This window comes from Zingiber officinale, chromosome 4B (assembly GCF_018446385.1).
Source record: "Zingiber officinale cultivar Zhangliang chromosome 4B, Zo_v1.1, whole genome shotgun sequence".
Lineage (NCBI taxonomy): Eukaryota > Viridiplantae > Streptophyta > Magnoliopsida > Zingiberales > Zingiberaceae > Zingiber > Zingiber officinale.
In genome coordinates, this window is record NC_055993.1 from 122,859,719 (window position 1) to 123,003,897 (window position 144,179).

General features: G+C 39.3%; 7 protein-coding genes and 1 long non-coding RNA gene across 13 annotated transcripts; 2 read left to right on the plus strand and 6 right to left on the minus strand.

Annotated features, from left to right (window-relative positions):
• Positions 1–12,583: 12,583 nt before the first annotated feature.
• On the minus strand, positions 12,584–22,167 carry LOC121976360 (kinesin-like protein KIN-UB). The gene is made up of 19 exons (XM_042528490.1): positions 21,702–22,167; positions 20,123–20,223; positions 19,858–19,980; positions 19,071–19,256; positions 18,691–18,912; positions 18,452–18,617; positions 17,893–18,042; positions 17,395–17,483; positions 17,030–17,233; positions 16,020–16,151; positions 15,525–15,656; positions 15,291–15,422; positions 15,010–15,148; positions 14,793–14,885; positions 14,546–14,671; positions 14,278–14,403; positions 13,375–13,518; positions 13,135–13,263; positions 12,584–13,049 (listed from the first exon to the last, which is right to left on the minus strand). The coding sequence occupies exons 1-19, from the start codon at positions 21,886–21,888 to the stop codon at positions 12,889–12,891; spliced, it is 2,742 nt and encodes a 913-aa protein (XP_042384424.1). The 5' UTR covers positions 21,889–22,167; the 3' UTR covers positions 12,584–12,888.
• Positions 22,168–26,909: 4,742 nt separating this feature from the next.
• LOC121976361 (ubiquitin-conjugating enzyme E2 variant 1C-like) lies at positions 26,910–29,763 on the minus strand. The gene is made up of 4 exons (XM_042528491.1): positions 29,606–29,763; positions 27,519–27,658; positions 27,312–27,437; positions 26,910–27,228 (listed from the first exon to the last, which is right to left on the minus strand). Exons 1-4 carry the CDS (start codon positions 29,640–29,642, stop codon positions 27,088–27,090), a joined length of 444 nt encoding a protein of 147 aa, XP_042384425.1. The 5' UTR covers positions 29,643–29,763; the 3' UTR covers positions 26,910–27,087.
• A 2,207-nt stretch (positions 29,764–31,970) lies between these two features.
• On the minus strand, positions 31,971–74,668 carry LOC121976362. Of its 5 annotated transcripts, XM_042528497.1 has the most exons (7): positions 74,411–74,666; positions 57,605–57,743; positions 34,064–34,167; positions 33,832–33,936; positions 33,024–33,129; positions 32,871–32,934; positions 31,971–32,421 (listed from the first exon to the last, which is right to left on the minus strand). In XM_042528497.1, exons 4-7 carry the CDS (start codon positions 33,863–33,865, stop codon positions 32,110–32,112), a joined length of 516 nt encoding a protein of 171 aa, XP_042384431.1. In that variant the 5' UTR covers positions 33,866–33,936; positions 34,064–34,167; positions 57,605–57,743; positions 74,411–74,666; the 3' UTR covers positions 31,971–32,109. The 5 variants fall into 5 exon arrangements, with proteins under 5 accessions (XP_042384431.1, XP_042384430.1, XP_042384428.1 ...); XM_042528496.1 differs by lacking the exon at positions 57,605–57,743; XM_042528494.1 differs by lacking the exon at positions 57,605–57,743 and having other exon boundaries at positions 34,015–34,167.
• Positions 42,741–42,962, plus strand: LOC121976363. Its single transcript, XR_006110608.1, has 2 exons — positions 42,741–42,804; positions 42,880–42,962. It is a non-coding gene; the product is annotated as an uncharacterized LOC121976363 (long non-coding RNA).
• Positions 74,669–76,241: 1,573 nt separating the features above from the next.
• Positions 76,242–78,075, minus strand: LOC121976364 (hexose carrier protein HEX6-like). Its single transcript, XM_042528498.1, has 3 exons — positions 77,872–78,075; positions 77,463–77,779; positions 76,242–77,382 (listed from the first exon to the last, which is right to left on the minus strand). The coding sequence occupies exons 1-3, from the start codon at positions 78,002–78,004 to the stop codon at positions 76,327–76,329; spliced, it is 1,506 nt and encodes a 501-aa protein (XP_042384432.1). The 5' UTR covers positions 78,005–78,075; the 3' UTR covers positions 76,242–76,326.
• Positions 78,076–97,145: 19,070 nt separating this feature from the next.
• LOC121976365 (protein O-glucosyltransferase 1) lies at positions 97,146–101,867 on the minus strand. 2 transcript variants are annotated; one of them, XM_042528499.1, is made up of 6 exons: positions 101,621–101,867; positions 100,940–101,541; positions 98,514–98,703; positions 98,369–98,433; positions 98,086–98,296; positions 97,146–97,682 (listed from the first exon to the last, which is right to left on the minus strand). In XM_042528499.1, the coding sequence occupies exons 1-6, from the start codon at positions 101,756–101,758 to the stop codon at positions 97,413–97,415; spliced, it is 1,476 nt and encodes a 491-aa protein (XP_042384433.1). In that variant the 5' UTR covers positions 101,759–101,867; the 3' UTR covers positions 97,146–97,412. The 2 variants fall into 2 exon arrangements, with proteins under 2 accessions (XP_042384433.1, XP_042384434.1); XM_042528500.1 differs by lacking the exon at positions 97,146–97,682 and adding an exon at positions 97,714–98,008.
• Positions 101,868–106,602: 4,735 nt separating this feature from the next.
• LOC121976366 (granule-bound starch synthase 1b, chloroplastic/amyloplastic-like) lies at positions 106,603–111,792 on the minus strand. The gene is made up of 14 exons (XM_042528502.1): positions 111,648–111,792; positions 109,954–110,311; positions 109,789–109,869; positions 109,614–109,712; positions 109,417–109,506; positions 108,603–108,666; positions 108,425–108,525; positions 108,216–108,325; positions 107,861–108,104; positions 107,614–107,790; positions 107,343–107,534; positions 107,164–107,250; positions 106,961–107,089; positions 106,603–106,886 (listed from the first exon to the last, which is right to left on the minus strand). The coding sequence occupies exons 2-14, from the start codon at positions 110,296–110,298 to the stop codon at positions 106,770–106,772; spliced, it is 1,836 nt and encodes a 611-aa protein (XP_042384436.1). The 5' UTR covers positions 110,299–110,311; positions 111,648–111,792; the 3' UTR covers positions 106,603–106,769.
• A 13,375-nt stretch (positions 111,793–125,167) lies between these two features.
• LOC121976367 (transcription factor bHLH48-like) lies at positions 125,168–127,891 on the plus strand. The gene is made up of 7 exons (XM_042528503.1): positions 125,168–126,005; positions 126,074–126,232; positions 126,321–126,386; positions 126,964–127,032; positions 127,147–127,221; positions 127,378–127,618; positions 127,728–127,891. The coding sequence occupies exons 1-6, from the start codon at positions 125,451–125,453 to the stop codon at positions 127,606–127,608; spliced, it is 1,155 nt and encodes a 384-aa protein (XP_042384437.1). The 5' UTR covers positions 125,168–125,450; the 3' UTR covers positions 127,609–127,618; positions 127,728–127,891.
• The last annotated feature ends 16,288 nt before the right edge of the window (positions 127,892–144,179 follow it).

Consider the following 144,179-nt stretch of genomic DNA (forward strand, 5'->3'; position numbering starts at 1 on the left):
TCAATTGGTATCAAAGCTGGTTAGCTCTGAAATTTCTTAACCGATTTTCAAAGCAATTTTTTAAAACTTTTCTCTTTTCTTTTAGAAACATTTTTTTATTTATTTTATTTTCTTCTCAAGCACTACTAATCCCAAGACGAAAGTCTTGGAAATATTTTTCTCTTAATTCTTTTCTTGCAAGGATGTCGAACTCTTATCAAGAAGGTTACAGCACCGTAAGGTCTCCACAGTTCAAAGGAGAGAACTTTAGTTATTGGAAAAATAGAATGGAGTGCTACTTGAAGTCCGACATCGAGCTCTGGTTTACGATCCTAAAAGGTTACACTCTACCGATGAAAGACGAAACAACTTTAGAACCAGAAGAATGGACTCCTCAAATGATTAAAAAGGCTCAACTGAATTACAAGGTGATCAACACCATTCAGTGCGGGTTCACAATGGAGGAGTTGAACCGAGTCGGTCCCTACGACAACGCCAAAGAATTGTGGGACTCACTAGTCAAACTACACGAAGGAACCGATGACTCGAAGGTAAACAAAAGGGATTTACTTTTAAACAATTTATTTAATATAAAAATGTTTCCTGGAGAGACGGCCTCGCAACTATACGCTCGTCTGAAGGACATACTTAACGCCTCCACCTAATCGGACACAACTTGGAAAACCGCGACACGATAAGGTACGCTCTGAACGCCTTTCCGAGGAATGCTTTGTGGGCATCGATTGTAGATGCATACAAAGTTTCCAAAGATCTTTCAATTCTTAAGTTAGACAAGTTATTTTGTGAATTAAAATTACACGAACAGTCTAACACAAGCCCTAAAACTCCACAACAAAATGGCTTAGTTGAACGTAAGAATAGAACCCTACAAGAAGTTGTCTGAACAATGTTGAACGAATATAATATACCAAAATATTTTTGGGCTGAAGCTGTTAATACAACTTGTTATGTCCAAATCGAATTATAATTAATAAAAATCACAATAAAACATCTTATGAAATTTATTTTAATAAAATACCTAACATAAAATATTTTAAAGTTTTTGGTTGTAAGGTTCACATTTTAAATCTTAAATATCACTTGGGAAAATTTACTTCAAAAACTAATCAAGGAATTTTTCTTGGGTATTCATCTACAAGTAGGGCCTATAGAGTTTACAATAAATCTACTTTGAAAATTGAGGAAACAACAAATGTAACCTTTAATGAAAATGATCACATTTTAATTAATGAACATGGTTCAAATCCTAATCATCTAGTTAATCAAGAAGAAGAAGTGGAATTCACAAACCCCAAACAACCTGATAATTCAAATCCAAGAATAATAAAATCTAACCCTAATCATCCAGTTAACCAAATCATAAGAGATCCTAAATTAAGGGTTCAAACAAGATCTGCTTTTAGAAATCTATGTCAAATAGCATTAATATCTAAAATTGAACCTAAAACCATAAGTGATGCATTTACTGAACCTGACTGGATAATTACAATGCAAGAAGAATTAAATCAATTTGAAAGGAACCAGGTTTGGGATCTAGTAACTCCACCAAAAGGAAAAAACAATTATAGACACCAAATGGATATTTAGGAATAAATTAAACGATCAAGGTGAAATCATAAGGAATAAAGCTCGTCTCGTCGCCAAGGGGTTTAGTCAAGTCGAAGGACTAGATTACGATGAGACTTATACCGCGGTAGCCAGACTTGAATCAATTAAAATGTTGCTCGCTTATGCAGCATTTAAAGGTTTCAAATTATACCAAATGGATGTTAAATCCATATTTTTAAATGGATACATTAAGGAAGAAGTCTACGTAAGTCAACCACCCGGTTTTGAGAATATAGTAAACCCAACCTATGTCTTTAAGCTAAAAAAGGCATTATATGGCCTAAAACAAGCACCTAGGACTTGGTATGAAAGATTATCTAGCTTCTTAAAATCTAAAGGGTTTGAAGAAGGACAAATTAATCCTACCCTATTTATAAAAACCTTTAATTCAGACATTTTCATAGCACAAGTTTATGTTGATGATATTGTATTTGGTTCAACTAACTCACAATTCTTAAATGAATTTGTAACCTTAATGGAAAATGAATTTGAAATGAGTTTAGTTGGTGAATTAAATTATTTCTTAGGTCTTCAAATTATACAAACTAAAGATGGTAACTATGTACATCAAACTAAATATACAAAAGATCTTATTAAAAAATTTGGTATGGAAAATTCAAAAGAAAGTAAAACTCCTATGACAAGTAATATTAACCTTGATAATGATGAAAATGGTAAACCTATTGACTTAAAGCTTTATAGAAGCATGATAGGAAGTTTACTTTACCTAACTGCAAGCCGACCTGACATCTTATTTGCAGTTAGTATGTGTGCCCGTTATCAAACCTGTGCAAAAGAGTCCCATTTTCCCTTGGTTAAACGAATTATTAAATATTTAAAAGGAACTGTCAATGTAGGAATTTGGTACCCTAGAACTTCACATTTTGACCTAGTTGGATATTCTGATTCCGATTATGCCGGGTGTAAGTTGAATAGAAAGAGTACAAGTGGAGGTTGTTAATTGCTAGGTTCGGCTTTAGTTAGTTGGTTTAGCCGTAAACAACAATGTGTTATCTTATCAACCACTGAAGCCGAATACATAGCAATGGGTGAATGCATAGCTCAATTTCTATGGATGTCACATACATTAAAAGATTTTAATCTAGATTATAAGAATGTAAAAACCTATATTGATAATATAAGTTCTATAAACCTAAAAATCCAGTACATCATTCTAGAATCAAACATATAGAGGTTAAACATCACTTTATTAGGGACCATGTGTCAAAAGGAAATATTGAACTAAATTAAATAGAATCTAAATCTAACTTGGCAGACATTTTTACTAAACCATTACCTGAAGCAGAATTTAGTAATCTAAGAAGACAATTAGGAATGTGCTTTATAGAATAGTTTTTCTTTCATTTTGAAAATTATTTTATTTTTTCAAAATTATTTTTGTAAAAATCCCCTTTCAAATTTTTAGTTTTCAAAATTTCTTTCAAATTATTTAAAATTTTCTGGAGTAGCCTAAGTCTTACCGTAGAATTGCATGATCCTATAGTCCTAGGAGCCAGCATCTCACAAGCACAGTAGGGTCCCTTGTTTGATAACTTAGAATGAGTGAGATGCTTAGGTCTTAGCCCTAGATTTCAGATGCTTATGTTAGTGCATCGATATAAATCTGGGCTTTAAACAACATACATGAATCAATTTGGGTTAACTAACTAGTAAAAACCTAGTTGTACTAAATACTCAAATTGACCAACCTGAGTCATCAGCTACTATCTTGTGGTAGTTAGCCTTTAACAAAGGTTGGGCATTTCATCATAAGGACAATTTTCCTTAGTTTTCCTACCCATGCTTGGACTTTTAGGAATTTGTCAATTTTAGGGGGAGCTTCAAAATAATTTTTTTTTGCTTAGTGACCAAATCATTTTCAAAATATAATTTTCACAATGTTTTTTTTTTCAAAACTTTATTTTTTTCAAAATTTGATTTTCAAAATGTTTTTCAAAAACTTTTTCATAAATTTTAACTTATTAAATCTTTCAAATTTTTCAAAATTTTTATTGACTTAGTATTTTTTTTTTTATTTTCAAAATTATTTTCTTTAGTTATAATTTTTTTTAAAAAAAAATTAATTCAAATTTTTTAAGTATATCTTCCTCAGTAAATTTTTCAAAATTATTTTACTTAGTAATGTTTTTCAAAATTTTATTCAAACTTAGTAATGTGTTTATTTTTTTTACTTAGTAAAATTTTTCAACAATTTTATTCAAAATTTACATTACTTAGTAAATTTTTCAAAATTTCATCATATTCACTTAACAAATTTTTTAATTTACCTTCCTCAGTAAACTTTTCAAAATTATTTTACTTAGTAAAGTTTTTCAAAATTTAGTAATATGTTTAAATTTTTACCTGGTAAAATTTTTTTCGACAATTTTATTCAAAATTTACTTTACTTAGTTAAAATATTTCATATTTTAATCATTTTTACTTAGCAAAATTTTAAGGTCAAATTTTTACTTGGTTATTGAATCTACCCCTATTTTTGATGTGTGTCAAAGGGGGAGAGATAGTGAATTCAGGGGAAGTTGTTTAACTCAGGGGGAGAAAAGTTAAATTGTTTGCTTATTTACTTTTTGCATATTTTTAAACTTAACTTTGAACCTTGATTGTCAAATATCAAAAAGGGAGAAATTGTTGGTGCAAGTTGCACCAGAATCAAACCTGAGTTTTGATGTTGTCAAAGGTTCAAGTTAAGTCTTGTTGTGATCTAACAAGTTGACTGAGTGTGCAGGATGTTTACTCAACCGGGAAAGACCTAGTTGGAGGCTAGGCAGGAGAAATCTTAGCAGATCGTGGAACCCAGGTGCAAGTCCAAGTGGGTCGAGGGGACCAAATGCTTGGCGGTGTGATCGATAGGTCTGGAGGATCGAAGATCAAAGGAAAAGTCCTGGGGAGCCGATCAAGGCTGAGTGAAAAGTCCAAACTAGATCTGGAGGATCTAAGTTTGACAGGTAGGTTGAGGTAAACAACTGGAGGAGCGACAGAGAGGTCGGGTTCCCGAAGGGAACAACCTTAGGTCGCTAATCCAACTGAAGAAACCAGGAAGGTTTCAAAAGTTGAGATCAAGACAGTCCTAATGTCTTACATTTTATTCCTGCTTTATATTATTGCTCTAACATCTGTTTTGCAGGAGATTTTTCTATCTAATACTATTTTGATCTGAGCTGATCGGTCGACCGAATAGTAGGATCGGTCGACCGAATAGTAGGATCGGTCGACCGAACCAAGCAGAATCAGCACAGAAATCAGATCAGATCAGAACTGAGTCCAAGTCAAATCAAAGCATGATCGGTCGACCGAACCGTAAGATCGGTCGACCGAACCATAGTGACTCAGCATAGGACAGATCATCAGCATCGATCAGTAGCAAAGGAAATAAGCTGATCGGTCGACCGAACCTAGGGATCGGTCGACTGATCCAATCAGCATTTATTCAGCATTAAATGATGATCTCAGCAAAATCACGACGAACAGGGAAGGAAGTTGTTCGGTCGACCGAATGGCATGATTAGTCGACCGAACCATTAAAGACCAGTAAATGCGAAAGATCGAGCCAGCTTCGAACTTCAGCCAGGAAGGAAAGGAGCGGGTTCGGTCGACCGAACAGTGGGATTGGTCGACCGAACCTCCAGTACATCTATAAAAACAGGCTCGAAGACAGAGGCAAAGAGAACTTTCTGATCAATTCTTGTGCTCCTCTGCAAGCTGCTCACGCTACTCATCTTTGTCAGCTCAGCAAGCAACATCATCCGGAGTACCGACCTACGCCTCATCTGCAATTCATTTGTCGGTATAATTTAATTTAAGCTTGCATTGTAATTTTATTTAAGCAAGATAGTAGGGTGTTACTATCTTGCTCCATTGTACGATTCACTTTTTTCCGAGGATTTCAGAAAGAAGGATTTTAGTGCTTTGCCCATCGGTGCGGTCAAGGATCGTGGGCCTTCGAGTAGGAGTCGAGCTAGGCTCCGAACGAAGTAACTAAATTGTGTCTTTTTCTAATTTCCGCTGCTTAACTTTGAGTGTTAAAAAACGATAAGAAAAGTTTTAAAAGACGCGATATTCACCCCCCCCCTCTATCGCACTACTCGATCTATCAACATTGAGTCCTGGATAAGGATAAATTCATATCCCATTCCACCTAATGAAGTAATTAGGTTCATTCCACCCTAGTTCGGAAATATAACTTACCTCAGATCTGACTCATAGCTCCCTCTTTGGTGACTCGCGGCCACAAAGAAAATAGTTGCCAGAATTACTGGCCGAAGTTAATAAAAAATCACTGCCAAAAGCAACGACACAGTTAACGCATCCTACTATTCCAACATCGCATCCAAACCTCTACAAACTTAGAACCAAAATCGAAATGCCTTACCCAATCCTTGTGCCGACAATTTCCTTCCAGTCCAAAACCACAGCAAGCAGTTGTTGAGATCGGCAAAACTGAGATTAACGGTTCGATATCAGGGCACGGGTCATACGCGATCGACTGGAGGGATCTTGGCTGCTGGCGCTAGGGTAGAAACAAGGCAGCAATCGCACCAAATCAGAGGCACGAGGAGGAAGGGAAGCTTCGGTCGGCGCCCAAGGACCAAACCTAGGGTTCGGCTGGCCGATCAATAGGGGGCTCAGCGGCTGGCACCGAGGAGAAGAAACTTCGGCGAGGCATTGGCGATAGGGTACCGGTGCTGCTCCGTGCGACCTCAGGTGGCGGCGGCGCGAGAAGAGAAGAGGTATCGGGGTGTCAGCGCCGAGAGAGGAAGATCTAGGGCTCAGGTGTGTGGCCGGCAATAGGGCTTTTCCTTGGCTTGTCGTCGCGTGAGAGAGACGGCAGAGAGGGCTTAGACGTTCGTGGAAGAAAAAGGGGAAGAGGAGAGGGAACCGTCGCGTGGCGGTTTTTGGCAAGGGGTCGACGGCTCAGCGCGAGGGAGGTTAAGGCACGCGGGGGAGAGAAAATAAAGAAAAAGGAAAATATAAAAAGAAAAATAAATAAATAAAACTTTTCCTCATTCAGTGGGGTAGCCTAAACAGGTTTTCCCGCGGCCCAGTTTTTATCCCCGTAAACTCGTTCATATGAACTCCGAAAAATTCCCAGAAAATTTCAAAAAATTCCGAAAAATTCCCTTATCATTATTTGCCATTTTTCGATATTTTACAAAGCCTTTGTAGCTGAAGGTTCTGGTTCCAAGAATAAGAAAAAATTATTTAAGAAAGGAAAGGAGGCTAGTGTTGTTACTGCAAAAAAATCAAATCAAAAAAGAAAGGAAAGAAATATGGACAAAGACCTAAGAGCAAGTTGACTTGCTATAATTATGGCAAGAAGGGTCATTTTACTCAAGATTATATTGAGCCTAAAAAGGTAGATCCATTTTTATCTTCTTTCCATGAGCATTATGTTATAAGTACAATGTTGTTAGCTGATTCTTATCCTTTGTGGATTGTAGATTTAGGAGCAACGAACCATGTAGCACATAATCGAGCTACATATGTGGAGTACGGTCGGGTACCAGTTGGCAACAAATTGATATATATAAGAAATAATGCATGAATTGAAGTCAAAAGAATTGACACTTGCAAGCTTAACGTACGTGGTGAGCGTACCTTATTTCTACATGATGTCCTGTATACTCCTAAGATTCGACAGAATCTGGTTTCCGTCATTTGTCTTCTTAATTTTGGTTATTGTATAAATTTTTATAGTCATTGTGTGGAACTTCAAATTAACTCTATGTTAATTGAGCATAGTTATGTAACAAATGATTTTATGGTTCTTGATGTAGAACCAAATAATAATGATGGTTGTTTTTCAAACATTGCTCTTACTAGTAATGCTGATGTTAATGATGAAATTTGGCATGCAAAATTAGGACATATAGGACAAGAACGAATGAATAGATTAGCTAAGGAGGGCTTTTAGACACTCATTCTAAGATTAACTTATCTATATATGAGTATTATCTTGCTGAAAAGACGACTAGGAAACCATTTGCTAAGGCTATTAAGGTTGAATTACCATTGCAATTAATTCATCAGATATTTGTGGTCCAATGAATATGAAGGCTAGAAATGGGAGTTCTTATTTCATTACATTTATTGATGACTTCACATATTTTGGTCATGTGTATTTGATTTCTCACAAATCTGAAGCATTAGATTGCTTCATTCGTTACTTGAACGAAGTTGAGAATCAATTGGAATGTAAGGTTAAAATCTTGCGCACTGACCGTGGAGGTGAATATTTTTCTGATCAATTCAAGACAATGTGTAATGAGAAAGAAATTATTAGACAGCTAACTATCCCTAAAACTCCACAGCAAAATGGGATTGCTAAAAGAAGAAATAGGACTCTTCTTAAAATGGTTAAGTTTATGATGGCGCAGGCTAATTTGCCAATCTCCTATTGGGGAGATACATTAATAGTTACGACCTATATACTTAACAAAGTACCTTCAAAGTCAGTTCCATCTACCCCACATGAATGTTGGACAGGCAAAAAGTCGGATTTAAGTAATCTGAGATCTTGGGGGGCAGCTGCCTACGTTCATGATAAGACTCACGAACATGAAAAATTAAGACCCAGAGGTAAGAAGTGTATTTTTATAAAGTATTCTGAGATTTCTAAGGGTTATGTTTTTATTGGTGAGCGACAAGATGGAACCATCTCTGAAATAGAGTCAAGAGATGCTATTTTTCTTGAAACTGAGTTCACAACACGAGGTGAAGTTGATAAGACAATTCCTCTATATGAGATAGAGGAGGAGGATTATGTTCCTTTATCAACAAATCGGGAAGTGTCTGAATCTAGTCAACCTAGTAGGAGTAAGTTGCCACTGAATGGGTTAGTTTCTCAACAGTCTAACCTACGAAGATGTAGTTGTCAGATTATTCCTCGGAGAAAGTTTGATATTGAGAATGAGGCATTGATGATTCTCCCAGTTGACGATGAGGAACCTCGAACAGTTGAGGAAGCTTTGAGATGCTCAGTTAGAAAAGAATGGAAAGTTGTAATGGATGAAGAAATGGAGTCAATGAGAAAGAATCAAGTTTGGGATTTAGTCAATCTTCCTCCGGGCAGAAGGGCTATTGGGAATAAATGGATTCTCAAAATAAAGAGAAAAGTAGATGGATCGATTAATCGATACAAGGCTCATTTAGTTGCAAAAGGATATACTCAAATGGAGGGTATTGATTTTGAAGAGACATTCTCCCCAGTTGTAAAGTTTGTGTCAATACATGTCATCCTAGCTATGGTAGCACAATTTGACATGAAATTACATCAGATGGATGTAAAAATGACTTTCCCTAATGGTAATCTTGACGAAAAAATCTATATGGTACAATCAAAAGGTTAAGTTATTGAAGGCCAAGAGAATAGAGTATGTAGACTTAAGAAGTCTATATATGGGCTAAAACAAGTGTCAAGACAATGAAACATAAGATTTAATGAAGTTATTTTGTCTTATGATTTTAAAATGATCAATGAGGATCATTGTGTTTATCTTAGAAAAGAAAAAGGAAAGTTTGTCATTTTATCATTATATATTGATGATATACTAATAGCTGGAAGTAACATAAAGCGTGTGATAGAAGTCAAATCTTGACTTTCATCACAATTTGACATAATAGATATGGGAGAAGCAGAGTACATCTTAGGAGTGAAGATCATTAGAGATTGATCAAAAAGGTTTTTAGGTTTGTCTCAAGAAGCTTATATCACTAAGATGCTACAACACTTCAATATATCAGATTGTAACATTGAACAGACACCTGTAGCGAAAGGTACTATTTTGAGCAAAGGTATGTATCCCAAGACTCCTGAGGAAATAGCCGAAATGAAGAAAAAATCATATGCCAATGCTGCTAGTAGCTTAATGTACACTATGTTGTGTACTCATCATGATATAAGCTATATTGTTAGCTTAGTTAATCGCTTCCAGTCAAACCCAGGATCGAGACACTGGAAAGAGGTGAAGAAGATATTCAGATATCTCAAAGGAACAGTAGATTATTGCCTCTGTTTCCAAGGATCAGACATGAGCCTAAGTGGTTACACAGATGCAAATTGAGCAGGGGACATTGATGAAAGAAAATCCACATCTAGCTATATCTTCTTGCTGAATAGTGACGCCATCTCATGGAACTGTACGAAGCAGGTTTGTGTAGTCTTGTCGATAATGAAAGCTGAGTATGTGGCTTGTGCAGCGGTTGTGCAAGAGGCTATCTGGCTAAGAAGGTTCCTGAAGCATTTAAAGATTGCTGAGAACAATGGGAGTCCTGTTATAGTGTACTGTGACAGTCAAGCTGCAATAGCTTTTTCCAAGGATCCCAAATATCACAGCAAAGGCAAGCATATAGAAATTAAGTATAATTATGTAAAGGATATTGTTGACAAGAAAAAGGTAATTCTTGAGTACATCCCAACACGAAATATGTTTGTTGATCCTTATACTAAGCCATTGACTAAAGTCATTTCATAGACATGTGAAGTCGTTGGGACTTCAAAGAATATAAGTTATTGTAAAGACATTTTGATAAATAAAATTGTCATGATCTATTCAGTGTATTTGTCTTTGTTATATTTGGATAAAAGTCTCAATAAGCATGTTGGCAGATTGAGATTGGTCCACTTACATAGACAATCATCTCTATTTGTTGAGTATAAATAGAGGTAAGACCGTTACTTATGGGACAGCTTATGTAGCTATGAATGGAGACATGCTCATAAGTTAAGGTCGTCTTGATAATTGTGTCACGATGAGATCATTTATGTAATGATCAGAGTAAATGTACTCATCATTTACTGAATCTAAGGCCAGATTAAAATTCATATATTGAATTTAGGATTAGACATTAGGTATATCTAAATTGAAATCTATATGATGTTAAATTTTGGGAAAAAAAAAAACATATGCTCTTTTTAATAAAAAGAATAACACCGTAACATGTGATCCATACCACATGTGCTATGACGACAAGAAGGGTAGTAGGAGAATGGATCCCTGCTTCTCTGCTATGTAAGACCCTTGAGATTATAAGTTAATCTCAATTTTCTCCTAAGTGATTATTTAGTTGTTTATTTGAAGTTCTAATCAATGTCTGCTACTTTAGTATGTTTCCTATTAGCTATGGATGATTTAATTTATGGAGTATAATTAGGAAAACGATTGATTAGAATGAATAGATTCTAGCTAAAAAGGAAGATTAAGATTGATTTATATCTGTAACATTTATTCACTGGTACCAGTTACATTTTTAGTTCAGTATATAAAATGTAATTGTGAATAATTTGTTTGATTGGAGATATTGTACATGCTCTTGATATAATAATCATTATGAGGGATTATAGATGTTCTTATTGATGTAAATAATTTAATTTAGGGTAAAGGTAAGTTATTGATGTCTATGATTCATTCTAAAAAGCAGTTATGTAAAGTGTAACAATCTGCTTAACAATAAATGCTTAGTATGCTTGCTATCGCACGAGCCATTTACTCTAATATATGGAATGGATGTTCTGATCTTTGTGACTAATTAATTTTGCTCTGGTCTTCGTGACTTGATCGTCAAATAGTCTATGTGATTTATTTGGTCTTTGTGACCAATTAATGTTTGGCTTTAGCATTGTGATATGTTCACCTTGTCATCTATGTGACTGACATGGTCTATGTAACCAGATAACATTTATCGATTGACTTGGATGAGTAGGAGATGTTGGAGATCATTGCGTTATAACGTTACAAATGATTTGCAACGTTTACGTTGAGGAGATGAATGATTCATCTTCCTCAAATGTATATTGCGATTAATAGTGCCTTTAAAGCATCGGTTACGAGCCGATTTTCTTCATCCTATAAATAGGCATTCAAGCAATCTCGAGAAGTATCAATCAAGGTGATCTTGAGCAAAGAAAATAATGTTCGAGCAGCAGAGGTTTTGGTTCGTGGAACTTGAGAAGAGTTTTTCGAATCAGTTTCATGATCGCTCTTTGATGGCAAGCGGTGACCAGTGAACAAATTCGTCTCGAGAGATCATTGTGAGTTGTTTCTGTTTTATTTCGTACTTGTTTCATGCGATCAAAGAAATAACAAATTTCTAGTTTTCTACTCACACTAATAGAAGACCCTCGCATAGGTAATCGCCCTATGCGACGTAGCTGCGGGAAGCTAGCTTCAATGTCCAGTTTCCTTCTACATGATTTACATGAAGCGATCCAGAACCACATGGTCTCCGATCCTCCTCCGTCGACCCATGCCATGCCAGATGTAGCCGAAGGTGGCAACAAACAAAGCAGATCCTGGAGTCGGGATCCTCATATCTACGCCAACTACAATCCGAAACCTCCGTCGGAAGCAAATCTCCGGGCATTATCGGCTCAGGGGAAGCCATCAGAAGCAGATCTCGAGGGCTTCGAAGAGACGGATTTGAGATCTTTGGAGAAGAAAGAATCGGAGAGCAAACGCATCAAGTTGAGATTGTGATCGAGGGAAAGTGGAGATATTTATACGCGTGGAGTTCAAGGAAGACCGCCGGTCCAACCGACCGAGGGGCATTTCAAATGTAATGGATCAGGATGATTCTAGAACCGTCCCTACAAAAAAAAAAAAAAAAAAAAAAAAAAAGTATGTTGCAAAATGTCCTTTGAGGATTAACAATTTCCAAAACATTTTATTAATATTGAAATGTCCAAAATATCTTCTCCCTACTAATGATATGTGATAATTTGATGGAATAAAATGCATACAACAAAATAACAATTAAGAGATTTGATCCCTTAATATATTTTTATTTTTATTTAAATAAATTTTAATCTATTTTATTATTATTTTAAAAAGTTATTTATCATAATTTCACATATACATTATTGAATCTTTTTTTCTTCCATGCACAATAACTAACACATTTAATAGCCTAAATATACCACTTAAATGTATTTTTTAAAAAAATTATAAATACAACCCAATTTTTCAAAATCTTAAGAGTAACTGTTGAATTATACTCTCCATTGGCTACAGGTACATAATGATTAATGCTCAGTTAAGTGATCAATTAATCTTCACTAATGCCTCTAAAGCTCACGCTTGTTTCTTGAAAACAATATTTACAATGTGAATTTGGATTCTGCTTCTTCCCTCAGAGATAAGCATGCTGATGTGTTGATGGAAAACTTGAAGTTGCCATGCAATAGTCAATGCCCTGTTGCAAGGCTTCCCCAGACATTGATGCAATATATGCGATCGAATGATGAGGCGGAGGTGAGATTGAGAGTTAAAACTCGATGTGTAATCGCCTCAACTCTGATTGGAATATGGGACTTGACATCAGGGTCCTGTGGGCGAGCAGTCGAATATCCTCTCGCGAGCAGTTGCGGGATATGCGAACGAGTTCCCACAATGCTCCCTCGGTGATCATGTCCTTCACGTTGATTTCTGCATTGCATTGATAGGGGAAACCATGGTAAGGTTTTGGTCACTGCGATTATTATGGAGATGTTAGGGAGATATTGAAATTTACCGTGTTGAGCCAAGTGACATAATGCAAGCTCAATGTGGCGTCTTATAGGTGAAGCTTCGTGATTCGCGTTTTTTACAATCCAAGGAAGAGTGCCATCCTCTATCAGAAGAGAGACACCTGCCTTATTACCTGAAGAAGGAAACCCACGTAAAATGTAAGTGATTTAAAGGATTTTTTTAGGCTCGGTTCAAGTAAAGATGGTCTCAAATCTTGATTGATAATCGAGGAACAAGTTTTTACCTTGAGTTGAAGCTCGGGACTCGCACTTTGCAAAATTTGCAATGCCTCGAGCGACTTGTGCAAGAACATCAGGATGTCCACATCTAACCATACCTAGCAAGGCTTTGATGCCACCTTCCCTACTAAGCCTTTTCTGTAGCTTATCTGCAGTTCACAATAAAAATCTCATTTACCATCATCCCTTCGATCCAACGTATGGCAATGGCTAAAGGATCGGTAACTAGTTTTGTCAAAGTGTTGCAATAACATGAATTCTTCGGTAAACAGAGAGATCAAATGACCATGCTGCAGATTTAGTATCTATGTAAAACATTGTGAACAAGCTCAATTTTAAACTTGATAAGAACTCACGTATGCTCTCTTATAAATAAAATATTAACTTAACAAGTTTGGAAGCAGCAAGCTTGGCTCACTAAATGTTCAACAAAGCTTAATGGTTATATTCTAGATCTTTTCATTCATGCTACCTATTATTTTGGTATAGAATACAAATTATGCATAATTTGTTACAAATGGGAAAATAATATAGGTTGTATTTATTGCATCAATGTTTTAACTAAATATGTATGACAGATTTTTAAAAAATAAGCTTGAACATGTTAATTAAGCTCAATAAGATAAACAAGTAAGCTTCAATGCAATAAAGCTTGGCTCGGCTCATTTCAGAAATCTTGACAAAACATATCCAAGGAGGCAAAGTGTGTTGTATTTGTTCGAGTATCATGCATGATTCCAATTTCAACCCACATTTGGGTGAAGATGGATCTCAAACCCAAGACTTAACAACTTCCAAGGTCCTTACAGACAGAGCTAATTGGCAACCCTGACTATTGGTCCATGTTGAAGTAAAGTAGCGACATTAGCAGTTGAACAAGGATATACTAGAAATGCGTTGGGACTTACCATTCCCACATAAATTAGCAATGGCCCCAGCAACCATTCGAAGTGTCTGGGGGTCCTCAGCATCAGCAGCAGTCACAGATAACAAGCCAATGCCACCTTGTGCCATGATAAGCTCTTGGTTGGTTTCTGTGGATATAAAACGAGTAGAGAGCAGAAATTAGCAAGAGAGGAAAAACTCCCTGCTGAAGAGAGACAAACTTATGGTTCCTAATGGTACAGAATCTGAGTGTGTAGATCAATAATAGGAGGAACTGTATCATATACTTGCCATTCATTGCGAGGTTGGCAATTGCACCAGCTGCTACCCTACGTATAGTTTCATCCTCTGAGCTTCTTAGAAGCATCAGCAACGATGTAAGACCGCCAGCCTCTACAATTTTCTCTTGGTTTGCTTCTGGCAGCAAAACGTATTAACAAAAAAAAATGAGTAGGTAGAAAATGAAATAATAAAAGTTTATAAGCTCAATAGTGAACCAATTAGTGTATATGTCAAAGATGCATAAATTAAAAGACACCTTCAGCTGCCAGATTTGCTACAACTTTCACTGCATGAACTCGAACATCAAGATCTTCAGACTCAAGCAATGACAGTATCTTGTGCAAGCCCACTGCCAAAAAAAAAAAAATTAAAATACAGTAAAAAATCCAACTCGAAAAAAAAAACCAGTAACTATTGATTCACCAAATAGCACAATCTGTTGATAAATTTTGAAGGAAGATTGGGACAAGCACCTTGTTCAAATAGTTTAGCAATTGAAGCTTTGGGTCCGTTTGCTGAGTCTCTAAGCTGAGAATGTCTAGGTTGAGAAACAAGGGAGTCGAATCCTGTTGATAATTTCCCAGGAACACCTCTGTCAAGACTAGGCTTTGTCTAAATCAGAAACAATCTTAATTAGAAAATAATCCCTTTTAAGCTCCATATATAGATACATTCAAGAAACCTGTCATAGTTGCTGAGGAAATTGTATAAATGTTCCAGATGATTGAGTGGAAATTAATTTATAGGCATGTACCTCATTGGCGTGAAAACTCAATTGCAATAACTGACTTTTCAGAATTGCTATTTCTTCTTCAAGTTTCTGCTTCTGACCAACTTCACTGTCCAGCATCTTGTGAAGCTTCAAAATTTCAGCATTTCCAGCTTCCTAACACCGAAAAAGTGTAAATCATACAGATTATCAGCCAATGTCAGTCAAATTTCAGATATTGATAGGCTTTCTTAACCATATCCAAATGATCCCCCATACCTCTAATTGCTTCCAACGTGATACTTCACTTTTAAGTTTGTTAATTTCATCCTCAGTAGATTGTCGCAAGTGCTTTTCATTTTGAAACTGTCTGACCTCACCAACATCATCTGAGGTAGACGTTGATGGAGCCTTTTTGCCAGAAATTAATAAATTGCAATTATTAGACAATTCAGAGAATATAAAATGTTGGCCAATTAAACATATTAGAAAGTTCACATATTCATTAGCTACAACTCTATTTTGTGTATGAATATCAAATGCCCATCGCATTTTATATGAACTTGAATGAAAATAGAGAGTTTGCTTCCTCTAATGCCAATATCCTGATTAAGCATCTAAAAGAAAATTTAATCACAACTACACTTGTGCCATACCCAACTAAGCCAATTATATATTAATATATAACGCATCTGATATCTAGTAACAAAGCCCAGAAGCAAGAAAAAAGTAACCGAAACATTGCATGAACATGTAATGAGTATCAGTAGATACCTCTACATTACGTGCATTGTCAAGACACAGATTTTGATGCTCTGTTCTTGCTTTATCAACATTAGCCTTCCACTTCTCCTCAAGCTTCTTTGCTGAGTCCAAATAATTTTGTTGGAACTTCAGTCTTTCATTCTATATAGAGAAAAATATTAAACTAATCAATAGGATATAATGACCATTTAAGAATAAGATTAAAAATGGAGTCCGTAATCATCAATACAATTAATACAGATTTCAGATACAAGCAAATATCTGCTACATGAGAACAAGTCAGACAATGACCTAAATAAAGAAGCACATGGATATGAGTCGGTTTGCATTAATCTAGTTCAATGCCAATGCAAATTGATCCTTCAATAGGATAATGTGATTTCAACATTTACATCTTGACATTATCCTGAACACAGAAAATCTTCAACATGGAGAGGCATGGACCTAAACAACAATTTTGGACTTCACTGTCGCTTGCATAGATAATTGCACAATATGGCTCTGAAATGAAGTGAAGATTACTCAAAATTAAGGGTCTCCTCCAGAAAAAGGAAAAACACTAGTATATAACTGATTGAAACAATACTTGGAAAGTTGGTGATTAGTAATGATAATTAGGCATACAAAAGTCACAAATTATCTGGTATTTACATACAGAAGGCTGTTACTTGGTGGGAATTGACTTAACTCCACTTTAGGTTTACATTCTTTGTACTATTTTTGACAAGAATTTTTGTACCAAAGAAGAGCACCATATTGTATGCCAAAGAAAGAAAAGAAGAAATGTCAGGACCAGATGGACTGTCAAGCGCATTTTATGATGAGTTGTGGAATGAAAGCAGGAGCTCCATTCAAATTCATAAGCCGACCAAATAATATTTGGATATGATGCAGTGCAGCACAGGAGACTATTAGTATATAACACTAATTATAATTCATTAAATCAAACATCCAGACAATTTAAGAAACTTTCTTCAAATTATCAATTAACGAGCTGAAGTATAGATTTTTAAACACGCCTCGAGAGAATCTATGTAGCTTCTTTCAGCTTCAGCAATTCGATTCTCTGATTCCATTCTAATTCTCTCAATTTCATCTTCAAAATCTTTCCGCTGCCTTTCATTTTCCGCAATCAATTTATCAAGCTCAATGTCAAGCCTCCTGCACAAACTTTTATAATCGAATTCCTCCTTTAGTTTGACCATATTCTCTACCTTCATTGCCTGCAATTGAAAAATTAGATTAAAAAGGCTTCTTTTCCAGAGTAAGGCACTCGATGGAGTTACTGTACCTATCTCAGGAGATGGAAAATATCCAACAAGCGATAAGAACATAAGAATAATTTTAAGACAAGCAAAACTTCAATGTAAAATGATATCCATACCCTCTGTCCAAACATTATGGTGCTCGATGTCTCTCCTCTATGGCGAGGAGATGGACCAATTGTGATCACCAATGAAGTTCTTGCACTGCCTATAAAATATTTGCATTTAATAAAACATGAGAACAAAGGTGGAGCTACTTGTATCAGGCATAGAATCTTTGAAGACTGCCATATGTTATAACTGAATTTATAGGTAAAGGCACAGGTGTAAAACCATTGGAACCCATAAATCAAATTTGTAATCAAAAACATTTTTATATGGATAAAAGGGTATAGTAATTAAAACCAAGAGGTGATGATTAGGCAAGATTCAGTTTGAAATTCTGTAATATTTACCAGTATCAGGTATTATTTCATGATTTTTCACAAGCGACAATGGTAGTGTTCACAAAAATTATGCATTGAGTCTAACCATCTAAATTATGGAATTTACCCAAGGGAAAATTTCAGGTGCATAATTAACTGGTAAATGGTAATTCAGAAGGTTCCATATCATACCCCCAAATGAATCTCGAAGAAGTCTTGTAAGCTTAGAATCACGAACTGGAACATGAGGACTATTTTCTGCGAGTGCATTGATGCATTTGCCTAAAGCACTCAGTGATAGATTAATTGACTTTGCTTCTTCTAGAGTGTGTCCCTCACTACCTATAAGAAATTATAGCACAAGAAAATCATCAGACATGTTTGATAAAAACCATTACCATATATAAAAGAGAATTTTTTTTAGGGCTACAGCTACAAGAAGACCATTTGGTTGGCTACAGAAGAATCAAGATTATAATCAAAGAATTGTTGGGAAGATATCTATCCACTTTCGTCTGAAGAACCAGATGTGAATGTAGATGTGTTTCATCATCATTGCAAAATTCTTGATATAACATGATCAGGACATTAATCTTCATACTTTTGGAGGGCACAAAATGTTGCACATTAGAAAGAGAAAAATTGTGCATTTCATTCTGTCTTATTCTTGTTTGATATGATAGAGAAATCCCAAATGGCTTTTGCAACTAAATTTTTGCCAAAATTTCTTAATACAACGTACAAAATATACCTGACTTGTCAATCCTTTCTGAACCAGCAAGATCCACGACAACTAGTTTGCTCTTTCTAACAATGGGCGGCCTGAATGATGAGACCAAATTAGTGGCCATGCTATTTTCACCATGAAAACTGTGATCAACATCAATTCTTCCTTTCATTGACCTCTTGACATGTACCTGTTATTAGACAGCATAAGTTATTTGTGAAGTTCAAGTTATCACATAAAGATTGATAATCTGTTTTGCTCACAATCAGAATAGCATGGCTCCTAGATGATTCTGTGTTGAGCTTCGTATTAGCAGCAAAACGGTGCGCTTCACCTACTCTTAGGAGTTCCATAAAGCTTTTTTGATCTCTAATTTCTACATTTGTTGCACCTGGTAGTGAAACATCCCCCGTCTTTGGATCTTCTACAATGTTAATGTTGTCATTTGCAGGAATGAGAAGGTCTTGTATGCTTTCCATATAAAGCTATACAAAGCCATAAAAATCAAATGTTAGCCAGAAAGAACGAATTGTACATTCAACCACAACTCTCAACAAATGAAGAGTAAAAGTCTTATCAGTTCTTATGCTTTATAAATCATTATATGGGATACAGAATTAGCCCATTTTGAACAGCAAAGAACCTGTAAATATGATACTGAAACAGAATCGATCTCTGGTGATGTATCTGCAAGAATGTCCTCCATTGCACGGACCATGATGCCTCGGGCAGCTGTATCTTCTTCTCCAAGCCTCCCAAGAGTAAAAGTCTTCCCAGTACCTGTCTGTCCATAGGCCATAACTGTTCCATTATACCCTTCCAGAACACTCTGTTAAAGAAAGACACTTTGTCACAAGCTGCAATACCAGAATAATATTGAAAGGTAACGATAGTGAGCTTTATGATTATAGATTTGGAACCCAATAGGGATGTTGATGACTCCATTGAGCAAGCATGAGAATCAAAGGTGCCTTATATTGGCATATTGGATAAAGATCAAAGACACTTGAATTCTATAGTACAAGAAAGGGGAAATTAAAACAGGAAATACACGTTTAAGAATAAAATAATTACTTGAGCAATCTCAGGACAATATAAAATGGGTGTTTAGCCAAGAGTTGTATAAATATCTAAGAGGATAACAAGAGTAACAAGTATGCATTATTTTTTGAAGCAGTCTAAGGCAACAATGCCTATGAATCACCAAAAATGGATCATTTTAGCTGCATGTAGAAGAATTTGATCAAAGAATTAGAAAATAAACACAACTTTGAATATGATGCCCATAAATAGTCAAACAAATTTTATAGTTTGTCATTGAAATTGTCAGTTAAAAAATTGCATACAAGTTTAAAGGAAGATCTGAAATAGCAAACAAGAATTGACCAAAAAACAAGTTAGAAACATGTGTATCATGCATCCATATGTACCTCTACAACTGGTTTTGCGACAACTTCATACACACGTTTCTGTGAGGCAAATTCTGTCAGCACCTCATCAAACTCGTAAGTTTCAGAATCCCAGTTATTCTTACGGAGCTTTAACCTTTTGAGCTGCAGCCCACAATTAAATGACAATTACTGACAGTTTTATTAAACTCCCAATATTGTACTGAAGCAACCAAACTAATATAAATTCTCAGACTGCAGTAGTCATAAATTTCTGACTTTGAACATAAAAGCAGGAGTGAAGAACCTCAGGCAGCAATTCAACACAGTCAGCAAAATCAGCATCTGCTATCATCTCCTCTGCATTTCGAGGCCGAAGTCTTACAGCCACTCGAACTCTTCCAGGAACTGTAAAGTGAAATGGAAGAATTTTAACTCTAAAAGTGAAAAATTCAGAAAGAACCAACATGGAAAAAGGTATACTTATTACCAAGCATTATCAAAGTGGCAAACATCACAATACACTTTTATTTCTAGGGTTCTAGTCAAGCATACGTCAAGTATTTTATTAACCAAGGATCATGTTTGTTTTACGTTGTGCTATAGATGAATGCACAACTTTATGACTAATCCAGTCTACTAGTATGACTTACAATGTAAAGAAGAGGAATGCTAGCAATAACATTATCTTGCAGAGTATACCTTCATCAAATCTATTTTTAGGTAAAATATTACCTTTTTGTCATTTTTCTTAGTACTTGTGTAGATTCTAAACCTCAACCAAGCAAGATAGACCAATGGCAAGGCCAAAATTTTTATCTGAACTACGTGAAAAGATCAGACATTCGACATAGGGAGCTAATAGTCTTACAGAAAGAAATGTGAAAACACTGCATCAGAACAATCCATTTCAAAACAATGGAAACATGAGACAGGCGTACAAAAGAGCACCAAATAAAAAAAGCAAGAAAGGAATAAAGAAACAAAATAAGGAAATGGAAGAGAAAACATTGGAAATGAGTCCATTTTAGCCATAGATCATCAAGGACACTCAGAATTTTTTCAACTCAAGCCTGAGTGTGATTGCAGTTCACCTACCTTCTCCCTCGCTACACTTGGTTCCCACTAAAACATCCAATCTTCACCACAACCACAAAATTAATCAAACAGCAAGAGACAATTATTCCTTTCAGTCATCTCTTTAAGAGCCACCTCATCCATGACTGCATATAAACTCCTCAAAAACTCTTTAAATCTAACTTTCACAAGCGGCTTCAGAAAGCACCATAAACAGAAATGTAACTTATTGGCCAGTTATATAGGAGATAAGTTTGATAGCGGCTGTCCCTTCTTGAATCGAATTGCTTGTGTTGGATCTCTTTCAAAATCATAAGATCCAGCGATCATTGCCTTTATTGAGTCATAGAGGAGGGTGCCCATACTTGGCACCTGACCTAATACAATCAGTTGCACGAGCAAACTCCGTGATAGTGTTCACAGCAGCAATTCATTCACTGAATTATTTCAGGTGCCCGCTTCACTTAGTTATTGCTACGATCATCTCATAGTTGATAGTGTAAAATCAATTTAAGTGCAGCATTGCATTTTTAAGCTATAATCATCTCAAGTACCAACACGGAGAGAATAAAACTAATCATAAGCTTAGAGAATGGCATTTTGCTATTTTAGGGTAAACGAGAACGAAAAAAGAAAAGATTAACCCCGAAACAGCATCTCTGCCCCTAATGAAAAAAAGAAAAGGAGGTGAAAAATAAATTTAAGTCTCATCCAATTCCCGAGACTCGATTAGCCCACAGATCGGCGCAGAATGCGCGATCTAACCAGATCCCAGCAGGGAGAAGAGGAAGGGGAAGCAAGAAATGGACCTCCGGAATCTCCACCAGCCTTGCTGGAGGAGGGCGCCACTGAGACGCCACGGCGGGAGGGGGCGGCGGCAGCTGAAAGCCTGGACTTGGTGGAGGGCTTGGGCGTGGTGTATCCGGCGGAAGACGGGAGGCGATCGACCTTGGAGGCCACCTTCACCCCTCCATTCCGGTAGCTCCCCGACGCCATGACCCTCGTGCAAATTTTTCTTAAAAAAAATACCAAACGTGTAGCCCTTTTCGCTACTCCGGCGCCGTCTCTCCTATTCCGCAGTAATAAAGCGCTTCTCCCTACTCAGTCGCCACGCAGGGAGGAGACCGGAGACGAGGAGCAAGAAGAAGAGCAGGCGATCGTCGAGGAAGGATGCGGAAGGGGAGAGAGAGAGAGAGAGAGAGAAAGAGGAGATTCAAATCAAAGGGAGAAGAGAGAGCAAAAGAGGGTAAGCGTAGTTGGCGTCGGCTGGCTGGCTTGGAGTTGTGAAGCGGCGTCGGGCCCACTAGAAGAGGGAGAGACACAAGATTGAAGAAGTACAACTTTTATGGAAATTGAAATATTTGTCAAAATATTTTTATTCTTGGTGTTGCAATTTGCTTATTTTCAGGGTTCTTTTTCTATAACTTTTTTTTGCTTTTTCTCTGATCGATTGTGGCTTTTTATGCTACTTTCTAACTTTTGCCTCCAAAATCACTCGAACTCCATCTCTCTGTTTAAAAAAAAAAAACAAAATACAAATTATATGAAATATTATTTTTAAAAAATCAATTAGAGTGTCGTTCAGATTAGGAATGTTGATACTTATTTAATAAAATAATTAAATTTAAAATAATTATTTAAATTTGATTTTATTTTATTTTAATAAGTTTAAGTTTGGTTAAACTTAGTTTCGGATTAGATTCTTTATATGTTATGTGTTTCCAATTTAAACATATTTGATTAATTGTTGAGTTTGATATCCTACAATTCAAAAGTTTTATTTATTTATTTATTTAATAAGAGTTTTGTTGAGGGATTTTTATTCATATGTATATTAAATAAATATAAATAAACTCTTATTAATTTAACATCAAATTTACTCATAAACCTTTAGTTCACCTCCCTAGTTTAGATTGCTGATTTTTTTGATTGATTTTAAAAATTATTTTTTAATAATTTAATCGATGAGTCACATTCATACATCCTCGAGTCACATTCAAGAAATAAAACAATTAGTTACTAATTAATAACTAAAATTAGTGCATCACCTCTATATTATTTTATTCTTCATCTCCAAAATAATGTTATTATAGCAATTATGTTCTAAATTTAATTAAGATCATGATCAAAATATGGATTGATTTGACTAATTGAATGCTAAAATATTTCTCCAAATATGCAAATATTTTATCGATGATAATACAAATAGGGGTGCCTTCCGTTTTGCCCTAATATAGTAATATATATATATATATATATATATATGCAAACTGTTTGCATAAAAAAAGCCAAGTAAGTTTTTAGTCTTCTATTATTTGTTTATATTATTATGGGAAAAAAATAAACACGAAATGGTAATGATAAATTTCATATTTAATATATATATATATATCTTATTAATTTAACATCAAATTTACTCATAAACCTTTAGTTCACCTCCCTAGTTTAGATTACTGATTTTTTTGATTGATTTTAAAAATTATTTTTTAATAATTTAATCGACGAGTCACATTCATACATCCTCGAGTCACATTCAAGAAATAAAACAATTAGTTACTAATTAATAACTAAAATTAGTGCATCACCTCTATATTATTTTATTCTTCATCTCCAAAATAATGTTATTATAGCAATTATGTTCTAAATTTAATTAAGATCATGATCAAAATATGGATTGATTTGACTAATTGAATGCTAAAATATTTTTAGAATATTTCTCCAAATATGAAAATATTTTATCGATGATAATACAAATAGGGGCGCCTTCCGTTTTACCCTAATATAGTTATATATATATATATGCCAACTGTTTGCACTAAAAAAAGTCAAGTAAGTTTTTAGGCTTCTATTATTTGTTTATATTATTATGGGAAAAAAATAAACACGAAATGGTAATGATAAATTTCATATTTAATATATATATATATATATATATATACTTTCACATAATCCAAAGAATTTTTTTTCCACATATAAATAAATAAATTAAACACGAAATGGTAATGATAAATTTCATATATAATATATATATATATATATATATATACTTTCACAAAATCCAAAGAATTTTTTTTCCAAATATAAATAAAAAAATATATATATAAATAGATATAAATTAAAAATATATTGAGGACGTTAAATTAAAATTGAATCGGATTCGAACTAAATTCAATAGATAAGTACATAGATAATAATTATATTGGTTTAAACTGAGATCGATTTGGAGTTAAAGTTACTCAGGTTATGACCAAATCAAATTTAAAATTTAACTTCCTCTTCTTTTTTGTATTTCTTTCTTCTCCTATTTTTGTCCAACGACTGTAAATTTGTAGTTTTTTTCTACAAGAATAATCCTGTTTTTTTCATTATTTTTTCAACTAACAACCTTTTACAAGCAACTCTTTTTCTATTTTGTTTCACCACAACAATAACAAGAGGAGTAAATTATTTTTTTATTTTTTTCTATTTTATTAATTGAAGGAAGGAAGAAGAGCTGTAAAATATCAACTTTATTTTATTAGATTGTTAGTTATGATAATTATTTAGATTGGAATGAATATTTTATATTTAGGAATATTAAATATTACGAGGAAGCAAGATTACAAAATGATTTTTTGATTTAAAGTCATAATAAGCTCTAGATCAACAAATCGATGTTTTAACTAAAACTCAGAACTAAAATTGAAAATTTTAAATTTAAGTTTATTTTTAACTCTTTAACTTTAAATTTTAAATTTATAGATTGTAAATATCGACCAATATTAATGTTTAAAAATTTTAAAAATCATCTCTACTAGTTTAAAATTCTAATGATCGCCTAATAGCCTAGCCGTGTGGTCGCTTATTCGCAACCATAGTCGCCTAACCACGACCATGGTCAGCTAAGTTGCTTGACAGCCTAGCCGCTAGATCACAATTACTTGACCAGGTCACTTAGCCAGACGATTGCAACTAGCTAGCGATCAAATAGTCCTAGTCAAGTAGCCGAGTTGGTCTTATGATCAAGTCAAGTAGCTAGGTGGTCCATGATCCGACGGATCGAAAGATTTTTTTATGTATATTTTATTTTTTAAATCAAGAATTGTATTTTTTGGGAAAATGTGCCTTTTAAAAAATATAAAACTATGATGTGCCTTTTAAAAAATTTCCAAAGGCCTCTCTGAAAATACCCCCAAAAATGTTATATGACTTTTATTGTTTGATTAATATTTGAGTTCTCTCGTGATTCTCTGCGCTTAGGTTTGACCGGAAGCCGACCTGAACCCACACTTACGTCACAAACTTAGTAACGAAATGATATGCCTGCAGACTGAAAACCATTCAGCATTCACCAACCAATTATCCGAATGAAGTGACGTGTCAGCTCACGTTGGGTCCCACTCCTTTTCTCCAATAAGGGAACCCAATTAATCTCTTTGCCGGGCAAAGGCAACCGCGACCGCCATGCGGTCGTTACATGGGATGTCGGTGAAAATAATAATAATGATAATACTGATAATATTTAAAAAACTAAATAATAATAATAATAATCTAATATATTAAAAACAAATATTGTGCTCGAAAGAGAGTCCATATTATTAGATTATCATAGACAATCTTATTTTATTTTACATTTTCTAAAAGATTATTTTCATGACTAAAATCTGTGACATTAAAATTATAAGACATCGACTCATAAAGCTCCCCTCGCGAGATTTATGAAAACAATCATTAGATTTTCTCAATCGAATCTTGGAAGATTTAGACTTTGAGAAAACTTATATTATCAAATTAAATGATGGTAATGTTGATAGCAACTTGTCGCCTACAATATGTCACTTTAGGATCAAACGTCTAACTTTTTATTGTTAAACATTATAGAGAGTATTTTAAGACGATTGGCTTGTTCATCCGGTTAACTTAGTTACAAAAGAATAAGATGATCTTGGTGAATCAATGCATTGAATAAAATTTGACGAAACTAAGTGAAAAGAATCACCTATTAGTGAGATCATCAGCTCACTAATCGACATGGTTTTAAGATTTAGACCAAGAGTTCAGGGCACAAGTGGAGGAGGTCCTAAAGTCGATAATAATGGCAACCTTTTTCAACCAACAAGGTTCACATGACAATGGACCATTCTAGTTTCCTCCTGTGTGAATCATATCGTACCATAGATCTCAAATTTGAGGGAATAAAAAGAATGGATAGCGATGAGAATAAACTTCTTCGTTAGCGTGTACTTTGAATCTAGATCGCTTATCGTTCGACCACAATCAAACCATCTAGTATGGCTTCAAAATTGAGCAGTGATGTGTTGCAATGAAACAAGTTCTTGATATGAAAATACCAGAAATATTGGGGCCATTCCACGTACCTTTGTGGCAAACAAGGGGGCAGGGTAACATGTAGTTCATATGGAATGCAGAAATAACAAAGAGTTCTTTGTCATATCCTAAACGGCGATAGCACATCTTCCTACATCGAATAGTAGATTAGCCATAATGCATCTAGACTGAACTCGACTCTTGGATGATCTGACATTCTCAAGTAATAACGATACGCACAAGCGAGAATAGACATTTACATGACTTGTCTTTAGCCTAATCTCCTCCATGGTATATTGATCAAAATGCACCTAAAATGAACTTCTGTGTGTTTCTGACATTCTCAAAGTAGTAATGGTACGCACTGACAGCGAAACAAGTCTAAATGATAAGAGAGTATGAAGCTCATAAAGACTGTTATAAGTTTATGATCAAGAAGGATAAGTCAATAGCTTGCTTAAAAATGGAGGGAGACAAGAAAGATTCTCCTTTGTCCTAATCATCATTAAGAGTAAGAGTATAGGTCTGGTGATCTACTTTGAGAAGTATATGGACAAATGTGCAGCATCTTCAGCCAAAAATACTAAGAGTAAAATGTCTACAATATAAAGGGTAAGAGAGGCATACGAGGACTTGGTTACAACCCCATATCGAGAAAGACAAGTTGTCAGCAAGCTGAAAACATGTGGAAACATGAATTACGATAGCAATTTAGAAAATGGGTTAAAATATTTTCATTGCACACATTATACGACATACTCTACACTGAAATATATAACCATGCAAAGTTTGGCAACCAACGACGTCAAATAAATAAAGCAATGTTCAATAAGTAATTGATGTGCTGGCAGTCCGTTGAATCAGAAGTCGATTCTGAGGTTCCTTGTCTCAGAAATGGGTGCCCTCTGCAGGTTGAACCAGTTTGCGATTGTGAGAGGAAGCCATTTCCTTCTTGAGCTGGGACAAAATATGCTCCATTGTATAATTTCTTTGCCAATTTCCGAGAACTGAAAACTTCCTTGGATCAACCTGATGTATAAAGCAAACATCAGCATACGAGAGAATAATTTGATAACTGTGAAAACACTGCATTTTGGAATGCATAGGATTACCAATCCAGTGTCAGGATTGACACAGGTCATGTTAATACGGGAATGGAATCGAACACTAGGTGGTTTTTCTGGATAGTCCTTGTCACAGAACAACTTGAGCTGATAGATGCGGCCCTCATGGACGGTCTGTGAATGTGATGCAGAAATAAATGAGAATTGCTGAAATATGACAATAAGCAATTGGAGATAAAACTAGAGTCAGCTTACATTATGAGGACCAATTATTGTTCCAGTCCAGGATCGCATGTAAATGTCATCTCCATCATCCATACCATAACTTACAGTCCCATCGCCAATGCCTTTTTCTCCTCGTTCGAGCTCTTCAAGCAATCTGAAGCTACGAGGAACTGCAAGAGAAGTAAAAAAAAAAGTAATGCTATGATAACAACAGGAAACCAGTCTAACCAAATGAGTGAATTAAGAATGAGGGAAAAAAAAGAAGGGAATAACAATAAGACACCTCATAGAAATTTGTAACACTATACCAATAGTCAAGCAGATATCCTAATGCTATCTCTTTTTCAATCTAGTGAAAATGACAAGATATCCAGCACAGAACAACTGGAAAGATGAGAGGCCAAGAGCACCATATAAATTGTAGTATTGTACAACAAATAAGGGGCCAAATGAAGAGTGTTTTACTCAGATATAAATCATGGAATAGTAATTGCGGTGACAATAAGGTTGTTTGGAGTCATTTATCACAGGAACCTAGGGCACAATAAAGCTGTGATCCAAACCTTAGTTACCATAAGGGTTTTATTTTGCAAGATGCATGTAAATTTTGTTAAGATGAGAAAAGAAGGTATTCCTACAAGAGATCAAGAAATCAAATTTGTAATGAATGATCAGGTAGAGAAAGAATGTACTTATGCATAACCACAACAAAATTTTCTCAATCTGAATTTTTTCCAGCAAAAAAAAACTGATAAGTAAGCATTTGTAGTTTTACTAATTTCTGATTCAGAGATACTGGATTCAGAGCATGCTTATATTTCTACATGGAGGTAGGAATCTTTACTGTATTCCTTCTAGGATCTTCTCACGATTTCCAAAAAGATATCAAGTTTGATTTGCACATACTAGCATGCAACTTTTAGTTCGACATCACAAGAAGAAAAGTATTGATTTTAATATTTTTTTCTCAACATATACAAACTATAGGATTCTTATCTTCCCATCAAGGCTTCAGATTGGTAACCACAAGAAAAGGGAATGGACGCGAGGAAGGCGTGCAGTAACCCAATGCTGTTTTTTCTCAAAAAAGGTTTTCCTTTTTCTTTTAAGAAAAACAACACATGCTTTCAGATTCCCACTCAATACATGTCAACAGGCGAAGACACCCATTCACTAGCTTTTGGGGTGAAAGGGATCTTCACCCGAGCTTTGTCCTAGGCAAAGAACTAAGAAATCATGAGGTGCAATATCAAATCTAATAACACATTCTTGAAACACGAGTACCATTGTCCCCACAACAAAGTTTCATAAGAAAAAGGGCAATCAAAATTATTTCTTAGAAAGAATAATCACTGCAAACTACCGTGTAAAGGAAAGATCTTCTCATGTAGGAGCTTACAAGTCCATTTGTTAATATAACTAATATTATTCATCTCAGCTTGTTGCACAGTGTTGAGGATGAAAATTCGACTAGTTGGCTCAAAGTCCTAAAAGTTAGTTTTAGGCGACAGGCAGCTAGCCAAGCACAAAGTGCATAAGCAATATGCAAGTGTTATGCAATTGGTATTAGAATAATATTGAAAATTTTAACATTTTATATATGCAACAAAGCATATTAATCAATCAAAATAACTTTGCAATACAAGCAAATAAGTAATAAAAATTTTCACATCTAAACTTGTAAGAAAATATATCATTTTTCATATTGCAATTCTGCAATTTACTAGGAAACATACAATAAAACAAGAAATATGAGTATATAACAATGTATATCGAATCGAACAAATATAAACAAACACATGAAATTCTTGTTTCCACATTGGAAGAAAACATACAATAATTATCATATAAAAAATTCGATCCATCTTTAATGGATAGGCAAAGCGGTAGCTAGAACAATGAAAAGGCTAGAAATCAGTTGCAGGAACAGCAACGACGACTGGAAGACAGAAATTCACCGTCTCCAACGATAAAACCGCTATAAGAAAGAAGAATCATGCCAATCCCTAGGTCGAAGCAAAACCCTACGAACCGATTCGTGGCGATAAGGCATTCGCCCACTGATCGAGATGAAAACCCTAATCGTCCGGCTCAGAAGAAAGGGTCAGAAGACTCACCGACAACGCTCGATCCACCGGAACCGCCGAGCGTCATCGAAAGTAACTTGTTCTCGCGCGGCGGATGATTCGCCCTCGAGCTTCGCGGCCTCCTCGCAAGCACCGGTGGAGGCGGCAGCCGAAGAAGGATGTTGGGCCTTCAACACGATGCGGTATGTTTATACGGTTTGGATCAGAAGACCTCGTTAATCTACAAAACCGGACCGAAATAATGAACCGATCGCGCCCTGTTATTTTGCAGCAGAACTAGCAATAATACGGGATAATACGTTTAAGTGTCCCTATTGTTTACATCTTTTTTTTCATTTATGTCCCTCAAAAAAAAATAATTCTACCATTTATATCGCTCATCCATAATTTATTGCCAGGAACACGTTACTACCGTCAACTACTCTGTTTAGATTTAACATACATGAGTCAGGAAAAGCCCATAAAATATTTTCAACCGTCTTATTTCTACATTTCAAATCCTAATCTCCAAAATTGATGGTCTCCTTCCTCCCAACTCCCTCTCACAAACTTAGGATCGGTGTTTGATTTTGGATGACGACGACAAGAGAGCATCGTTGCAAAAAGATTTCTTCCTCAAAATACATAATTTCAAGCTATTAAAAACCTAATTTCTATAATCACCAATTATCATAATCCAAATTATTATCCAAGTCATCAACTGTCAACACAATTATCATCGCCTACTTCATTCTGCGTCAGAACTAAAACCTCATTAGGAATACCTTGATGATTAACCATCACCATCTCTTTAAACATTCCCACATCATGATCAACATGACTATTAAAACTCTTATAATCTTCCTCAAACTCATAATCACTATCATGAAACTCCTTTTCTTCCTCATGATCATCACCATCATCTATTCCACTTCTCTCTATTTTTGAACATATTTTACCACGACTACCAATCTCATCATTACATTCATATGTTACATATATCTTCACTTGATGATTAATTGAGATGTTATCTTTAATTATTAATACATCCACATCATTCTCTAAATATCTACCATTGCTTGAATTGGGCCTTAACCTGTGCCAAAATCAAGATCTCTCTATCTCTTCAAACCCTAATTTCTTGTCAAATCTATCATTTTAATTTTTCTACGTCTACCAATTATAATATTCAATATTTCTTCAATATATTCTTTGGATGTACTTGCGCCTTTCAGTTTTTCTGTTACAATGTAGTTTCAAAGTAACAAATGAATCTCATCCAACGCTACCTGTGGACAAATACAAAAATTTAAAGCTTTAATCCAGTAAATAGTTAAATAAAAGATTTTTAGTTCAAGAATTAAACAAACAATATAATTTTTTATCACAGAAGAAGAAGAAACACCATAGCTAGTAGTGCAATTCAAAAAGATTCTACTTCGTCTAGCCATGGCAGTAGCTACTTTTCAACATCCTCATGAACTTATCCCTCTATATTTTGCTTAAAAGAATGGAATAAAATGACATAAATCAGTTTAAGGGACCAAACTAGATTTAGCAGAACATAGAGGTAATCTTACCCACAAGATCAATTGCCAGGTTGGCCTGATTATCAGATTCAGAATTCAAGTCCTACTTGAAATGTAGAAATAAGGCTGTTGAAGATATTTTACGGACTTTTCCCAACTCACGTGGTGGTCACGTGTACATCTCGTTAAATCTTACAGAGTAGTTGACTGTAGAGACATGTTTCAAAAAATAAATCGCGGACGAGGGATATAAATGACAAAAAAAAGTTTTGAGGAAACATCAATGGAAAAATGTGGAAATAATAAGGACATTTTAATGTATTTTCCCCAATAATATACATAGATCCTTTTATAAAAAGGATCGTTGGCTAAACAAATGCTCCTAGTAATTTATCTTCTTGAGGTTATCTTGAAATCGTTAAGATGTAATAATACATGTAATCCATTTGTTAAGATATTTTATTTTTAAATATATTAATAATATGTATAATGTTATTATGGAATAAATAACCAATACGTTACCTTCTCATATTTGCTCCATGTAAAAAAAAAAAAAAATCTCGTGTAAAATAACATTAAACATTGAAATTCAATTGGACAATGTAAAATATTAGGAAAAAAAACGCAATACTCAATTAAAATGTAGATTATAATTTTATTTCATTATTAGGAATAAATGTAGATTATAATTTTATTAAAAAAATATTTAAAATATTTATATTTTTACGTTTGATTGCTTAATGAGTATGATATTACTTTTATTTGTTCTTTTTAACAAAAAAATTATTAATAAATATATTTGACAAATCTTATTAATAAATTATTGCATATATTGAAAATGTTTATGATTTAAACTAATTTTATTTATTATTTGGTTACAATTTGCATGAGACAATTGGTAAATTATTGGCAGAAGAAAATCAAATACATTTGCTCTCTGAGATTGACTTGTTGTTTACAATGAATTTTAATAAGTTTATTGATTGCCACAATTTCTTAATTAAGCTGAGATTTGGCATAATTATATTAGGCTTTATTAGTAAACTTTGCAGGGGCCTTGCTGAGGTTGAACATCCTGACGCCGATGAGGGACAGGAGAGTGACGGTGGGCACGAACACAGCGTTGGGGACGAGGTCGAGTCGGAGCATCTTCAACTGCGGCACCTTCTGGCCAGACTTCTTGAGGACGACGGCGGCACCAGGGGCAACCAGGCCGGTGGCAATCATAGCAGTTGAATTGGCCTTGTACTCCTCGACGTGCAGGTTCAGGAAGTCCACCACTAGTTTCTTCTTCTCCTCATCTGTTGGGGCTTTTTCTTTCCAGTCCTTGTAAAGCTCCTGCATGGTTTTGAGATTTGCATAGCGAAAAAGAAAAAAAGAAGAAGCATATACCCGTTAGTGTAGGATCCCGGAGAAGGGCAGATCACATTAAATTTATTCTACACAATTTATTTATTCACGAAACTGAGACAATTTAGGTGCGATGAAAAACATTTGAAATGTGTAAGGAACCAAGAAGGGACCAGAGGATTTGAATTGTTAATCAAAGTGACTCTAAAATAATGCAGCTTTAACTAAAGCTGCTCACCGAGGAGTAATTCAAGTATCAAATTATGGGTGAGATGCTACTTTGATAATTTTTTAAAGAGGGACAATATATATAATATAATTAGAAGTGCACTTTTAATTTCTACCAAGAAAGTTTATTCCTACAACATACACACACAAAAAATGGCAAACGAATCAATGAAACTAGATAACAAAAATAACTCCAAAACTAGACTCACCTCCATTTCCTTAGTAGTTGCTTTTAGAATATAATGTTTGCCAGGCATAATCGTGTTAATGTCGCTGCAAAGAAAAACATTCATTAAAGGCATGGCACAAGAACAAGAACCATCTTCTATAATTAGCTAAAAGATACATAAGTATAACTTTACCTGAACATCTTAATAAAACTGTTATGAAAACCTGGATAATCTTTTACATCAATGAAAAAATTTTCATAGACCTTGTCTGTAGTTAACGAGTCCACGCTGGGCAAGCCTGTGAAAGAATTCCATACATATCATGTGAAATGTGTATACAGTCTACTTGTTCAATTTTTTGTTTTGATTCCATTGATAACCCTTTCCTTTCTCTTATATTTTTTTTGGTTTTCATTGTCTCTCACCATAATACTAATACATTTATTCACTCAAACCCCCCAAAGAAATGTATTATAATATCTGAGGAAATGAGAAGTATTATAAAAAGAATGCAGTTAACATACTTACCAAGCTTCCCAAGAACACTCAAGGGCAGGCCCATTGCTAAAATACATTAAGAAGTAGTGGCTAAAGAATAGTTTTAGGACAATGCTCTGCATTGTTAACCCTTTCCCTTAATTCTATTACATCCTAATGCATTTATTCACTCAAAACTCCAAAGAAATGTATTGTAATATGTTCATTATCTGAGGAAATGAGGGCAATGAAAAGAGTGTAATTAGCATATCAAGCTTCCCAAGAACACTCAAGGGCAGGCCCATTGCTAAGATACTCAAACAGTTCTTTATTTAAGTAGTGGTTAAAGAATAGTTTTAGGACACAAGTCCTCTTATGCTCTGCATTGTTAACCCTTCCCTTCTATTACATGTTTCTCACCATAATGCATATATTCACTCAAAAACTCCAAAGAAATGTATTGCAATGTGTTCATTATCTGAGGAGATGAGGGCTATCAAAAGAATGCAGTTAGCATACTTACCAAGCTTCCCAAGAACACTCAATGCCACGCCCATTGTTAAAGTACACAGACAGTTATTTAAGTAGTGGTTAAGGAATGGTTATAGGACACGAGTCCTCTTATGATCTGCAGGGGGAAGAAGACCACAGGTTTTATAACAGGAAGAAGAAAGCATGAGGGAGAAAGCAAGTTTGGAATGTGTGCCTTTCCCCATGATGGGTGTTGTCTTGATACTTGTCCTCTCATTCCTGACCTGATAATGAAGTCATTGTTCATGCAGATTAATCTCGGTCCCAAGACTCTCCAGAAAAGTGCTGAGAAGGCGTTATGAGCAAGGGCCACGGGATTGATTCTGGCCTGCAAGAAATTTAGGTGCAAAAGTTGGTAAAAAGGAAAGATATATCACTTAAATATAACTCGTAATTTGTAAGCTAGGAAAAGTTGATAAATTTAAGATTACTAACTTTTTTTTTTTGCTAGTCAAGTAATAAAAGTGTCTGATTATTTTAAGGGGCTCTAAAAGAAACACCTCGGGTTATTAGAACGATCAAAAGAATGCTCCTTTTTTTTAAAAAAAAAAGAAAAAAGAAAAGTTATAATGATACTCAACATATTTTTTATCTTGCTAAACACTTTTATATATAAAAAAAAAACTTTTCAACTTTTTACAGACTTGGAAAAGATTTTTTTTTATATAAAAATGCTCTATGACCAAATTGAATTAAAAAATAACCTAGTTTAATGTGTTGTAGTAGTTATAATGCTAGAATAAAAATATTTTCAAGATGAGACATATAATAATAAGGTAAGATTTTTTTTTTCAAAAAAACACCCTTTTGAAGAAAAAAATAACGGTTATTTATCAAACTACACACCTGATTTTGCATATTATCAAAAAAAAAAAAAAGTGTATCCATTTTGAAATTGACCAAATCTCTTCTTATTTTTTTTCCATAATACCTTTTTTCATTTTTATTTTAATTTTTTTTTAAACTTAATCTCTCAGCCCTCCTCTTTCATCTCCGTTTCCTCGATCGTGGTTGTCCATCTTCGGAGCATATTTTTATTTTTATTTTTCAACATTTAGCCACTTTTTTTGAGTTTATTATTATTGTTAGAGGTAAAGCTTGATGAGTCAGAGAAACCGTTCATGCGAGGAGGAAAATGAGTGCTTCAAGAGGATAAGACCGACTTCGTTGATTCTTTGGCGAAGGATGACTCTGAACGTAGGAGTGTCGGTGTGTTCCCGATAGCAAAATAAGTTTTTTTATTTCAGATTAAAGATTTGATCTTTCTGTGTTTTAGGGTGGTTCTATTTTTTTGACTGGTAGCTATTTGATGAAATGTCATAGCAGACGACGATGGAGGAAACTAGTCAAGACGAAGATGAAGGAGGATGGATGGGAAATTAAATTTTTTAGAGGAAAAAATAAGACTATGTATACATTTGATCAAATTTACTTAATATTATACATATTAAATTCATGTCACTAGTCCTTCATGAGTAATGAAATATCATTAATTTAACGTGTAAAGTAATACATTTTACCTGTCTAACCTAAAACTTATGTAATTTTCAAAAAGTTTATCTATTATGATATTCATGACAAGGAAAATAATCAACTTTCTATATGCGAATTAGCAAAATGTATTTTATTTTTTGAGTTTTCTTTGTATTAATTATAAATTTTTCTAGTAAACTATTTCTAACTTTTTTTTAATGCTTTCACTGTCTTCTATATTTCTAGATCTGATCTTTGACTACTAAATCTGCAAGGACATACCGTGGATCATTTGAGGTATCTTTCTACAAGGAATAATCTTAAATACTTAAAAAAATCAGAGAACTTAATTTTTCATTAGATGATGTGGAGAACTTTATTCCTCCTAGCCAATATAATTTGTAAGCATAGTGGTTTGCTATGGATCTTGAAGAAGAATATTTATAATATTTTATTGTTATTGTCTACATAATTGTTCTTAGTCATTATTGTTGCTATGGATCTTGAAAAGGCATGCTAGTTTGTTGGATAAACTTTAAGAGGTTATAATTTTTGGTTCAAATTCGGGCATAGGATGCATAATATATCAAATCCAAGATCTTTGAATGAGCTTTGATTTGATATATTGTGGGTCATGTAGTTCAACACGAATCAAAAGTTATAACGTCTCAAAGTTATAACTCGTAGTTGTAGCAGTTACGATTTCATAGCTGCTACAATTTATTCTTGATCTTCAGGAGACAAGCAGCAATGTATTGTTGATCTTCTGAAGACTAGCAACACAATCTTATGTAAACCAACAACTATCAACTGGTTTTGTCTCAAAAGTGGTTGATAGATCTAGAAATACCTGATTCACTTCAAACAAAGTCCTATGTGCTCGACTCAGTCTTCTTATTACACTCATGACGTCAAACATCATCGAGATACACTATATTGAGAGCAACGATTTTTTTCAACTCAATTAAAATATGATAAATTTTTTTAACACGAAGACTGGCAATAACATTGTTGCTGACTTAAACTTTGAGAGACAATAACTTTTATCTAGGATTGAATCACGAGACACATAATATATCAACTCGAAACTCGTTCAAAGATCTTCAATGTAATATATTGTGCATCCCGTGGTTAAATGACAGTAAAAAAATTATGATCTCTCAAAGTTTAAGTCAGCAACACATTGTTGCTGATTTTCTAAAGATTAGCAACACATTGTTGCTAGTTTCTTAAGATCAACAACATGAAGACCAACAACTAAAATTTTGAAAGATCGTAACTGTTGACCGCAATTGAACCACGGGACACACAATATATCAAATCAAAGCTTGTTCATAAATCTTCGATTTAATATATTGTACATCCCGTGGTTCAATCTGAGTTAAAAATTATAATTTCTCAGAAGTTTAAATCAGCAACACATATTGCCGGTTTTCTGACGATTAGCAACAATGTGTTGTTGATCTTCTAAAAACCAACAACACAATCTTGTGTAGACCAACCATCAACCAATTTTGTCCCAAAAGTGGCTAATAAACCTAGAAATGTCTGATTCACTCCAAACAAAGTCTTATGTGCTCAGCTTAGTCTTCTTATTACACTCATGTTGTCAAACACCATCGTGATACACTATATTGAGAGCGACGATTTTTTTCAACTCGATTCAAGTATGATAAATTTTTTCAACATGAAGACCAGTAACAATGTTGTCACTTACTTAAACTTTGAAAGACCATCACTTTATACTGGATTGAACCATGAGATGCACAATATATCAATTTGAAACTCGTTCAAAGATCTTCGATTTGATATATTTTGTATCTCGTGGTTCAATCCGAGTCAAAAGTTACGGTCTCTCAAATTTCAAGTCAGCAACACATTGTTATTGATTTTTGAAGATCAGCAACACGTTATTGCTGGTTTCTTAAGATAAGCAACACGACCACAACGTTGTTGTTGACTACAATTTTGAGAGACCGTAATCAAATCAAAGCCCGTTCAAATATCTTCAATTTGATATATTATGTGTCCGTGATTCAATTCGAGTCAAAAGTTATGATCTCTCAAAATTTCAGTCAGCAACACATGTTGCTGGTTTTCTAAAGATTAGCAACACATTGCTGATTTTTTAAGATCAACAACATGAAGACAAGCAACGTGTTACTGAGTTAAAATTTAAGAGATCATAACTTTTAACTCGGATTAAACCACGAAACACATAATATATCAAATCAAAGATCTCTAAACGAAGCTCGATTAGAGGTCTTCGATTTAATATATTGCACATCCCGTGATTTAATCCCAGTCAAAAGTTATGATTTCTCTAAGTTTAAGTCAGTAACACTACCGTTGCTCACTAGCAATGAAATTGGAAGCTCACTATAAATGGTATGACGATAATACTTACCATCCAACACTATAAATATAACTTCCTTATGTTATACAAAATTAAATTTTTTATTTTTAAAATGTCTTAGGTCGATCAGTCACTTTTAGGACAAAAGTGATTGATGGACTTAAAGATCTCTAAATGACTCAAAACAAACTTAATAAAAATAATTATCATACTATAAAAAAAATATTAGTTTACAACTGGCATACCTTAAACTTACAATAATAAATAGCAATAATAGTTTTATTGAGTTTTACAACAACACAGAAGAAGAACACAATAATTTAGATAAAACAATTAGCAGTATACATCAATAAAAATTATATAGACAACAACAATAAAATATTACGAATATTCCTCTTCAAGATCCATAGCAAACCGGCATACTTGTGATTATATTATCTAGGAAGAGCAAAATTCTCCACATTATCCAATGGAAAATTAAGTTCTCCTATCTTTTCAAATATCCTAGATGATTTCCTATAGTAAGATACTTCAAGTGGTCCTCCTTGTTGGGACCAAATATGTAGCTAGAGGGGGGGGATAGCTAGGCGCGATCCTCGTGCTCTTCGTTGCTTGTTTCTTCAATGATATGCAGCGGAAATACAAAGACACAACACACACAATGATAACTCAAGGATTTACTTGGTATTCACCTCACAAGAGGTGACTAATCCAAAGATCCATACACTCACGCACCCTCCACTAGTAAAAACACTCCTTTATAGTAACTACCAAAGGCGGAGAAGCCCTACAAGTTCACACTACAAGAAGAAAGGGAACAAAATACAAGCCAAAAGCTTACAAGTTAGCACAAGAAAACCCTAGCCCTTCTTCTTCTTGCCGCCTCTTGACTTGGAAAAACCTCCAAGATCCTTCAAGAACTGGCGATCTGAACTTTGTGGAGAAGCTGTGGAGTTGCTGTGCTCGCTGGAGAAGAAGCCGTGGAAGTTCTACCGAAGGAATCGAACGCCTGCAGCTAAATATGATGTCAACGATCGGATCCCGATCGATTGGATTGCTCCCGATCGATTGGATTGCTCCCGATCGATCGGGGAGGCTTTGGATCGATCGGCTAATCGATCTAGAGCGCCTCTGTGCTCTCTGGAATTGCCTGGATCGATCGGCTGATCGATCCAGGGCTTATCGCGCACAAACAGCAGCTCCCAATCGATCCACTGATCGATTGGGACCTCTGGATCGATCGCCCGATCGATCCAGAGAGGTTCTGTTCGCGCGACACTTCTCCCCAATCGATCCACTGATCGATTAAGAGGATGCTTGTCGTGGGGACTCGCCCAATCGATCAACTGATCGATTGGGCATGAGCCAATCGATCGGCTGATCGATCCAGCTCATGATTTTTGCCCAAAACCAAGTCCAAACTCCCCTAAACCAACATCCGGTCAACCATAACCTGTTGGTACATCATGGCTAGCATCCGGCCACCCTAGACCTGTTAGGACTCTCTCACCAAGTGTCCAGTCAATCCTTTTGACCCACTTGGACTTATCTTCACCAGGTGTCCGATCAACCTTGATCCACCTGAATTTCCCGTGCCAAGTATCCGGTCAATCCCTTTGACCTACTTGGACTTCCCAACACCAGATGTCTGATCAAACTTGATCCATCTGGATTTCCTGTGCCTGGCTTCACTCACCAGGACTTTCAACTGCCTAGCTTCACTCACTAGGACTTTCCATCTGCCTGACTTCACTCACCAGGACTTTTAACTGCCTAGCTTCACTCACTAGGTCTTTCACCTGACTTCACTCACCAGGATTTTCCTTCTGCCTGGCTTCACTCACCAGGACTTTCACCTAGCTTCACTCACTAGGATTTTTCTTCTGTCTGACTTCACTCACCAGGACTTTCCTTCTGCCTGACTTCACTCACCAAGACTTTCACCTAGCTTCACTCACTAGGATTTTCCTTCTGCCTGGCTTCACTCACCAGGACTTTCACCTAGCTTCACTCACTAGGCTTTTCGAATCAAGTATCCAGTCAACCTTGACCTACTTGACTCTCCTTCATCATTTACCCACATGAACAATTGCCCCTGCAATCTTCATGTGTTGTCTATATGTATTGTCTCAATGTATTGTCAAACATTGAAACTCAAACATCAAGACTCGAGCTTGACTCAATTCAAGCTCAGTCAACTTAGTCAACCTTGACCTGGGAAATATTGCACCAACAATCTCCCCCTTTTTGATGTTTGACAATACCACATTTAAGTTAAGCTAATCCCATAGCCTCAACTCCCTTCATGCCATTAGGTAATGAAGACGTAAATTAAACTCTACATTCTTCCCCTAAGAGGGCAAACTCCCTCTTAGATAATGAAGGCCTAACTTAAACCCTTTCATTCTCCCCCTATTGGCACACATCAAATCCCTACATGCCTCATCTTTGGGCACATAACAAAAACAAACTCTTCTCCTGAAGAGTTACCATACGTTGTTCACAACTTCACTCGTTGTTCACAACATAATAACGAAGGTCTCATACCCTTCATTATTCTTAATGCCCATCCTTGAGCATATACCACTTGGTATATTCACTTGTTGCATACAACTTCACTCGTTGTCTGCACACACGATTCAAATGAAGGTCTCATACCCTTCATTATCATCAAATGCTCATTCATGAGCATATACCACTAAACAATGAAGATATCCACTCTCCATTGTAGTTGATCCTGTCCGAATCGCTGAACCAAGGGACACTGGGCACGCGGCACGCTCCTAATCGTTGGAGTGAACTTCCGGCTAGTCGAACGAAGCTGCGGCGATCCTGCACAAAAGTCTAGCCGGGAAGGGTTCCCGGCGACGACCCTCCGACGCTCAAGTCAGGTAAGTGGTGGAGAAAGTGGCTGCCAAATTTGTATTATGCATACCTTCGGCGAAGTAATAGCCTCTTTATATAGGATGTTGAAGGACCTGATGCACGTCTACCGAGGCACGTACGTGTCAGCAGCCCATACCATGGTATGCACCGGTCAGAGAGCTTACCTGACACCATGCTGCCACAGTCGAGCATGTTCTTTGATGTGACGGCAGGACCACCTGTTGTCAGACTAGAAGTATGGCATAGCCATACGACTTGACGGCTGTCAGCAGATATCCCCGTCTTTTACCCACTGTCTGACTGGGGTGCCCGGCCCGCCGAGCGGGCGATGAACGTCGTCCGGACGAGCTTGATTCTTTGCGCCGTCCGGGCGGCACTTCCTTCCGCTCGGTCCTTACGCACTGTTTTATTTGAGCGTCGGAACCCTGGTCCCTACCAGGGTGCCTTTTACTATCAGATTTCCCTTTCTTCTGAGTCCGGTCGGCTTGCCCTTTTCCGACGAACCACTAGATCCTTTGACCCACCCTCAGCGTTGACTCCTTATGGGATTCCGAATTTTTACTACCGGACCCTACCAGGGTGCCTTTTACTATCAGATTTCCCTTTCTTCTGAGTCCGGTCGGCTTGCCCTTTTCCGACGAACCACTAGATCCTTTGACCCACCCTCAGCGTTGACTCCTTATGGGATTCCGAATTTTTACTACCGGATCACTTGCCTTCCTATCGAGTCTAGTCGAAGGAGGCAATGTCCGACTGACTGGACCGCCGATCTGTCGAACAATGATCATTGCCTTAGGCCGCTCGACCATGCATAAGGATGCTCCTCCGAGCGGCGATATCTGTCCGTTCGGCGATACTTTGTCCGTGCCTTGTATTTTCTTGGAATCGATGTCCGTTGTTCTCCCACACTACCCATCACGTGCTCTGCGCACGGTAAGAGGAGCTCATTAAATGCGGCTAGTAACCGGCTGACACGTGGCGACCGTGCATTTGTCAGAGTATGGCGGTTGCGTCACTTCCGATGGGACAGCCGCCGTTTGAAACGGACGATCCGATGACAACCTCGATATCGATGACCTGGATCGGACGGTGGAGATCGTTTCCGGGCGGCGATATAAGACCCTTGACTCCGTTTCCGCCGCATTCCGTCTTCTTCGTTTCCAGATTCCTGTCACTCCTCCCTTCGCCGGCGCCTTCGTGCTCAGATTTTCCGACGATCGCTCGGCAACTTCCGATCATCTCCCGCGTTTGTAAGATCCTTTTTCTCGCTCCAGACGCATTCCTCTTTCTGTTAATCATCTTTGTCAGTCGGTTTTCTCCCATCGCTTGAACCATTTTCTTCTATCCTGCCTTCTGGCCTTTCGATCATGACCAGTACCTCGCAGTCAACCGGCGGTGTTCCGGGTCTTTGGTACTCGAACATGGAAAGTCGGTTCGACGAGGAAGACGCCATGCGACTTACTCGAGCATATGACCTACCGACCGACCACGAAATAGTGTTAGCCACGCCTTCCGATCGGCCTAATGATCCTCCGTCCGGCACTGTTGTCTTCTTTCGTGATCAATTCCTGGCCGGACTACGTTTTCCTCCTCACAAATTCTTCTTAGAAGTTTGCAACTATTTCCGCATTCCGCTCGGCCAAGTAGTTCCCAATTCTATTAGATTGCTGAGCGGAGTGGTAATTTTGTTCAAACTGAACGGCATTCCCTTAACCCCAAAAATCTTCCACTACTTCTACTATCCCAAGCAAGCCGAGTGGGGTACCTTTGTTTTCCAATCTAGGATAGGCTTCGTCCTTTTCGATAATATGCCGAGCTCCAACAAACACTGGAAGGAGCATTTTTTCTTCATACGCTTTCTCGAGCGGCCCACTTTCCGCACCAAGTGGCAGACGGCTATGCCTGCGCAACCGGAGCTCGGCAAGTTTAGAGGTGACGCAGACTATCTCCACGCGGCCGAACAGCTAGTCGGTCAGCGCTATCACATTGACAAGCTGCTTCTCCCAGGAGTACTGCATATATTCGGCTTGTCTTCTACACCAGCCGATCTGCCTTGTAGCATGAGTAAGCTTCCCTATCTCCCCTTTTATTTTGTTCTAACTGATTTATTCTCTGCTTCTGCAGCTGAGGTCATGTGGAAGGCCAGAGCCACCGAGAAGCTCAAACTGAAGGCCGCTCGGATTGAAGCGGTGACGAGCAAGGAGGCCGCCGAACGGAGTCTTGCTCCGGCTGATCCGGCCGGCGAAGAAGGTGAGGGGACGCCAACGGTCCCAGAAGCCCCGGACGCCCCCGCCCCTCCTGATGAGGGATCAGCCGGCGAAGAAGGTGAGGGGACGCCAACGGTCCCAGAAGCCCCGGACGCCCCCGCCCCTCCTGATGAGGCCATGGGCAATACAGAACCTGCGAGTGAAGCTGAAGTAGAGGGCCGTTCGGCCGATGATGTGCCGTTAGTCCGGAATCCGCACCCGCCTCTACACTTGATGAGCCGCAACTGGCAGGTGTAGATGCCAGGCTGTCCGGAGCGAGAGTACCCCTATCCTCGTGATTCTCAAGGCCGGCTTGGAAGTTCCGCCGTCCGGCCCTCGATGACTCGACGACGTCTCGGCGTTTAGGCGAGCTACCCACCTCTTCCGGGCCATCTCGGAGCGGGCGGCGGCGGAATCTACAAAACTGCTCGCGCCACCCTTGAGGCGTACATGGTCGACGCCGATCGGTAGGTGTTTCTGACGGATGATCACCCCGACGGGTCCTCTCGCGCAAGCTTGGATAGATGCTCGAGTCGAATAGCCAAGTTGACTCCCGGGCAGGATCTTTCTCATCCTTCCTTCCATGGTACCCCTCCTTCCTTTCTCTCATATTTGAAGTTTTAACCTGCTCGTGTTTGCTAGCAGAATGGGTGGAGCAGATCGCCATTAGCGATCGGTTAGCCGAAATGGAGGAGGAACTCAAGAAACAAAACGGCGGGGGATGCCAGGCGGTCGACGGCCGCTCTGGAGAAGGCCAAGAAATCGCTAGAAGCCGAGCGGAAACGAGCCTGTGCGAGCAAGGTCGTTCGGCTCGAAGCAATGATTAAACAACGAGACAAGGAGATCCGGACGGTGACCACTCGGAAGCAACAGCCATCAACGATATGGACCACATGAAGGTGGAGATCCGGGGGCTGGAGCAACGCATCAAGGACCTCGACGCTCTGCTGGCCACCGAAAAAGAGAGCCGCTCGGCTGACCTCCAAAGATTCGATGGGGACTTGAAGGATCTCCAAGCTGCTAGCGACGCTGCCCACGCCGCGCTCAAAGAATATCAAGAGGGGGAGTCGGCCCGCTCGGACGACGTGAGGAAGGCGTTCCTCCGCTCAGAAGACTTCGGAGAGAAGTTTACCGACAAGATATCCCTCACGTTCGAGGAGGCCATTAAGGCGGCGGTGGGCTATCTGAAGACCAAAGGTCATCTGCCTGCCGAGCTGACCATCCCCGACGAGGACCTGGCGAGCGTGATGGACAACATCCCTGACGCTCTTTTTGATTTTGATGTGTGAGGAGCGTTTCTGTTTAACTTCTTTTTGAATTCCCGCCGTTCGGCCCCGATTATCTGTGTAATGACCTTTTCGGCTTGCATATTAGACAATCTTCGGTTCCTTACTATTTTAGCGAGAAATTTTTCCCTCGTCCCAACTTTCAAGTGTTTCTTAAAACTCTTCCGCTCGGCACCATTGATGACGCTCGTTCACTTGTTCGCCTTTTTTAATTCTGATTTTCGCCTGGCTTCCCGCTCGGACATTTATAGACGTCGGCTCGTCTTCCGATCTTTATCGTCGGAGCTCGACGGCGCGGGTATTTATAGCCGGTCGGCGCGGCTCTCGATTTTTAACGACGGGGCTCGTCGACACGTCCGCTCGGATTATTTATAGACGCCGGCTCGTCTCTCGATATTTATCGTCGGAGCTCGACGGCGCGGTTTTTATAGCCGGTCGGCGCGGCTCTCGATTTTTAACGACGGGGCTCGTCGACACGTCCGCTCGGATTATTTATAGACGCCGGCTCGTCTCTCGATATTTATCGTCGGAGCTCGACGGCGCGGTTTTTATAGCCGGTCGGCTCTCGATTTTAACGACGGGGCTCGTCGACGCGTCCTCGCGGATTATATAGACGCCGGCTCGTCTCGATATTTATCGTGAGCTCGTAGCAGTTTTTATAGCCGTCAGCTCGATTTTAACGACGGGGCTCGTCGCTCGGATTATTTATAACGGCTCGTCTCTCGATATTTATCGTCGGAGCTCGACGGCGCGGTTTTTAGGTCGGCGCGGCTCTCGATTTTAACGACGGGGCTCGTCGCCGGATCGTTTATAGACGCCGGCTCGTCTCGATATTTATCGTCGGAGCTCGAACGGTCATGATCGGTGCGGCTCTCGATTTTTAACCGGGGCTCGTCGGCTCGGATTAATTATAGACGCCCGCTCGTCTCTCGATATTTATCGTCGGAGCTCGACGGCGGTTTTTATCGGCGCGGCTCTCGATTTTAACGACGGGGCTCGTCGGCCGTCCGCTCGGATTATTATAGACGCCGGCTCGTCTCGATATTTATCGTCGGAGCTCGACGCCGCGGTTATAGGTCGGCGCGGCTCTCGATTTTAACGACGGGGCTCGTCGGCGTGTCCGCTGAGACTACACACACGGCCTTCGTTCCAGGCACTAACCTCCCGCTATCACCCTGATCAGCGCAGGGTTTTGATTTTTCTTTCTGCCACCCTAGTATGCAACCCGGCCGAATAGCTCGGGGTCTTCAAGTTCGAACGATGCTCATATTCTATACGCCGCCCGGCCGAGCGGCCTGGGGTCTTCGAGTCCAAGCTCCCGGCTCAGATATGAACCTTACGGCCGAACGGTGAACCGTTCATCGGAGAATGCTCAATGTATTTTTATCTTTTTGCTTCCTGCATCGCAAGCACATAGGCGACGAAAAAGTATATACATTTATATTTAGCGCACCTGTCACCCAGCGCGGAGAACGTACTCCCGACCGAACGGCTCATGGTCTATTTCGTCGAGCATTTTGGCTCAGATAATTTACCTCCGTTCGAACGGTACGGGGCCCCCGATTTCGAGCGCTTGGCTCGACCCATATACCTCCGGTCGAGCGGCACGGGGCCTTCGTTTTTTTGATGATAATGCCTTATTTTCGCTCTTTTGACTTTTCATTTCTGCATTTTCAGTAATCAGTCGAAAAATGTACACATGGTGATTTATAGTGATACACCTTTCACCCCTTGGTAAAATTTGGAGGTGGTTCGCACTCACGGTCTATCTAAGCTGCCGTAGTCTTCATCCTCCGAATACGTCTGGCGAGCGTGAGCTTTCGATGATTTTGAAAGAACCGCCCATGGAGCTTCAAGCTTGCCGACGTCACCACCGGCTTGATCTTCTTCCACACAAGATCGCCGACCGGAATGATCGGGAGATACGCCGGTTGTAGTTTTGCTTCATCCACTGCCGGTGAACGGACGCCTGCCTCTCCTCTTCTACCAAGTCCACTCCATGTTTCTTCGTTCGGTGTTGTCATCATCGTAGCTCGGATCCGGGTTGACTCAACTCCAACTTCGACCGGGACAACCTCACCGCCATATACCAAATGGAACGGTGTGACTCTGTCCCTTCTTTCGGCGTCGTTCGGATGGCCCACAGACGCTCGGCACTTCATCCGCCAACTCCTCCCAAATGGTCGAGCCGAGCGAAGAATTTCCCAAAGGCGACTTCAGCTTGACCGTTGCTCCGAGGATAGGCCACGGATGTGAAATGTTGCTCAATCGTAGCTCTTGCACCAATCCTCTAACATCTTCCCTGTGAACTGCCGGACACTAGTCGGCAGGATGCCGAACCGGCAAATGATGTGTTGCCGATGAATTTTTAACCATTTGTTCAATAATCTTGCGGCTCGGCCTCCACCCACTTGGAGAAGTAATCCACCGCCACTAGTAAGAATTTCCTCTGCCCGGTCGCCATCGGAAATGGACCCACAATATCCATTCCCCATTGATCGAACGGACATGAGATGGTTGATGCCTTCATCTCCTCTGCCGGTCGGTGAGAGAAGTTGTGATACTTCTGGCATGAAAGGCAAGTAGATACTATCCGAGCGGCATCTGTTTGTAAAGTTGGCCAAAAGTATCCGGCTAAGAGGATCTTTTTGGCTAACGAGCGTCCTCCCGGATGACCTCCGCATGATCCTTGATGTACTTCCTGGAGGATGTAAGCTGAGTCCTCCGAGCTTACACATTTCAGCAGAGGACGCGAGAAAGCTTTCTTGTAAAGCTGATCTCCGATGAGTGTAAATCGACCGGCTCTTCTTCTGAGGAGCCGGGCTGCATATTCATCGGATGGTGTGGTGCCCGAACTGAGAAATTCTATAATAGGTGTCCTCCAGTCTCTTGGAAATGTGAGGCCTTGCATCCGGTCGACATGCGCCACCAGCAGCGTTTTTTCAATTGGTTGCTGAATGGCGACCGGTGTTATTGAGCTCGCGAGTTTGGCTAACTCATCGGCCGCCTGGTTCTCCGTTCGGGGAATCTTCTGAATAAGCACCTCTCGGAAAGTAGCTTTGAGTTTTTCAAAGGCCTCAGCGTAGAGCTTAAGCCGAACACAGTTGATTTCAAAGGTGTCGGAGAGTTGCTGAGCGGCTAACAGTGAATCCGAATAAAGTATCACCCGACCGGCCCCCACATGCCGAGCGGCCTGCAATCCGGCTATAAGGGCCTCGTACTCGGCTTCATTGTTAGTCGCTTTGTAATCTAGCCGGATGGATAAGTGCATCTTTTCCTCCTGAGGTGAGAGTAGTAATATTCCGATCCCACTTCCGAGCCGGGTGGAGGATCCATCCACATATATTCTCCACATAGCCTCCGGCTCTGTCTTTGCACTTGGTCACAAAATCAGCCAAGGATTGGGCTTTAATCGCCGGGGCTGATATTGGATGTCAAATTCACTTAATTCGTCGTCCACTTGATAAGCCGTCCGGACGCTCGGATTCAACAGCCCAGTGGACTGTTTGTTCGGACAATGATGGTGTGAGCCAAGAAATACGGTCGAAGCGGGCGGCTAGAACCAAAGCTAAGGCCAACTTCTCGAGCCCACGAGATTCAGCGTCTTTTAAAATGTGGCTTAGAAAATACACCGGCTGCTCCTCGCCGCTCGCCCTCACAAGTGCTGAGCCTACAGCATGCTCAGTTGACGACAGATACATATACAGTGACTCACCCACGATCGGCTTGGCCAGCACAGGCAGAGAATTTAGATATGTCTTCAACTCTTCAAATGCTTGGTCACACTCTTCATCCCACTGGAACTTAGTAGCCTTGCGCAGGATCTTGAAGAATGGCAGGCTCCGGTCGGCGGTTCTGGAGATGAATCTGGATAAAGCAATTATCCGACCGGTCAACCTTTGCACTTCTCTTGTATTTCTTGGGGGCGGCATGTCTTGCAGTGCTTTCACCTTGCTGGGATTTGCTTCGATTCCCCGCTCGGTCACTATATACCCCAAGAAACGCCCTCCTTTAGCTCCGAACAGGCACTTCTGGGGATTTAGCTTGACTCCATATTTGCGCAGCGTTCGGAAGGTTTCTTCTATATCCTTGAAAAGATCCACCGCTCGGACGGATTTGATAAGAATGTCGTCCACATAAACTTCCAGATTCCGCCCGATTTGCTCCTTGAACACCTTGTTCATCAAGCGTTGATAGGTGGCCCCGGCATTCTTCAATCCGAACGGCATCACTTTGTAGCAATATGTGCCGTCGGCCGTTACGAAGCTTACTTTTTCTTGATCTTCCCGGGCGAGCGGCACTTGATGATATCCTTGGTAGGCGTCAAGCATGCAAATTAATTCGCAGCCGGCCGTAGAGTCCACCAGCTGATCTATCCGGGGCAGAGGATAAAAGTCCTTGGGGCATGCTTTGTTTAGGTCTCGAAAGTCGATGCAGACCCTCCACTTGCCGCCCGGCTTGGAGACCAATACTACGTTGGACAGCCAGCTCGGGAACTGCACCTCGCGTATGTGGCCGGCCTTCAGGAGTTTTTCTACTTCCGCTCGGATGATGGCATTTTGTTCGGCACTGAAGTCCCTTTTTCTCTGCTTCACTGGCCGAGCGTCCGGTCGGACATGCAACTCATGCTGCGTCAGGCTTGGCGAAATTCCTCAACTCATGTGTCGACCAGACAAAGACATCATGATTTCGCTGGAGGCATTGGATCAGCTTCTCCTTCTGCTCTTCCTCCAGATCCGAGGCGATAAAAGTCGTGGCCTCCGGTTGGGTCGGATGGATCTGAACTTCCTCCTTTTCATCATAAATTAAAGCAGGAGGTTTCTCGGTTATGGCATTTACCTCGATTCGGGGCGCCTTCCGAGCGGAGCAAGCTTCTGCTCGGATCATCTCTATATAACACCGCCGAGCTGCTAGCTGATCTCCACTCACTTCTCCCACTTTGTCCTCCACGGGGAACTTTATCTTCTGGTGGAAGGTTGAGACAACCGCTCGGAATTCTCCGAGCGCCGGTCGTCCCAAAATGACGTTGTAGGATGATGGAGAGTCGACCACCACGAAGTTTATTGTCCTGGTCCTCCTGAGCGGCTCCTCTCCCAGTGAGGTGGCTAGCCGGATCTGTCCGACCGGCTGAACTTCGTTGCCAGTAAACCCGTAGAGCGGGGTCGTCATGGGCAGCAGCTCGGCTCGATCAATTTGCAGCTGATCGAACGCCTTCTTGAATATGATGTTGACCGAGCTCCCTGTGTCAACAAATATGCGGTGAATGGTATAATTTGCTACTACCGCTTTAATGAGCAGCGCGTCGTCGTGGGGCACTTCTACTCCTTCCAAGTCCTCGGGTCCGAAAGTGATTTTCGGTCCACTTGCCCGCTCTTGGCTACAGCCGACCGCGTGGATCTGCAGCTGTCGGACGCCCGCCTTTCTGGCTCGATTGGAGTCTCCTCCGGTCGGTCCGCCGGCAATAACGCTGATTTCGCCCCGGGAAGTATTGTTCCGGTTTTCCTCTTCCCGAGCGGACGGTCGTGACCGTTCTCTGGACGCCCGGCGATTCTCCTGCCTTGGAGATCGGTGCCGCTCGGGTGTCTGCTGATGTCGTCTCTCGGTGCGGGTCCGATCCGTTTCATGGGTCCTATGTCTCCTGTCGATGGGAGGAGATCGTCGTTCGGCTTTCCTGGGAACAGGATTGGATATAAAGGGAAGGCTTCGGCAATCCCTCGTGTTGTGCGTATCCGTCTGATGGAGGGTGCAGAACATAGGGGTCCACCTCTTCTTTGGCTTGGGCCGAGCGGCATCCACCTCTTGTACGTGAGATCTAGCATGGGGGGATCGGATTGCATCGGCCCTCGGTCCTCTAGGGGGTTGCTGAGCCGCTCGGCATGAGTAGATGCCCGCTCGGCTGGAGCTTCCTTTTTCCGAGCGGCTTGCGCTTCTTCCACATTTATATATTCGTTGGCTCGATGTAGCATGTGATCATAATCTTGGGGCGGCTTTCGGATGAGCGACCGGAAGAAGTCCCCATCCGCAAGGCCTTGTGTGAAGGCGTTCATCATCGTCTCCGAAGTGGCCGTTGGGATGTCCATCGCCACTTGGTTGAATCGCTGAATGTAAGCTCGAAGCGATTCTCTCGGCTCTTGCTTGATGGCGAACAGGCTGACACTTGTCTTTTGATATCGCCGACTACTGGCGAAGTGGTGGAGGAAGGCCGTTCGAAATTCCTTGAAGCTCGTGATGGATCCGTCCGGCAACCTCCGGAACCACCGTTGAGCCGATCCCGAGAGAGTGGTAAGAAAGACGCGGCATTTCACTCCATCGGTGTATTGATGGAGCGTGGCTGTGTTGTCAAACTTACCCAGATGGTCATCCGGGTCCGTTGTTCCATTGTACTCGCCTATCGTGAGGCACGTAGTGCTTGGGTAGAGGGTCTCGTAGAATAGCCTCAGGAATTGGCGATTGGTCGCTCGGAGATGAATCCCGTGAGCTTTCCTTTTCGTCATCTCGCCTTGGCATTTCGTCTCAAGAAGAGTCTCTATCTCTCGAGTGGTCCGGTGCGAAATAAGGCCGGTGGAATCGACGGTGGTGGAGGTGCTTCCGCTCGGCCACCCGACGCAGATGTTGCTTGTTGCTCGGCTCGCTCGGCATGCTTTTTGTTTTACTCCATGCGTTTATCTCGACCAGAGCGTCGAGTTCTTCCCTAGAAAGCGTCACCGTGTGTTGTCGTCCAGCCTCGTCCATTGTTTCTGATCGGATGCGGGACGTTCCTCCATGATCTATGATCCTGTCCGAATCGGCGAACCAAGGGACACTGGGCACGCGGCACGCTCCCAATCGTTGGAGTGAACTTCGGCTAGTCGAGCGAAGCTCGTGATCCTGCACAAAAGTCTAGCGGGAAGGGTTCCGTGACGACCCTCGACGCCAAGTCGGGTAAGTGGTGGAGAAAGTGGTCGCCAAATTTGTATTATGCATACCTTGGAAGTAATAGCCTCTTTATATAGGATGGAGAAGGACTGATGCACGTCTGGCGCGTCGTGTCGTGACCCATACCATGGTATGCCGGTCGAGAGCTTACGACACCATGCCGCCACAATCGAGCATGTTCTTTGATGTGATGGCGAGGACCACCTTGTCGGACTAAATATGGCATAGCCATACGACTTGAGTTGTCAACAGATATCCCGTCTTTACCTTTGATCATTTGGGGTGCGGCCAGCCGGCGGGCGATGAACGTCGTCCGGACGAGCTTGATTCTTTGCGCCGGCGGCACTTCCTTCCGCTCGGTCCTTACGCACTGTTTTATTTGAGCGTCGGAACCCTGGTCCCTACCAGGGTGCCTTTTACTATCAGATTTCCCTTTCTTCTGAGTCCGGTCGGCTTGCCCTTTTCCGACGAACCACTAGATCCTTTGACCCACCCTCAGCGTTGACTCCTTATGGGATTCCGAATTTTTACTACCGGACCCTACCAGGGTGCTTTTACTATCAGATTTCCCTTTCTTCTGAGTCCGGTCGGCTTGCCCTTTTCCGACGAACCACTAGATCCTTTGACCCACCCTCAGCGTTGACTTCTTATGGGATTCCGAATTTTTACTACCGGATCAGTAGTCAAATGCCCAACCTTGAGCATTTTCATGAAAGAAGGTTAACCACCTTCCAAGGTGTATGAAAATTAAATTTTTATGTCCTTAAAGAGTAACTCCCCCTAAAGACATGGTCGTGACTTCTGTCATTGCACCAACAATGACTTGGAATCCCTAAACCTTTAGGAAATCCAAAATTAGAGGTTTTAAGGTTCATAAATTCAATAATGAAACCAAACCTCAACCTAAACCTCTACTTAGTCTTCCTTAACCAATCCGTCCTTGCTTTCATCATGAAAACTCCCCCTAAATGTATACACATGTGTTTTGAGGGGTTAGGAGTGGTTACCTAGATTAAACATGGTTCAAAATGCTGAAATCAGGCTTTCCCAGCAAAAATCAGCATCCCCAATCGATTGGAGTTGGGTCTCAATCGATTGAACCCTGCTGAATCGATCCACTGATCGATTCAGACTGCTTGGATCGATCGGCTGATCAATCCAGCGAGCTTCTGCTCGCGAGAACTGCCTTCTCAATCGATCGCCCGATCGATTGAGGCACTCCAATCGATCAGGTGATCGATTGAAGCTCTGAAATTGCTGAAATTTCATTTCAGTCAATTTCAAAAATCCCTAGAAAATTCTACAAAATCCCAAAAATCGTGAAAATTGTTGTAGACATTATTTAGGGCATATATTATCATGGAAAAATAGTTTTCTAAGAAAATACATCATATTTTCAAAGATGGACACAAACTTGAAAACTTATAAAAAATTTAGTGTTTTTCTTCAAGTTTGTGTCTAACTCTTCAATGATGATCACTATCAAAAGATAGTCTTCATCAAGGTTTTCCAAAAGCATTTTAAAATGATTTTCAAAACCAATATCCAACCATGTTCCTTGGGCTCAATGCACATGACTTGTACATTAACTTTCCCAATGATTGGAAAACACATAACTATGTGTTTGATGAACTTAAAACTCACAAGAATGCACTAAATCAACATCTTGAGTTTTGTTCATCATCCTAACATCTCACTTGTATCTAATGTGTATGAAACCACATACAAGTCACCTTATAGTTCTTTGTGAGATGTAAATTTTTGGTTTTGCCCTAATCTAGGGATCATGCATATCTATCTAGGCATTTTTGATATTATGAACATCCACCAAAGATGTAATTTATTGATAAATGTCATTTGTCCTTAAATTGCAAGGAATTAAAATAATGCATGATAATGTTATGGCATACATCAAAAAGAAATAATTTTCAAAAGAAAATTTCCTATGACTATATGATGTATGTATGACATGACATGGTATTTTTGTGTTATTTTTCATAATAATCATGAGTGCAAAAATAAACATGATGTCATAGCATATGATGGGCAAACAAAGCATGGCAAATTAGCATGAATAAAATACCTAGGTTGTTTACCTAAGTATCCTTAAGCCTTAGCTAAAATAAGTTTTGAAACCTAGATTGCCCACTTTTTCCCAAGAAAATACCAATAATCCAATTTTGACATTTCTTTTGTTTTTCCTAATTTGTGCCAATTTAAATTAAATATATTCCTCAAATTTTGGCACAATCTATTCTTCCAAGAGAATAATCACTTTAAATTAAGGCTCAGATTGCCTTTAATCCCTTAGGAACATACCAAAATCCTAACTTGGTAGTTCTTACCACTTGATTTCTTGTGCCAATTAAAATCATCTCAAATTTTCCACATTATGACACATTTTACTCTTTAAAAGAGTAAACCATTAATTCTTCTTTATTTTCAAAGATTAACAATAACTTTGAAAATGCTCCCCGAGTGTCAACTTCATCAAAGTTGGGTTAATTACCCTTCTAATCGGAGTTGACACTCTCTAACCCATTTATGGGGTAGAGAAAATGCTCCTATGAACCCAAAATCTATTTGTGTTCCTTGGATGCTCTAGGTATTCACTAGGGATAACTTCCCTAGATATCTTCCTAGTGACCTTGTTAGGCTTCTTAGGGGCCTTGGTCACATTTTCTAGGTCAACCCTAGGGATTGCTTCCCTTGTGACCTTCCTAGTGACTTTCTTAGACTTCTTAGAAGTCTTAGTCACGTTTGTTGTTGCAAAAATACTTCTAGGGATAACTTCCCTTATATTTTTGACTTGACCACTAGGCCTAGGGTTTGTTCCATACCTATAAGGAACTCTATGGTAAGAAGGCACATCCTCTTTGGTTTTAGGTTTGTATCCCAAACCTCTATGACCCTTGTTGTCCTAAACCTAGATTTTGCTCATTTTGCCCTTTTAAGATATTTTCCATCCTTTTTAGGGTCTTTTCTAATTTATCAAGTCTTGACCTCAAGACTTGATTTTCCACCATTAAATCCTTAGTTTTTGGTTTTTCATTAACTCCATGAGCATTTTTGTTTCTAGACACATACCTAAAATTCTTTGTTTTCTTGCCTAGATTTTCATCTACCTTCCTAACCCTAGGTTTCGTAGTTTTAACATGTAGAGCCACATGTTTCTCTTTAAAGCTCTCATGCTTTCTATTCTTATGGTAAATAGCATTAAAATGATAAAAATTAGACCTAGCATGTTTTTTACCATTATTCAAGGGAGTAGGCTGAATAAATGATACCTTTCTCTTTACCTTGGAGGCTCCCCCTTGAGTTGTGCTTCCTCCATGAGCCTTGACTGCTTTCTTCCCCTTGAGACATTAGCTCCTATAATGTCCCTTTTTATTGCAAGAGAAGCACACAATGTGCTCCTTGCTCTTCTTTGTTCCGGAAGCGATCTCTTTGGGCTTCTCCTTACCCTTAGGTGTCACTTGGCTTTTTTTCTTGGCCAACTTGGGGCACTTGCTCTTATAATGCCCATGTTCCCTACATTCAAAACATATAATATGATTTTTATTTTTAATTGCAATATTTATACCTTCATGTGTAGGGATGACATCTTCCCTTTGGATCCGGAGGTAGAGGCTTCCTCTTGATCCGAAAATGATTTTCCTCCAATAGATTTGACTTGACTTGTGGAGGTGGAAGCTTCTTTATCCTCTTCTTCTCTTGACCCGGATGTGGAGGCTTCTTCTTGCTCCGGTGTCAATGATCTACACTCCCCCTCAATCCTAGAGGTGGAGGCTTCTTCTTCGGAAGTTGAGCATCTCTCAACTTCGGAGTCTTCCTCCTCTTGGTCTTGCTCCAATGAGTCACCCTCTTTGGATTCTTCTTGATCTTGTACAGTGGAGGGGATCTCATGAATTTTGTCAACTTGCTTCATAGCTCTTTGGCATCCTTGAATTCTCCAACTTTCTCCAAGATGTTGCTCGGCAATAAATTGACCAAAAGCTTGGTTACTTTGTCATTGACCTCACATCTTTGGATTTGTTCTTGGCTCCATTTGCTCCTCTTGAGTACTTTGCCCTTGGAATTCTTTGGAGCTTTGAAGCCTTCCATGAGAGCAAACCATTGCTTTATCTCCATCATAAGAAAATTCTCAATTCTTGATTTCCAAGAATTGAAGCTTGTAGATACATATGGTGGAGGCACCCTTGTGTCGAATCCAAGTCCGTCTTGAAATTCCATTGAAGTTGAGCTTGATAAAATCTTTGACTTGAAGAATTTTGCTCCAACTTCTTCACCCTCTAGCTCTTTTCCCTTTTCCGGCGATGATTCTGGTGAAGAGCGACCTCGCTCTGATATCACTTGTTGGGACCGATTACGTAGCTAGAGGGGGGGAGGGGGGGTGAATAGCTCGGCGCGATCCTCGTGCTCTTCGTTACTTGTTTCTTCAATGATATGCAGCGGAAATGCAAAGACACAACATACACAATGATAACTTAAGGATTTACTTGGTATCCACCTCACAAGAAGTGACTAGTCCAAGGATCCACACACTCACGCACCCTCCACTAGTAAAAACACTCCTTTATAGTAACTACCAAAGGCGGAGAAGCCCTACAAGTTTACACTACAAGAAGAAAGGGAACAAAATACAAGCCAAAAGCTTACAAGTTAGCACAAGAAAACCCTAACCCTAGATTTCTTCTTCTTGCCGACTCTTGACTTGGAAAAACCTCCAAGATCCTTCAAGAACTGGCAATCTGAACTTTGTGGAGAAGCTGTGGAGTTGCTATGCTCGTTGGAGAAGAAGCCGTGGAAGTTCTACCGAAGGAATCGAACGTCTGCAGCTAAATATGATGCCAACGATCGGATCCCGATCGATTGAATTGCTCCCGATCGATCGGGGAGGCTTTGGATCGATCGGCTAATCGATCTAGAGCGCCTCTGTGCTCTCTGGAATTGCCTGGATCGATCGGCTGATCGATCCAGGGCTTATCGCGCACAAACAGCAGCTCCCAATCGATCCACTGATCGATTGGGACCTCTGGATCGATCGCCCGATCGATCCAGAGAGGTTCTGTTCGCGCGACACTTCTCCCCAATCAATCCACTGATCGATTGGGAGGATGCTTGTTGTGGGGACTCGCCCAATCGATCAGCTGATCGATTGGGCATGAGCCAATTGATCGGCTGATCGATCCAGCTCATGGTTTTTGCTCAAAACCAAGTCCAAACTCCCCTAAACCAACATCCGGTCAACCATGACCTGTTGGTACATCATGGCTAGCATCCGGCCACCCTAGACCTGTTAGGACTCTCTCACCAAGTGTCCAGTCAATCCTTTTGACCCACTTGGACTTATCTTCACCAGGTGTCCGATCAACCTTGATCCACCTGAATTTCCCGTGCCAAGTATCCGGTCAATCCCTTTGACCTACTTGGACTTCCCAACACCAGATGTCTGATCAAACTTGATCCATCTGGATTTCCTGTGCCTGGCTTCACTTACTAGGACTTTTAACTGCCTAGCTTCACTCACTAGGACTTTCCATCTGCCTGACTTCACTCACCAGGACTTTTAACTGCCTAGCTTCACTCACTAGGTCTTTCACCCGACTTCACTCACCAAGATTTTCCTTGTGCATGGCTTCACTCACCAGGACTTTCACCTAGTTTCACTCACTAGGATTTTCCTTCTGTCTGGCTTCACTCACCAGGACTTTCCTTCTGCCTGGCTTCACTCACCAGGACTTTCACCTAGCTTCACTCACTAGGATTTTTCTTCTGCCTGTTTTCACTCACTAGGACTTTCACCTAGCTTCACTCACTAGGATTTTCGAATCAAGTATCCAGTCAACCTTGACCTACTTGACTCTCCTTCATCATTTACCCACATGAACAATTGCCCTTGCAATCTTCATGTGTTGTCTATATGTATTGTCTCTATGTATTGTCAAACATTGAAACCCAAATATCAAGACTCAAGCTTGACTCAATTCAAGCTCAGTCAACTTGGCCAACCTTGACCTGAAAAATATTGCACCAACACTCCTTAATATGCCCTTGTACTTTCAGTAGTCAAAGATCAGACCTAGAAATATAGAAAGACAATGAAAGTATAAAGAAGCTAGAAATAGCTTATTAAAAAAATTCATAATCAATACAAGTAAAACTAAAATAAAAATAGAAAATAAAATGCTGAATGCATATGGAAAATTGATTATTTTCCTTGTTATGAATGTCATAATAGATAAACTTTTAAAAAATTACATAAATTTTGAGTAACACAAATAGAATTTATTACTTTACACGTTTTACTCAAAAAAACTAGTGGTATACACTCATAGTCTAAATTTAGTATTCATACTATTAAATAGGCTGGATCAAATTTTAGTATTCATACTATTAAATAGGCTGGATCAAATGTATGTATAGTCTTCTATTTTCCACTAAAATAATCTAATCTCTATCTATCCTCCTCCATCTCTATCTCGACGAGCTTCCTCCATCATCGTCCGTCTTGACATTTCATCAAACAATTGCCCGTAGAAAAAATAGAATCACCGTAAACCACACAAAGTTTATCTCTTTAATATGAAATCAAACACTTACTTCGCCACCGGAGATGCATCGACACTCCTACGATCGGAGTCACCCTCCGACGAAGAATTGACAAAATCAATCTCATCCTCCAAAAGCGCTCATTTTCTTCCTCTCGTGATTATCTTCTCCGACTCGTCGGACTTTACCTCTAACAATAACAAGAAACTCAAAAAGAGATCAAATGTTGAAAAATAAAAACAAAACAAAAAAAGCAACGCAACGGCATGGGAATAATGAAAGAGTGAATGAAATTGGGATGAAATGGTGAGGAAAGATCACCACCAGTGCACTTTTTAAAATAAACGGAGTTTTCCACCACGAATTGGTCCAAAGCTTAGCTTTGATCTCGAACTGTCACTAACTTATCGTGTTTCTTTGAGCTATTAGGCAGAGGCGGCGGAAGCGGAGGCGGAGGCGGAGGCGGAGGCGGAGGGAGAATGACGGACAACCATCAACGGTGCTCAGACTATGGAGGAAACAGAGAAGAAAGGAGGGCTAAAATATTAAGTTGTTTTTTAAAAAAAACATAAAATAAAAAGGAAGAGGACTAGAGGAGTATTATTGGGAAAAAAATAGAAAGAGATACGTGATTTGGTCAATTTCAAAATTGTACACTTTTTGAGTAATATGCAATAATATGCAAAATCAGGTATGTGATTTGATAAAACGCCAAAAAATAATTAAGTGCGCCCTTTACAAAGGTACATTTTACACAAATCTAACTCTTTTAGAGTTATTAAATTTTTTAGACAAAGATATTTAATAGTCTTAGAGGACTGCAAATTTAGAGAAAAATATATAAACAGACTCATTGGACTATTAAAAATGCAACAATACTCATTTAATACAAAATTTAAAAAATATCAAACACTTAGCTTAATATGTAAAAAACATGAACAAAAAAGTAGGAAGATTAGAGTTAACGATGCTGGCAATAATCAGAATCTTTCCATCAAACTTCCATAAGTACCCCAAGTGGTTGAATCATAGTTTCGATGTGAGTTTAATGAGATTACATTAGACCTTGTGGATCTAACTTGTACAGACTTAGGGAAACACACCAGCATCTGATACGGTAGAAGACACAAGCGGTCATAAAGGCATGGGAAGGAGTCGACGGAGTGCATTAGAGAGACGAGACACTGCGAAAGAGTACTCCGATGGAGTAAGGACACACGAGATGCATCCGAGGGACGAGAAGCAGGAAGAAAGACTGCTCGAGGAGAAGATTGAAATTAAATTGAAGTGAGCTCAATTCCAAGATGCAATCACCCAGACGGCTGAAGAAGAAAAATGGTCAACTCCGCAAGTTGACCATTCCAAGTACCTAGAATGTGCTCGAACTCCAACCGCAAGAAGCAATACGAAGCGCCTGGATTTGGTGGCCATGTGAACAGGAGTCGTTGCTGAAACAAATTAGGACGATATCCACGTCAATAGACTCTAAGCACCTGGATCACTTCCAGACGCTCGGAATGTGAGAAGTCATCCAAAGCCGTTGGCTAACCGCTGCCAGAGTTGATCGAATTCCATGAGTCCAAGCACTCAGAATGCTTCAAGGGGTCCGGTGCAACGCCCTGGCCCAGGCGGGCCCCACCCGGACCGAACCGAAAATACCACCAGAATTACCCATCGGGTTGACGACTAGCTCCACAGACCACCGGAGTTCCTTTCAGCATGCTTTGTCCTCACTCGAACCGAACCGGGTACGCCACCAGAATTACCGATCGGGTTGACGACTACCTCCACAGACCACCGGAGGTCCTTTCAGCGTGCTTTGTCCTCACTCGCACGCACCTGGAAAACTTCCCAGAAGGTCACTCATCCTCAGATTTCTCCAAGCCAAGCACGCTTAACTTTGGAGTTCTTAAGTTTGGGCTTCCAAAAAGGAAGGTGCACCTTGGTGATATGGATAGTACCATCTAACCTTTTAAGTCATACTTAACCAGAATCTCAGAACCGGGGTATTACAATCACCCCCACTTAAAGACACAACCTCCTCGTTGTGTAACCATGAATCACACCACAGACAAATCCCAGAATCTCCCTCGCTAGATGGTGCCCTGGGTGCTCCTGCCACAGGCGTGTTGATACAGTCTGACCTGGCTGTTGTTTTGATGTTGACACTGATTTAAGTTTGTATCAGATATTGATTAAACTAAGAATGACTACTGATCGAGGTTGATCAGTTGGGAGGGAAAGTCCTGGTGAGTAAAGCCAGGCAAGGGAAATCCAGATGGGTCAAGACATCTGGTGAAAAGTCCAAGCAGGAGCTTGGCACGGGAAAAGTCCAAGTATGGTGACTTGGCACGGACTAGGTCAAAGAGGGCTCGGTAGCTCGTTCTCTGGACCGGACGAAGTCGGAGAGGGCTCGGTAGCTCGTTCTCCGGACTAGGTCAGAGAGGGCTCGGTAGCTCGTTCTCTGGACCGGATGAAGTCGGAGAGGGCTCGGTAGCTCGTTCTCCGGATTAGGAGAGAGACTTAAGTGGACTTTCAATGGCACATTGGATCGGTCAGACCGATCCAAGGACACATGAATCGGATCGATGAAACGGGTTCCATGGATCGGTCGATGACCGTCGGATGACACTCAAGAGCACATCGATCGGTCGGGTGAGACCGATCGGAGAAGAGCTGCAAAGAAAGAAAGAGGTGAATCGGTGCGTGGACCGATCCACTCAATCGATCGGTCTGCGACCGATCGAGAGAACACTCGAGCACATCGAGGTAACGAGGCCGTGAGACCGATCGGGAGAAGAGATCGCAAAGAAAAGAGGTGGATCGGTGCGTGGACCGATCCACACTCAACTCGATCGGTCACTCGGCCGTCGAATATCGAACCGATCGCTGCTCGATCGGTCCAGCGTGATCGGTCCGTGACCGATCCACACACTCGATTTGTTCGATTCCTTCACCGCTTTGATATATCTCATTCATTTATGTGATGTAATCCTCTGTGCTGTTAGCTTTTGAGTTTGTAACAGGTATCATTCCAAGCCTAATTTCAAATTAAGTTCATAAGAGGAATCGACAAATGGTCTTCTTTTGGTTTCTGGCGCATGGTGCATTCGGGCATCAACGGATCTTGCTATGATCCGTCATGCGATCCGCTTGACTCGGGATTGGTTCGAGCTCGAAGACGCCAGTGTTGATTGTGATATCATTGGTGTGAGTTCGGGGAACCGGTAAGGAGGAAGAGGATTGGTTGCAGCGCTGATTTGCGTGGACCAGATTGTGACGCAGAGATCAGGTTTTGAGAAGCAGTAAAAACAGCGAGAGGAGAACAAGAACAATAACAAGAAAGCTTGAAAGAAAAGTGTGTGCTGTTGCGAAGTTCTTGAGCTCTCGGGTGAACTGCGATCTCTGTTTTCTGCTACTGATCCTCGCGTGGTTGTAAGCATTTCCATTCTCCTTTGCCACCGAGCTTCTGTAAGTCTCGTGCTTTAACTTAGATCTTTCTTGAGACGTTGTGGGGAGGTTGCTCCACCGAGAAGGAGGATTTGTAGCCGGAAGTTATCCGGGGTGCGATCTACCGAAGATCAAGGAGTCGTCCACCTTACGGACACGCCGAGGAGTAGGGGCAAGTTATCCCCGAACCTCGTAAATCCTAGTGTTAGTGTGCTTGAGTTTTTCCTTTCTTTAGTTGTCTAATTCCGCTGTGCTAACAATTATCTGTGTAGAAGTTTTGATTTAAGTTTTTCAAGGGGCTATTCACCCCCCCTCCCTCTAGCCATCTAAGATCCCAACAAGTGGTATCAGAGCAAGGGGCTCTTTGATTCGGATTAACACCCAAAAGAGCAAACAAGGATGGCTATGAAGGAAGGCTTTAGCACAAATCGACCACCCTACTTCGAAGGAGCAGATTTTCAATATTGGAAGGGCCGCATGGAGTATTACCTCAAGACCGACATTACCATGTGGTTCTCAGTCAAGGAAGGTTTCACACCACCAAAGGATGAAGAAGGTAAGGAACTCGATTCGTCAAGATGGTCTACCGAACAACTCCGCAAAGCACAAGCCGATGCCAAGGCTATGGTCACCTTGCAATGTGGAATCGCCAAGAACCAACTCGTCAAGGTAGGTCCGTTCTCGAGCGCAAGAGACCTATGGAACAAACTCATCGAGCTCCAAGAGGGAACTCGAGATTCTCGGATTGCCAAGAGGGACCTATTCTTGAATCAACTCCAAAATCTAACCATGAAGGACAATGAAACGGTAAGTGAGCTTCATGGGAGATTCAAGGAGATCATCAACGGTCTACACTCTGTGGACGAACGAGTGGAGAATCGCGATCTAGTAAGGTACGCTCTTAAATCTTTTCCTAGGAATGCCTTGTGGTCATCTATGGTGGATGCCTACAAGGTATCCAAGGATCTTTCCATTGTTAAACTAGATGAATTTTTCTGTGAGATGGAACTTCATGAGCTTGCTAACAAAGGTCAAAAAGAGAAGGGTATTGCTTTATTTGCAGGACCAAAGAGCAAGGATGGAAGAAGGAAGAAGGAAGAAGGAAAAGAAGAAGGAAAAGGAGATTTCCTCATCCACCTCTTCCTCCGAATCCGATGATGAAAGTGGATCATCATCAAGTGAGATGGCGAACTTCGTAAGAAGGATTATGAGAAGAAGCCGAAGATACAAAGGAAAAGGTAAAACTAATGATCAAAATTTTGATAAATCTAATGTTGTATGTTATGAGTGTAGCAAGAAAAGACACATTCGGAGCGAGTGTCCGAAATTAAAAAGGAAGTAGGAACGAGCCAAAAAGAAGGAGGAAAGAGGCAAGAAGAAGAAGGCTCTCAAGGCCACTTGGGATGAGTCCTCATCAAGCTCATCGGAGGAAGAAGAGAAGATGGAAAAGAGCACACGACAATTAGCACTCATGGCAAGGGAGGTTTCCGACTCCGAAAGTGAGGGAGATTCGAGCGACGCTTCAACCGCGGCTTCATCATCGTCGGATGATGAAGAGGTAACCTCTTCTCATATAGAAAAGTGTTATAAGACTATCACTCACCTATCTACATTGCTTAAAAAGTCAAAAACAGAAAATAAAGTGTTAAAAGAAGAAGTAAAAACCTTAAGGACCCTTAGGGAAGATGAGGTCGATGACCTACATCTAGAAGTCCTTGAGGATGAGAACAAGGCGTTAAAGGGTGAGGTTGAGAAACTCAAGAAAATGCTTGAGAAGTTCTCAACTAGCTCTAAGACTCTAGACATGATTCTAAATGCCCAAAGGGCAGTCTACAACAAGGCCGGGCTAGGGTACCAACCCAAGGAGTCGAGTTTCATTTCTCTAATGTCTAGAACTCAACATAGTAGATCACATGTTTCTAGGGCTCATGGAACTAGGAAAGGTATGACCAAGGCATGGGTTCCTAGGTCTTTCGTTGTAGAAGCATTAGGTCCCAAGATTTGGGTACCTAAAACCTCTATCTTCCGTGTCTTGTAGGCATTGGTCGAGGGGGAGCATCTATCAACTTGGTTTGTTGATAGTGGATGCTCCAAGCACATGACCGGGGACAGATCACTGTTTACAATCATTCAAAACAAAAGTAGAGGTAATGTGTCTTTTGGTAATAATGGTAGCCTTAAGGTTGTAGGAGTTGGAGACATTCATATATCCGAATGTCTCCGTATCAAGAATGTCCTTCTAGTCAAGGGGATGACTTTTAATCTCCTAAGTGTCAGTCAATTGTGTGATACGGGTTACACAATTGAATTTCATTCAAGTCAATGTTTGGTTAAACACATTGACACACTTGACACGGTACTAGTAGGCACAAGGGTTGATAATATTTATCAAGTATCGTTTAAAAGTGCTACTAATGCTTTGATTAAGTGTTTCATGTCGAAAGAAGAAGAGTCTTGGCTATGGCATAGAAGGTTGGCACATGTAAACATGAAGAACATCCGGAAGTTGGCCAACCAAGGATTAGTGCGAGACTTACCCAGCATCAAGTACCACAAGACCAAACTATGTGATGCATGTCAAAAGGGTAAGCAAACAAAAGGTGTTCATAAAGGTAAAAGCACTGTAAGTACATCTACTGCTTTAGATTTATTGCACATGGACCTATTTGATTGCAGTAGTGTAATATCATTGAATGGAAGTAGATATTGCTTGGTAATCGTTGATGACTTTACTAGATACACATGGACTTTCTTCTTGAAACATAAGGACCAAACTATAGATATTTTTATTTCTTTTTGTAGAAGAACCGAGAATGAAAAATCGACAACAATTAAAACCATTAGAAGTGATCATGGTGGGGAATTTCAAAATCATAGGTTTTTAGAGTTTTGTCAAGAAAAGGGATATAGGCATGAGTTCTCTACTCCAAGGACCCCACAGTAAAATGGGGTTGTGGAGAGAAAGAACCGAGTCCTACAAGAGGCTGCACGAAGCATGCTCAATGAGTACTCACTACCGAGCTACTTATGGGCTGAAGCTGTGAATACAGCTTGCTATGTGCAAAATCGAGTTTTAATACATAGGTTTTTAGGAAAGACTCCCCATGAACTTTGGTTTGGGAAACCACCTACAATTAAACATCTTAGGGTGTTTGGTTGTAAGGTGTTTATTTTGAACACCAAGGACCATCTTGGGAAGTTCTCGGCGAAGGCTGATCAAGGGATACTGGTCGGGTACTCTCTTACCAGCAAAGCCTATCGAGTCTACAACAATAGGACTAAATTGATTGAAGAGTCCTCTGATGTAGCCTTTGAAGAAATCCCTAACTTAAATGATCAACCAAGGGATGTAGGAGAAATTCAATTTGAACTTAGAAATCTAAGTTTGAATGATCAAAATGAAGAACGAGTCGAAGTTGACTCTGATGTTGATGAGCAAAGGCAACAAAGAACTCAATCTGATCCTTTGCCTGATATTGAGTCCTTGCCTGTGCTGAGTGAGATCATTCATGAGGCACCACCAACACCAAGGCAGTCTAGGTTAGCCACTAGTCATCCCCAAGACCAAATTGTGGGAGACATCCAACAAGGGGTTAGGACTAGGTCATTCTTTAGAAATGAGTCTAATGAAGTCGCATTGATTTCAGAGATTGAACCAAAAATAGTTGATGAGGCATTGCACGATCCTGATTGGATCTTAGCTATGCAAGATGAGTTAGGTCAATTTGAAAGGAGCCAAGTGTGGGACTTAGTTCCTAGACCTAAGAAAACCACCATTATTGGAACTAAATGGGTCTTCAAAAATAAGTTAAATCAAAAGGGAGAAGTTGTAAGAAACAAGGCAAGACTTGTAGCCAAGGGCTATAGTCAAGTCGAAGGCCTCGATTATGATGAAACTTATGCTCCCGTGGCCCGATTAGAGTCCATTCGTTTGATGTTAGCTTTTGCTGCACATAGAGGTTTCAAGCTTTATCAAATGGACGTTAAATCGACTTTCTTAAACGGTCTCATCAAAGAAGAGGTCTATGTTGAGCAACCACCGGGGTTCGTGAGTACCGAAGCTCCAAACCACGTATACAAGCTCAAGAAAGCTCTTTATGGGCTTAAACAAGCACCTCGAGCATGGTACGAAAGGTTGTCAACTTACCTATTAGAAAAGGGTTTTGTAAGAGGTCAAATAGACCCAACACTATTTCTACGAAGAGATGGTGAAAATATTTTTGTAGCCCAAGTATATGTCGATGACATAATTTGTGGCTCAAATAACAAGGGCTATTTGAATGAATTCATTTCTCACATGGAAAGTAGGAGAATTGACATTCTTCCTTGGACTTGAAATCAAACAAACTCGAGATGGAATTTATGTCCATCAGACAAAATACACTCAAGAGATGCTTAGAAAATTCAATATGAGTGACTCTAAGGAAGTGTCCACTCCAATGGCGACAAACACTCGCCTTGACAATGATGAGAGTGGAAAACCAATTGATCTAACGCAATATAGAAGCATGATTGGTAGTCTTCTATATCTCACAGCTAGTCGACCGGACATACTCTTTGCTGTGGGCATGTGCGCTAGGTATCAAGTCTGTGCCAAGGAATCTCACTTAATTGCAGTTAAGAGAATTCTGAGATACCTTAAAGGCACAATTAGAGTAGGTCTTTGGTACCCACGTACTGAGTCTTTTGACTTGATAGGTTATACCGACTTTATGCTGGGTGCAAATTGGATCGGAAAAGTACTAGTGGGGGCTGCCAATTTTTAGGTTCATCTTTAGTTAGTTGGTCAAGTCGGAAGCAACATTGTGTTGCTCTCTCCACGACCGAGGCCGAATATATTGTCATGGGAGAGAGTGTATCACAGTTGTTGTGGATGATACACACCTTAGAGGATTATGGACTTTCTTATAAGGGTGTACAAGTGCTATGTGACAACATTAGCACGATCAACCTAACTAAAAATCCAGTCCATCATTCGAGGACCAAACACATTGAAGTGCGTCATCACTTCATAAGAGATCACGTAGCTAGGGGAGACATTGCACTCACATATGTTGAGTCAAAGTCAAACCTAGCTGATATTTTCACCAAACCCCTTCCGGAGAATGAATTTAGTCATTTAAGGAGGGAGTTGGGAATGTGTTTGGCTCCTTAGGTCATTAGGACCTCATCATGATCAATAAGGACAAATTAAAATGACAAGAGAAATTGGAAATGATTTTGGGCAACTTGGGAACATCTCACACAAACTATAAGGTTTAACAAAATATTTTTGTTTGCTAGAAATGGGGTGAGATGCTAGGTACAACCAAATTATTCAAAATGTATCATGCATCCCTTGAATAATTAGGTTGAAGAGACATTAATTGAGTATGGGGAACACCATTACATAATTCATGTGTAATTGGTTCCTTGATCTTACTCATATATTCCAATCAAGGAATCTTGATTGGGCCTTTGTCTAAAAAGTGTCTAACTATGGGTGATTTGTTGATTGATATTTTTGATTGATACTTAACATGCCTTGATTGAAAATTAGGACAAGATGTTTATATTTTGACAAACTTGAAACTGATCATAGCAATCCTAAGTCTTAATTAATACCTTGTTTCACTATATGGTTTTATAAGGTTTTCTGAGATTGGAATTCTAAGATTCCAAATGTCTGAGTTTTTGGATTTAAAGGCTGAAACTTTCGGGCTCTACACAAGCTAAAACCATAAGAGCTCATTTTTTTTATATACTTGTGGGTGTTGATTCTAGGTTATGAATTTGGGAGATTCTGAATTCTTGAATTCTGAACTTTTCAAAATTCCCGATAGATAACGGCTCATATTTTCAGTTACTGAATAATATATCAGACACTGATCGGTCCAGGGACCGATCAGGATGATGCCTGATCGGTCTCCACGACCGATCAGGACATTCCTGATTCACTGATCGATCCAGGGATCGATCAGGAGACACCGGCACAGATCGCACCCCACTGATGCACATCTGATCGGTCCAGGGACCGATCAGGAAGATCCCTGATCGGTCCCCACGACCGATCAGGACGATCGCTGATCGATCAGGACGTTCCCTGATCGGTCAGGATTTCTCTGTTCGGACAGCCGTCCGATCAGATCACACTGTGCACTATCCCTCATTAAATCCTCCCGTCCTCCTCTCTTCCCGATCTTCTTCCTTCTCAAAACCCTAGCCGACCGACTCATAACCTAGCCGACGCCCCTCTTTTCCTCCCGTCTTCTCGACCCAGCATCTTCTAAAAGCCGAAGCTCACAATGGCGCCCAGGTAACTCTTCTTCCTCCCGAGATTTGTTCATTCTTAGCATTTTTAGCTTCTTTTCACAGGTTCTCTATGTGTGTTGTCTCGTTTCTCTCTGTGTGGCTCCCGTGGACTCCCATTTGCCCCGACCGTGTCCAAATCTTTATCTATTTAGGAAGAAAGCAGCCGGTGAGGGTTCTTCTAAGTCCCCAGCTGAGAAATCCAAATCCAAAGCCCCTGCTCCCTCTCGACCCCAACCAGCTAGTTCCAGTAGATTCCCAAACCGCCAGTTTGAGCTAGCATTTCAACAGAGGACATTCAAGTTGCTTCCATGTCGATCTGTGGATCGAAAGTGGATGGATGAATTTTGTCTCTCTGTCTCCGAAACCCTAGCCTATTATAAACTTGATTCGGTAGTCTACCTAGAAAGGGACATCAATCTTGACCTCATATCTGAATTCTATAACAACCTTCATCAAAACCATGATGGTGTTTATAACACTCGAGTCGCTAAAAGAAGTATCGATTTCTCCATCAGAGAATTCTTTGGGTATCTAGGTTGCCGTATGTGTTCAGGAAATCCTTTTTCCTTGTATCCCGATTTACCAGAGTCACTACCGCCTCCACTTGATGTATCACCTGACGATATTTATGAGTACTTCTTCAGCAACCTAGACCGGATGAGCTAGATGTTGACTTCCCTACTTTTGCAGCCTTGAGATTATCTCCTCAAGACTACATTCTTTTTAAGATTGTCACGAACTGCCTTCTACCTATCACATCTAAACCATTATCTGAGATCCGATCATTTCATTATCTTATGCTTTATGGTTTGCGTCGACATCTCGATTTTGAAATCATGTCGAGCATCTACTCCTCGATCATATCATATTCTAGGCCTAGCGGCTCCACTATTTATATGCCTTATGGGCATATAATTACTGATTGGCTCGAGACCCTTCAGGTTGATGTCTCTAAGGGTAGAATAGTCAAAATGGTCAGACAGGATTGCCGACTTGGGAAACGGGCATTTTCCAAGTCTGGCATCATAGGGCAAAATGGGGATGTTCGGTGGAAGGATGGGCGAGCACTGGGTGAGTTACCACGGGGACCTCCACGACAGTCGCCTGCCGCTCCTCCCGCCGACGATGAGAGGCCGATCTCGATACCTGTGGCGATCGCCGAGTGGAGAGCCGCTTTGATCAAGACGATGAGATGATATCTGCGAAATGGATGGCTGCGTATTCGGATAGACCACACGATAACTGCAGGCATATTGACCGATGATATCGCGATCATCGGTGGTGACATGATTGCTACTCGGATGGATGGCACGCTACCCGCCTCCGCAGTCCTACCCAGGCTATCCTTCCTCCAGCGTGCCGCCTCAGGATTTCACCCCTCCTGCCGATGATGGTGATGTTCCTCAGTGTGAGGATGTTGATTGATACAGTTTGTTTGTTGACTGTCTGTATTTTGGATGTTATTTGTTAGTCTTTATGACTGACCTGGATGTTTGCACTTCTGATGCTACTCATGTATTTATGGTACTCAGTTTTATATTTGCTTGCTCTTTATTATATTTCATTTTCTATCCGTTATTAATATGCTGTTCACTTGCATGTCTTGTTTGTCCTTTATTTCCTTATTACTGTCTTATAATACACTTAGAGAGAATTCTCAGTGCTTTAAGAACCAGACAGTAAGGGTTAAGGGGGAGTTCTTTAAGTTATCTTACCTTATTCGCACATTTTCGGTGTTTGACAAAGGGGGAGAAGATAACTAAGTTTAGATGAATGCAAATTTGATTTTAGAAATTTGATTTTAGAAGATCCTCACATAGTGTTGTATCCGTCTTAGGGGGAGGATCTTGATTCCCCTAAAATTATGAAAATTTGAACAATTCTGATATAAACTTAAATCGTGTTGTCAAACAACAAAAAGGGGGAGATTGTTGATACAGTCTGACCTGGCTGTTGTTTTGATGTTGACACTGATTTAAGTTTGTATCAGATATTGATTAAACTAAGAATGACTACTGATCGAGGTTTATCAGTTGGGAGGGAAAGTCCTGGTGAGTAAAGCCAGGCAAGGGAAATCCAGATGGGTCAAGACATCTGGTGAAAAGTCCAAGCAAGGAGCTTGGCACGGGAAAAGTCCAAGTATGGTGACTTGGCACGGACTAGGTCAGAGAGGGCTCGGTAGCTCGTTCTCTGGACCGGACGAAGTCGGAGAGGGCTCGGTAGCTCGTTCTCCGGACTAGGTCAGAGAGGGCTCGGTAGCTCGTTCTCTGGACCGGATGAAGTCGGAGAGGGCTCGGTAGCTCGTTCTCCGGATTAAGTCAGAGAGAGACTTAAGTGGACTTTCAATGGCACATTGGATCGGTCGGTAGACCGATCCAGTGACACATGAATCGGTCTGATGAAACTGAGTTCCATGGATCGGTCTGATGACCGATCAGATGACACTCAGTAGCACACTGAGTGCAATCTGATCGGTCAGGGAGACCGATCAGGAGAAGAGCCTGCAAAAGAAAGAAAGAGGTGGATCGGTCTGTGGACCGATCCACACTCTTCAGACCGATCAGAGAACACTCAGTAGCACACTGAGTGCAATCTGATCGGTCAGGGAGACCGATCAGGAGAAGATACTGCAAAGAAAGAAAAGAGGTGGATCGGTCTATGGACCGATCCACACTCAATCTGATCGGTCACTACGACCGATCAGAATGGCCTCGAACCGATCGGTTGTTGCACGATCGGTCCAAGGCACCGTGATCGGTCCGTGACCGATCCACACTCGATTTGTTCGTTGTATCGATTCCTTCACCGCTGATATATCTCATTCATTTATGTGATGTAATCCTCTGTGTCTATTAGCTTTTGAGTTTGCAGGTTATGTATCATTCCAAGCCTAATTTCAAATTAAGTTCATAAGAGGAATGCAAATGGTCTTTCTGCCGGTTTCAAGCATGGTGCATTTCGGCATCAACGGACATCGCTATGATCCGCGATCCGCTTGACTCACGGGATTGGTTCGAGCTCGAAGACGCCGGTTGATCGTGATATCATTGGTGTGAGTTCGGGGAACCGGTAAGGAGGAAGAGGGATTGGCTGCAGCGATGATTTTTGGATGACAGCAGAGATCAGGTTTTGAGAAGCAGTAAAAACAGCGAGAGGAGAACAAGAACAATAACAAGAAAGCTTGAAAGAAAAATCTGTGCTGTTGTGCGAAGTTCTTGAGCTCTCGGGTGAACTGCGATCTCTGTTTTCTGCTACTGATCCTCGCGTGGTTGTAAGCATTTCCATTCTCCTTTGCCACCGAGCTTCTGTAAGTCTCGTGCTTTAACTTAGATCTTTCTTGAGACGTTGTGGGGAGGTTGCTCCACCGAGAAGGAGGATTTGTAGCCGGAAGTTATTCGGGGTGCGATCTACCGAAGATCAAGGAGTCGTCCACCTTACGGACACGCCGAGGAGTAGGGGCAAGTTATCCCCGAACCTCGTAAATCCTAGTGTTAGTGTGCTTGAGTTTTTCCTTTCTTTAGTTGTCTAATTCCGCTGTGCTAACAATTATCTGTGTAGAAGTTTTGGTTTAAGTTTTTCAAGGGGCTATTCACCCCCCTCTAGCCATCTAAGATCCCAACAAGGCGCACTCGCGGTCGCAAGGTCGCTTTGATACCATCTGTAACGCCCCGGCCCGAGCGGGCCCCACCCGGATCGAACTGGGAACGTCACCAGAATTACCCATAGGGTTGACGACTAGCTCCACAGACCACCGGAGGTCCTTTCAGCGTGCTTTGTCCTCACTCGCACGCACCCTGGAAAACTTCTCCGGAGGTCACCCATCCTCAGATTTCTCCAAGTCAAGCACTCTTAACTTAGGAGTTCTTAAGTTTGGGCTTCCGAAAAGGAAGGTACACCTTGGTGATATGGATAATACCATCTAAACTTTTAAGCCATACTTAACCAGAATCTCAGAACGGGGATATTACATCCGGAAGATGTCACGTCAGCAAACGGTTAGAGAGAAGATGAATGCTATAAAAGGAGGACTGAAGCTCGAAGTTTAACACAACACACTCCTTCAATTCATTGCTTTTCAATTCTTTCATTAGTTTTGTACTCAATTATTGTAAGGGGCTTCTCCGCCTATGACATATGTTCGAAGAAGGAGATCTTAGTGGAGCTTTTCATAGTCTTGGACTAGCAATCTCCTAGTTGCAAACTAAGTAAATTTAACCTCTTCTTTTTTATGTTTTCATTATTCTCTAATTAATGTGTATATCTTTGCTAAGTCATTAGCAAGAGAAATAGTGTTTTAATTTGCAGGTTGATATTCACCCCTCCCTTCTAGTGATCCAAACCACTCCCTCTATTCTAACAATTAGTATCAGATCTCAAACCGCTAGAAGAAATAATCGTCAACTGTGCAACAATAAAGAGGGGATCAAGCAATGGTCAAATCGAACATCCACACACCTAAGTTCGAGGATGAGTTCACAATATGAAAAAAGAAATGGAGGTATTCCTTAAAACTTATTTTTGATATTATATTTTTATAAAACATGGTTTCGAAGTGCCTAGGAATAAGGATGGCGAAGAAAGTTTTTAAATCTAACAAGTTTAATAAGAAACGACCTCAAGACTGCTAAGAAGAAAGGAGAAAAGGAAAGTAAGGTGCTTCAATTGTGATGAAAAAGGTCGCATCAAAAACAATTACCTCTCTTAAGAAAAAGAACAAAGAAAAGGGCAAGGACAAGAAGCCTACACAAGATAAATACAAGAATCTAAAAGTAACTAGGGATGACTACTTAGAAGATTTAGAGTCAGAACAAATAGCGGGGCTTGCAATGATGGCGACTCATTAGGAAGAAGATGACTACTCATCAACCAGAAAAAAACAATAGTGTAGGGGGAGCCTCAATTAACGAATCTGACATGGTAAATAAGGTAAGACTTCTACCCTCATATCAGATTTATGGTGCGATTAAAATTCTTTCTAGCTCATTGTGTAAATTAAGAACTAAGCACATAGGATTGAAAAAAGTTAAATTAGACTTAGAAAATAAATTAGACCCGCTAAAAAGAAGAATATGAGAAATTATCATATGAAAACTTAAGATTAAGGGACCATATAGATTCAATGAGACTAAGTCTAGAAAATTTTTAAATGGTCCAGATAATTTGAATTTAGTTAAGAATCAAAAGAACAAAATTTGGAAAAGGACCAAAATTTAATTTCTATGAAAATTATTTTTCTATGAAAATATGACATGTTTTCTATCATTATTTTAATATTTTTTAATAATTATCCAAAGGAAATCCTGTTTATTGATAATAGAAAGTTAATTAAAATGAATTTTTCGATCAAAATTCATTTTCAAAATATTGTTCTCTATTCTGATAAATATTTTTGAATTTTTCATTATTCGTGCTATTTTTAACCTTAAGTTTTTTTTTTTTTGATGTGTTCAAAGCGGGAGATAATATTTAAGTTAGAGTGAAAGAATACATAATTGCATAACTCTAGGGGAGTATATTTATTGTCTTTTATGCTTACAAAATTTATTGCACTTTATTTATTTTGTCTCTAACTTAATTTGTGTTGACTCATATCAAAAAGGGGAGACCTAAAATGGTTGAACCATAGTTTCGATGTGAGTTAAACAACATTAAGTTAGACCTTGTGAATCTAACTTGTGTGCCTAAGTGTACATAGACTTAGGGAAATACACAAGCATCTGATACGACAAAAAACACATGTGGTCATGAAGGAGCTGACGAGCTTAGTGTATCCGAGAGACGAGAGACTGTGGAAGAGTACTCCGGTGGAGCGAGAAGGATACACATGATGCATCCGAGGGATGAGAAGTCAGGAGGAACACTGCTCGAGGTGAAAACCAGTTGGTGTGAGCTCAATTTCGGGATGCAATCACCTAGACGACTGGGAAAAAAATGGTCAGCTCCACAAGTTGACCATTCCAGGCACCTGGAACAATTCCAAGCGCCAATTTTGGTGGCCACGTCAGTAGGAGCTATTGCCGAAATAGATTATGTCAGTGTCAATGTCAGAGACTCTAGGCACTTGGATTACTTCCAGACGCCTCAAATGCGAGAAGTCATCTAGAGTCGTTGGCGATTGTTGCCAGAGTGAATCAAATTCGACGAGTCTAGGCGTTCGGAAGATGTCACGTTAGTAAACGGTCAAATGAAAAGCGAAGGCTATGAAAGGATGATTAAAGCTCGAAGTTTAACACAACACACGTTCAATTCATTGCTTTTCAGTTCTTTTATTATACTTGTACTCAACTGCTTTAAGAGGTTTCTCCGTTTACGATTTATGTTCGAAGAAGGAGATCTAGTGAAGCTTCTCATAATCTTGGACTAGCAACCTCCTGCTTGCAAATCAAGTAAATTCAGCCTCTTCTTTTTATGTTTTCGTTATTTTCTAATTAATGTGTGTCCTTCCTAAGTCGTTAGCAAGAGAAATAGTTGTTTTAATTGCAGGTCGTTATTCACCCCTTACGGCAGGTTGTTGTAAGGGGTTTCTCCGTCTACGGCTTGTGTTCAAAGAAAGAGGTCTTAATGAGGTTTTCATAGTCGGCTTCTTCTTTTTTATGTTTTCAATATTCTCTAATTAATGTATGTCCTTCCTAAATCATTAGCAAGACTGTTCTAACAACTTCTGTGCTCTGATTCATTTCAGTTTGAGAGAGCAGTTTGACACTTCAGATTCAGTAGAGAGAGAGAGAGAGAGAGCATAGAGCGGTTCAGAGCTTTGGTTCATGTGGGTGGAGAGTGATTGAACACAGAAAGAGACCAGTTCAACGCTCCGATTTGAACGTGCAAAGGGCGAATGAAGATTTTAAGAAATAGATGCATTCATTGAGTTCTTAGTGCGTTCGACAAAATTAAGAGCACCCTTTCTAAGGACAGAACAAAGAAGGAAAAAACACTTGTTGGCGTGTGAATCTAATGCACAAAAGAAATCACTACCCACTTTCTAATGAATGATTCAAAACCAAAATTAGATCACAGTTGAGCGAATCTTTGAGATAGAATAAACGAGTCCAGGATCGTATAAAGCAAATCAAGATGCAAATGAAGGAGCAAGAGGAGGGGGGAGGATCTAGGGATTACCGTATAATGAAGCGGAAATTTGGCTGAAGCGTCGCCTCCGACGGCGAACGAAGCAATGCGTCGGCGGCGGCGTCCGCGCGAACGAACGGGTGACCACGCGTGGTCTTCGTTGCGGGGGACCAGCCGGACTCGCCGGCTTCCCTCTTCTGCGACCCAAATCGCCCATCGCCTTCGCCGCTCGCGGTCGCGGAGATCTCGCCGTGGTTTCGCGTTGCTAGGCTGCTGTTAGCCGAACACGGCCCGGATGATATTGGGCTCAAGCCTGGGAAAACAGGTAGCCATTAGATAATTGTTTTAAAAAAAAAAAAATAGAGAGAAAATCCTAAGTCAACTTCACAGTCGCCTATCAACTACACTCGACTGATCCTATAATTTATTTATTTTTATATAATTCGGAGATGAAATATTAAAAAAAGTTTATTAATTAACCCAATTAATAAAGATATTTTTTTTAAAAAAAAAGGTTAAATAAAACTGTTGTAACAATCGATCTCCTAGTATTAACAACTTAATATATAATTTCTGTAAGTTAATCGTGCACATGCTTCTGTAGTTTAGAAAATCGCTAATTTGTTATAATAAGAACATGATTATCCTTTTGTGAAAATTATCACATATATAATCCTAGGTCTTTTATGTTTAATCATTAGAAATTAATCAACAAATAATATATGAATCCACAACTCTTAATACCCTTTTAAAGTCATGCAAACAGCCTTCCAAATCAATACGATTCGTTTCAGAAACTTTAATATTTTCTGACTCTCTCTCTCTAGCAATGGAATTTATAAGAGAATAGAAGAAAAAAAAAAACTTGTGTGACCTGGAGATCATACAGTTTCTGTGGTTCACTCCCAACTGTGGGGAGCCCACCTCCCACAAGAGACAAATTGATCGGACACGCTCTTACTTTTATGAGGACTTTCCTTGGCTGGCAAAGTATATATATTATAATTTAGATATCTAACTAAATGATTAATTTAGAAAGTAACTGATTCCGTACATTTGAATGTTTTTCATCGACTATAAAAATAAATTCAAAAAATATACATAAATTATAACAGATGATTCAATATCATAAGTAATTCGAATACCTTAGCATATAAGATACTCTGCATGAATTTTAATCCCTTATTACATGAGATACCATCTTAGTTTTTATCATCGCACTTTGCCAACTTCCATCTATTAAATAATAATATAAATAAATAAAAAATTTCATTATATTTATGAAAAGATATACTTTTGATTATCCTCTAGAAGGTGCGGAGAGCATCTAGTTCTCCTTTGAATATTGATATACAAAAATATATCAATATCATGGAATCTAATGGTGGCATGGATGAGCCAAAAAAAATTAACAATTAATTGTAGCTATCATCAGTCACAAAAAAGTAATTAATAGCTATTAATAATTATTTAATTTAATAACAAGTGAGTTATATCCAAAAGAATAATTTCAATGAAAATATAGAAATTTAACATTCTTCTATTAGAGGCAACCTCAACTGATAACTCCCGATGAACCCTTTAATTTTAATGTGGCAAATGATAAAAAAATGATTCGTTTGTTCCCAGTATTTCCGTCAGCTCGTCCCAGGACCTACACGATAACTGGAGAAGTTAGTGCGTAGTGGAAATAGATATACAAGGATCATAGAATTACGTCCTGATTATCTAAAGATTTAAACCCATGTTCTTAAGTGATAAACTTCTACACATTAACCACTCCAACTAAACCCTTGGGAGCGACGCTTTAATTTTAATGTGCATCAATCTATGCAGGTCCTATCGTATCCATAAGAAAACAAACCTCAAATCTAAATGAAGATGCCTTTAAATTTGCCAATGTTTTTATTTATACTCTTGAAAATGTTCAGTATGATTATTCATTTACACCCTTGATTTAGTTTTAATTAAAAGAAGGGTCTGTTTTGATCTCCCCCAGTCACAAACCGCTTCCAAATCCGATGCTGCTTCCATATTGAATCCATCCTCTCAATCGGAACCCCCTTCGTTTCCGGCACCATCGCCGCCACGAACACCGTCATCGCCACCACCCACCCGGCGAAGTAGAAGAACACGCCGAACTTGAGCCGGCAGAGCATGGCGAGCAGGCTCTGCCCGTTGACCGCCGCCATCAACAGCGTCACCGCCGCAACCACGCTCTGCCCCGGCGACCGCACCTCCAGAGGCACCACCTCGCTCGGCACCAGCCACCCCAGCGGACCCCACGAGGCCCCGAACCCCGCCACGAACACGCACGTCGCCGCCAGCACCGCGTAGGCGCACCCGAGCTCCGCCGCCAGCGCGGTGCCGACCACGAGGTGCGACGCCAGCATCGCGGCACCGCCGGCGAAAAACAAAGTGCGCCGGCCGAGCCGGTCCACCGTCAGCATCGATCCGAGAACCGACGCCACGGTGATGGCGCTGACGATGGCCGTGGAAAGCAGAGAGGAGCGCTCGGCGAGGCCGATGGTGCGGAAGATGACAGGGGAGTAGAAGGCGATGGCGGTGATCCCGGTCATCTGCTTGAAGAACGGGATGAGCACCACCAGTACGAGTTGCGGCCTGTACTCCGGCCGCAGGAGGGCTGCGAAGGATCCAAAAGAACCGATTTTGGAAACCTTGGCGGCGGCTATCATGTCGTCGAGCTCGTCCTGGACGTCGTCGGCGCCGCGAATCTCGCGGAGCGTTTGGGCGGCGGTTTGGACGGAGGCCGGGGTGGTGGAGCGCTGGAGGATGCTGTTCGGGGTTTCAGGGAGGAAGACGGAGCCGGCTGCGAGAACGGTGGCCGGAATTATAGCCAAGCTGAGCGAGATTCTCCAGCCCCAGTGAGAGCGGATTCTCTGGGTCCCATAGTTGATGAGGTTGGCGGCGAGGATCCCGATCACGATGAAGAAGTCGAAGGCATTGTTGACGGCGCCGCGGTGGCGCGGCGGAGCCATCTCGGAGAGGTACAGAGGGACGGCCTTCAAGCCGATCACGAACCGATCTTTTATTTATTTTACTTTTATTAATAAAAATCCCAATTAAAACAAAAATCTTAAACCTGATTGGTGAATCCGACGCCGACGCCGAGCAGGACGCGGGCAAGGATGAGCATGTAAACGTTGCGTGCGAGGCCGCCGAGGGCGGCTCCGGCCGTGAAGGCGGCGCCGCCGAGGATCATGGAGACCCGGCGACCGAGGGCCCGCGTAACCGGCGACGCGCACAGGGAGGCGAAGAGTCCGGCGACGTACAGAGACGACGTGAAGGCCGTCAGAAGCTGGCTGTCGAACCTGCAGTAGTCGTTTCCCCCCGGCGACCGCTTCTCGTGCACCGCCGGGAAGAACTCCCGCAGGAACGGCTCCATCGACGTCACTCCGCCTATCGATTAGAACAATCATTAATTCAAATTAATTCCTCGATTAAATCCATTACATAGGAAATCGAGAAGACTTCTTCCTTCCGTCGAGTACCAGAGATTCCGAGGTCGTAGCCGAAGAGGACGCCGCCGGAGGCCGCGACGGCGCATGTGAGGAGGAGGAAGGGAGTGATTCTTCCTCCGTGCATTTGAGCTTTTCCGGTGGGCTCCATCGGCGGAGACTGCATTGTTTAGTCAGTGGACGGCGGTGAAGTATTATGGAGCATAATGTGCAACTTCAAAATTAGGAGCTTCGCCATGGAGCAGAGAAGGAATATTAAAACAAATGGGACAAATAATTGTTCACCATCCGATTCCGCATGCGAATCCATTCCGTCATCAATTAGATTACAGAATGTGATTCAAATCAATCGACGATTCCAATAATAATAATAATAATAACGACAAGACGCTTAGCATAAGGAATTTTTCATTAGCAAAATCCAACTACGGCACACTTAAAGAAATTTTTAATCAGTAGGATGAAAATTTTGATACGTTGACAGTTGACTATTGAACGAGAAGTCGTTCGCACTTTTAAATTTCTCAAGAGTTAGTTAGCCCAAGGCCCAAATACTTAAATTAAAATAAAAAAAAATAAACCAAGTCAATGAACTCAAATCATTTTTAAGATTGATTTGATTTAATTTTTTACTAAGACTTTGATTTAATATTGTCTATCTCTAACTATTTAACTTATTTGATAGATTAATAAATTTTATAATATAAGCTTGCTTGATTATAACAAGTGATGGAAAATCAGAAGGATGACTCAATATTCATATCCTCAAAGAAACAACTTCGATGGAAGTTCCACTATCTTAGAACAACTTGGATCAAAATTGCACTATCTCATATCAGTTTTAACTAAAATTATATTATTTTAAAATAAATTTGATAAAAATATATCACTTTAAATAACTTTGATTAAAATTATACCCTCTTCAAATAGTTTTGATAAAAAAAATCATAGAATCTTAGAGATACACTATTCTAAGGGCGCATGAGTAACTTTGACCACTACAACTTTGATTAAAATGGTCACAAGTTTCTCTATGGTGGTGCAAATTTGATCCAGGTAATTCTAAAATGGTATAGTCTTAATCAAAATTATTTTAAGATTGATAAATCCAGTTAGTCATTGGTTATTCTTGGATAACCAGTTCGATCCTATGAAATTTTTCATCGACTATCAAGATAAATCAGAAAGCACGTATAATGGACAGCTCAGAAAATTAACATCTTTTAGTTACGTGCGGAGCACTTGAAGAAAAAATTTTGTAAAAAAATTACTCTAAGATAGAGTATAAGGAGGTATTTCAAATATCATATTATAAGTCAATATGAAAAATTTAAAATAGATTATCGCAAGTGTTTGAAATCAATCGACCATTCCAATAAATAAAAAACGGATGTACTTTTATTTATTTTTTCACATAAAACATACTGCATTTTTACTATTTCTTGGTAAACATGCAGGGGTAAAACTGCAAAATGATTTTGTTCCAATATCTTTTTTATTCATTATATAAAAATATTTTTTTTATTTGCTAAGTTGCTGTAACAACTATGAATTAATTACAACTAGGATCTCTTAACTTCAACCATAAAATATTAATCAGAGATAAATTATCTATATTATAATAATGACGAATAACTACTATAATATTACGCAATTAAAGATAAAATAACAACTATAATTTATAATCTATAATCGATAGCTATCATACTTTAATGTTATTAGTATTTATAAATGTTCATAAAAGTTATGAAGGATATTTTTAAAAATAAAAATAGATCGAGACTAAATTTAGAGTTTTATAAATTTTATAGAAATTTAGTGGTATCTAAATTAGATTTTTATAGAGTTTTAAAAAGTCATGTGATATTTAAACTTCTTTTTAAAATTCTATGAAAATCTTTTGGTATCCAAAATTTTAATAGATTTTCATGAATTCTTTTAGAATTTTTTGGATATAAATTTTAACCAATAAGAACTCTTCAAAACACTTGGTACAACTTTAAAAATAAAATAAAAAGTCTTCTCCTCACCCTTAAGATTTCTATAGACTTCAAATCGTCTTAATTTTTTACAAATAAGTCCTTTCTCTTCCCGCTCCTCAATTTTTGATTATTTCTTTTATCTTAAAGGTCATGTCGTTGTTCAATTTCTCAGTGGCCTGCATCAACCTCTAAGCATGCATTTCATACGAAGCTGAGAATCCTCTGAAACGATGTTTTCCGATGTTAAAAAGGCAAACAAATGGATCGGAACGGTCGAAACGGAATGACAGCCGCTTGCAGCCTTTTCTCTGGCGGCAGCTCACGGTAGTAGACTTCCGGCGGAGATTTTTCTCCGGTTGCTCGTGATGGGAAACAATGAGGAGTATCATCCGGTAAAGCTTGCAGTGCGCTGAAAAGGAGGAAAATAAATAAAAAAATTATTTGAGGCGACCGATGATGATTCCGTCGGCTACTTGCGAGCAGGTCGAAGTCAAAGTTGATTTGGATGGCGACGTACAGGGAAGAGAAACTTGAGACATTAATAGGTTTTAATATAAAATATATATTAATAAATCAAATTAATTCTCAACTTAATTAATAGATAATTTAATAAAATCTAATAAAATTAGACCCTAAAAATATTTTATAAAATTTATTTAAATTTTAAATATTCCTAAATAAATTTTATATATTTATTTATTTTAATAATATTATTACTAATCAAATTAATAATATTATTATTATTAATTTTATTACTAATCAAATTTGTCAATTCAACACTTTATTAAAAGTTTGACAAAAAACTTATTAAAGAGGTGTATTCCACAATCATAAATCATAGAAATTTATACAAATAGGAAAGGATATTTTTCTCCTTACCAACTTGATCATATTGGGTCCATTAATAAACATGTATGAAACATTTTCTGTCCGAATATCCCAAAGTCTCGATGTTTAGCTCTAGGTCTTCCGGTCAAAAAGCAACGCCGATGGAGACGTGTAGGTGCGGTATTACGTGGTGAGGATTGCAATTTTACATGAATTTCTCATTTTTCACTCAATGATGAAACTTTGCTCTTTTTTTTTGGAGGATCGACGAACCAAATGATATTTCTCTTGATTGAATTAATTTTAGATTAATAGATTTTCATATATTCTTTTAGAATTTCTTGTATATAAATTTTAACCAATAAGAGTTCTACAAAACACTTGTACAACTTTAAAAATAAAATAAAAATCTTCTCCTCACCCTTAAGACATTATCCTCTCTTTGTTTTAGTCAAAACAAGATAAAAGTTGAAAAAAAAAATTTATGGACAAATATGCTATTTATTATTTTATTAAAAAATTAATTTAATTAGGTATTTTAGGTTTTATTCGAAAATAAATATCATGACTATGGCCACCTACACTTTTTTAAAATTGAATATTTCCCCTAAAATCTACAAATTTCCATGAAATTTATAAATGTATGTAAAAATCTTACAAAAAAATATATAGAACTCCATAAAATTATTTTCACAACTACATAAGATTCTATGAAAATAAATAAAAATCTATCAACTTCACACAAATCTATTATTAAAAAAATTAATAAAAATCATTCAATCTCTGGATGGAATACATCCATAAATGGATTGTTATTTTTGATAATAAAGCTAAAAAAAACTTTTTCCCTATTCCAATGAAAAACGGGTTTTTCGCCATAAAACGTACTGCATTTTACTTATTTCTTAGTAAAAATGCAGAGATAGAATTGGCTCACCAACTCAGTTTCAATTTTTATATACACACACAATATTTTAGACATAGTTAATATATACATTTTCCTGACCATTAGACGTAATTAATATATACAATGGAATTAATTTGACAGCATAAGAGGTCCAAAATCTCTAAGCTCACTAAACACGTGTATTTTGGCCTTGTTTAGTTAGTCCTTCAAGAAGGACACGGAAATAAAAATTATAAAAAAACAGTGAAAACTTTTTTCTATTATTTTAGTGAAAAGAATGAATTACTTTTAATACCTAATGGGCATACGAATTTATGAATTCATAGACATATTTTTTTTCATCTGTCTAAATAAGGAAAATAATTTCCTCCCTCCCAAGTCCGAAGTTCCCAACTAAGTATGCATCCAAATTTCTCTTGCGATCGAACCTGCCCTCACGCGGCTGCGGATGATGACCCCAAGGCCCAAGCGACCATGAACAGTGGTCTTGCAAGGTCGCATCGCGCAGCCGCGATTGATAGCCCCGCACGAGGTCACCTCTCTCTACCGCGTGTGATGACCCCATGAGGTCGCCTCGCACAGCCGCTTCACCTCGCAGGCTCGCAGAGTGTTGTATTTTTTTTCTTCCTTCACTTCTTTTAAATTTTTTTCGGTAATTTTTCAAAGGACACACCCAGAGTTTGGGATTGTTCAGAAAACGTCCCGAGATTTGAGAATTTTAAAAAAGCACACATCTTTTTCATTTTACCCCTATGGCAAAACTAACTTTTTCTGTTTTTTTTTCTTCTCTTCCTTATATGTAACAATTTCCTTTCTTGTATGTCCTCTAAAATTAAATTAAATTAAATTATTTCTCTCCTATGTATTCATACAATAATCACGATGGTACTTCATATAAAAGATCACTGTACTAGGATAAAATATTTTCCGTTATTCATCTGCATATATCTTATCATGGGACTTGTAATACTGTACTACTTGAAGTGAGCGGTATCACTTTTTATTTCAACAACCACTATGGTTAGGAGTAACAATTCGGGCTGGGTTTAGGTTGGTGGATTCGGGTTGGCAGGTTGACGAGTTGGAACATCAAAATCCAAACTTGACTTGATTAATATTTTGGGTCAAATTATTCAACCCAAACCTAATCCATTTATTTGTATTTGACTCGAAGCCGACCCAAAATGACCCGTTTATAAAAACATGTTCATCTTAACTTGAACCTGACTCGAAAAGACCCATTTTATAAAAATATACTTATTTTAACCCGAACTCAATCATAATTTGACCCGAATCTAACTAAAAATATTTATAAACGGATTTGCAGGTTGTAATCAGATCATTTCAGGTAAACTCGAACCTGATCCGTTTATTAGTCGTGTCAATTTGAATTTTCAAAAAGTTAACATGTAATGGAACATGATAGTGCTAATGAAGGTATTCATGGTGTCCTTGCCTAGTTCTGACATCCTATGATAGATTATGTGTGCATGGCAATTGCTTTAAAATAATAAACTTTGAAAACATTCTGATCACTGTTATTAATGACTTCAAGCTAACATCTTTGAGCACATATAAACTCCGAGACACTTCAGAAACTTGTGACACTTAGAATGAATCTAATCGAAATTTTCTAGGTCCATCAAGGGATTTTGGTTCTCTTGATGGACCCGAAAAGGCTTTAAACAATATTTGTTGGGTTGTAATAAATGTAAATTTCTGAACGAGTTTTGATTCAAATTAAAGATCACTTACATCCGATGCAAAAGTTATGATCTCTAAAAGTAAACATTCGACACATACATACATACATATAACTTATCGTAGTAATATCAGAATTAAACATGAATACCATAAATATCTTCATGGCACAACCCTCTTTGATTACATGTCAACTTTTCAAAAATTCAAATCTCCTAAATTAGACATTAATGAATTTCGATCAAAATCTATTGATGGTCCTAGAAAACTTTGATTAGATTTATTTCAATTTTTATGGATTTCTATAATGCTTTTGAAGTCTAAATATGACATTTTTTTTACTATTTTTTAAAAAAATCAACATTACATCAGTGTTGACATTCAAGTTGTGGGTTTGATTGTTAAAAATCAGTATCATGGTTGTGTTAATTTTTAAAATGAGAACCACTATGGTACTGATTTTTAGAAACTAACACTACATGATGCTAGTATTTAAAAACCAATATCACTAGGATGCTAATTTTTAGAAAATTAGCATCACTATAGTGCTCATGTAATTAAGCTGTGATACTTATTTTAAAAAAAAAAACAATACTATAGTGGCTGTTGTATGGATATTGTTCCTGTCGAGAAGCTGAGAAGACGAACTTGCTGGTGTGACGTGTTTGGAATGTTGACCGCGTCTCAATGACCCGGATGGTGGGTTGTCTTCTGTGTTGACCAAGTCATCCGAAATCTTCTGGTCAACAGTACCTGTATCCAGCAACCGGGTTGCCCCGGTCCCTGGTACCTCGATGCTCGAGGTGGGTCCCACAAATGTATAAGCAATTGAATAATAGCAAAACAATGAAATAAATATAAGATGGGTACGATGACGTACCCTGGCCCCGGGGGGCGCCCTCAGATGTGTCGGTGAGCTGGTCGCGGTGCTGATCGAGTTGTAGCGGCTCGGACGAGTAGGTGGGTGTGAGCCAGCTGAGGAGCCAGATCTGGGGGCGGCAGCGTGAATCCGGTGCAGCATGGATCCAAGAGGTGGCGTATCGGCCAAGATATGCCGACGGCTCCTAAGCCGAAATACTACAACGGCTCACATGCCAGGATATGACGACGACTTGCAGGTCGGCACACGACACACATGTCGGATAATACCTGTAACTCACAAGCATAATAACGGTGCGAATAGCGAAACAGAATGACTCGATGGTCGGAACACAACACACAAGGCATAACACAGATCATGGGGCAGAATGTAATAGCAGCGGCCCGGCAGCCGAATCAGCGATGGCTGGAGCACCGAATCAGCACCGAGATTGTACGCCGACATAGAAGCTGCAACAGCGACCGCTGGAGGCTATGGCAGTGGCCGCTGGACTCGGCGGCGGCATAGGCTGCTGGATGCGGCAGCGATGTCCGCTAGACTCGGCGGTGACAAATGTGGAGTCGTGGCTGTGAGAGGTCAACGACGGTAACGACATGAGGCGCCGGCGGTAGCGGCAGGAGGCACCGAGATCAGAGAAGAAAGGAGGAGGCGGTGTTGGTCCGGTGGTGGTGTTGCGAGGAAGAGAGCTTGAGGAGACTAAATGCGAGAGAAAGAAGAAAGAGAGCCCGACGGCGTGAGGCAGCCACCGGAGAGCGGCGGCCCGACGATTGGCGAAGGCGTCGAAGATGGCGCTCCTCCTTCGTGGCTGTAGCGGCGGCGGACCCCCAAAAATCGAAACCCTGTCCTCCTCCTCCACGAACCCCCTCTCTTCACCTCTTAATGCCCTAACAGTAAAAAGGCGCCAATACCCCTCTCTTTCTCACTAATTTCTATTAAATCATATCTGTTTCATAAGCCTTCCCTTCAAGTCTAGTCGAAGGAGGCGCGAGTTCGACTGACTAGACAGTCTATCACAAAGGCTGACTCACTCCCGATAATCAAATCACTGAACCCATCGTATAATGTCACGCGAGCGGTCGCTATAGTAATGGTGTCACATGAGCTAATAACGGTGCCGAGTGGACTACGAAAAATAGTACCAAGTTAATAATCGGGCCGATGCTAAGCGAACGACAAAACGTCAAGTGAGCGACGAGGAAAACGATAGTTGATCGAGCGACACACGGGATGCCGAGTAGACCGAGCGAACAAGCGATGTCGAGCGCACGACCGCGAAGATGCCGACCGGGCGATTAGAAGGATGTCGATAGGGTGGATAGACGTTGGGCGGACGATGCCGAGCGCGTGATCGCGAAGATGCTGACCAGGCGATGAAAAATAGTGCCGAGCGGTTGCTAGGCAAGCTCTCGCCTGAATGCCCAGTGAGCGTATAAACGAATACCGAGCGAGCGATGAAATAGCGTCGGGCAGGAGTGGAGCCCGAAAATTGAGCAGGAGCATAGTCCGTGAAATCGAGTGCGTAGAGGCGAAAGTCGTGAGCCGAACGGGCGCAACACACGTGAACTGAATTGGAGTGTAGCCCATGAGAGTCGAAGGTGCATGGAAGCGATAGTCGTGAGCCGATCGGGCATAGAGCCTATGAGATATCCTGATCCGAAACCAATGTAGATACTCTTGTTCGTGACCATCGACGATAGCTCGATCCCGAATGGCGAGATGGATATTCTAATATGTTGGCCTATGCCCAGTGAAAATCGCTTGTCCCTGAACAAGGGAGGTAGGAGAACTCGCTAAGCAGGTCCGCGACCAGTGAAGATCACTCGACCCAGAACAGGGGAGATAGAACATCTGGTAGGCTGGTGCAAGACCAACGACAACCGCTCGACCTTGAACGGGGGAGATGAAATATCCGATAAGCTGGTCGGAGACCAGTGATAATCACTCGACCCCGAACGGGGGAGATAAGAAGCATGATGCGCTGATAAGATAGTCCGAGACCAGTGATAATCACTCGACCCCGAACGGGGGAGCTAAGAAGTACGATGCGCTAATAAGATGGTTCGAGACCAGTGATAATCACTCGACCCCGAACGGGGGAGATAGAATATCTGACATTCTGGTTCGTGACCAGTGAAAGTTGATCGACCCCGAACGGGGGAGGTAAAATATCCGCTAAGCTGGTCCACGACCAGTGACGACCACTCGACCCCGAATGAGGGAGATAAGATATCCGATAAGCTGGTCCGCGACCAGTGATAACCGCTCGACCCCGAATGGGGGAGATAGGAGATCCGATGAGCTGGTCCGCGACCAGTGACGACCACTCGACCCCAAACGGGGAAGATAGAATATCTGGTATGCTGGTCCATGACCAGTGAATGCTGCTCGACCCCGAACGGGGGAGGTGAAATATCCGCTAAGCTGGTCCGCGACTAGTGATGACCACTCGACCCCGGACTGGGGAGATAAATACTCTGATAAGCTGGACGGTGGAGACACGGGTTTAAGGTCGCCGCTCGACCGCCGGTGGAGATCTGGGTTTAAGGTCGCCGCTCGACGGTCTTCAAGGCAGGGTTTTTATAGTCGCTGCTTCGACTTTGGGGTTTAACGTCGCCGCTCGACGATCTTCAATGCGGGGTTTTTATAGTCGACGCTTCGACTCTGGGGTTTAACGTCGCCGCTCGATGATCTTCAAGGCGGGGTTTTTATAGTCGCCGTTTCGACTCTTGGGTTTAACGTCGCCGCTCGACGGTCTTCAAGGCAGGGTTTTTAGTCACCGCTTCGACTCTGGGGTTTAACGTCGCCGCTCGACGGTTTCCAATATAATTCAAACCCGGTCGATCGGCGCGGGAGTCTTTGACAATGAGCTCGTGACTCTAATAAAATATAAGCCTTGTCGATCGGCACGGGGTCTTCGACAATGAGCCTGTGGCTCTAATATGATATAAACCCGACCGATCGGTATGGGGTCTTCGACAATGAGCATGTGGCTCTAATATGATATAAACCCGGCCGATCGGCATGGGGTCTTCGACAGTGAGCCTGTGGCTCTGATATAATATAATCCCGGCCGATCAGCTCGGGAGTCTTCGCAAATATAATCCCGACCGATCGACGCAGGAGTCTTCGAGATCGAGCCTATGACTCTAATGTAGGACAAGCCCGACCGATCGACACAGAAGTATTCGACCAGAGAACTATGACAGATTCTATGATTGAAAGAGAAAATACAACGGAAAAACTGACCTGCCGTCCAACAGAGGATCTGACTCAATTTCTCGACTCCCGAATACCCGTGGAGTGAGGAGAATATGATATAATCGTCGAAATCCATCAAGGTCATGAGTATGGCAGAATTTTCCGGCGTCTTCCATCTTCACATTCCAGATCAGGTGCGTTCCCACAGATGGTGCCAATTATGTTCCTGTCGGGAAGCTGAGAAGACGAATCTGCCGGTGTGACGTGTTTGGAATGTTAACCGCATCTCAATGACCCGGATGGTGGGTTGTCTTCTGTGTTGACCAAGTCGTCCGAAATCCTCTGATCAACAGTACCTGTATCCAGCGACCGGGTTGCCCAGGTCTCTGATACCCCGATGCTTGAGGTGGGTCCCACAAATGTATAAGCAATTGAATAATAGCAAAATAATGAAATAAATATAAGATGGGTACGATGACGTACCCTGGCCCCGGGGGCGCCCTCGGATGGGTCGGTGAGCTGGTCGTAATGCTGATCGAGTCGTAGCGGCCCGGATGAGTTGGTGGGTGTGAGCCAGCTGAGGAGCCGGATCTGGGAGCGACGGCGTGGAATCCGGTGCAGCATGGATCCAAGAGGCGGCCTGTCGGCCGAGATATGCAGATGGCTCCTGAGCCGGAATACTACAATGACTCACAGGCTGGCACACGGCACGTAGGCCGGATAATACCTGTAACTCACAAGCATAATAACGATGCGAATAGAGAAATAGAATGGCTCGATGGCCAGAACACAATACACAAGGCATAACACAGATCATGGGGCAGAATGTAATAGCAGCGGCCCGACGACCGGATCAGCGGTGGCTAGAGCACCGAATCAGTGCCGAGATCATACGCCGACATAGAAGCTGCAACAGCGACCGTTGGAGGCTATGGCAGTGGCCGCTGGACTAGGCGGCGGCAGAGGCCGCTGGATGCGGCAGTGATGTCCGCTGGACTCGGCGGCGGCAAATGTGGAGCCGCGGCTGTGAGAGGTCGGCGACGGTGACGTTGGGGTTAATTGGACAGTGGTGGTTTCCGCATCACTGGTAAGAATATTTGAACAAGATTTCTTTCGAGAATAATACAAACTATATAATCTTCATTTATTTTTTCTCAAATGCCTTTTATTTTGGCTTACAATCACTTGAAGATTGAATCCCCTTAAATAGACTTTTCAAGAATAATCTAGAGAACTTATTTACTCTACTCCTCTTCCCCATACTTATTTACTTCTTTTTCTTTCCCATGCTACCGACCTCCATTACTAAGTGCTAAGACCAAGATTACTAATTACAGTATTTAATACCCCCTCTTAATTTGTAATCTTGATAAAGTCTTTAAACAAGATGAGTTTCTCCAAGTTTACGGGCTTTGTAAGAACATCAGCGGGCTGATCCTGTGTCGGGATAAACTCCAAAGCGATCTCCTTCTTTAATACCATTTCTCTGATAAAATGGTGACGCAATTCAATGTGCTTTGACCTTGCATGAAACACCGGGTTCTTTGTCATAGCAATGGCTGATTGATTATCACAGAAAACTGTTGTTGGATGAACAACCTTCTGCTGTAATTCTATTAATAACTTTCTTAACCATACTGCTTCACGAATAGCTTCATTTGCTGCAATATATTCTGCTTCGGCAGATGATAATGCTACAGTAGATTGTTTCTTCGAACTCCAAGAGATGGGTTTTGTGCCAAGACAAAATAAATATCCTGTAGTACTTCTTCGATCATCAATGCTTCCTGCCCAATCACTATCAACATATCCCACAAGGTTACTGTTTTCTTCCTTTGTATATTTCAATCCAATATTCTTTGTACCTTGAAGATAATGTAAGACACGCTTCGCTGCTGCAAAATGAGTCTTGGTAGGATTGCTCATGAACCTCGATAACAAACTCACACTCTGAACAATGTCCATCCTTGTGTGGGTCAGATAAATCAATGACCCAATGAGGCTTCTATAAATCTTCGAGTCAAACTTCTCAGCACCATCATATTGTTGCAGCTTCTCATTAAGAGCCATAGGAGTTGCTACAGCTTTGGCCTTCTCCATGTGAAATTTCTTTAATATATCATCAACGTACTTTTCTTGAGAAATAAAAATTTCTCCTTTGCTTTGCCTCACCTGAAAACCAAGAAAATATTTCATTAATCCAAGATCCGTCATCTCGAATTCATCCATCATCGCCTTTTTGAATTCTTCCAATAACGTTTTGCTGGTACTAGTGTAGATGAGATCATCCACGTAGAGACATGCTACTAGAAAATCAGCATCACATTTCTTCACATAGAGAGACGGTTCTACTGAACTTTTTGCAAACTCATTCTTTTGCAAATATGAATCAATCCTGAAATTTCATGCTCTCAGCGCTTGCTTCAATCCATAAAGAGCTTTGTGCAGTCTATAAACTTTGCTTTCTTCTCCTTTAACAACGAACCCTTGTGGTTGTTGAGCATAAACCTCTTCTTCTAGTACTCCATTGAGAAAGGCCGACTTCACATCGAGTTGGAACACTTCAAGTTCCATTTGTGCAACAAGTGCTAGCACACTTCGAATAGTTTCCATTCTGGCTACAGGAGCGAATGTCTCTGTAAAATCAACGCCGGGCTGTTGTGAGTAACCCTTTGCTACGAGACGAGCTTTGTGCTTTTGCACACCTCCATCTTCATTGAACTTTGTTTTGAATACCCACTTTAAGCCTATTGCTTCTTTTGCTTTGGGAAGATTTACCAAGGACCACGTATCATTCCTTTCAATGCTCAACATCTCTTCTTTCATTGCATTTCTCCACTGCTCTTCCTTTGTTGCCTCTTCAAAATTCTGTGGCTCAAAAGTAGCAAGTGCAAGGTTAGCTTACTCATAAATATCAGTCAAGGAGCGATACCTCTGTGGTGGCGTTTCATCTTCAGAAATTTCATTCTCAGAATTTGTTCCTGAGGAACTAGCTGCTGTTGAATTGGTGGGATTTAAGGAAGGCACTGCCACTGTTGCTTCTGGATAAGAAAATGTTGGATGAGACTGAGAAGTCTCATTCTCCCACTTCCATGCTGCATTCTGATTAAAAATAACATCACGTGAAATCACAAGCTTATTAGTTTTTGGATCAATCAAACGATAACCTTTTGATTCATTGCTGTAACCAATAAAGACCAACTTCTCACTCTTCTCATCAAACTTCTCCTTCTGCTTTGTTGAGAGTGCATATGCTACACATCCGAAGACTTTTCAAGTGATCAACTACAGGCTTCCTCTTATACCATGCTTCATAAGGCGTCATGTTTTGAACGGCTTTTGTCGGGGATCGGTTGAGGATGTAAGTTGTCGTGTTCACAGCTTCGGCCCATAATGAATTTGGAAGACCCTTGCCTTTAAGCATACTTCGAGCCATCTCCACAATAGTCCTATTCTTCCTCTCAGCAACGCCATTCTGCTGAGGTGTATACTTCACAGTAAGTTGTCGATGTATGCCCTGCTGCTTGCAATAATCGAGAAACGGTTTGTAGATAAATTCTCCTCCGCGGTCTGTCCTCAACGTCTTTATTTGAAATCCGCTTTGTTTCTCTGCACTTGCTTTGAAACTCATAAAAATAGTGAAAGCCTCCGATTTCTTTTCAAGAAAATATACCCAAATCATACGAGTATAATCATCGACAAATAAAAGAAAATATCTCTTGTTACCGATTGTCGGAGTTTGCGTTGGACCACATATGTCAGCATGCACCAACTCAAGAGGGGCTTTTGCCCTCCAAGAGTTTTTCTGAAAAGGAAAACGATGTTGTTTTCCATACACGCATCCTTCACAGAAGCCTGTTTCTGTAGGTTGGATTCTTGGAAGACCAGTAACCATATTCTTCTCTTTCAACAACATTAGACCCTTGTGATTTAAGTGCCCATATCGTAGATGCCATAACTGAGCTTCATCAGTAATTTCACTGTTCAATGCAACATTAATACATGAATTCATCTTCAATGGAAATAGGTTATTCGTTGTCATCTTTACTACAGCGATCCTTTTCTCATTCTTGTCAACGATCTCACATTGACCATCGGCAAAGGTAATCTTATAACCTTTCTTCATCATTTGTCCTATGCTCAAAAGATTTTGAGTGATACCTGGAGAATAAACCATATCATTAATTTGCTTTTCTTCACCATTTGCGGCTTTTATGGCAACGACTCCTTTTCCTTCAATCTTCAATTTTTTGCTGTCTCCAAGCTCCAACAGAGAGTTGTAGCTATTGTCGATCTCCACAAAATGTTCCTTATTTCCTGTCACATGATTGCTACAGCCACTATCCAAAAACCACACTTCATTCATATCTTCTACTGTATTGAAACAAGAGTAGAATACTTGTTTCGATTCATTTTCTTTTGAAAAATTTACCGTACTTTGAGAACTTTGTTGTTGCTGCTGCTTATTTTTGTAATAGCAATCCCTTTTTGAATGATTGGGAATCTTGCATCTCCTACACCTGAAATGACAGTCTTTTGACTCATGTCCAGCTTTCTTACAAACATAGCAATTACCTTTTATATTCCCAGATCTGTTCCAGAATTGGTCATCTCTGCGGAACTGGCTTCCTGCACGTCCTCTGCCTCTTCCTCGAGAACGACCTCCACGTGCATAGGACTCTCTATTATTCTCAGCACGATCCTTCTGCTCTTGCTTCTTTTCTGAAATTTTTAATTTTGTTTGAAAAGCTTGTTCAACAGGAGTTGAGTACTTACTTACTCTTCTTTCATGTGCCTCAAGAGAACCCATTAGCTCATACACAGAAAGTTCTCTCAGATTCTTTGTTTCTTCAATCACAGCAACTACGTGCTCAAACTTCTGTTGTAAGCTTCTTAGTACTTTCTCTACAACCTTCTTATCGGGAACTTCATCACCGCAACACTTGATTTGATTCATAATTTCAACAACTTTTAAGAAGAAATCTTTTATTGTTTCAGACTCTTTCATAGCCAAGTTGTCAAAATCCCTCCATAATCCTTGTAACTTGATGGAAATAACTTTCTCCGAGCCTTGAAACTCCTTCTTCAGGACACTCCATGCTTCTTTCGCCTTTTTAAGACTATAAAGCCTTGGGTAAATTGTCTTGCTACGGATTGCTGCAAGATCCGCAACGCCATCGCATCCTTCATCACGTTCTCCTTCGTCGCCTTCTCTATCACGATTTCCTTTACCGCCTTCCCTTTTTCTTCAGATGTCGTGGCTTCTCATTCATCGCTTGATGAGTTGTCGTCTTCGTTTATGATACTCCACAAATCTTGTGAGAGAAAGATTGTCTCCATTTGAGAACTCCAATAATCATAGTGCTCTACATCAAAGATTGGATTTTGGCTTGGCGAATAGGTAAAAAACATACTGCTGGAAGACGTAGCCATGATCTGCTGTGCTCTGATACCAAAATTTGTTGGGGTTAATTAGACAGTGATGGTTTCCGCATCACTGGTAAGAATATTTGAACAAGATTTCTTTCGAGAATAATACGAACTATATAATCTTCATTTACTTTTTCTCAAATGCCTTTTATTTTGGCTTACAATCACTTGAAGATTGAATCCCCTTAAATAGATTTTTCAAGAATAATCTAGAGAACTTATTTACTCTACTCCTCTTCCCCATACTTATTTACTTCTTTTTCTTTCCCATGCTACCGACCTCCATTACTAAGTGCTAAGACCAAGATTACTAATTACAGTATTTAATAGACGGCATGAGGCGTCGACGGCAGTGACAGGAGGCACCGGGATCAGAGGAGAAAGGAGGAGGCGGTGTCGGTCCGGTGGTGGCGTTGCGAAGAAGAGAGCTTGAGGAAACTCCATACGAGAGAAAGAAGAAAGAGAGCCCGACGGCGTGAGGCAGCCATTGGAGAGCGGCGGCCCGGCAATCGGCTGAGGCGTCAAAGATGGCGCTCCTCCTTCGTGGCTGTAGCGGCGGAAGACCCCCAAAAACCCGAACCCTCTCCTCCTCCTCCACGAACCCCCTCCTTTCACCTCTAATGTCTTAACTGTAAAAAGACGTCAATACCCCTCTCTTTCATTAATTCCTATTAAATCATATCCGTATCCGATACAAAGGAAAGGGAAAAAAAAAGTTTAATCGGATAATAGAAAGAGAGAAGAGGAAAGTTGCAGGTGAGATTGAGAGAAAAAAAAATTAAAAAAAATATTTTTAATAGAGGGGTAAAACGAACGTCATTTGAATATTCTCAAATCTCGAGCTAGCAATACCAAATTTTGGATGCGAGCTTTCAAAAATTGTAATCATTTTTCCTTTAGAGTTTTTTTTTTTCTTTTCCTCCCTCCTTTCTTTGGCTTAATGTAATAATTTTTTTTCCACTTGAATTTCTTTCCATCTCCGCTTCATCGTTCCGAGTGGACAAAGGAGTTTTTTAACCAGTCTACGATTGCCCGATACTGACGTGCATTGAGCATGCCATTATATCCTTATTCCTCCCTAACTTTGAACTTTAAGGAGTTTTATAAACAAAATTTTAAAGGATGAATACAGTGACGGATCCAGAAATTTAAATATGGAGGGATAGATCATGATAAACAAGGGACGGTATCCTCCTTCTCTACCGATGAAACGCTATAATACTAGGGGTTCCACCGCCAGCAAGAAGGGGCGACCGCCGATGCCGCCCCCCACTGGATCCGCCCCTGGATGGATAGGATGGACGGTAAGCGAATCAGGGAAAAAAGATATTCTACTTTTAAAATAGAACATATGAATTATCAAAAACCAAAGGTGATACTCAGATAATGATCCCTTTCCTCTCATAAAATCTTGTCCATGTGACATGGATTCACGTCCACAGCCCTGTCAATAAGCTCGACGTATGTGACATCTAATCACGTCAACTTCCAAATTGTTCGACCTCTCAAACATCCCTAGAGCATCTTAAGTGTTTTGACATCCCGAGCATCCCCACCCCATTTCATCAGTTCAACTGCCTGACTAACGCGGCTCGACACCACCTTGACTCAGTGATTTGAGTGCACCAGTTTGGCGCGTCCCTAGTATTTTGCATGCCAGAGCGTTTTGGCTTAGCACCTCTTGGCATGGAAATGATTGGCTCAACTCTGCACCCAAGCACAGCATTCAGATAACCCCTCTAGATGTCTAATCTGTCGAAGGATGGTAGGGCGCCTCAATCTACTATAAGTATGGCACTAATAAGAATAGGATATAATAAGGCATGCCAAATATGGTTTGGACCTATATGAATTAGAATGAGGTGCCCACCAGAACTGTGGCATAAAAGTGAAATTATCATCTTAACCGGCAACCCCACATTTCTTAGAAGGAGATAAATTATAGGGACTTTGACTAGCAATAGTAAAACGTGATACTCCTACCAAGGGCGGAGCCACTTGTTGAGCTACCCCGGCTATAGCCCCGGGGGTTCTACGATAGGAGGATAAATGAAAAATATAAGAGATAGAGTAGAAAAAAATTTAATCACAAAGAAGTCAGCCCCCGAAGGATATTATTTTCTATTAGTTCAGATATATTAGTTGTTTTAGTTTCGCACTTGACGTCATGTTAACGACCCCCTCATGACTATCCCACACTATTGAGAAGGAATTCAATAGGAACCCAAATTGACAAGTGTATAAGTGGGGATCCCCATAAATGATGAAATCTCTTACCTAATTTCGACCTCCAGAGTACTACAGTCATTATCTCATGTACTTACCAACTTAACCAGCTATGAGAGCCCTTTAACTAACAATAGTAGTAGATGCAAGAGAGGATGGGGCAATCTCCTACCATAGCGAGTTATGAGGATGTTGTTGAAAGGTATGGCCCTAACATGACAATCTTAATCCAAACTCCCTTATAACCTCTATGTTGACATAGTCAAGCCTTTCCAACCTCAAGTTTAGCCTTTTAGGTCATATAAAAGGGTGAAACTAGTGATAAGGAAACTCCATTCTTTTTAATTGGCTCTCTCACCATATTATTCTCTTAATCAGTTCTATCAGTGAAATCTATCTAAAGCATGGAAAGAGAATTGATACATCACTTTAATATAATAAGAGGATAATTATACTCCCTGTAAGTATCCTTCGTAGTCCATCATTAGATTATACGAAAAGAGATAAAACTTGAGGAGTTAATCTCTCAACATCTAAACATGACTCTTATATAGACCACAACCTAAGACTCAAATAAGGAAAGAAATTATAACAATTACAATTAACACATCTTAATTCCAGAAAAGAAATGGATTTTTATCTTAAAAAGAAAGTAATTAACTTAATGATATTAACTCAAATCAAGATGAGGATCAAGATAAATCTTCTATAAAAAATATCAGAAATATGAAAATTATCCTAAATACACAAAAGATAAAAATTATCAAAAATAACAAAAAGACCCTAAAACGGGTTTAAACGTCAGAATTTGGGACTGAAAATTGACGGTTACAGTTACACCGGTAACAAATGTAGGTTTTCAAATTTTGCACGCGCAACGACAGACAGACAGAACCTGATTTCGAGTTCCAAGTCAAAAATTATGTCTATTTGAAGTTTAAATGTTCATATTAGACTTCAACTTGGGTTAGACCTACATTATAACCGATTGCCAAATGACTAAAGAGAGATGAATTTTTTCCCAAATTAATAGATCACACTCTAGCATCCTATGATATGTGTTAATTCATATACCGCCCTATCTCAGATTTTTTTCATTAATATTATTCAAGTTTTTAATTAAACTCAACTATCAATACTATTATTCTTATAATTTAAATTAACTTGTTATCAATTCATAAAATTTATACTATTTTTTATTTTAAATTTTTTATTTTTTGTTTTTAACATAGTATTATGGATACTAAATTTAGAAAGAACATAAAAAATCTACAAAATCTATTATTTTTAATAATTAAATTTTATATAAATTAATAAATAAATTTATCCATAAATCATGTACAGATATTATTATGAATATTATTTAGGAATATTGTTCTAGAGCACTAATAAACTAAGTTTACTCGTGCTCAAACTTATTTATTTTATATAATATTTTATAATGGAATGAACATAAATATTTTTATTGAACCCAACATCAAGGTTGTTCACAAATATTTTGTTCAATTACAACACTACGTCTGCATGATCGTCAACAACAAATTAGGATGATTAATGATTAACTTACATAACACCTTGGTTTCCTCTTATTATTATTTTTTTTTTATTTTTTGTCCTCTCGGGATGGTGCGGTCGTTAAGACATAAAGTATTGTCATATAAGATATTGAGATTGAAACTCGACGCGTCCGAACATACCTTTCCCCATGTCTTGACCACCTGTACTAATAATTAGTAGCAACCCATGATTTACCTCCTCCGTGTTGACCTAAGGACGGATTGATGGAAGCGCTAGAGGCGAACAAATTACTTTTTACCACATGATTTACTTTTATGGATCATCAAGCTAAGATGACGAAATAAGGGAAAAGATAAATGAAATTTATACAAGGGGAAATTGAGATCATTGTATTAAAATTACATCTAAAAGGACACTTCAGTAGACGAAACCTACAATCATCTTACCCTATATTATAAGAGATTATTTTTGAAACTCGAACATGTAACCACAAAGTTACAAGGCAGTAATTTTACAATTCCGTCAAAGCTCAATTTCGCTAAAAGTACATCTATGAGCTGGAAAATCTCCTTTATTGTTCATTGAAAATGTAATATAAGACAAATGACCTTAGAAACAAACACATGAAATCTCCACATGGCACAAAATAGTCATTTATTCATTTTTCTTCTTTTACTAATACAATTTATGAGTTCTCCCATGAAAATTGTTCCATGTTGAAGAGAGGGTAGTATGGTTTACAAAGGATGAGACAAACACAACCTACAATATGTAGGTTGAGATGAATATTTAAAGAAATGAAAATAACCAAAGCAACTAATTGAATTCTCTGGCTGTTGAATGAATCCAGAAATCCTAATATGGAACTTTCTCGTGTACATGTGAAGTTAGAGAATCCTTCATATCAAGTTTGATGGTTGTTACCAGGTGGAGGAAGAGTGCACGGCAAAGAAGTTGAAGGTGATGCATAACTTGTTTCTAGGAACTGCCTCTGCTTCTCGTCTGCAAGGCAAAGGATTGAGTCCGCACACACCTCTTGAGCTGACGGAGGAGGAACGGGTTTGAAGTCTTGCAATTTAGAGTACTCAACGAGAAGGTGATACATATAATCATAGACTCGATCCATTTCCAACTCCTCCATGAATGACTGCCCCTTCTTTCCTATGGCCTCTGCCTGTTCATCAAACCGATGCACAATTATCTTCCTCATTGCTACTATCAATTACGTTCTTGTTTCATTCCCTAAAACTTACTGGAAGAGAATTTATTGAACACTTATTGTTCCATTTGATTCTCCCTCCTTGACTCTTTTCCCCTTCCTATCGCATCAACTAAAGTAAACTCTAGTATTCTCATTCTCAACTTATTATCGAAAACATCCACCTTCCTTCAATTGCGTAACCCATACAATTATAATTATTTTATTGATTTATGTGGAAATTGCTCTAATTGGAAATATTCATCTAAATTGAGTAACAGAAGGAATTTATGCTATTGCACCTGAAGCCAATGAAGGAAAGAATTACGGGAGGATCATAAGGACAACAAAGAATTACTGGAGAAGTAGACAACAATACCTCAGAGGGATTTGAATTCCCCCAATCGACAGCAAGCTTTATCGACTGACAGAGCTCGGTGGGACTGACGGGCCAGAAATTTTCTTTTGGAACAAGACCACGGGTAAAGAAGTCTTCATACTGTGGATCGATGAACAGTACAAGGGATCCACATGCTAGGATGTACTTCAAACTCACTGACCATGCAAAACCCTCTGCATATATCTTATATCTGAAATTAAAAAGTAAAATCATATACCAAATATAGTTGTTATATCTTAATGACACATCGAAGCTATTGTACCGGTAATTGCATTGGCTTGAGAGACTAGATTTCTGAAACCCAGATTTGGATTCTTCTACCCAGTCCTGCATTTCAAAATAAGTGCATGAATTTACAGAACAAGTTTAATAATACTTCAAATTAAGTGAAGGTTAAAATTTGATACTTGAAGCATGATTTTAGCTCCCCATTTATTGGAGTCATTGCAACTCAGAAGTGCCTCTCTTATGGGTGAGTCGACAAAAGGGTTGCCTTTCCAGTATGCAGTTTTGTCCTTTCTATTCCACTTTACATTTTGCGAACCAAGCTTGATGCTTTGGAATTCTTCATTCCATGATCTGATGTTGATCTCAGGCCTGCCATAACATTGCATGCTTGAATATAATAGGCATGAAATGTTTTCTCTTGGCAATCCAAAACAAAGCTGAGCTTGAAACATTTCTTACCAATTTTCTTTTTCAGAACAGTCTTTCTATACCAAAATTTTGATAACGTTGTCTTTCTACATAATTCAGAAGTAATGATCTCATTCATTTAGCAAATTGATTACCATGAACATGAAAATTTTGACATAATTTGTTGCAATTAAGATGAATTCACAAGAGGTTATTGTAGAGTCTTATTGAAATGACAAGTGAAAATATTCTACAAACATCATAAACATATTTGGAGGAATTAAACAAAAGAGTACAAACAAATGTATTAGAGAATAACGCCTTCTATCTGCAGAATAAGTGACAGGAAATGTGCGTTGTTATTGTGTTTGTATATATACGGATTCAACTTGAAACTCATTCGATCCCAGAGAAAAAGCTAGAATGTTTCTGATTGCTTAATTAGGCATAAGGAATGAAAGAAAAGGATTGAGGAACCCATTTATTCCAAAAACTTGATTGATTCAATGAACAAAGACAGAGTTCAAATCAATGAGTTTGGCTAAGAGAAGGCTAGCACAACAATTGAGAAACACATTTCTTTCGAAAATTTGACTGAATGATCAAAGGCAAAGTCAGTTCAAATTAATGAGTTTGGCTACGACCTAAGATGACTTAGTTATACCAAGTAATTCTTTCAAGCTTCCTGCTTATGAGGCTACCTTTTAGAAAACTTACTTCAAGCATATTGTATTGCATTTGCACTGACCACGAGCACATTTAATGAAGTTTCACCAGAACAAATTTAATCCTGCGAGCTTTCAAAAGGTTATTAATGAACCAAGGCAACATAGAACATAAGTAGAGTCATCAATTTGAGTTGGGTCCGCCTTGCCAAATAATTTAAGCAGATTGGATTGAATTTTTATCAACTCATTTTAAGGTGGGTCAAGACGGGCCGACCCGCCTAGGCCCGCGACCCGCGTGGGTCGGCCCATGGTGGGCTCGGGCTGGCCCTTGGTGCTGGTGGATTGATATATTTTTTTATTCTAAAATTTAAAACTAAAGTGCACCAGGACCAAGCATTGACAAGAGCTTCGTGACTACTCTAATACTCTAAAATTTAAAATTAAAGTAGTTATGGGCTTGATCCGCTTAATCCACAATTCAAATTTAAAATTTCAATATATATATATATATATATATATATATATATATATATATATGATGGGCTCGTGAGTTAGCTCACCTAACTCGCAACCCATCTTGGGTTGGGTTGGGAATTTCCCAACCCATCAGAATGGCAGGCCGGCCGGCCCAGCCGTATGATGAGCTTTTGGTGGGTCAGCCCGCCTCGTTTGACTAGTAAAAAGATAGGACATGTTCTTACATTAGTGCATGTCAACCATTCTCTCACTTTTTCTAAACATATTTTATCTTGACATCCTAGGATTAATAGCTAAATATATTTGGAGATTAGTCTCTAAGTGTACAGAAATTGTCCAGATTTATTCGGTAGGCGAATCAGGAGAAAAGACCGTCAACCTCTAAGATTAGTCGGGCAAAGCCCAGACACTTGGACTATAAGAAAAAAGTATATTTGTTGCTAATACTTATTGCTAATAATTAGTTTCAAGGATATCATCTAGTTCAATGGAAAGAGACTATCATCAGAAATGAGGAGGATCTGTCAGAAAAATCAATACTATGCTTAATCTCCAATCTCAACTCACCAATGTAAACAAAATTTCTCTCCGGACTCAAGTTAGCACACTTAAAGTTGATAGTCCAATCCTTTTGTGTTTGGAAGGATAATGTTTAATATACTCTTCTTTTCATGCTTTTGGTTATTTTCTCTCAGGATCAAGAGCATTATTTATAGACTCTAATAAACACATGGTTTCTAATTGAAAGAGTTCAGCAAAACAATTGACAACCAATGTGTCATACGATAAGGAGAACCCTTCAAAAATACTTCCAAATTTACTAATAAACACATGGTTTCTAATTGAAAGATCCAGGTTTGGTAAAACAATTGACAACCAATGTGTCATATGATAAGAAGAACCCGTCAAAAATACTTCCGAATTTATATTTGAACACTGATAAGATCGATCTTTCTAATGGTGATTCAACATCGAGCAGTTCTAATTAATCAATCGTATATTTGTTTCTGAATTGAAATGAAGCAGTGAATTGGAGAATGCAAATATCTTACCAGCTCCAGAAGGACCAATCCGGGAATGGGATGTCAAAATGATCTTCGGTGGTGCAGTAGCGGAAGAGCGGTGGTGGAATGGGTAAACTGCTAGCATTAGGGCTCCCATTGCTGGGACGGAATTCGAACCGGTGGAGGGTCGGCCGGTCCATGCAATCGAACATGAGGTCGACATCGGGCACCATTCCCGGGTACCTCCGCAGGAGCTGCAGCAGGCCCCAAATGGTGACCAAGGCCCTGCTCTGCACGCACGCGTAGTAGAGATCCACGAATAAGCGTCTCCCCTCCAAGATCACCACCCTCATCGCCGCGCGCTTCCCGGCCTCGGCCACCAGCGCGGCCGAGATGCGGGTCGACCGCCACGGGTCCAGGTCGCGGTGGATCGCCCGGAAGAAGTTAGGGCACGACCGCGGGGGTGGAGAATTCGGGTTCGGCCTCGGCGCAGGGAGGATCGGCGGGGAGCTAGGGCAGGAGAGAACGACGCAGCGGAGGACGGTGAAGGGGCGTAGGCGCTCCTTGATCTGGGGGAAAGGGTGCCACGGCGTGGGATCGAGGTTGTGGCCGGCCACGGTCTTGGTGTTCGACGCCATTTCTTCCGCTGCCTGCACAGGGTTAGTGCTTGTGAGAACGCCTGTCGAACCGAAGCGAATGAGAAACGAGGAGGGAGAGTCAGGAGCGTACCATGTGGAGGAGGATGAGGAGGAGAAGGACGATGGAGCAGAGCGCGAGGAAGATTAAGCGGGAAGAGAACGGGAGGGCGGAGATGTGGAGACGGCCTCGACGGGCGGCCGAAGAGCTAAGCCGAAGCTGCGGAGCCATGGCTGCTCTCTCTCTCTCTCTCCCTCCCTCCCTCCCTCGCCCTCGCCCTCTCTCTCTCTCCCTCCCTCCCTCCCTCGCCTTCCCCTCGCCCTCGCCCTCACCCTCTCTCTCTCTCTCTCTGAATCTGGAGATGAAGCTCTTCTTCTTCGAGAAGTCGAAGGTTCATCCGCGCTCCTTGTGCCACGTGACCCGCATTTGACGGACGTGTTCGAGAAAATCCTTGGGCAGGGTGCATCAAAGTTATGCCAGGGATAATTGCATTTCACCCCAATTATTACATTAAATACTACCTAAATTTTCAAAATAATCAGCATTTTCCTATAATTTCAAATTATTATCATTCCACCTCTCTAACGGCTAATATGTTTTTTTTAAAAAAATTGTATAGATGTTTATTCCGATAGGTCACTTCGTTCAGTGTTAGATCATCTCTCTATAAAGGACGATAAAATATTCTCTATAATTCATTTATTTATATTTTATTGTAAAATCCATGATATTAAATATTTAAGAATGAGCTAATTTTTTAGCTAATAATTTAGTGATTTACTCACTTAAAATTTAATATCTTTAATTATAATGTGCCATCATCTGATTCTAAATCAATTTCATTTGCTCCAAACTAATTAATTTAATTTATTATTTGCCCACCGAGCTTGGGGCAATTATCTTTGTATAGACATATTAAACGATCGTGGTGCTTGAATTATTCGTGATGTTGAGCTATCCATCATGATCTATTTGTATTGTTCAAATTTTAGTGATCCGTCAAGATCCATTTGAGTTTATTGAATTTATCTGATAGAGACTAATCCGTAGGGCTAGATTGAATCGTTCAACTCTGGATTAATCGGATCATATAAGAATTGAATAGTTGGTTTAAAATAAAAATAAAAATTGTCCATGCTCCTCAATTTTTCAATGGGCCTTTTTTAGTAAAAAATTTAATTTTTAAATTGATTAATTTTAAAGATGATTGATTCATCCTTATAATTTTTTTTTATCGATGGTAAAAATAAATCTAAAAAATATAATGTAACAGAACAATAACAAACCCAATTGATCCTAGATTTTCATAATAGTGTCACTGGTGACGTGCCTCGGGGCACTAGGCTCTATCCATGATACTGACTCTCTGTCTCTCTCACACAAAGTATTAATCTACTTGTTTTTGGTAAAACGATTTATTATTTTGCTTTTGCTGGATTACATCCCTCTCGTGCAAAGTAGTTATTTCGCTTGTATTCTTGTGAAAGTTTATTGTTTTCCTCAGGAGGTAAAGGGTTATGGTTAGATTTTTTTTTTTAATAATTAAGGATCTAAAGTTTTACTTTGATTTAGTTAGGTGTATTATTAAAAAAATTTCTTCTTAATAAATAGCGGATATAAGAATACTACTATTATGATGAATTTTTATGTGTATTTTATTAATTTATCTTAATTATCAATGAAAAGACCTGATTAATTATTTGGTAAGAAAGCTTATGTTTTTTGTTTTGCTCGAAATTGAGCCGTCAAAGACGAAAGTTAATTAAGGTTTTAAAAATCACTTCCAGGATGGATTTGAATTCATTTTTAATAAATTGGCAAAATTTGTTTTTTCAGCAAAGGTATCTCATAGTATGAAAATACCTTTATTACATAATAATTTAGTATAACTGACCGTCCCATCTCCTCTGCCTTTTCTCTTCTCTCGAACTCTTCACGCAATCTAAAGTTCCGAGCAATTGCACAACAGAATAACAAACAAGACTATTCAAGTGAAGTGCCGTCCTGAAACAAATGATTCATTAAAAATGAATGGAATGCATGAAAATAAAAATGATTTGTTAGTTTCCAAAATATATCCTTTACGGTTGAATGTTCCATCAGATGGTAAACACACCCAAAAAACCCAACAGAAGATGTTGCCCCCATTGGGACTATTAAGTGCTGATTCACTACAGAGACTATTAAGTGGTGATTCATTATAAAAAAAAATAAATCATCGATTATTAATCATTAATATAAATAATTAAAATAAATTATGAATAACTACTAATTATTAGTATAGATGATCAAGACGAAAAACATATCTTTATGGGTGCGTTTGGTTCAAGTTATCATGTATAACTTTAGTTATGTGATTACCAAGATTATGGGGAATAAACACATAACCAAATGTTATTTGGTTCAACTTAGGTAACGCAACAAAAACTTGTTTGTTTGAAGGTTTTAATGAATACCCTAGTTTAATATTTTATCGTATTACCCTTAGTTATAAAACCAACTATACATAATAATAATAATATTATTATTATTATTATTTATTTATTTTATGTTTTTTACTTTTCTTTTTCATGTATATTTTTTTATTTTTTTATGTGTTTTTTTATTTTTTGATGTTTTTACATTTTTATATTATTTATATTTATATTTTTTATTTTTTTACATTTTTTAAATTTTAATTTTAATTTATTTATTTTTTAAAAATTTTTATTTTTATTTTTTTTAAAAAATTTTAATTTTTTTTATTTTTAAAAAATTTTAATTTTTTTTTTTTTTAAAAAATTTTAAATTTTTTTAAATTTTTAAATTTTAAATTTTTTATTTTTAAAATTTAAATTTTTTAATTTTTTAAAATTATTTATTTTATAAAAAAAATAAATTTTAAAATTTTAAAATTTTTTAAACATTTTTTTACTTTTTTAAATATTTTTTTTTATATTTTTTCTCTTTTTTTTTCATGTTTTTTCTTATCAGAGGATATTTTTGGTAAAAAAAATTCGTTAACCCCGAAATCAAGAAAAACCTTAGGGGGCGTTTGGTACGCGCGTTTTCCATTTTCATTTTCTGGAAAATGCACGTTTTCTGAAAAACGGTGTTTGGTTTGCGTTTTTCGCGCGCGTTTTCTAAAAAATTGGCTATCGTTTTCTAGAAAAACAGAGAATGACAAAAAGTCATTTTCTGTTTTCTAGAAAACGCGCGTTTTCCAGAAAATAAAAATGAAAACGGTGCAAACCAAACGCACTCTTAGTTTTCTAAGGTTTTCCGATTCGGGGCTGCATGATCCTTTTGTTGACATGTCGAGCATGGAACATTACTCATGAATCATCGAATACCTAAACCAAATAAGATTTTTGTTGATAACCTTGAATGGATAATCAAAGTTATCAAGAATAACCTCGAACCAAACGCATGATAACACCTTCTACTTTAATCACGGCACCGCACATGCATCAGTAGAATCTACTTAAAAATAGTATTAAAGTTAATTGAATTTGGTCTTAATTAATTTAATTTGATTAAAATCGATCAAAATATAGTTTGGATTGACCCAAAACAATTGTAATATAGAGAAGTTTTAATCATAATTATTATAATATAAAATAGTTAATTAAAATTACTTAGATTAACTTCAATTAAATCCGTTTTTGTTAAAACTATTTGAACAATGTTGGATAAAGATATTTTAAGATACAGGGTGTTTTTTTATATAATTTTTAGAAATAATGTTTTTATGATAATAAAAATAAAGGACGTCTTTTTATTTTTTATTTTTTATTTTTTTGCAAAATAAACCCCTTCGGTAGGTAAACACTTAAAAAGACTTAGAGAGTAGATCTTCTGATCCACAAATTACGGATCAGGGAATGATCCACTACATTAGGACCTTTGATTTATATCGATCCCATCTATTTAAAGATGGGGTCCATCTAAATCAAGGGTCCTTATCAATGGACCATCTTTTGATCCACAATTTGCGGACCAGAAGATCCGGCCCGAAAGACTTATATGTTTTTGTTGCAGTATATTCATCTAAACTTTTTTTTATAGTCTTTTTCGATTTATAAAATGAGATAAATATCATAGATTCATCTTAAATCCATGCCAGATGACTAGTGGGTGGAGCAATTTTTTTCCGGATATATATCTATTAAAAATTGATTCATATTTCATTATAATAAACCTGTCGTCCTCTAGTTAATTAAGCATCCGGAGACGAGTTAAGCGTTTTTTTAACGGAACGGATGGAGTCTAATTTTAAAAGCCCAATAGTCTCTGTTAATTAAGGCCCAATTCACCTCGATTTATTCATGTATATAAGCGCTTCCGTACCCATAAGTAAAACCCTAATAACGTGCTCTTTTGCTTCTTGGAGCCCATTGGGAAGAGTCTACTCTAGGGAGCAAATCAACCATTCTTGAGTTTTTTTTTTAACCGGCTTATAAAATATTTAATTTGCATTTAAAACTATCAAATTGAAACTGAATGCCAACATATTAAATAATTTCTTTAAATTGAATTTAAACTCATAATATTTTATTTGATTATATATAAACGATATATTATTCGATTATTTATGGCGAGTAAGCCGAACATAATTAAACTTTGATTTTTTTCACAATTTTAATTTAAATATGTTTAAATTAAAATCCAAATAAATCATCCTCAACTTAATTTAAGTCATTTTAAATTATAGTTGTACTTGAATCACAATTCGAACAATTCAAACTGAACTCGAGTTTAAATTTTATTTTGAATCAAGATCAATCTAAAATTATTTATATTTTCAAACTTCAAATTAAATTTAAATATCACATATATTTTTCAAACCAGAACTCAGGTATAAATATTTTTATACATTCATTTATAATCTCCCGGAACTAGTATAACTCACTTTTGTGTGGATTTATTATGATTTTATATAGACAACTCAAATATTTAATAGTCTTTTAAGTATATAAATTTTAATTTTCTCTATAATATTTTTATTTTTTTATTCTCACTTTAACATCCTCATATATTTAAATCTTTAATCTTCAATAAAATTCACTATCTCTTATTCTTTTTTCTCAAAAATCTAAATTAGAACAGATAACATTGCATTATGCCAACAAACGGTCTTAGATTACACTGCTTATTTCACAAAACTAAATTAGAACACGTTGCAGTGATAGTGATATATATCTCTACTATTTTACAAACCATTCATTGTGAAAATGCAATGAGGAACACACCTCGATCAGTTTCATGGAGTGGCCACGTTTTCCATGGCGAGAGGAGCTACTTCCTCGCCTTCAATTCCAGCTTCACCACCCTCAAGCCCAAGGCTCAGCAAGAACTTCTCCCATTCCTTTGCTGGCCCCTGCCAAAAGGGAAGTTAAAGAGAGTAAGAATCATCAGAGGCAAGCAACAAGATATAGATCTGTAAAGACGCACCTTCCAGGAGTGATCTTGAGCCATGCAGTTCTGTATCATCTCCTCGAAAGCAGGCGTTCCATAAACCATAAGGGCTCTCTTCACTGTTTCCACAATCTTTAGCACGTCGGCCTTGTCGACGAAGTCGCACTGTAACAAGATCACAGACTTTATTAGGAATCACGTTGATGTGTCGATACAAGTTGGAGCAAGTGCTTAATTACCTCCACACTGAAGGGACCCATGTGGAAACCTGTGATGCCTTCTTTGACAGTGTCGACAAGTCCACCGGTCGTGGTGCACATGGAAGGCTGTATCAAGATTCAGAGTATATTGTCGCATCAAGACTCCTCTTCTTATCTTTTACAGACTAATGGTGAAAAGAAAAGAAGAGGCAACATACGATTCCGTATCTCATGCCCTGGAGCTGAATGAGACCACATGGCTCGAACCTACTCGGAATAATAAGGATATCAGCACCCGCCATGATTCCATGAGCCAAAGGAACGTTGAACTTCATATGGGCTCTGAATTTGTCTGGGAACTTGTCCTCGAGCAATGCAAGTTGGCGCTCTAACTTCTTTTTACCGGTACCCTGTGATCTTTCGCGATTAGTATAATGATATGTGATTGTGTATGTAAGTAGAGAGTGAAGCAAAGAGATGTTTGCTTACGAGAACTATCACTTGAACATCCTGATCGATGAACTTTGGAATCGCTTCAGCTAGAATGTCTGAACCCTTTTGTTCTTCTAGTCTTCCGATGAAAGCTATCACAGGAATTTTACTGTTGACGGGTAGTCCAACCTCAGCTTGCAGAGCTTCCTTGTTGAGTGGCTTTGCCTCCATTACCTGAAATATCTTTGTGAGCTTCATGTGCAAGGTAAAACTAAGGTGAAAAGCAGTCACTGAAGGTGCTCACAGTGGTTGCATCATAATTTGCTGTTATGTATTTGTCCGTTGAGGGATTCCACTCGTTGATGTCCATTCCATTTACGATGCCACAGATGGTTTTCAAGCGCAGTATATTGTCCAACTCGACGCCCTTATCAATCCCTGAGACGAGTTCCTTGGCATAGTAAGGGCTCACAGTCAATACACGATTTGATTCTATAATTCCAGCCTTCATCCAGTTGATTTTCCTTCCTTTTGTTGGTTTGTCATAGCTGCAAAGCATGTATATCATATCAAATTTCCAGTTGGGAAAGAAATTGAAACCTGATGGTTAACTTATGATTCTAGATAAGTAAGCAATGGAACAAGATCAAGGAGCATACCCATCGATGAAATCAAAAGAAGACTTGAATGTATCAGGGAGATTGAGCCGTGAAAAATCTTCAAAGGCAAACCGTCCCTGATATGCAATGTTATGAATGCAGAAAGCAACCTGAAAGCCAGTGAAAAGATTGCCAAGAAATCAGTTACTTATATATCATTAACAAGGCCTCGAAAAGCAAGATCAAGTTCGAGTTTCAGGGCAACTTACTTTAGCATTTTTGTATATTCCATGGGCTTGATACATGGTCTTTAAATAGCAAGGTAATAGAGAAGTATGCCAATCATTAGCGACAAAAACAACATCCTCGCCTGGACAAAACAAGTGATGGTCAAACATACAAAAACAATTGATAGATATGATCAGTTCAGAAGCTCTATTAGAATACCATATGGCCCAGAATGATATTTGCTATTGTTGAGATTCAGAACCCTTGGAGCTTCCAGAGCTGCCTGGATGAGTCAATCCACACCTTTGTGAGAATTTAGTAGCAAGAAGTTTGAACTTTATTTAAGAAATCTTCCATATGCAGAATAGTCACTCAAACATGAAATACATGAGCCCATTAGCCAATCTGTGTTGCTAAGTAAAAGATAATGATCAATGAATGGGATTTAATAAACCCTACAAAATAACTGATCATTCTTTGATACGGTACATATTCTATCTATGCAATTGGCAAGCCAGTTAAAAGAAATAATACTTTCACACTGGTTGTGCTACTGATTGGTAGCTAGTTACGAAGCTAACTCTGCCTTCTAGTTCATATCAGAGTTTGAAGGGATTTCAATTCTCATCAATACAAATAAATAGAGCTTCCAAATTTGTTGAAAAGTGTCCAGGTATAGCCATCCTAATGCATTTATAGATATAAAGAAGAATGTCCACCAGTGTGTATTTTTTATTTTTTATTTTTTGCACCACAAGCATCGAGTTTTTATCATGCATGCAATTCTATCTTCTAACAGGGGAAATTTCATGTTATCCTGCCATATTTCATGTCATCCATGGAGTTTTAAAATTGGAAGTAATGGCGCCAGTGTTTATGGAGTAAAATTACTAGGGGCATTTGGACTATTTTAAATCTTTAGGAGGCATTTCGGAAAAACATATAAATTTTGGGAGTGAAATGAACACATTGATTCCTAGTAAAGGACATAGAGAAAGCCTGCTTCTTACATCCATCTACAAAGAAGACTTACCAGACACAGAAGACAGAATCTTAGCTGGTTGTCTTCATAATCAGTTCCTGTGACAGGACCATATATCTTTCCTCCAGTTTTTCCCCAAACCTTTAGGAAGGAAGCCGATTTACAGTAAGCTTTGTGTTCCTTTATTTAATCATAGAAAGAACTTGGCAGTATTATCAAGAAAGAAAATCATGGTCATGCAAGAAAACCTTCGCAAGGAAGAGAGGGTGATCCACAAACACCCGATCAACTCCCCTTTTGTAGCTGTGGAAGAAGCGAACAGTCTCAATTCTATCACCAACTTTCAACTGCATGCAGGGACAAAAATTGAGTATGGAGATTCAAGAAACCAAGCCAACTTTATCGAACAAGGTAGTATGATACCTTGACTGAGACAGATGTATCCCATCCATCTTTGTATTGGTCATATCGCGGTGCTATAGTCATCACCCTGTGTCCATTTGCCTGTGCACAAAAACTAAAAAGCATTCATCAATCTGTTGCAAGGAGATGGCTATATAGTCCAGAGTTAGAGCATAAAAGGATTACCGCCATGGCCGGTGGCAATCCTCCAAGAACATCACCAAGCCCTCCAGTTTTACTCCACGGAGCTACCTCAGCACCAACAAAGATCAAGTTCATTCCACTTGCACAGATTACAGAGAGTCTTGGGTTAGCATGCTGGATTCCCTTCCTCACTTGCCTAGTAGACTGCATTGGACGTGAATTCATTTGGTTCCGGGATCTCAGTCCTTCAAAAGTATTGGCATGGCTACTCAGATAAGGGATCCTTCTGATTTGGAAGGCCGAACCCTCCAAATCACTAGCTCCATTGTATCTGGACCATGGGGTTTTAGCAATGAAGTGTGATGCAGTCACAACAGCCATGGCCATGGGGATATCCTCACTGCAATCAAATGAATTAAAAGAATCAAATAGACAGAAAACCCTACCATGTTATTTCAAATATCACCAGAAAAGCTTCCAAAAGAATTCCAAAAAAGAGGCTCCTTGTACTGAAGATATATTCAGCTTAGGATAGTAGCACTATGTAAATAACTTGACATATTTTATTTTAGAATCATAAAACCCGTTCATTTTCCTCATGTAGATATAATTAGATTCAGATTGACGCAAAAAGGTGGGAATCGACACCATGAGAACAACAAGGGGACTATAATTAGCGGAACAAATTTCAAAAGATAAAATGTTTTAGCAAAACGATGGTACGTCCGGGAAATAACTGTGTTTGCTGAGTTGAAATACTAGAAGTTACAGAGATTTACCAACTCATAAAGAAGAAGTTGAAGGCTGTTTTTTTTTTGTTTGTTTTTGAAAAAAAAAAGGTTCGAGGGGAGAAGAAACAGATAGTTAGATGTGGAAGCACCATTGATTGAACGGATTTAGTTCAAAAGCATAAAGTAGCTAAAATCCGAGTTCTTCCTGGAGAAATGTTCCTTCGATTAGAACGGAACAGAAACAAAGTTAACAAAAAGAAGAGAAAAAAACAACAAAATACTCTAGCTTTAGGAAGAAGAAAGTAGCAAAACAAAAAGGGATCTAGACACATGAAAAAAGGGACTAAAATAACCCGGAATAAAAAAAAAAATCAGAAGATAAATCCAAGCAGAAGATGAAACGGCTGCAAGGGAAACAGAGTTAGAGGTGCACGGATTTAATTCAAAACGAAGTAGCTCGAAGCCAAGTTCTTCCTAGAGAAATCTCCCACCGATTAAAGCAGAATCAAAATTTTCAGAAAGAAAAGAAAAGCGCAAGCTCTAGTTTTATATCGAAGAGGAGGAAGAAAACATGATTAATCGCGCAAATTTAGTTCAAAAACCTGAAGGAGCTAGAATCCGAGTTCCTCCTCGAAAAATCTTCCACCGATACCAAAAATAAAAGAAAAACTACGAACGAAAAGATCTAGTTTTAGACCGGAGAGCAGGAAGAAAGCACCATTAACCGCACAAATGTAGTTCAAAAACCTAAACTAGCTAGAACCCGAGTTCTTCCTCGAAAATTCATCCATTGATTGAGGCAGAAACTTAATTTCCAAACAGAAGATAAACACTACGAAAGAAATGCTCTAAGTTTAGATAGGAGAGAAGGAAGAAATCAGCATCATTCACCGGCGATCTCTTCCGTGGAAGACGGAGAGAGAGGATGAGACGACTCAAAAAAAACATAAAAATAAAGACAGAGAGAGAAACAACGAAATGCTCTAGTTTTAGAGCTGCACTCACCGGCGATCTCTTCGATCGAAGGCGGAGAACGAGAGGCAGATATGGGAAGAAGAATCACCGCCGGAGCTCGATCGCTCTTTCTCTTTATGGCTTGCAGTGGAAGTGATGAGGAAGAATCACGAGATCCGAGGATACTTGTATAACTGCGAATTATGATAGGGACTCCGAGGCGACGCGTGGCGGCGTGTGAGTGGGTGGTTGATCACGGCGGTCAGTCTGATTCCAGGTGGGTCCCTATCGAACGCAGAGTGTGATTATGCGACGCCACGCAGAGCGGTAGATTCCGCCACGTCGGCACGCGCTTGCGGACGACGAAGTGAGGACGACGACTGTGAAATTACCGAAAATGTCCTCGCTGGTTTGTTCATTCTGACTAATTACACACGATTTAAGGTATGCTTCGTTGGATGGAATGAGATTGAAAGTTGATATTTGATTTGAGATATTAATGATGAGTTTTATGGATTCAAACCTTTAAATATAAAATTGGATCATTATCAAGTAAAATGAGAATTGAATTGAAATTTCTCATTTTCATTCTTTACTTCAATAAATCTCATTCCTATTTCTATTTTCTTCCGTAAATCAAACGCCTCCTTATTAAAAAAAAAAAAAAAAATAAAACAACTCCTACCATATTTTTAATTTAATATTACTATAATAGATATAGCTTATCAAATTATAATATACAAAATATTGTTATATTAAATTTTAATTTATTTAAATTTAATCAAAACTATTTTAAAAATATTATAGTAGTTATAATAATAATTATCATAATTACAATTGTAATTACCAAAATCACCATGACTACTATAATGTTTAATTTTTGACAGGAGCTTGATCGGATTTTTATAAATATATTTAAATAAAATTGATAAATAAATAAATAAATAAATTTAAATACAATTAAATTTAATTAGATTTAAAAACTCGACGTAGTTGAGCATACCTCTCTCAGGTCTTGCCATCTGTACTAATGGCTAATAGCATCAATGATTTACCATCTTCGTGTTGACTTAGGGACCGACTAACGAGGATGCTAAAGAGAGTGAATCGTCTTTTACCTCATGTATCATCTTATGTTTCATGATAACAAAAGACAACTATTCTCGTCCTCAGTGATTTTGTCAATTCATCATAAGATCAATACGAAAAAAATAAATCATGGACAACTAATCTACTAATTTAGGGAATATTTACCTCGATTATACTATGATTTAAACTCCAAATCTTATATTGATAGTACTTTATATGCAAACTAATAGACTGTCCTTATAGGACAATCATCTTATGCTCCAAGACCGATAAAAAACGTTATATATATGTTTATTTCAATAAATCATATATCAAATACTTTGAATATTTCCGTATAAATATAACATCGTTTGAGACGAAGATAAAATTTTTTGTTTCAACGACCGATGCACAGTGAGGATCTAGAACTGGAGTGGACAATAGAGGCAAAAGGACATTCCCGTCATTTTAATCCTTCTCACTTTCTTTCGCCGGGACATTCGTGTTTGTTCACAGTACGACAAGATATAAAATTCGTACTCTGAAAAGGAGATTGATTGTAACCTCCTAGCCTAAACGGGTAGGACTGGGGACAAAAAAAAAATTATGAACCAGCAAAATAGAAGACAAAAAAAATTGTAACGGACGATCAAAAAATTGTGAACCAAAAAAATGGAAAAAAAATAAAAAATTTAACGGACGAAAAGCGTTGAAGTCATAGCTTTCTCGTGGAGCCCAAAATTAATGAACGCCTGAGGAATGGTTGAGGCCCGCGTGTGGCCTGTTTACTTTGTGGCTGCACAGCCACATTGATTGACATCTAGAATCCGTGAATAAACTTTAGCACAACGGTTCAGATTATTTACAACGACTCCTTTTCTAACCTGGCACAAAACGTTACAATTTTTTTGCCTTAATAATTTTTTCTAATTGATTTTTTTTTTTGAAAGAGATAAGTGAAAGAATAAATAATAAATTTGAATCTTACCAAAAAAAAAATATGTAACAAACAAAAACAAGAATATATTGAAATTGAAATATTTTAGATTTAATAGAGTAAGAATATATTATATAAAATTTAAATTTAATAATATTAAATATAATAAAATAAATATGTAGTTTTAAATTTTTAAGAGTATTTTTTTAAAAAAAATAATTGAGAGATATCTTACATGAAATACAAATAAGATGGTTAAAATGGAGACAAACGTAAAATGTTTTTATTGTATAAATTATCTTTGAAATTTAAATGAAAATTTTATAAAATAATAATTAAACTTGATATAACAATTAAGTTATATGAAATTGAATATGAGATTATAACTTAGCACAACAAAAGATGGAAAATATTAAGATGATAAGTGGATAAATGAACATATGAGAATATAAAAGATAAGAAATAAAAATATTAAAGAAAAATAAAAATTTATTAAGATAAAATTATGAAAGATAGGGTTAAGATGGTAGAACATTTTTAAAAGAATTAGACGATATGAAATTACGATAAATATACGTACCAAATGATAAAGAAAAAAATTGATAAATATCAATAAAATAAGATAAATTTTATTAAATGTAAATGATAATATAATAGAGGATAGTCGTCTATTTGGACTTGGCCGACCCCACTAAACAATTTAAGTGAGTTAGGTTAAAATTTATCAATCCATTTTAAGATGAGCAACCCGCCTAGGCCCACGGCCCACATGGGTCGGCCAATGGAGGGCTCGAATTGGTCTACAGATTGAGTTTTTTTTTTCCAAAATTTAAAACTAAAATAGAAACCTCAACAAATTTGTGGGCTTGACCCGCCTAATCCGTAACTAAACTTACAAAATTCAAATTTTTCTATATTTTTAAAAATTTTTGGTAGGCTCCTGCAATCCGCCTTGAGTAGGATAGGATTGGAGATTTCTAAGCTCGCTAGGATAATGGGCTGGCCCATCCCGCCTTGCTATATGATGGGATTTTGACGGGCCAACTCGTCCCGTTACGGGTTGACCCGACATTTAATGTGATAAGATTTAATGATTGTTGTTGTTGATTTATTTTAATAAAAAAATGCTCTCAAATTTATGAACTTTTCTAAATTTAAACTTTGATAAAATTTCACTAGTCAAATATCGAACAGAAACGATCTACTGACCTCCTTAAGTTGAATCAGTCATGTCTCATTCTGTGTGCCATGGTCATAAATCAGACATTGCAAACCTGTCGAGTTTAGATGATTACAAAATTAAAAGAATTGGCAATGCACTGAAATATTTTAGGAAAAAAAAAACACAAACAACTTCATCAACTTACTTCCACTGAATTGTACTCTAGAAGTTATTATCTTCAGATTAGTGAGTCGTGTGGTTTTTCTTTTAGCTGGTTCATTAGCAGCATGTGAACCAGAAGAATTCTTATTACAAGAGACTTGGGACCTTCCACTGGGACCTGAAGAAGAATACTGGGTAGTTTTATACTGCTTAGCCCAGCATACTTCAACATGAGAAGTAGGATGCATGGGTAAATTGCATAATGTCTCAGAAAGGAATGAGTTGAGTAAATCCCCATCAACCTGATACATGGAAACTGCCTTAGGTTTCTTGACCTTGGCTCCTGTTACAGTTCCCTTTGTTATAGCTGACGATGAAGGCTGCACGGGAGTTGCAACATGCTATGAGTGCCAACCAGGAGATGGTGCATCCAAAGACAATTGCCTCTTTCACGAAGCTGAAATGCTAGAACCGGGTGCAGAAACATCTGTTTGAACATTATCAAACAACCCAGACTGAAGCCCACCTCCTTGTCTCCATTCCTTATTTAAAGAACTGAGAAAACATTAGCTGAATCCATTAAAATGAACCTGAAATTCCTTGCCTGACACTGCAAACTCCTTTCTTAGTTCAGTTAGTATTTCCTTCCCCGAGTCCTGAAGATATGGGTCCCAAAGGCATCCAATTTATGCATGTAGAATGACAATTGAAAAATCACGAACAGTGGGGAAGTAGAAATACGTTACTCTAGTAATTAATGGCATCAGAACTACCATATTCATGCCCTCTAATGAATTGACAAATATGAGCCATCTTCTTAAGAAAAGAAAAATAATAATCCACAGAAATGGTGAAATAGCATGACATTGAACCCTCAAAATTACACAATAACTAAGGAGACAACTATTTCACTATGAAATCACTAAAATTGACAATGAATAGTAACAGAAAACAATTAATGTAGTTAGCAATGCAAATGCCCGTTTTCCTCGCTCAATAGTAGGACCATGTACCGAAGAACATGTATTAGGATGTTGGTAAATTAATTTGGAGCAGCACCATGGTACCACCTTCCAAATGCTAAAATATCTTTGCAGTTTTAGTGAGCAAGACCCTAGATCATCATTATTAGTAGACGCAAAGCCTACAATTCTTTTTTGGGATAGGCAAATTAAGATTATCCGAAGGTAATGATGTACAATCATGATTGAGCTTGTTCAATCAAGTCCCCAATCCTAAACCCAAACATGATGCTAGCCAAAGGGCACATTGAGAAGGCTTAGAAATTGTCACGTCCCAGGGGTATAGTTCCCGGTACCCCACTCGGTGACAATCTAATATAAGAAACCCTAAGAACCATCTAAATAGAATAATCAAGAAATATATCAATTTATATATATCATAGTTTTCGTAGATCACAAAACTATACAGATAGACAACATCTGAAATAAAATTACAAAATGTAAATACAACGAAACAAAAGTAAAACAAACCAGGAATCAATATGTACGGGCTATCAGCCCTCATCGGTGGAAGACATAATAAATACTGACCAAGAGCTACATCGCGCCACCACGCCTCAGGTGTACAGTCAGGTACTCTGGACCGCAGGGCGCCGTGCAACCACAATAACATGTGGGCGGTCCAGTACTCTAATATAAAGCTCTAGTATAAAGCTAGGTTCATAGTCTTCACTTTTTAATATTCTTCATTTACCATCTTTATTATTTCACTTTAAGTAGTCCATTTTATCCATTTTTCTTTTCATTTCAAATGGTCAATTAAGTTAATATTTTCGTATCAAGTCTGTTAATTTATCATCCTAGGATTCACATATAAAAAGCTACAGGTATCAATAGGTAGAACGTCAAAAACATAGAGTATGAAAGGTCAAGCAAATCAAAAAGACAAGTATCAACAGAACAATAATTCAGAATATTTATTTAATTTTTAAAATGACCATTCCCATTTTAATCCCAGTATGAACCCATATGTGAACAAAAAATAATATCAATTATTTACCCTCCATTATTTTATTATTTTAACCCATTTCACTAATTGTATAAATTGATAAATTTCCTGACTATTCTGTTTAGATGGTTCTTAGGGTTTCTTATATTAGATTGTCATTGAGTGGGGTACCGGGAACCATTCCCCCAGGGCGTGACAATTTTATTGGTATCAGAGCTCAATTGCATTTTCTGTTCGTGGGCTTTGGTTTTATTTAGGGATTTTTGTTTTCGGTTTATGTAGTTCCTGAGTAAAGGAATTTTTATGCAAGTCGAGTTGTATCTCTGAGCTATAGGATTTAAGAGTCATTCTTCGTTTTAATTACCTTGATTATAATTGATTATTGAAAATTTCATTTGATTTTATAGGCAATACCATGAGCCCATGGTCGCGATTGGGGCAGTAGCCGTGCTCGTAGTCGCAGCCGTGTTTGCGATAGTGGTAGTGGCCGAGGTCGTGGTCGTGCATGTCAGTGTGCTTCTACAACTCAGAGGTTTGATCATGGTTTGGATGAGGTCCCCACCTCTCCATCTGAGTTGATACCGGGAGTTCAGATTGGTCCTAGTATTGGAACTGGGGTCAGACCAAGGGACAACCTCATCTTGTTGTGGCTCATGTAGTCGTACCAGTCATTCCCACAACATCCATTATCATGGAAAAGGCCCGTATTCCTTTGTTTGCTAGTTTAGCAAAGGATCATTTTACGCTATTCCATGGAGGCATCGATTCTTGGTGGCACGTACATGGTTGGAGGATATTGAGTGTACTTTTGGGTACATGTCTTGTTTAGACACGGAGAAGGTAGAGTTAGCCGCTTATCATTTTCGAGGACAAGCATCCACATGGTGGAAGATGCAAAAGACGATCTTTGGGGATCAGATTATTTCTTGGCAATCTTTTAGAGAGGCGTTCGAGAGACAGTATTTTCCTGTACCATTTTGTATTGCTCGACGTCAGGAATTCATGAGTCTCAAACAAGGTGATCGAAGCGTGCTGGACTATAGTATGGTAGCTCAGGACTCAGATCATATGTTTCACTTTACACAAGGATTGGCAGCATATATTCGGATCAGGATGTCTGGATTTCCTGTTACTACTTATCGCGAGGCACTTGATCCAGCCATATTTATTGAGATGACTTAGCAGCAAGCCTCCCAAGAAAGAGAAGTCAGCCGACAGACCTCGCAGAGCTCACACTTTAGATAGCAGAGTTGAGGTCGTCGACCCCATGGCCAGCATACAACTAGAGAGTCTTCACAGTCACAAAAGATGGCCGAAGTATCATAGGGATCTAGTCGCCCACTCCCATCACGGCGAGGCCAGATATCTGTGAAGTGTTTTCAATGTGGTGCACCAAATCACCTAGCATCAGAATGTCAACTAGATAAGAGTATATCTTTCTAATGTAAACTGCCAGAACATATGCAGAAAAATTGCACTTCGAAGGCACAACATCAAGTAGGAGGATCACAATCTCAGTAGGCTCGACCTACCCCACGACCTCCACAGTCTCGGCAGCAGAAAGGCCCACAAAGATCTCAGCAGTCTCAGCAATGGAATCCCCCACCTACGCAATTTGCTCAACATCCACAACTCTACCACTTACAATCCTAGGTGGAGAGTGAGTATCATTCGGTACCACCACTTCAGCAGTATTTGCCAGCTCCATCTCAGTAGTATTTGATAGCTCCACCCCAGCAGTACTTATTACCTCCACCCCAACAGTATCAGCCACCATTATCTTATCAGCCTTTGACTCAGTCATACTAACCTTCTCAAGATCATAGCCAGCACTCTTCTTCTATCCAGAGGGTTCAGCCATCAGGTCTTGATCCCGGACACGTGTATGCTTTGACTCATGCCATTGGAGAAGAGAAAAGAAGAAGACGACGAAGAAGAAGAAAGGGGGTTACAAGCTTCGGTGGGGAAGAGAAGAAAAGAGGGAGAAAAAGGAGGTGGTATGGGGGGGTGCACGTGGGTAGGTATGGGTTGTATATATATACTTTTTTATATATACGATTGAGATCCAACCTAGCTACTACAAAGTTCCAACAAAATACCTAGATTGCATTCGAGGAGAGAGTTCGCCCTCAAAATAGGCCACCCTCGCTCGCGCGATGACTCCTAATAAAATTCACAAGGAATTTACCTAAAAGATAATACTGATCCACATTATCATCATTCGAACGAGGGCTAGAAATGCAATCAAACGCTTACCACTACACGCTTACCACTACCATCAGAAGAAGAATCGGATTCCATCCCAGGAATCCCATCTGCGAACCCGTCGAGATCAAATATGCATGGGTTCCCTTCACACCGATCCAAATCGTAGCAATTTAAGAAGCAGATCCGCCGCTTTATCGACGATTCCACTCGCGCGAGAGCAGGAAACGATCCAAATCGAGCATGAGGAAGCCGATTGAATCAGTTGCGCTTTCGGAGGCGGTGGAATGGAGCCTGCGGAGCTCGAGAGATGAGAAGGTTAGTTCCGAGGGATCAGAGACCCGCCGTCAGAGGTCGGACCCGAATAATATTTATGGAGGGAGTTTAAAACACTATGTTTATTTCCAGGCATGATATTAATACGATTGTAATTCCTATTTATATCGTCGGACACGGCATGCGCGTCACGTGAAAATCGTTTGAGCTGGTCCGCTTCGCACTATTCGAGAGCCGATCTGCTTTTAATGGTTTGATTTAGAAGGATGAACCGGATAAAAATTAATTTAGCCTAGTTTTCTATTTAGCTTCGTATCGCCCTTGGAGACAGGATATTATGATTAAATCTTTGAATGATAAATTAGATATTTAAAGTTTAAAATTTAGCCGTAGATTTTTTCTTTAATGAGTAGTGGAGCTGAGAAAGTTAGTTGTCTGTCTATATGTGTTTTTTTTAATTTACGTACCAGATGGCTGATATCTTAGATTCCAAGTCAATTTTTTTTATTTAACTTCCTATCATGTTTTCTTGGAAGAAAATCAATATTCCAGACAAATTAATAGGAATATTAGGACGAACACAATCGTCTTTTGCCGAATTAGTAGTAAATCAATACGAAATAAAATCCACCTGAGGAAATAATACCCGTGTGATAGCCTTTCTTCAAGGTCATTAGTTCAAGTCTACGTGATTCTATTTCAAATTAACATAAATTTAGGTGTTAAAGACAACTAAAAGGTTTATAAGTTTAAAGTATGTTCGTGAATTTTCTATAATATTAATATAATTTAAGATAATTATCCAATTTATTAAAATTAAGTAATCATTTTTCATTATATATTGTATCAGCTATTTAAAAGTTCTTATTATATTTATTTTTTAATTATTTTTTTCTCTCTAGTATTTTTTTTATTATTTTTCCTCTCTTTCTATATAATATCTATCTTTTAGAGAGGATAATCATTTTTTACAGTCCAAAAGATGTTCCCTTTGCATGTATTAATAGAGATGAATGATCTCCATTTGTAATAGTGGTATAGAGGATCCTGCCTCTATCTTTTATTACCCAATTCATTTATTTTATTTTTTCTCTCTCCCAATTAAATAATATTCCTTTAGAGAATAAATTTCATTTATTAAATTTAGACATATACTATTTATGAAATATAGATTTAGAAAATTGATAAAGTACTGGTGTACAGATTTTTGTTTAAATAAAATATAAAATTTAGAGTAAATTATATATTTAGAGAAATTGATATGAATGCTCTTAATATTTTTTTTTTTAGACCTTTTACCTCTCGTTATAATAGACTATATTGGTAACCCCTCTATAGGTCTTCTCTAGACACTATCTATCACTCCTACAATCGTAATTATTGGTCATAAGTAAAATTAGTCCATGATCCTGTATAGTCCCCCAGCTAATTATTTAAAGATTGTGGTAATTATTTTTATAAATTTTCACATTGTCATTTCTAGAATTAATGACCATCATCTCTAATTATTGGTCATAAGTAAAATGAGTCAATGATCCTGTATAGTCTCCCAGCTAATTGTTTAAAGACCGTGGTCATTATTTTTATAAATTTTCACATTGTCATTTCTAGAATTAATGACCATCATCTCTTGCCCGTTGGGCTTGGTAAGATGGTTAGTGACATAGTGCATTTCTCCATTAATCAAGATTAAATTATCATGTAGAACACATCTATGATAATTGAACTACTAATAAACTTGAGTGGCATGTCAGGAGTCATCATATTTTCTGAATTTACTTGATAGGTAGAATATAGGATCAGATTGTCCGTGAGGATCCATATTACACCCGGAGAGTTTGACAAACTTATAATGTTGGATCATCCACCATGACCCATCTGTGCTTCCTAAGTTATCGCTGGTAGCGGATGGAAAATTTTCATAGAACTGAACTAGTCATCTCTATAATTAGTCGAATTGTAAAAGTTGAATGTTGGACAATCTATTGCCGAAGATTTTGGAAGAAAAAAAATTGGGTTTACAAACTAAATTAAGACTTAATAGTTGAGATGACTTGAGCAGATAATCTCATGTTGTCGACCTTGAAAGTCAGGTCGAGCTACTAGGTTGTAAGGAAGATTGCTTGTTCATATCACCAAGTCTGATAGTAGAGTCGCCAATTCGGGATTCAGGAGTCAGAGTCACCGAGTTGGGAAAAGAATTTGTCGAGGCCTGCGCTCAATGCAATTTTCTCAAAAATAGATTCACCTCATCTCCGATTGCATGCTTCGAGGGTCTTTGAGTCGTCTATTTCCCAAGATATTGTAGATCTACATTAAGCTAGTTAGAGGGGGATTAATAGCCTGAAAAGAAAGTTAGAAATCTCTTGTTTTTTTGAACTTAGCAAGAACATAATATTAATCTAAACAATTCAAAGAAAATTTATAAAATAAGTAAGAGGATATAAGAATTACTTGGTTACAACTTAGATAGTTGTTAATCCAAAGTAAGTGAAAGCGTATTAAAAGTTTTACTTCGTTGAATGTGGAGTAGCCTCTTACAAACTTTGAAAGCTCGGGAATTACTAGAAAGATTAGTACAACAATTTCTATTAAAATCCTAGCTTTAGAAGGCTTTTTATAGCCTCCTGGGATAGGGTTACTGTTGGCTGACGTGGCTCGGAGGCGCCTCCAAAGGGATTCAATGCGCCTCCAGTGTGGATAAAGTTTTATCCTAAGTGCAACGGTTGCCAATGTCTTTGCCACGTTGGAAGGCGCCTTCATGCGGATTGAAGGCGCCTTCGCGCCTTTGCTTGAGGTGGCTTAACGCCTAGTGCTCGAGGTGCCTCCACTTGATCCTAAGGCGCCATTGCGCCTTTGCTGGACAACTCTAATACTGGACTTCTAAGGTGCCTCCATGTATGGAGGCGCCTCAAGTCTTCAAGATCAACCTTCAAGTTGATCTTCGTCTTTGATCCCACTAGCTTGGGTGATGCTTTGATCGTCCGGAATTGGGCTTATCTGAACCCAACTCCGGTCTTCTCCTCGAGCAGACTTCCTTCCCGGTTTCTTATCCCTCATATGAGTCGCACACTTTCTTCTCGATCACCGGTGTACTCTTTTACAACACTTTGTCCCTCGAATAGACCGAGCCCGTTGATTTGCTTCTCATGTCATCCTTTTCTCTAGTTGCGTCTTCTGCTCGACTTCTTGTGTTCATAAGTTCCTAAACACTCAGACACAAGCATCAAAACCGCAGGACTTAACTTAACTCGGTTGACCACATCAAAACTAACATAGGATACTTACAGATACAATGGAAGAATCACACATACAATAAAGTACTGGTTGTTCGTAGTGAACTGAGAATACACTCGAGTGCTATCACGAGTAGTTCAGCCGAATGAATGCATGATTGAAAGGAAAGAATCAGGAAACTAAGGTAGATGCCTTCTTTTATAGGAGAGCTAACCTATACCTGCAATGAATGACCATTCAATGTTGAGTTTAATATTAGTCATTATTGTCGAGACGTTATATATGAAATTATCATTAATGGGTTTAATGTCAAACATTATTGCCGAGACATTACGAAATCGTCATTAATGGTAGGAGTGTAAACAAGTCAAGCCACTCGCGAGCTATTCGGGTCTCGGTTCGAAAAAAAATCGTTCAATTAAGTTATCGAGATGAGTTTGAGCCTGATTTCGAGCTCAAAAACATTATCGAGCTGAGCTCAACAGTATTTGGTTCGTGAGCTCACGAACATATTTATTAAGAGGTTCACAAAACATAGCTAATACTATTAATTAGCATAGCTAATTTTTAAACGAGATTTTATCGGAGCTTAAGAACTAAACTTTAAATCGAACTCAAGCCTCATACTATTCAGCTTGGCTCAATTCGATTACACTCCTAATTAATAGGTGATCCGACATTCGACGTACACAGGTCGTACTCACATACGAGTCAACTTGGTTTAATACAAATTTAGACCCTAGATTTGCACTCCATATGCACCTATGCATACGAGAGAGTCTTTCCCATATATTTGTTCACATTATCAATGCATGTGCAATAATATAAATCAACCATAGTACCTTAAAACTTTTAATGTGAGACTAAACTCATATAAAAAAAGTATTCTTCATTTCCACCTTATTTTCCATTCACATTTCTAACATTGAATACATGAATTGACAAAAAATAAATAATTTGACAATTAATTAAATTAATGAGGTTGATTAGGATTGACAACCATAATATACACGTAATTAATGATTAAATGACTTAATTTAGTGATCATACGGTACAATGGAAGTTTTTTTTTTTTTTTTTTTTTTTTGCAGTGACGATAAGATCTTAAATATAAATATTTGGGTCCCCAAGGTGTAGCACAGCTGGGGTCGCATGATTTCGTGGCCGAGAGATTCAGGGTTCGATCCTCGGGATGTCATTATCTGGAGTTAGCGTTTCGACCATGCGCTTTCAGCTGTGTACCTGTATTTACCTCCATCCATATCCGTGAGACCGGTTTTAGAGGGGTCACTAATGTGACGGTTCTATATTTTTTTTAAACATAAATATTTGAGAATTATTGGAGTGTCATTGTTGTTGCACCATGATGGGAGAGACTATTATAATTTATTTTGATAATTTAGATATTTAATTTGTTTTCTTCAAACTGACTCATTCTGGAAGTGATCAATCTGATTTTATAAAAAAATTTATTAACCACCAAAATAAATTTAAAATTGTGTGGAGGCTCATCCAAATATCAACATTCTTAATATTGTCATTCCATAAAAAAAAAAAAAAATCCTACCACAAAATCTAACCTTTAAATACCTGATTAACTTCTTATAGAGTCAACCGTGTTGCCCCATGGATTTATTACAAATTAGTTTTGAATTATATATTGGAAGAACTTTATTAAAAATAAATTTAGTACCTTTCCATCAAGACACTACTTGATCACACCGCCTGTTCAATATCCATTTAGTTAACCGTCATCAACTAACATGATTTATTCAAATATGTTCATTTTAATCCTTGATATCATTCGGTCACGAACATATATATTAAGATCTATAATTCTACATATTGACATAGTTGATATCTTTATGAGTGATTATTTAGATAAATTTATTTTATGACCAATTTTCAATGGATATAAAAGTTCTGATGTCTTAACTTTCTATACAAAGGATCATTGTGACAGGACAAATGCCCTTCTCTATTTATCCCTTCCCGAAAATATATGGCAGCAGTCTTTAAGGAGCCACTGAGATGATACTTTTATGTTTTGCTCTAATAAATAGAGTAAAATATTGAAATCTTTAGGGCTAAGTGCAGAAGTAAAAGATAGATAGACTCCCTGGAGGTTCATACCTGATTTGAATTCATCTGCTCAGTGTTGGTAGTAGACTGTCGGCCAGATTTGAAATTCTCAGGAGAAGATATATTTAGAGGAATATTCTAGCAGAGACAACGTGTATTTTTACAGAAAAGATGATAAATCTCACCCGGGTTTTTTTTTGTTTTTTGACTGTCCATTTGAATTTAGAAGGGAGATACGTCCGATACAGAAACCTTTTACATTGAGTATGCCAGATAGGTTGAAAATCGACTCAAACAACTGTCACGAGCTGCGAGACCGAGTGTATTTTTTGAAACGTCAGGAGAAAGATATCATTTCGAGCACCGACGGTGACGCGACTCTCGTAACCTACCGTTCCTGTATCGTGTGTATGTACGGTCACCGCTCGTTGAAGTCAAAGCGGGTCCGTTTCGATTCCGTTATAAGCGCCTCGAGGAATGGAATGATTTAGAGAAATCGAGCTCTTTGACGACGGCCATGGAGGTTCTCTCTATATAACTCTGCTCACGCCCGCTTCATCGCTTCCAGACTTGGAGCCTCTTCTGACTAGCTTCCACTGGAATCCATTTGATCGCTTCCAGGAGCCGTTCCAGGGTGATCGAGAGGAGGGTGTGTAAATCGGCCGAGATCGGCTCGATTTGGGGGTTTTCCGATGGCGTTCTTCAGCGGGAACTGGCCATTGTGCTACGATCGAGGCGAGTGGCTTAAGTTTTGATGGAATCGATTGAGTCCACACGTATCTCCGGCGTCCGATCGGGGAGTTCCAACACCTGCGTGGCAGAGATCGCCGAATCCTTCCGCTTCGAGGAGGAGATCCAGAGCCTGATCGTTCACCCTAACTTCGAGGCATCTCCACGAGTCTCGTTCACCGCGCTGCTAGGCCTCTCCGGCGACCAGGCCACGGGGCTCCTCCACCAGCAGGGCCACGCCGCGGCCGTCTCTTCCCCTGCTGGCGCAGCCGAAATGCAGCGGTTCCGCCTCGGCGCCGATCGCGCGATGGGGGAGTTCCGCCTTCCTCTCGAATGCTCCTCGACGTTCCCTTCAGATGCTGTTCTCGTCGATCGCGCCGCGAGGTTCTCTGTCTTCGCATCCGAGGAGTCCCCCGCGTCGAGCTCCAGCGGCGGCGGCGGCGGCATCTCGCCACGGCTGAAGGTGGAACAGCTGGACTCCGAGTCGCTCCATTCCGTCCCCGTCCCCGTCCCCGTCCTCCCCTCCCCAAAGCCGCTGCGATCACCGGCGAAGAGGAAGGAAACGTGTGAAAAAAGCAAGGTACACAACCCAACCCGCTTCCTTAGGCCGTGCCCAATATTGGGACATTTCCCTCTTTCCGAACGCAGGCCAAGGGAACGGCAAAAAAAATCAAAACCGCCGAGGAAGACCAGGACCCAACCAAGGCCACAGCCACAGAGGAAGACACCGCCGGCGACAAGCTCCCCTACGTTCACGTCCGCGCTCGCCGGGGACAAGCAACCAATAGCCACAGCTTAGCGGAGCGGGTACTCCACTACTCGTCGATTAATTAATGACTAAATTACTTCATTTAACTATGGGATTATCACTAATTCTATTCTTTACATTTTATAGGCTCGAAGGGAGAAAATAAATGCGAGGATGAAGCTTCTGCAAGAGCTGGTCCCCGGTTGCAGCAAGGTTGGTGATTTTCTCAATCATTCTCTTGATTTGATGGCACGAGTTCCCTAATTGCCATTCTAATCACACTTTGATAACATAGATAGGCTCAAAGTTTCTACCTTTCTTACGCTATCAATTTTGCAAGTTACTTCATTGTTAAGCAAAAAAGATCGATTCTCAACCTTTTAGTCGGGAATAAGTTTTAGTAGATGAGAGAGTGGGATGGGATGGTGTGTGCATTGATTTGTTTGGCCCATAGAGCATCTTGTCGGCTTGTTTCTGTAAGCTACACTGTCTGTCCTTTGACTGGGACATAGTTGGTCGGATTGGGGCATTCTCCTTCCCTCATAGTCCCGCCTAATGAATTCGAGTTTATTTGGTCCATATTTAAGTCTAAGCCACGGTGTTAAAATTTCTTATTATTTGCTGAAGTAGAGCTTTGGTTTCTGTTAAAACTAGTGATCATTGACCTTCTTCCCGTTTGCACCCAATCCTTTGGCTGAACATAAACGGACAACCTTAAGCTTAATATTTACTTTTGGATGTCTTTTCTATTTGTTGAATTAATTCTACGAGTTGCATGCTCATGATGCAGATAACAAGTACGGCTTTAGTGCTCGATGAAATCATCAACCACGTCCGGTCCCTGCAAAGGCAAGTCGAGGTATACCCTTCTTCGCTGTCTCTACAGCTAGTTGTCTCTTCCCTCACCTACGTGTAAACAAATTAACGCTATATTTCATGATCAATTGAACTCTTTCTTACTGTTTATTCTCAGTTCTTGTCGATGAGACTAACAGCGATCAACCCACGCATCGACCTTAGCTGCCTCGACGCCTTTTTATCTACTCAGGTAACGATCTATCTCTAAAACATACCAAAATTATGCCTCTCTCTCTCGGAGCGCACAGTGAGTATTAAATGCACGCTCCCGTACGTCTGGGCCCTTGTTTTTTACTGGCAAAAGGTTTCACATTGTGCTTTGACACATATACTGCGGTGTTCGCAGTACGGAAGAGAAGCTCTGGACTTGGATTCTGGGCCGTGGTCGCTGCATTCCGCCGCGGATGACGACAGCGTGCGGCGACTACTACTGCCGCGGCAGCAGCAAGTCTGGCACCTCGACCTGCTCCGCCCCCAGCAATCATTCATGGCGTGGGAGAGGGATGCGACGGCGAATCGCCACGCACTTCTCTTTCCTGGATCCGCGACCTCTTCCCTCTTCGGCTACGACTCCTGATCCGGTTCAGGTAATTTTCCTCAACTAGTATTGCATCCGTGATTCATGAGGATAATTAACTCGTTCAATTAGACATTTATTTTTAAAACGACAATTTACTAATGCTATGTTTACTCTAGAGTGTGGATGGGGAAAGGAAAGGAATCAACGATAGAAAATTATCTTTAGAGGAAGAGAAAAGAAAGGGTGAAAAATTTTTTTCCTTTACACATTTGTTTACCTTGATAGAGGAAGGTGAATACTTATAATGTAATTTTGTAAATAAAAAAGGGTGCATGCATCATTTTTTTTGTACATAGTATAATTTTGTGAGTTAAAAAGGCTACATGCGTCATTTTTTTTGGTATATGGTGTAATTTTGTGAATGTAAAAGGGGTACATGCGTCATTTTTTTTTTCCATCCGCTGCTTTCCGTCCGATTTTGAGGTGATCGATTTTGGCTCCAAAATTATCCGCTGATGAATTGCGTTACTTTTCCTTCGAAAAATTTTAATGAAGTAAACGACGGAAACTTTTCCACCGTGGAAACTTTTCCTTAATTTTGCTTTCCACTCTCCCAAGTAAACAGAGCCTAAAGGGCGCATATAGAAATCTAAATTTATCAAAAGGCGGACTTTACTTTGATATTTATCAAAGAACGTATTTTTTTAAAAGCATTTCCTATTTTACCCTCCTGACAATTTGACTTTTTTATCTTTTTCTTTTCTCCACTATTTTTCTCTCTCTTCTCTCTCATCTCTTTTTTGCAGTATTAGTTAATCTTTTAATAACATTTTAATACATTTAAAAAAATAAAAATAAATAATGAATAGCATATTTGAACTCCTTGTAATTTCAGAAATCCACCGGAACTAAAATGAGTGTAATCGGAGCTCTCTAGGTCGATCAGTGGGTTTCGGTCAAAACTCACTGATGGAACTAGAGAACTCCGATTACATCCATTTCAGTTTCTATGGATTTCTGAAATTGTAAGGAGTTCAAATATGGTGTCAATTATTTATTTTGGCTTTTCATAGACATTAACATGAAAAATCAAAGAATCGACAAAAAAGCTCACGTTGGGCCTGATATGGAATGATATCAGGCCCAACATGGGCCTGATATGACTCCATATCAGGCCCAACATTGGTTGTTTTTGACGATTCTTTGATTTTATGTATAAACATCTATAAAAATTCGAAATAAATAATGAACACCATATTTGAACTCCTTGCAACATCAGAAATCCATAGGAACTGAAATGGGTGCAATCGGAGCTCTCTAGGTTCATCATTGGGTTTTGCCTATGGATTTCTGATGTTGCAAGGAGTTCAAATATGATGTTCATTATTTATTTCGGATTTTTATAGATATTTATACATAAAATCAAAGAATCGTCAAAAACAACCCATGTTGGGCTTGATATGATTCCATATCAGGCCCAACGTAGGCCTGATATAGAAGCATATCAGGCCCAACTTGGACCTGATATGAAAGCATATCAGGTCCAATAGGGCTCTCAATGATTCTCCAATACATTCTTTGTCTGAATCTATGCCTAGATCAAGAAATTATTCTTCTCTATTTCGGTTGCACAATTCCATTTCTCGTGTGTTTCCTTGCAAAAAGTATTAATTCGGAATGTTGAGTTGTAACAAATGGATCAGTAGGTGATGAATGGGAATGCTCCTCCGTAGTGAAAATTGCATGATGAATGGAATTTTACATGACTAAATCAAGCCCCGTTGGACTCTGAGGTTGTGAATAACTTGTTCAATTGGACAGGGTTGGAGCTGTGTCCCTATCCCAATTGATCTCCCTTCAGTCCAGTACAACATTCATTATGACTATCTCAAATGGAGTTACTATAAGTTTACGTATTCAGTATTATGCATGTAACTATTACTAATTCAAGGATACATACAAATCAAAGAAATGCAACATAAGTATTAAAATAATTCCATATCAGGTTCAACATGGGGTTTTTTTTATGATTATTTGATTTTATGTATAAACATCTATAAAAAGCCAAAATAAATAATGAACATCATATTTGAACTCCTTGCAACATCAGAAATCCATAGGAACTGAAATGAGGGCAATAACAGCTCTCTAGGTTCATCAGTGGGTTTCGGTCAAAACCCACTGATGGACCTAGAGAACTCCGATTGCACCCATTTCAGTTCCTATGGATTTCTGATGCTGCAAAGAGTTCAAATATGGTGTTTATTATTTATTTTGGCTTTTTATATATGTTTATATGTAAAATCAAAGAATTGGCAAAAATACCCACGGTGGGCCTGATATGGAATCATATCAGGCCCACGTTGGGCCTGATATGATTCCATATCAGGCCCAACATGGGCTTGATATTGTTGGGATCTTAGATGGCTAGAGGGGGGGGGGGGTGGTGAATAGCCTCTTAAAAACTTAAATACAAATTTCTACAAAGAAACTTGTTAGCACAGCGGAATTAGGAAACTAAAACAAAGAGGAAACAAGCACACTAACACACGGATTTACGAGGTTCGGGGATAACTTGCCCGTCCGTAAGGTGGACGACCCCGATCTTCGGTAGATCGCACCCCGGATAACTTCCGGCTAAAGATCCTCCTTCTCGGTGGAGTAACCTCTCCACAAAGTCGCAAGAAATATATATGTTAAAGCACAAGACTTACAGAGCTCGGTGGCGAAGAAGAATGAACTAACGCTTACAACCACGCGAGGATCGGTAGCAGAGAACAGAGATAGCATTTCACCCGAGAGCTCAAGAACTTAGCACACCTCAACGATCAATGGAACGTTTTGTTTTTTTTCACTTTCTTGCTTTCTTGTTGTTCTTTCCTCTCGCTTTTCGCTTCTTAAGCCCTGTTCTTTCTTGTCACGGATCGTGGTCAAACTGCACAGATCATCTGCAGCAATCCCTCTTCCTCCTTACGGTTCTCGAACTCACACCAATGAAATCACGGTCTTCGGTGTCTTGAGCTCGAACCAATCACGAGTCAGCGGATCGCAACGGATCACACCGTGGCCGTTGATGCTTCAAATGCACCATCCGCCGCAAAACAGAAAGGCCATTTGTCGTATTCCTCTTATGGACTTAATTTGAAATTAGGCTTGGAATGATACCGTGATCCTGCAAACTCAAAAGCTAACGGTGAGGGTTATATCACATGAATCAGGCAGATCAAATGTAGTGGAGGAATCGCAGAACAGTGAACAAATCTGATTGTGTGTGGATCGGTCAGACCGATCCATGGACCGATCGGGACATATCCTGATCGGTCCATCGTCTCCGATCGGTCGTGGAGACCGATCGGGCCGAGTTGATCGGTCTCCACGGCCGATCCCGCCTTCTCTCTTGAATATCATCTCCGATCGATCTCCAAGACCGATCAGTTGCACTCGATGTGCTCGGGTGTTTCTGATCGGTCTGAGGCCGATCAGATTACTCGATGTCTTCTTGGTGTTTCTGATCGGTCACCGGGCCGATCCATGGAAACTTAGTTTCACTAGATCGATCCGCCGACCGATCCAGCCTCGTCTGTATCGGATCGGTCTGCCGACCGATCCAATGTACCATGGAATGCCCAGGTCCTCTCGGCCTAATCAGGAGAACAAGCTACGAGCCCTCTCGGGCTTCGTCAGGTCCGGAGAGCGAGCTACAGGCCCTCTCGGCCTGGTCAGGAGGCGAGCTCACCGAGCCCTCTCCGGCCGTTGGGTCAGAGGCGAGCTGGAGCCCTCTCGGCCTAGTCAGGAGGCAGCTCGAGCCCTCTCCGGGTCAGGTCCAGAGAACGAGCTACCGAGCCCTCTCCGGCCTAGTCCGGAGAACGAGCTCTCTCCGACTTCGCGTGCCAAGTTTCCAACTTGGACTTTTCCCTTCCACTTGATCAACCTTGATCATTAATCAAACCGAGTTTAATTAACATCTGATACAAACTTAAATCCGTGTCAACATCAAAACAACAGCCAGGTCAGACTGTATCAACAATCTCCCCCTTTTTGTTGTTTGACAACACGATTTAAGTTTAGATCAGAAATGTTCTTATTCTCATAATTTTAGGGGAATCAAGATCCTCCCCCTAAGATGAATACACCATGATGTAAGGAAGTCAATAACGGGAATCAAGATCCTCCCCGTTATCTTCTCCCCTAAAATCAAACCTTCATACATCTCTAAACTTAGATATCCTCTCCCCCTTTGTCAAACACCGAAAAGGTGCGAATGGGGTGATAAGACTCAAAAGACTCCCCCTTAACCCATACTGTCTTTTTCTTAATGCACCTAGAATTCCCTCTAAGTGTATTATGAGACAGTAATAAAGAAATAAGATGCAGTCAAGACAAAGCATATGAACAGCATATCAATAGCCAATAGGAAATGACACATAAAGAAAAACAGGAAAATGAGCAGCATAAATAGATGAAATAAGCAAATATCCAGGTCATACAAAAATATCCAACAAAATAGCATCCAAAACACAGACAGTCAAAGTGAGAAACAGAATGTATCAATCAATGTCCTCAACACGAGGAACATCATCATCATCTGCGGGAGGCACGTAACCCTGAGGCGGCATGCTGGAGCTCGAAGGTGGATGGCCCGAGAAATGCTGCGGAGGTGGGTAGTTGGCCATCCAGCCCAAAAGCAGCTGCTGCGTCACCATCCGCTGACTGCGTAGATCATCATAGCGCTGGTCGATCCGAACACGCAGTCCATGGAGCTCAGCAGACAGTAGCTCATCGTGCTGATCGAAGCGGCTCTCTAGCTCAGCGATCTGCCAGCGCAGATCAGGATCGGCCTCATCAGCAGCAGGAGGAGGAGCAGCAACCTGTCGAGGAAGTACCCGTGGTAACTCTCCCAGACCTCTCCCATCCTTCCACCGAACATCCCCATTCTGTCCCAAGATACCGGACTTGGAAAATGCCCGTTTCCCAAGTCTGCAATCTTGTCTGACCATCTTCACTATCAGTGGTATGGTCGAATCTCTGCTAGAGGTTTGGATGTGATTGGAAGAAGACAGTTTGTGACTATCTTAAAAAGAATATAGTCAGGAGGAGATAGTCTTAGAGCCGCAAAAGTAGGAAACTCGACATCCAACTCATCCAGTCCATCCGGTCTAGGGTGTCCAAAGAAATACTCATAGATAGTGTCAGGTGATACAACAAGTGGTATCAGAGCCTGGTGCTCTTCATCTGGACTAACATCCTAAGGAGCAAGAAGATGGCCATGAAGGAAGGATTCAGCACCAACAGACCACCCTTCTTCGATGGAGCAGGTTTCCAGTATTGGAAGAGCCGCATGGAGTATTACCTCAAGACTGATATCTCCATGTGGTTCTCGGTCAAGGAAGGATTCACACCACCGAAGGATGAAGAAGGTAAGGAATTCGATTCATCAAGGTGGTCTACCGAACAAACTCGTAAAGGGCAAGCCGATGCCAAGGCGGTAGTCACCTTACAATGTGGGATTGCCAAGGACCAACTCGTCAAGGTAGGTCCATTCTCGAGTGCAAAAGATTTATGGAACAAGCTTATCGAGCTCCAAGAAGGAACTCGAGATTCTCGGATAGCCAAGAGGGACCTATTCTTGAATCAACTACAAAATCTCACCATGAAGGAAAACGAAACGGTAAGTGAACTACATGGGAGGTTCAAGGAAATCATCAATGGTCTACATTCCGTAGATGAACGCGTGGAGAATCGCGATCTAGTAAGGTACGCTCTTAAAGCCTTTCCAAGGAATGCCTTGTGGTCATCTATGGTAGATGCCTACAAGGTTTCCAAGGATCTTTCCATTGTTAAATTAGACGAATTCTTTTGTGAAATGGAACTTGCTAACAAATGTCAAAGAGAGAAAGGTATTGCCTTAGTTGCAGGACCAAAGAACAAGGATGGAAGAAGAAAGAGGGAAAAGAAGAAGGAGAAAGAGATTTCTTCATCTACATCCTCCTCCGAGTCTGATGATGAAGGCGGATCATCATCAAGCGAGATGGCCAACTTCGTGAGGAGAATTATGAGAAGAAGCCGAAGATACAAAGGAAAAGGTAAACATAATGATCAAAATATCGATAAGACTAATGTTACATGTTATGAGTGTAGCAAGAAAGGCCACTACCGGAGTGAGTGTCCAAAACTCAAGAAGGAGGAACGGGCCAAAAAGAAGGAGGAAAGAGCCAAGAAGAAGAAAGCTCTCAAGGCCACTTGGGATGAATCTTCCTCAAGCTCATCGGAGGAGGAAGAGAAGAAGGAGAAGAGTACTCGGCAATTGGCACTCATGGCAAGGGAGGAATCCGATTCCGGGAGGGGACGCAAGCACTTCAGCCGCGACTTCATCATCTTCGGATGATGAAGAGGTAACCTCTTCTCACTTAGAAAAATGCTATAAGACTATTACACATTTGTCTACCTTGCTTAAAAAATCAAAAACAGAAAATAAATCATTAAAAGAAGAAGTAGAAAACTTGAGGGCCCTTAGGGAAGATGAGGTTGATGACCTACATCTAGAGGTCCTTGAGGATGAGAACAAGGCCTTGAAGGGTGAGGTTGAGAAACTCAAGAAAATGCTTGAAAAATTCTCAACTAGCTCTAAGACTCTAGACATGATTCTAAATGCCCAAAGGGCGGTCTACAACAAGGCTGGATTAGGATACCAACCTAAGGAGTCTAGCTTTATTTCTTTAGTGTCAAGAACCCAATTTCATAGATCGCATGTTTCTAGGGTTCATGAGACTAGGAAGAAGGTAACAAAGGCATGGGTGCCTAAGTCTTTCATTGTAGATGCATTAGGTCCCAAGATTTGGGTACCTAAAACATCTATCTTTCGTGTCTTGTAGGCATTGGTAAAGGGGGAGCGTCTATCAACTTGGTTTGTTGATAGTGGATGCTCCAAGCACATGACCGGGGACAAGTCACTATTTTCTACCATTCAAAACAAAAATAGAGGTAATGTGTCATTTGGTAACAATGGTAGTCTTAAGGTTATAGGAGTTGGAGACATTCATATATCCGAAGGCCTCCAAATCAAGAATGTCCTTCTAGTCAAGGGGATGACTTTTAATCTCCTAAGTGTCAGTCAATTGTGTATACGGGTTACACAATTGAGTTTTATTCAAGTCAATGTCTGGTCAAACACATTGACACACTTGACACGGTACTAGTAGGCACAAGAGTAGATAACATTTATCAAATTTCTTTTAAAAGTGCTACTAATGCCTCTGCTAAGTGTTTCATGTCAAAAGAAGAAGAATCATGGCTTTGGCATAGGAGGTTGGCTCATGTGAACATGAAGAATATTAGAAAGCTGGCCAACAAAGGATTAGTGCGAGGCTTACCAAGCATCAAGTACCAAAAGACAAAACTATGTGATGCATGTCAAAAGGGTAAGCAAACAAAAGCAACTCATAAAGGTAAAAGCGTTGTAAGTACCTCTACTGTTTTAGATTTACTGCATATGGACTTGTTTGATTGTAGTAGTGTCATTTCTTTGAATGGTAGTAGATATTGCTTAGTGATTATTGATGATTTTACTAGATATACATGGACTTTCTTTTTGAAAAATAAGGATCAAACCATAGATATTTTTATTTCTTTTTGTAGAAGAACTGAAAATGAAAAATCAACAACAATTAAAACAATTAGAAGTGATCATGGTGGAGAATTTCAAAATCATAGATTTTTAGAGTTTTGTCAAGAAAAAGGATATAGGCATGAGTTCTCTACTCCAAGGACCCCACAGCAAAATGGGGTTGTGGAGAGAAAGAACCGAGCTTTGCAAGAGACTGCACGAAGTATGCTCAATGAGTACTCACTACCGAGCTACTTGTGGGCTGAAGATGTGAATACAGCTTGCTATGTGCAAAATCGAGTCCTGATACATAGGTTTTTAGGAAAAACTCCTCATGAACTTTGATTTGGGAAACCCCCTACAATTAAACATCTTAGGGTATTTGGTTGTAAGGTGTTTATCTTGAACACCAAGGATCATCTTGGAAAGTTCACGGCTAAGGCTGATGAAGGGATACTGGTCGGGTACTCTCTCTTCAGCAAAGTCTATCAAGTCTACAACAATAGGACTAAATTGATTGAAGAGTCCTCAGATGTAGCATTTGAAGAAATCCCTAAATCGAATGATCAATCAAGGGATGTAGGAGAAATTCAACTTGAACTTAGAAATCTAAGTTTGAATTATCAAAATGAAGAAAGAGTCGAGGTTGACTCTGATGACGATGAGCAAAGGCAACAAAGGGCTCAGGCTGATCATTTGCCTGATACTGAGTCTCTGCCTGTGTCTAGTGAGACCATTCATGAGGCACCGCCAACACCAAGGCAATCTAGGATAGCCTTTAGTCATCCCCAAGACCAGATTGTGGGAGACATCCAACAAGGGGTTAGGACTAGATCATTCTTTAGAAATGAGTCTAATGAGGTCGCCTTGATCTCAGAAATTGAACCAAAAATAGTTGATGAGGCATTGCACGATCCTGACTGGATCATAGCTATGCAAGATGAGTTAGGTCAATTTGAAAGGAGTCAAGTGTGGGACTTAGTTCCTAGACCTAAGAAGACCACCATTATTGGAACTAAATGGGTCTTCAAAAATAAGTTAAACCAAAAGGGAGAAGTCGTAAGAAACAAGGCGAGACTTGTAGCCAAGGGCTATAGTCAAGTCGAAGGCCTCGATTATGATGAGACTTATGCTCCCGTGGCACGATTAGAGTCCATTCGTTTAATGCTAGCTTTTGCTGCACATAGAGGTTTCAAGCTCTATCAAATGGACGTTAAATCGGCCTTCTTAAACAGATTCATCAAAGAAGAGGTCTATGTTGAACAACCACCAGGGTTTGTGAATACCGAAGCTCCAAACCACGTGTACAAGCTCAAGAAAGCTCTTTATGGGCTTAAACAAGCACCTCGAGCTTGGTACGAAAGGTTGTCAACTTACCTACTAGAAAAGGGTTTTGTGAGAGGTCAAATAGATCCAACACTATTTCTGCGTAGAGATGGTGAAAACATTTTTGTAGCCCAAGTGTATGTCGATGACATAATTTGTGGCTCAAATAACAAGGGCTATTTGAATGAATTTATTTCTCACATGGAAAGTGAGTTTGAGATGAGTCTAGCAGGAGAATTGACATTCTTCCTTGGACTTGAAATCAAACAAACTCGAGATGGAATTTATGTCCATCAGACGAAATACACTCAAGAGATGCTCAAAAAATTCAAAATGAGTGACTCTAAGGAATTATCCACTCCAATGGCGACAAACACTCGTCTTGACAATGATGAGAGTGGGAAACCAGTTGATCTAACGCAATATAGAAGCATGATCGGTAGTCTTCTATATCTCACAGCTAGTCGACCGGACATACTTTTTGCTGTGGGCATGTGCGCTAGATATCAAGTTTGTGCCAAGGAATCTCATTTAACTGCAGTTAAGAGAATTCTAAGATATCTCAAGGGCACAATTAGAGTAGGACTGTGGTACCCTCGTACGGAGTCTTTTGATTTGATAGGCTATACCGATTCCGATTATGCTGGATGCAGATTGGATCGGAAAAGCACTAGTGGGGGTTGCCAATTTTTAGGTTCATCGTTGATTAGTTGGTCAAGTCGGAAGCAACATTGTGTTGCTCTCTCCACGACCGAGGCTGAATACATTGCCATGGGAGAGAGTGTATCACAATTGTTGTGGATGATTATGGACTTTCATATAAAGGAGTGCAAGTGTTGTGTGACAACATTAGCACAATAAACCTAACGAAAAATCCAGTCCATCATTCAAGTGTTAGGACCGAAAAGTAGCTAGAGGGGGGGTGAATAGCTTCGCGTGTGCTCGTCGTGCTTCGTTGCTTGTTTCTTCAAAGTGATGCGCAGCGGAATACAAAGAAACAAACTACAACAATGCTAACAATAGGATTTTACTTGGTATCCATCTCACAAGAGGTGACTAGTCCAAGGATCCACGCACACACACACACCTCCACTAATAAACACTCCTTTTCGGTAACTACCGAAGGCGGAGAAGCCCTACAAGACTCTCAATACAAGTAGAAGAAAGGGTAGTAAAGAATAAGCAAAAGCTTACAAGAGATGCAGTAAAAACCCTAGCTTCTTCTTCTTCTTGTTGCAACTCGCCTCTTGACTTGGATGAACCTCCAAGAACAACTGGCGGTGAGGAGCTTAGAGAGTCTTGGGGAGGAGCCGTGATGAATCTGGAATGAATCGGTGAAGTTATGAAGAAATGAACGCCTGCGGCTTAAATCGACGCTAACGGTCAAATCCGATCGATTGGAATGCTCCCAATCGATCGGGAAGGCTTTCGATCGATCGATCCATAGGCCTTCGTTCGCTGGGAAAAACTTGGATCGATCCACGGATCGATCCGGCGCTATCGCGTGAAGCGGCAGATCCCAATCGATCGCGATCGATTGGGACCTCTGAATCGATCCACCGATCGATCCGGAGGGCGAGGACTCACCGGATCGATCGGTGGATCGATCCAATCTTTCGATCGATCGATCGATCCAAATCTTGGATCGATCCACGGATCAATCCAAACCTCTGCTGGATCAATCCACGGATCAATCCAAACCTGCTGGATCAATCGGTGATCGATCCGGATCTTGGTTTTGCCCAAAACCAAGCCCCTAAACCAACATCTAGTCAACCATGACTTGTTGGTACATAAGACCTAGCATCCGGTCACCCTTGACCAGCTAGGACTCTCTCACCAAGTGTCTGGTCAATCCCTTTGATCCACTTGGACTTTTCTCTTCTTGCCAAGTATCCGGTCACTCCCTAAGACCTACTTGGACTTTTCTTCCTCGTGCCAAGTATCCGGTCAATTCCTTTGACCTACTTGGACTCTCACCAGATGTCTGGTCAACCTTGACCCATCTGGATTTCTCTTGCCTGACTTCACTCACCAGGACTTTCCCAATTGCCTAGCTTCACTCACTAGGTCTTTCACCTGGCTTCACTCACCAGGATTTTTCTCCTGCCTAGCTTCACTCACTAGGACTTCCCAATTGCCTAGCTTCACTCACTAGGTCTTTCACCTGGCTTCACTCACCAGGATTTTCCTCTTGCCTAACATCCCAGTTAGGACTTCCCAGTCAAGTATCCGGTCATCCTTGACCTACTTGACTCTTCTTCAATCAACCTTGCATTGTCAAACATCGAAATCCAAACCAAGACTCAAGCTTGGTCAACCTTGACCTGAGGAATGTTGCACCAACATCAAGGACCAAACACATTGAAGTGCGTCATCACTTCATTAGAGATCACGTAGCTAGGGGAGACATTGCACTCACATATGTTGAGTCAAAGTCAAACTTAGCCGACATTTTCACCAAACCCCTTCCGGAAAATGAATTTAGTCATTTAAGGAGAGAATTGGGGATGCGTTTGGCTCAATAGGCCATTAGGATTTCATCATGATCAATAAGGACAACTAAAACTATAAGAGAAATTGGGAAATTAATTTGGGCAACTTGGGGACATCTCACACAAACTATAAGGTTTAACAAATTATTTTTGTTTGCTAAATATGGGGTGAGATGCTAGTATCAACCAAATTATTCAAAATGTATCATGCATCCCTTGAATAATTAGGTTGAAAATGTTGGATCGAGAAGCGCTAGAGGGGGGGGGGTGAATAGCGCTCGTGGCTATTTTGTTCGATTATCGGAAAACTATCGGAGTTATTAAAATGCAGCGGAATAAAATAAAGACAAAGACACAAAGGGATTTACTTCGTTCGGAGCCTAAGGCGACTCCTACTCGAAGGCCCGCGATCCTTGATCGCTTCCGGTGGGCAACAACTATAATTCGTGAAAGTTACAGATTAATTACAATTCAAAGCAGTAAAAGATTATACCGACAACAGAAAACTAAATCTGAAGCTCCGGGTTGTCGGGATGTCGTTTACAGCACTTTCTGGATCGAGTCGTTAGCAGCTTGTCGCAAGGAGATTGCTTAGAAGATTGTTCCCTTTGAAGCTGCACCTCAACCCTCCTTTTATATGCGGTTCCGGGCGCCTGGATCCCTTCCGGGCGCCTAGATCCCTTCCGGGCGCCTGGAGTGTGACGTGGCCAACCAACCAGGATGCTCCACGTGGCGAAGTCGCGCAGGGGATAAACTTTGGTCCCGGGCGCCCGGATCCATTCGGCCGACCTTTTTACAGCAGGTTCCTCACTGCAAACAAAGGTTAGTCCGAGCAAATACCTGCAAGGCAGTGTTAGAATATGATAAAACATAGTAAGGAATAAAGCGGTCTTGATGTCAAAGTCGACTGGTTTCCAAGGAAATCCTAGGTCGATTCCGACGCCTCTTATTCCCTCTACGGGGCAGCGTCCTCACCTACTCCACTCGGAAGATTTACTTGATGTCACCAGATCGACTGGACTTTGCTCGACACTCGATGCTTCGGACTTCTGCTGGACATCCGCTTCCTGGCTAGTCCGGTCTTTCACCCGTTCGCGACACCAAGACTTTTCACCTAGGGTTACCACCCCTAGGACTTTTGCCCAAGCCATCGACCCAAAGACTTTCCGCATAGGGTTACCACCCCATGACCTAGGGTTACCAGCCCCTAGGGTTTTCCTTTGCCTAACCGCATCTAAGACTTTTCTCCACCTAGGGTTACCACCCCTAGGACCTAGAGTTACCACCCCTAGGGTTTTCACCTGCCTAACCGCAGTTAGGACTTTCCGAAACACTTAGTCAAGCACGTTAGATCACAAACATCTTAACTTTTAATCCTTTACCATTATCAAAACTCAGGTTCGATCGTCGGATGCTTCCCGCACCAACAATCTCCCCCTTTTTGATTATGACAACCCAAATTCAAAGTTAAGTAAAACAAACGCATGAATATATCAAAAGGTTTAAGTGAGCAAGCTTAAGTACATAAATTCAAATAAAAGCATAACTTAAGCTAACACTTAAACTTTGCGAAGCTCCCCCTTAATACAGGGCTTCCTTTTACTTTTGAATTAGATTTTGATCTTTACTTTGAATTTCCTAATTCTGAAAACTTTGAATTTCCTACTCTCCCCCTTTGCCATTTATCAAAAAATAAGCCAGTTTTAAGCAATTTTTAATTTTTCTTAAAAAAATTAGGCTTATGAATGGTAAATTACTTTGGAAAAAAATTTAACTAAGTTTAAAAGGCTAATATTTAGTAGACTATTAAGAATGATTTTAGCCACTTTTGAAATTTAGTTGATTTTTGAAATATACTTAGCTAAATTTTGAAAAGCAAATTATTTTGAAGGCAATTTTTAATTTGCAAAAATGATTTTAATACTTTGAGGTAAAAAACTTAGTAAGAATTTATTAAAAGTTTGATTTGAAAGGTTAGCTAAGTTTGCAAAAGTTTGAAGGTTTTTATATGAACTACTTAGCTTAGTCTTTTGCAAACATTGAATTTTGAAAATATAGCTTAAGTTAAAAAGACACTTAGCTTAACAATACTTATTGTTGAAAATTAGGAGTAAGAACTTGTTAATTTTTAGGACGAAGAGGCGGAAACTAAATGTTTGATTTAGTTTATTTAATCAAATTCAGTTGGTCCTTAAGTTTAAGCATGAGTCAAGTTAACTAGATGTTAAGATATCTAAGTTGTTTTGATCAGGTATCAGAGCTCTAAAGTACAAGCATGCTCAATCTTAGGCGTATAAGTTGATGAAAAGTTTAAAGATTTTTTTTAAAAAAATTGGATTTGCTTTAACTTTTCAAAGAGTTTAACTGTTAAAGATAATTAAAACCATAAAATTTATTTTAAAAGAAACTTAGCTTGACTCCACTCACTCCCCCTTAATTAATGCCACATTAAGTCCTGAGGGTTCTAGAGTCCAAGCATGTAAATTAAAAAATAGTTATTTTATATTTTCCTAAATTACCATCTCACCCATTCTAGGTTTTCAGGCATGATTAGCTTATGAGTGAGTGTTAGATAAAGTTAACTTTGTTTTAAAACATTGAGAATATAAGTTAGAATTCCAAATAAGTGACCATTTAATTATTTTGAAGATTTAAGAATTAATTGAGTTTAGAATTTCAAATAACTTCTGAAAAGGGTTTTGAAATTAATCTTTCAAGGGATTTTTCAAATGATTTTGAATGAGTTTTTCAAAGATTTTTCAAAGGATTTTTAAATAAGTTTTTCAAAATGATTTTTGAAAGACTTTTCAAATAATTTTGAAATGAAGTTTAAAAAGATTTTTAAAAGTGATTTTGAAAGATTTTTAAATAATTTTGAAAGATTTTTCAGTAATTTTGAAAAAATTTTGAAATTTTTTTTAAGTGATTTTGAAATTGATTTTGAAAAGATTTTTAAATAATTTTGAAAAGATTTCGAAAAGATTTTTAAGTAATTTTGAAAAATTTTGAAAATATTTTTCAATAATTTTGAAATTGATTTTTAAATTCCTTAGTCATCTCACCCGATCTAAATTTTCAATCAGGTAATCCTATAATTGTTGTGAGATGAATTATGGTTGAATTTTGGGGTAAGGTTTAACTTTGTGTTAGATTCAGGTTTAGGTTTGGGTTCAACAAGTAAGCATTCTTTGGATAAACTTCTGGGCTATGGTGAGTCACAAGGAACTCATTAAAGTAACCATGCCTTCGAGGTTTCCCAAATAGTCCTACCCATTAAACTTAATACTAAACCTTGGTCTAACTAGTTAGGATCCATTTAAGGGTAGCTTCGGTCAGTTCCACTTGGCCAAATGCACCAGGTCGAAGCCATATCTTCCTAGACATGCGATGCCCAAGCTTCCCTAACGTACTATCATCCAAAAACTTCACCAGTACCGTAGGTCAAGTTAAACCTAACTCATTTTATCTAACCTTAATTACCCTGCCGGGTAATCTACTCTTGTTTTACCCATTTCGGGTAAATTATGTTCAGTTACCCTGTCGGGTGGTTCAGTTAGAGGTGCCAGCTAGTTTGAATCCACCATCTATTTTTGAATTTAGAATTTCTTATTTTTATTTTAAATTTTGATTTTGATTTTGATTTAGAATTTGGAATTTAGGATTTCGAATTTTTATTTAGAATTTAGAATTTCGAATTTTGAATTTGTAATTTGAATTTATAATTTGAATTTTGGATTTTTTTAATTTTAATTTAATTTCGAATTTTGAATTTGTAATTTGAATTTTGAATTTTTGAATTTGAATTTTGAATTTTTGAATTTTAATTTAATTTTGAATTTTGAATTTGTAATTTGAATTTTGAATTTTTGAGTTTTAATTTAATTTCGAATTTTGAATTTGTAATTTGTAATTTGAATTTTGAATTTTTGAATTTTAAATTTTGAATTTTGAATTTGTAATTTGAATTTTGAATTTTTGAATTTTAATTTAATTTCGAATTTTGAACTTGTAATTTAAATTTTGAATTTGTAATTTGAATTTTAAATTAATTTTGAATTTTGAATTTGTAATTTGAATTTTGAATTTTGAATTTTTGAGTTTTAATTTAATTTCGAATTTTGAATTTGTAATTTGAATTTTGAATTTTGAATTTTTTTTTTAATTTTAAATTTTGAATTTTTGAATTTGAATTTTGAATTTTTTGAATTTTAAATTTTGAATTTTAATTTAAAATTTAATTTGAATATTAATTGGTATTATGTTCTTAATATTGTTTTTCTATTAGCTCCCCCTGGATCATAGCCTCGATATGGTCTATCAAGGTAATAGACTTGATCCTTCGGGACCCAATAGTGACCAGTTCCAACTTGATTAACCAAGTTGGATTTTGGCACCCATGCTTGGACAATTTTTCTATTATTTCTATTAACTAGCGATAAATATGATTTGTATTTTATTTTAGTTTTAAATCCAAGTCCAGTTTTGTTGTAAACGGCTCGCTGTTTTCCAAGAATCAGATCCAGATTCTTGGAACCCATGGTAAACTGTTCCAACGTGTCCTTGAGTTCTTTAATTTGAGCTTTCAAATTGGAATTTTTTTCCTCAAGTTGTTGGACTTGAGTTGAACTTCTAATTTGAACTGACTCAGTTAAAGAGCTCGAGTTAGTCGCTTCCTTAAGGGCTTTTCCTCCTTTTGGAGCGACTTAACCCGGACGTTGGATTTAGCCAACTTTTTTAATAAGTAAGGAATTAAATTTTTTGAATCATCTAAATCAATACTAGAAATTAAAGCACTTACAGTGGTTTTGGGTCCTTCGGAAACGAATGCGGATTCGTGGCTTCGCTCGGACTCTGTTTCTGACTCGCTCTCCGTTTCAGATTCGAACTCAGACTCGGTGTCGATAATGTTCGCTAGTACTGGTAGAGCAAGGAAGCTTGCTCTTCTTCATCCGACTCGGATTCGTCTGAAGACTCGGACCATACCTTTTCCTCTGTCTTACTTGTACCTACAACCATCGTAATACCTTCCTCGGCCGAAGTAGTATTATTCTGCTCATCTAATTCAAATAAATCATTTATTAAATTCTGCTTACTTACTTGAGCGTCGGAAGTGCCCTCGTGTAGTTCCATCAACTTTTGCCACAATTCTTTTGCACTTGCGAAGGGGCCGATGCGGTTCAGTTCTTCATTGGTTAGGCCACATT

Excerpts from the sequence above, each read along its gene's own strand:
- LOC121976361 (XM_042528491.1), bottom strand. The coding sequence starts at position 29,642 with ATGACGCTCGGCGGTTCCGGTGGATCGAGCGTTGTCG. Across the intron at positions 27,438-27,518 it reads CAATAATTGGTCCTCATAAT|ACCGTCCATGAGGGCCGCAT; the intron begins GTAAGCTGACTC and ends TCACATTCACAG. Across the intron at positions 27,229-27,311 it reads TCAATCCTGACACTGGATTG|GTTGATCCAAGGAAGTTTTC; the intron begins GTAATCCTATGC and ends TTTATACATCAG.
- LOC121976367 (XM_042528503.1), top strand. The coding sequence starts at position 125,451 with ATGGAATCGATTGAGTCCACACGTATCTCCGGCGTCCGATCGGGGAGT. Across the intron at positions 126,387-126,963 it reads TGGTCCCCGGTTGCAGCAAG|ATAACAAGTACGGCTTTAGT; the intron begins GTTGGTGATTTT and ends CTCATGATGCAG. Across the intron at positions 127,033-127,146 it reads CCCTGCAAAGGCAAGTCGAG|TTCTTGTCGATGAGACTAAC; the intron begins GTATACCCTTCT and ends GTTTATTCTCAG.
- LOC121976365 (XM_042528499.1), bottom strand. The coding sequence starts at position 101,758 with ATGGCTCCGCAGCTTCGGCTTAGCTCTTCGGCCGCCCGTCGAGGCCGT. Across the intron at positions 98,434-98,513 it reads GAGCTAAAATCATGCTTCAA|GACTGGGTAGAAGAATCCAA; the intron begins GTATCAAATTTT and ends TTTGAAATGCAG. Across the intron at positions 97,683-98,085 it reads GGAATTCAAATCCCTCTGAG|GCAGAGGCCATAGGAAAGAA; the intron begins GTATTGTTGTCT and ends TTTGATGAACAG.
- LOC121976362 (XM_042528495.1), bottom strand. The coding sequence starts at position 33,393 with ATGGGCCTGCCCTTGAGTGTTCTTGGGAAGCTTG. Across the intron at positions 33,130-33,359 it reads GAGTGTTCTTGGGAAGCTTG|GCTTGCCCAGCGTGGACTCG; the intron begins GTAAGTATGTTA and ends ATTCTTTCACAG. Across the intron at positions 32,935-33,023 it reads AGTTTTATTAAGATGTTCAG|CGACATTAACACGATTATGC; the intron begins GTAAAGTTATAC and ends TTTTCTTTGCAG.
- LOC121976366 (XM_042528502.1), bottom strand. The coding sequence starts at position 110,298 with ATGGCCATGGCTGTTGTGACTGCATCACACTTCATTGCTAAAACCCCA. Across the intron at positions 108,667-109,416 it reads GATTCTGTCTTCTGTGTCTG|GCAGCTCTGGAAGCTCCAAG; the intron begins GTAAGTCTTCTT and ends TGACTCATCCAG. Across the intron at positions 106,887-106,960 it reads CTCAAGATCACTCCTGGAAG|GGGCCAGCAAAGGAATGGGA; the intron begins GTGCGTCTTTAC and ends CCCTTTTGGCAG.
- LOC121976364 (XM_042528498.1), bottom strand. The coding sequence starts at position 78,004 with ATGCAGTCTCCGCCGATGGAGCCCACCGGAAAAGCTCAAATGCACGGA. Across the intron at positions 77,780-77,871 it reads CTACGACCTCGGAATCTCTG|GCGGAGTGACGTCGATGGAG; the intron begins GTACTCGACGGA and ends TCTAATCGATAG. Across the intron at positions 77,383-77,462 it reads GCGTCGGATTCACCAATCAG|GCCGTCCCTCTGTACCTCTC; the intron begins GTTTAAGATTTT and ends ATCGGCTTGAAG.
- LOC121976360 (XM_042528490.1), bottom strand. The coding sequence starts at position 21,888 with ATGGCGTCGGGGAGCTACCGGAATGGAGGGGTGAAGGTGGCCTCCAAG. Across the intron at positions 19,981-20,122 it reads GTGTTGAATTGCTGCCTGAG|CTCAAAAGGTTAAAGCTCCG; the intron begins GTTCTTCACTCC and ends TGTGGGCTGCAG. Across the intron at positions 18,618-18,690 it reads GGAGCCATGCTATTCTGATT|GTACATGTCAAGAGGTCAAT; the intron begins GTGAGCAAAACA and ends GTCTAATAACAG.